The sequence below is a fragment of the Phocoena phocoena genome, chromosome X (genome assembly GCF_963924675.1).
Source record: "Phocoena phocoena chromosome X, mPhoPho1.1, whole genome shotgun sequence".
In the NCBI taxonomy this organism is placed as follows: Eukaryota; Metazoa; Chordata; class Mammalia; order Artiodactyla; family Phocoenidae; genus Phocoena; species Phocoena phocoena.
Window position 1 is genome coordinate 33,801,979 of NC_089240.1, and position 144,179 is coordinate 33,946,157.

Below are 144,179 nucleotides of genomic sequence, written 5' to 3' on the forward strand. Positions count from 1 at the left end.
CATGGGCTTGTATTATGGATATTTATTTACAGATATATGACCCTTACTGAACTGTAAACTCTGCAAAGGTGAGATCATCTTCCTTCTCTGAAATTCCAGTCTAGCCCAGTATCCGACGCAGAACAGATTTTGAAAATAACTGATTTCTAACTGTGGATGAATGAATGAGTGTGAAGCTTTGGATGGCCCCTTAGTGATCCGGAGAGGCTGCCAGGGGAGGAACATTTGGTACCCCACCTCCCTGCTTCTGCTGAGTATGGGTTTCTGCTGGAATTATTAGGCAACCCCTTATTTATTGAAGACCTACTATGTGCAAGGCACAGTGGGAGCTCCAGGACAGAGATCTTTTTACTCCATCTCCATCCCCACTCCAGCTTTTTGCCACACACACACACACACACACACACACACACACACAAGTACCTTCCAGGGCACATCTTTCTATTTGTTTTTGTAGAAAGGCTGGGACTTGGAGGAAAGTGATATCACTGGAAATACTCAGGGATGTCACGTCTACATCTGGGGTTTTGCACTGCCAATTCGCATTTCTGGAATGAGTTATTTCTATGTTCCTTCACAGCAGCCAGCACTGCAGTGTCTTGCATATATTATACACCCAACGAGTACTTGTCAATTGATTTTGTACAAGTATGTGACAGCATAAATATATTATGAAAAATGAGGAGTCTGTGCACCAAAAGAGTCAGGATTCCTTCTCCAAGAAAAATAAAACAAAACCCAAAACAAACAAAAAACCCCCACAGTGGTGGATTGGAGCTTGGCTTAAAGTTCAAAGGCTCCTGGACCTTGCCCTGCAGTATCTCTAACCAGGGGAATTTGATAAGGTAGTTGAAGGGTGATATTACCTTTGCTCTCTCACTGTAATCAAAAGGACTCTTAGCTTTCAGGTGGACCCCACTGGCTACCTTGGTGCGGCGTTTTCAAGAGCACAGAATCATCCTTTTCACTATCAAAAGAATATGCTGTTTAATTTGAGGATCCTGTTGAACAAGGCAGCTCTTAGAAACGGTCACAGTTTCGCGGTTCGAAATTATCGGTAAGTGATGGCCAGAGATTTGAGTCTGACTTAGGAACCGTGGTGATAAATGAAACTCTATTCTGCAGAGAAGTGCAGCCTCCTAAGGCCTCTTTCTGCAGGGTATAGTGCCAGGTTCTACCCTTGTTGGAGACAACTGTCTCTAATTCCAGCTGAGCTTTCATTTCTCGGTCCTCTGTAATCAGATTTCATGGGGCGCTGGGAGGTGACGGCGGGGTGGGGGGTGGGGGCGACTAACCGTGGCACGTATGACAGACTAAATGTTCTGGACATCTTCCATTTGTGTACATACTAAAGGAGTAACTGGCTGAGGAAATGAGAGGAACTAATCTCCACAGGGCCTTCAGCTTGTATTTGGGTTTGCCTGAAAACAATATATCATTCTGGGGCATGGTGATTGATGCGATCTTTAAAAAAACAGACCCCAAAAGAACGACTACATAAATATTTACAAAGTTACATCCTCCTCACAGCCAACTGGCCATGCCTGCGGTCGAAGGTGGTGTGGAGTGTGTCCCTGGGGAAGAGGACAAGGGTGATGGGTTAATCGGGGAAGCAAGGCCATCAAATCTGGATATTGTTGCCAGTGTCTTCCCAGTGCCTCTTGACAACCGAAACCAACCTCAAAATGACCTCAATGACTCTTAAAGTTAGAAGCTTCTAGTCTGAAGGTTTCTCCCACTGTTAGGAAGTGGCCCTGTGATTTGTGGCCCTGGGCCTCCCTTCTCTGGGCCGCCTGACAGCTCTGGACTCTCTGGACTCTACCATTAGCACCACTCAGAAGCCAGAACAACATTGTAAATGATATTGTAAAGTTGGGACCTCAGAGCCACAGAATAATGCCTTCTCCTATTTTACAGATAAGGTAAATGAGGCCCAGAGAGATTATGGGGTCTACTAGTTAGTGCCAGAGTTAGACTATATAAACCAAGCATCTGGAGGAAAGCTCAGGTTTAGAGTCTAAAGAACTGGGTTCAAGGCCTGGCACTACCACTCGCTGGCTATATAACCTTGAGCAAGTCACTAAACTTTTCTGTGATGTTGCTTCACTTATAAAATGGGAGAAAGAGTAATACCTGTTCTGCCTACATCACAGGGTGCTTCAATCATTTATTTAATAAACACTTATTGAGCACCTACTTTGTGCCACGCCCTAAGCAAGGTGTTGGAGATACGGTGGTAAATAAGGTAAATAAGTTATTTCATTCCAGACACATGAAATCACAGTCTAGCAATAACCAGTGAGGTAATGTGCGTGAAAACTGTCAAGTGACAGGCAAATGTTCATTATTTTATCATTCCATCCCGCTGAGTTACATCAGATAAAAGTGCGATGAAATTTCATTCCACGGTTTTTAACAAAGACTCATCACTGAGCTGGAAATCATCAAATGAATGAATAACCAAAGCTTGGAGCTTAAACTTACATTCTTCTTTGAAAATCACAGTGATGACTGATTTTTTTTTTAACCATTATTACAGGCTAAATTTTTGCAAGTAAAAACCTCTTCCAAATATTTAGGCATTTTGGGGCACTTACTAAGATTCTATTTTCCCTATCCAGTAGCTAGACTATGATCCTGAAAATCCCGGCTAGCCATCTCTCACAGTGAATGGGGACTGAGGCAAAAGCATGGCTAAATCAGCCCAAATCCATACCTGCTATTTGAAAATATGAAAGCCTCAAATTACCCATGTCATTAGAAACTACAGAGCATGAGTGTCTATTGAAAAATGGCATAACACTGAAGCGGTGTCCTCTTCAGGTGGCGTGAGTATTTTTCTTTCCTGCTCTTTTTGTTAGCCACCCTACCTGTCAGCTAGATGATTTCAGAATTGCTGATCTCCAATAAGACCTATAAGCTTTGACGACCCCTTAACAATAGAGAAAATCTCCCCATTATCTCTGCCTGTATGGTACTTTTACTTTGATTTTCAGCTTTCTGCAGAGATTTGGGTTCTTCTGCATCCCCCCACTCCCCCATTCTCTCCTCCCCACCCCTGTCTCTCTTGGGAAAGGCGGAGCGCGCTTGTTACATACCATGTGAGTGTAGCGCTAGAGAGTAGTAGGAAATACGTGGTTAGGGTTTGGCAGTGCCACAAAATAGGGACTGCACAGTTTTGAAGCGAGCAGCCATATCACATGGGCATGATAAAATGACTGCTCAAGTGAGGCTGAAGCCATCTACACGGGCTCCCGGATCAATCATTTTTAGTCAGTAATTTTTTCTTTTCTTTTTCTTTTTTTTTTTTTTTTACAAAATCAATAGGATCAGAGACCAAGACTGCCGAGAACACCCAATCCATGGGCTTTTCATCTCACAAACAAGGCTCTAGAGCCTGGTTGTGTTTGGATAATAGACAGTGTCCTATGATTTGTTCCTATTAAGGAAACCACTTATAGCTTTTAAAGAAACCACTAAAATAATATCTTTCTTTATCAGAGAAGACCAACTTGTAAGTGCAGTTCAATTTCATCTCACAAATAGAAATTTCTTCAGAGAATATTGAGCTAAGCCACCCAGTTCTGTGGAGGTTATGGATTGGAGCTGGAGGTGACTGGTTTTCAGGTATTTCATTCCAGGCCTCTCTAAGGGCTTACAGAACTCATTAAGTTCCCTTCATCCCACACACATGCCAATCTATACATACGTGGACATGCAGACGAAGCAATTACAGGCCATCCACGCTCTTGTGTAGAGGAGCGAAAACAGTCCTCTTTGATTATTCACATTTTCCATCATAATTAAAAATGAGTGCCTTTTAAAAAACATATTTCTTGGGGCTTCCCTGGCGGCACAGTGGTTAAGAATCCACCTGTCAATGCAGGGGACATGGGTTCAAACCCTGGTCTGGGAAGATCCCACATAACGTGGAGCAACTAAGCCCGTGCGCTACAACTATTGAGCCTGCGCTCTAGAGCCCGCGAGCCACAACTAGTGAAGCCCGCGTGGCACAATTACTGAAGCCTGCCCGCCTAGAGCCCATGCTCCGCAACAAGAGAAGCCACTGCAATGAGAAGCCTGCGCACTGCAACGAAGAGTAGCCCCCGTTCGCCGCGACTAGAGAAAAGCCTGTGCGCAGCAACGAAGACCCAATGCAGCCAAAAATAAATTAATTAAAACAAAACAAAACAACAACAAAACATATTTCTTCACTTCAGAAAATTATACAAGGCATGAGACCAGGAATGCAATGGGGTCATTATGTTTCCCTTGACCAACAGCAGAATTGGGGTTTTATTTCTAGTTTGTTATTTTTAGTAATTTAATAATTTAACTAAGATAAAAGAAGTAGAGGCGGCCACAGTTTTTCAACAGTTTCGCGTTTCCAGCCCTTTAATAGTAGGTCTGCACGAATCCTCATCCCACTCTTCAATTTTCAGATGAGGGCAAAGTTTTACAGTTTTAGAATACTGACTATCTAAGGTATCTTAGAAACCATCTAGTCACCCAGTTATCAATAGTAATTTATACCACATATGAGCATGTGGGAACAGCGACAAATGTTGCAGGTATATTTTTATTAATAAATTATTATTATTGTTAATAATAGAGAAATTTGGAAATGATTTGTGCTTTTATCTTCCAAATCAATAGGATCATATTCAAGTGTTTTGTGAAAAGAGGGTCACTCTCCCTGCCATGCGTTGCAATATACCTTTCTGAGACGGAAAGAAAGGGATGAAATTAAATTTAGGTCACTGAGAATTCAGATGGCTCCAGTATGGCCTGTGGGAAATCTTGTATTTATGAACTTCATGAATGTTGTGGAAGACAAAGACATGAAGGATCACTGATTTGTAGTTCATTTTCTTACTTTTTCAGATGAGGAATTAATGCCAAAAATGGAAAATGGTCTTCCCAAGGTCACAGTTGAACTAGGACTCGAATTTGAATATTTAAAACCACTGCTCTTTTCATTCCACTGCTTTGATGACTTCGATCCTTCCAAATTGATCAAATTGGCCAATCTCCCCTTGTTCAATATCCCCCCATCCTCTCCCCCACCTTGTTTAAAAGATATAGCCAAAATCTCAGTAAAGATGGAAAAAACACCAAGAAAATATGCCTTTTGTATCAGTCTGCAATGTTAAAGAAACACCAAAATCTCTGCCCTAAGGCCCACTGGCCCTCTCTTATGCCTCCAGAAGCTAAAGTCTTTATCGCAAACTCTCCACGGGGATCAAAATATCATTTAACGCTGAATTTTTTCCTACTCTGGCAAAGTCAGTTTCTGACTGACCACATTTTACTCGAATTAAGCACTTTCTCTTCCAACAAAATACAATTATACAAGGGAACACATCCAGGTTGCCCCCGCTACTCCAAACAATTTACTAGAGTTGGAAAATGCAGGCTGTAGCAATGAAAGGTTTCATTCTGCCAATAGAGAATACTCTTCCATTTTCTAGCTAGGAAGATATTTGGGTGAAGCTAACACAAGGGTCTACTATTACCTTGGCCTAACTTCTTAGCATTCAGTGGTTTGGGGTGAAGAAATCTCCGTAATTATTTTTTCAAGGGATAAAATTAATGGAACGAACGAGTCTTGCCTTTTTCAAAAGCTCTGCTATAACCGACTGCCATGACAGTTTTGACAGAAGACCTGTATGTGGTTCCCATTGTTTTCTCCAATATTGTATTCTCCCCGTTATGTGTTGGCTGAAGAATGATGATGTGGTTTAAGTCTGGTTTACCAAGGAGACACACTTGAGTACAAAGAGACCAAGCATGTTATGGGAACACTAAAATAGTGATTCTGGCCTTGGTCTGGCTCATGAACTAGAGTAGGCTGCTTCCAACTGAAGCACTGGGTCTCTGTGAGAACTTAATAGCCCTTTAGGCCAGCGGTTTTACCTAGCTAACTTGCGTGTGAGTTTATCACCAGAAAGCAAGAAATGCTTGATACGGACAGGAAAAAAGGGGTCTGTGGAGGAGGCATTTCAACATGGTACAATTGTGGAGGCTTTTTACTTTTCGCTAATTTTTAAGTAGCTTAGGAAAGAGATGTGGCAACTCCATTTTGGAGCAGAGGGGAGGAGACAGTAAACAGGATAGGAATTTAAACTGGAACCATTGTGTTTGCTTTCCTTCCAGTGATAAATTTTCCTGGTTAGCTCTTGATATCTATGAAAAACAACTCTTTTTCCCAAGACAACATTTCCTGCCCCACCTCCTGGACAGAACTGAGAAAGGTGGTGGCTGCTCTAATTATTTTTCAATGGTGTAAACAGTACAACCCCCTTCACCAGGTGAGATACAGTTTTTAAAAAATTTTCCGTTAATTACTCCAACTCTCACAGGCTAGTATGACAGATTTACAAGATCTACCTTTCCACTCTTTTTGTCCCCAAGAACCCAGGGGACTTACTCTGTCCAAAAGGGGTTCCCGGAAAGAGGTAGCCAAAATATTGGTATAGTTCATTATTAATGTACTTCGGATTTGGCCCTCATAGTGCTATGGGCAAAAACTTATCCCACCAGGTCCTCTCACCAGTTTTCCAGGTTTTTGCACTTGACACAGGCTGCTATGCATAGGATCCAAGGTTATAATGCTTTTGTTTCACATGCATATGTCCAACCATTGTTCCTAGTAATGCAAATACAATACTGGAGGGGTGGAGCCCTAGAGGATTTCAGCTTTAGCAACATACTAGACCACAGTCAAGTCTCCTCCATGACTCTTAGGTCTTGTGTTCAGCCTAGGCCACAGGCCATACTTGCTCTTGCCTCAACATTAATTCTGTTTGGGGGGGCTCTTGGTATCTTTTTTGTCTTCAGACTTTAGTCATGGCATTGAAAATCCATCATGGTGGATCTCTCTAAATTTATTCTCAGAAATCTGCTGAATTTCTTTTTAAAAAAAATTTATTTATTTATTTTATTTTTGGCTGCATTGGGTCTTCGTTGCTGGGCACAGGCTTTTCTCTAGTTGTGGTGAACGGGGGCTACTCTTCGTTGCGGTGCATGGGCTTCTCATTGTGGTGGCTTCTCTTGTTGTGGAGCATGGGCTTTAGGTGCGCGGGCTTCAGTAGTTGTGGCACGAGGGCTCAGTAGTTGTGGTGCGCGGGCTCAGTAGTTGTGGCGCACAGGCTCAGTAGTTGTGGCTCGCGGGCTCTAGAGCACAGGCTCAGTAGTTGTGGTGTACGGGCTTAGTTGCTCCGCGGCATGTGGGATCTTCCCGGACCAGGGCTCGAACCCGTGTCCCCTGCACTGGCAGGTGGATTTTTTAACCACTGTGCCACCAGGGAAGCCCTGCAGTACATTTCTTAAAGTTAAAAAAAAATCATTGTCATTATTACACATGCTTTTACTGAGACTCTTTGAGGGAATAAAATAAGCAGAGGACCTTTTTCCCCCTAAAAGTTAATAGAAAAGCCACAGGGTCCATTGTATCTGACCAGGGACAATAAAGAACAAATCTTCAAGAATAGATCTGAAGGGCAGTAGAGGGAAAAGAATGAAATTGTTTTCTATTATATGTACATAACAAATTCTGTTTGTACCACTGAATGATTTCAATGATAATAGCTAAAATTTATCAAATACTTATTATATGCCAGACACTGTCTGATTTCCATGTATTAAATCATTTCATCCTTACAACAACCCTATAAGATTATTATACTCATTTTCTAGGTGAGAAATTTAGGTGCAGAGAGAGCTTAGGTAACTTGCCTAACTAATACATAAGAAAGCCACTCATGTGGTTATTTCCAGCAGAGAAGAATTCAGCCTCTTTCCTCAAATTTTTCTTTTCTCTCAACATTCAGGATACTGGCTATCTAAAATGTAAACCACAGCCATATCAATTTTAAGGCATTAGCACTTTGCAGAGACACATGGGGCTACACATTTGCAATGTTGCTATGTGTTTGCTATGTTTTGTGTCAAGAATTAAACAACGAATTACCATAGGACATAGATTTTGTTTTCTTAAGTGTATAGTTCTCTTTTTCTTTTTTGTAGATGTGGACAACCACTACAAAATAAAGTACAGCTGAAGGGTCGTGACCTCCTCACTCTAAAGAACTTTACAGGAGAAGAAATTAAGTATATGCTATGGCTATCAGCAGATCTGAAATACAGGATAAAGCAGAAAGGAGAGGTATGCAGCATTTCCACATTACCTTCCACTGCTACCAATCAGCCTTTTTAATGACAGCCTTTCCAGAGAAAGAGGGAAAAGAAAATACATTAAAATTCCTAAACAGTAGCTAAGTAATGAAACTACACAGGCAAGGTAATTGATTATCACTGAGTGTACAGGCATATAAAAAGCATAAAAATCAGTTGTTCAATGACAATTCATTGCATTTCTTTCATGTGGAATGTTGGAAGTCATTATTAACTGAATCAGAACCTAAGGAATCATTTCTCTGGAAGGATTTTATTTTTATACCTTTTTTCTTTTCTCTGTGTGTTTTCTATCAAATGAAAAATAAGGATGATACATTTTTTCTAGCAACAAATTTCAATTGTGGATGAATATCAGATATATCATCATTAGGATAATTTCAAAAAATTCAGGATGACGTGACAGTGTTAAAAAATTTAGATTAGCAAAGAAACAATTAAATGGTAACCAAGTAGGAGAAGAGATGGGATATGGTGCCTTGCGGGAAGCATTATTCTGTATTTTAAGCAATTTATGTTTGAAACACGCTTAATTAATGCAGCAGCTTCATTTAGACTGCTTAATTGTGAAAGTGTTTTCGTATTCCAAGCTTGTTCAGAAGCATTTGAAAGAGCTGGTTTCAGGTTGAGAAACTTTTACACAACCTTGATTTTGTTACCTAGTTCACTAGCTCTCCAAGTTCCTAAGAACGAACTGAAAATAGGAGTGACTCCGACTGCTATGGGTTCCTGTAGAAGACCTTGAAATAAGGAGAAAATGTCCCCCAAGATCCCAGGCTTTTTGCTCTTCACACTTCGTGGTGAGGAAGGTTAGCTGGCAGGAATGTGTTTGTTCTGGAACTCATCCTACCGGGAAGTCCATCTACAGAAGAGGAAGGAGGCAGAGCTCCACCCCACACCCAAACTCTCCAGATTGTTTCCACATGACTTCTAGGAACAAAGTCTTTGCACTCTCACAAGGATGCGTGATGAAAGTGTAGCTGAAACTCTGGAGCTTCATCTTTACGAGTCTGAGTACCCCACGTTGTGACAGAGAAGCACATTCCTAGCTGAGAAAACACTTCTGAACCAAGCATCTTCAAGGGCATTGAACACTGGTAGAGGTTTTCACGGATTTAAGTAAGAAGATGGCTCCAGTATGAAATATTAATAAACTTTGGAACAAATGTTCAGGTTGAACCCAGAGCAACTAATACTACTTTCTCATTATGTGTCAGTGAGCTGTGGAAGTTCCTGTTCCCTTCCCCCATTTGTATACAACATGAAAAAAAAACACTTTAAATTCACTGTTTAAATAACAGCTGAACACTTGTTTGGGAACAGTGTTAATTATTCTACATTTTCTGATAATGTAAAGAATAAGTTTTGAAACATAATCCCTGCTATTGGATATAAAATGTATATTTCATTTTAATTGTATTCTTGTCCTTGACTTTCAGTATTTGCCTTTACTGCAAGGAAAGTCCTTAGGCATGATTTTTGAAAAAAGAAGTACTCGAACAAGATTGTCCACAGAAACAGGTGAGTCCATAGACAAACTTGGACTTGTGTTGAAGAGGGGGCCAGAGGGTGAGGACCTGGGAGGAGTAGCCCAGTGGGGGGATTTGTTTGTCTCTTTGGCAACAACAAAGGGCAAACACTGTCACTGAGAATGAGTAGTGCAAGCCTCTGAATGCTCTTCCCAATTCTCATAGAAGCTGCAAGCAGAAGGATGAGTCTCATCTGTAGGGATTCCGTGAGGACTTGGGTAGAAGTCCCAAATAATTCTTCATGTTCAGTACAGAATGTCAGTGGGCATAAATTCTCAGGCCTCCAACTCATGTCAGCAAGAAATGTGTATTTTTCTAACATGTAAAGAACTTTTCCTTGTTTGTATCAATTTTGCTGGATGATGGAAACAATCTCTGCAACGCTAGGCAATCCTCAGTTGTTTAAAAAGTGATTACTGTGTCAATTTAGGGTCTCTTCCCCTGTTGCCCACAGTCATGGTTAAGTCCTGGAGAGTATCTCAATGTCCAGGCATCTAAGAGCTATGGGGATCTGGTCACTGGTCATCAGGACATCATCATCACATGGCTATGCTGAAATCTGCTGAGACTTCTGAGCCTTGGACCAGACCTATTTGACCTTGAGTGGCTCCCATTTACTGTGGAGTTTGCTTTACTTTGATCACAGGATCTGAGCTATCTCTTGGTTTGGCTCTCTCAACCTCCTGGCAGCTCTGCACGCCACAGTGGGCACAGAGATACTGCAAGGCTCTCTCTACTCTATCGTTCCTTCCTCTTTCTGGGTGCTAGGCAGTTCTAGAACATTTGCTCCCTCCTAGAACGCTGTCTTAAGAGCAAGACACAGGTGATCTCAGCTCTGGGGTTCCCCAAACTCATCTGAAATTTCCATCATGCTCCCCATGCTTCAGTCCTTGGCTTGGGGGACCGACAGCAGGGCACAGTGGCAAAGGTCTATTTCTGTTGCTTCTTCGCTCTTGCAGCTTTTCTTCCCCTTCCAGTTCCCAGGTGATAAAGCAAGAGGAAAAACTGGCTCTGACTATCCATGTATTCTTTCAAGTCTGTTGTTTGTGCCTGAAATCCTAAGCTGTTGACACTCAAAATTTCTTTTTTCTCAAACTATGATCTCTGTAATGAGTTTCAAAAAGTCTGTTTTGAAACTCATAAGCCATACATCACCTCTTGTTTCTCTCTGCATTTCTGCTCCATCAGACCTCCCTTGAATCAATAATATGACTGCCCAAATGGGCAAATGGATAGGACTGAGGAAAAGGTACCACAAATAAAAACATGTTGGTTGATCCTTTGCATATCTTGTCCTACTTACAAGCATCAGAGCTCTCTAGGGTTCAGAAGCAAACAACTACTTCATGCAATTCTTGCCTTGTAATGATCAGCAATGAGGTGCCTCAAATACATAACAAAATGGAGTTTAGAGTGATGAAGTGACTTGCTAAGTTCATGCAATTAATACAAATTGGCACCAGGATTCAGATCTCATGTTTACTGTTCTTACTAATGCACTCCCCTTGCCCTTTGAGAGAAGGAAGGAGGAAGAAAGGCAACATATAAGGTGTCATCTAATCTTTAAAGTCCTAGGAAGGAAACTGCTGAGAACATTTTGCTCTTTAAAGCTGGAGTCTTTAAAAGGTCACAATGACATCTGACGTTTAGTAAAGGAAAAATGAATATTGCATAAGCCAGTCAGTAATTCTGAAATTCTGCTCCTTTTCAACATTGGTTATCATCTTTTAAAATCATTAGTACTTAAGAGAGGTGTTCTTTTTTGAAGTCATCAAAAGAATCGATTAATATGGGCTTCCCTGGTGGCGCAGTGGTTGAGGGTCCGCCTGCCGATGCAGGGGACGCGGGTTCGTGCCCCGGTCCGGGAAGGTCCCACATGTCGCGGAGCGGCTGGGCCAGTGAGCCATGGCCGCTGAGCCTGCGCATCCGGAGCCTGTGCTCCGCAACGGGAGAGGCCACGACAGTGAGAGGCCCACGTACCGCAAAAAAAAAAAAAAAAAAAAAAGAATCGATTAATATATAGAAATTTCTCAATTTTAAGTTTCTTTCAGATTATTTTTTCTTGGTTCTTAGTGTTGTCTACCACGTTTCTCTGTTCAAATGTTATTTTCGATTTAAATACCCCTGAATAAGTGATCAGTTTTACCATGCACATATCACGTGGTAGTTAAGCTACTAATAAAACCAAGAGTGAAGATTTAATAAGCTTTTGGGTACAGACCCTGTGCTAAGTGCTCTACATTAATTACATGGATTATCTCACTTAGTCCTCATGACAATTCCATGAGGGTGAGACCACTGAGGAAAACAGGCTGAAATAGGTTCAGCAAAAGGCCCACAGACATATAGCTAATAAATGGCAGACCCAGGATTAGAAGCTATTATTAAATGTATTTGTAAGTGTCTAATTTAATTCAGACATTTATTAGTCATGTTTTATTCCAATAAAGCTGTTTCTACAGGTGGCATTAAGCATTTTGTTAAATGATTGTTTTCTATAAACGCTCTGGGACTTCCCTGGCGGTTCAGTGGTTAAGACTCCACGCTTCCACTGCAGGGGGGACAGGTCTGATCCCTGGTCAGGGGACTAAGATGCTGCATGCCGTGTGGCAAGGCCAAAAAAAAAAATGCTCTGAAATCTGCACAAAATTACAAACTATAACAAATATATGAGAAAAGGAACATATGACCATAAAAAGTTATGGTTCACAGAATATTCATCACTATCCTCAATAAATACCCATGGGTCTCACTGCATATGGCATCCTGCCAAACTCAAAAGTAGGAGAATCAGTCAGAGTAAGCAGCTGATTTAAATGCGTACAGAAATGGTAAACCTCAACCCCCAACATGGCAGAGCATTTCTACTGTGTACATGTGCATCTTAATGGTTGTCGGTTAACACAATTTTTCATCAAAACCTGTTACCTTGGTATTTAGAATGAAAATAGGATGTAATTAAAACTGTCAATTGCTACCCCAGATTTGTGTCAGCCTCTGGGATGGGGTGATCCTCAGAGGACAGTCCTTGAGGCTTCCATCCCAGGCCTGAGTTGCAAAGATACAGCAGCATTTATACTTATCTCGGGGGACAAAATAAAATTCTCCACCCAGTAAAACAGATAACTAATAAGAATCTACTGTATAGCATGGGGAACTCTACTCAATACTCTGTAATGACCTATATGGGAATAGAATCTAAAAAAGAGTGAATATACGTATAACTGATTCACTTTAGTGTAGAGCAGAAACTAACACAACATTGTAACTACTCTCCAATAAAAATTAATTTAAAAAAATAATTTAAAAAAATTCTTCACCCAAATCAAGCCATATTAATTGCCCATGTAGTATTTTTATTAAAATGTAAGACAGCTAGAGAAAAGTGTGCAAATCATTAAGTGTCCAGTTCAATGAATTATTACAGTAAACACATCCTCGTAACTAATACCCAGATAGAGAAATAGGATGTGAATAGCACCCAGAAGCCCTCCCTTGTATCTTCTTCCAGTCGCTACTCCCCCCGCCCAACCCCTGCTCTGCCCCCAAAGGGTAACCATTATCCTGGCTTCTAACCTCACAGATTAGTTTTGCTGTTTTCGAACTTTATAGAAATGGAGTCATTCAGCATATGCTCTTTTGTGTCTGGCTTCTTTTGCCCAGCACTATGTTTGGGAGCTGTATCGATGTTGCTGTGTGTGTAGTTGTAGCTTATACATTCCTCACCCACTCTTTGTGTATGCCTGCCTGCCAAACTGTACAATTCTCCTGTGTGTCTACTGATGACTATACTCTTTTATTGCAAATTAATTGAGCAGATAGGTGGATACATTTATTAATCTTGGTAAGTGCGGCAGCTGATGGAAAAATGCACAGGGCATCCTACGAGACGGTTCTTTTCATTATTTAACACTGGTATTTGACTTTCAAGGTGAAATGGAAGCTAGTGCTTTCCAAGCCGTTTCAAATTCATCATCTTTACAGAGGTGGCAATATAAAAAACGTGATACCATGCTGCAGGAATGAAAGTGAAGCACAGAGAGGTTAATAGCTGCCTTAGTTCTACCAGCAAGAGCTCTCAGAGCCTTTACATTTCCAGAGCGTGAATTCTATTTATACCCCTTCCTCCAAAGCTTGCAGAGATCCGTGAGGAAAAGAAACAGTAAAATAAGATGTACTTTTATTTTCCCAGACAGAAATTAAGATATTAACAGGTGAAATCCTTTGTTCAAAAATATCTGATGTGTACGCATAAACAAGTGAAACAGATAAAAACAAACTCCTCTGGATGAAGAGCGAAGAGAGAGTAGAGACCCGTCCAGCTGTCCTCCTTTCTTCAGCAATGGCAGCTCCTGGTGGCTTCTCAGAACCTCTGACACCTTCCAGAACCACTTAATGCCATCCATGTCTGATGAACTGGTGAATGCTCGACCTGTACTTTTGGACTGGGGTCTGAGGCTTCTTTTCGATCGGTGACCAAAAATTGCGGAGGCAATTCCTTCTTAGAAGCAATGTCCTCCCATTTAATCTTCTTCAAGAACTGCTGAAGGCTTTGTCGACTGAAAAAAATTGCACAACCTAAAAGTTGAGAATTAATTATGTTTTATTCGGTGGACTTGCTGAGGACTTAAGCCTGGAAGGCAGCCTCTCAGGTAGCTCTGAGGGACTGTTCTGAAGAGGTGAGGGGGGAACCAGGATATACAGGAGTGTTTGCAACAAAATCCAGGTAGTCGGAACATCAAAAAATTACCGTTAATGAAAGAAAACCAGACATCTTTTTTATGTATGGGAAGAAGCAAGAATCTGGGCTCGTGGAAATCATTCCTTTGATATGCACCTTCATTATCTAGGGCCAGTATCCCATTCTTTCCCATCCTGAGTCCCCTCAGGGTACGCTGCTGGGGTGGCTGTAGTGACTGAGGGCTTGGCAGTGGGCAGCCCTTTTGTCTCCATTCGGAGTTCCCTCAGGACTCACCCTCGGGGCGGTGGTAGTGGCTGATAATAGCCCACAGAATCATTTGTGTGCCGACAGGGCAGGCAACATTCTTCATTCACAGCTTCCACTCCTATTTCTTAACACTTTCTGTAACCTCTCTTCCTACCCCTACCTCATAAGCCCAGGCTTGACGGGAATCTTCGTTATAGCACAAAGAGAAAAATGAAAAGGCAACAAACAAATCCTGGGTTGTCACAGCCAAATGACTTCTAGTCAAAGTAAGAGTATGACTTCAAGCAGACTTGCCAGGAGGCCTTAAACTTTCTCTGAAATCTTCCTCCACAGTCCCCAACCCTCAATGGCATTCATCCCTGTGCCAGGCACATCGTAGGTGCACCGTAAATGCTTTCTTGATGAATGTGCAGTATTCATTTTTGTTTAGGTGACTTTCCCTGTTTAGAAATAGATTAAGGGCTCAAGAGTGATTAGTGATTATAATCGTCACTAAATCGCATTAGCTCACTTCACACGTAATAGAAAATTCCATAAACAAAATTAGGAGATGTTTGCAAGTGAAAAGAATGGGTCCTCTCTCCAGAGTCAAAATCCTTCCTGCATTTGTTCAGTAAGTATTTGTTGAATACTTACTATGTACCAGTGTTTATTCTAGGTTCCTGAGATTGATATATCAGTGAAAAAAAGAGAGGTAAATCCCTGCCTTCATGAAGCTGACATTCTAGTTGGTACACAGACGAAAAACAATAGACATAATACATTTTAAGTGGATGATATATCACGTTGGAAGGTGATAAGCACTCTCGGCAAGGAGAAGACTGCCTGGAAGTGAGGGAGAAACATGTACTCCATTATTTGGACTTTGCCTTTTACTCTGAGTACAATAGGGAAATCTTTGGAGGGTTTTGAACAGAGGAGGAATGTGACCTAACTTGCATTTTAAATGGATCTCTCTGACTGCTCTGTTGAAAATAAACTTCGGGGCTGGGGGTGCAGATGAGATAGAAGCAGGGAAAGCTGTCAGTAGGTTGCTATAGTACATAGAGGCTGGGGCCAGGGTGGTGGCAGAGGAAGGGGTAGGAGGGCCAGATTCGGGATATGTTTCGAAGGGAGAGCCAACAAGATTCCTGATGTATCAGGTAAGAGAGAGGCATCAAGGACGACTTCAAGGTTTCTGTCTGAGCAACTGTGGGCAGGATGGAGCAGGATAGAGCAGGTCAGGCAGGATGGAGGGGAAAATCAAGAGATCAGTTTTGGAAGTATTGAGTTTGAGATGTCTTTTAGACACACAAGCAAAGATGTTGAAGAGGCAGCTGGGTATTAGTTTGGAGTAGGGGAGTGAAATTTGACCTAGAATACTTGGGAGTCATCAGCATACAGATGGTATTTAAGGCTATGGGACCAGATACAATTATAATGGAAATAAGTGTAGATGGAGAGAAGAGGACCAAGGACTAGCCCTGGGGAACATCGACATTAAGAGGTAAAGGAAAAGAGAAAGAACCAGCAATGGAGATTGAGAAGAAGCAACTACCAAGGTAGACGTAAAAGCAAGAGTGTGTGGTGTCCTGGATGGTGTGCGAAGAAAGTTTATCAAGGACAAGGCGGTGAACAACTTTGTTAATTGCTCCAAGGTCAAGAAAAATAAGAACTGAAATGGCCACTAGATGCAGCAATGTGAAAGTCATTGGTAACCTTGGTGAGGGGAGTTTTGGTGCCATGTTGGGGGGCCAAAGACTTATGGGAATAGATTTGAAGGAAATGAGATGAGGAACTGGAGAGAGAAAGCAAAAACAAGAGTTTGGCTGCAAAGAGAGCAAAGAATTAAAAGGATACCTGGCAAGGGAAATAAGGACAAGAGAAAGTTTGCATTTTTAAAATTAATGAGTGAAAAAATTAGAATAGCCTATTCACGATGCAGGTAATGTAAGAGAGAAAGGGAAGAGTTGGTAGAGCAACATTCTTGAGTAGGTGAGGGGGCATGGCTTCTAGTTCATACATGGGGTATGGAAAGTTCATCTATGCTGAACAGGAGGGGAAGCAGAACATATGGGTACAGATGCTGACAAGTATGGAAATGGGGTGATGGAATCTGGAAGTTCTCTGTTACCATTTTTTTCATTGAGGTGGGAAGTAAGGTTATCAACTGAGTGCTGGCTCTACTTTCAAAATATATCAAGAATCCAATCATTTTCTCATTGCTTCAGTGGTTACTATGCTGGTCCAAGCTATCGATTCTCAGCCAGATTTTTGCAAGTGTCCTGACTGGTCTCCCTGCTCCTGCCCTTGCCCCACTATGGATGTTCTATTAAAACATATGTCCAATCATGTCATCCTCTGCTCCAACCCTCTCATGGCTTCCCGTCTTACTCAGACAAAAGTCAAAGCTGTTGCTTCCTCCCCACCTTCCTTCTGCAGCCTCATCAACTATTACTCTCCTCCTCACACACTCTATACCTTCCACACTAACTTTGTTGTTGTGCCGTGAATCCACCAGTCATGAACCTTCCTCAGGCCCTCAAGACATGCTCTTCCCACTGTCTTGTATGTTTCAATGCGGCTTCCTTGACCACGTTAAAATTATAACTCCTATTCCTTACATTGCCTATCCTCCCTCCCTGCTCTATTTTTCATGTAGCACTTGTCAACATCTAACATACAAGATATTTAATTTACCCACTCAGTTTATTATCTATCTCTCCCCCATTAGAATGAAAGTTCCAGGTAGGCAGGGACTTGTACCTTGCTGTTTACAATGCTTTTCACAGTGCCTAGAACAGCACCAGGCACATACTTTTAGAATGAATGAATAAATTTTAGAACCATGCCATGAGGCTAGGACCTGTTGTGGTTACTCCACAGAGACAAGATGTGCCTCCCACCAAAATTTGGTTTGATTGTTGACAGTGAGGATAACATACTTGCACCAAGAGGGTATGAAAAGGTTTACTATTCACATAATGTGGCTTTCTGGGGAGAGTAGGGCTAGCTCTAAAATTGGTCCCAAAGTGGCGTTAGAGAGCAGGAAAATTATATGGCTTGTGCTTTTATTGTGGTTGTGGGGTGAGGCTGGGGTGAAGATGCCCATGCACAGGGCAGGGGGAGAAGGGAGGGCGATGGTGGGTAGCAATCAAACATCATAAATTGAGTCAGATTCTTTATTACAAGGCCCATAGCAAGTAGGACTGTTTGTGTGTTTCATGTTCTCTCATTCTACCTGGGATGTAGCACATCAGATCTGCAAGGGATCTTAGGGCTCTAGGCAAACTGCCTGATTTTCAGATGAAGACTGAATCCAGTTCCACTATGTTGTCCTGTCTCCTGTAGATCCCAATGTAAGTTGGCTTAGGGGCTGGCTCTCCTAGGAGAAAGCTCTAGGTTCTTAAAAACAATCTTGAACAAGTTTTTAGACTCTTTGACTCTCAAAACTCCTGTCTATAAAATTCTTACAATAATATCTAATATGCTCTTTGTCAGAGTGAAGGATTCAATGGAAGAAAGTTTCTGAAGTGCCATCACCTGGTAGCGCTCTGTGACTAGTCATTGCTAGAGTCAGAACATAGTGACCTGTAGCTAAAAAACCATTTGGTCGGGGCATTTATAAGAGAATACTTTTAAGTATGAAATAGGCAGAATATAATTATTTTTTAAATGTAGTAACAGAAATGAGAACAGTTGTTCTGTCGTGGATTTTTTGTTGTTGTTTTACTTAGGAAAGCTTTCAAATGAACAGAAAGTAGAAAGATTAGCATAATGAGCACCCCAATACCCCTTACATCAATCAACTGTTAATATGTTGCCTTCTTTGATTTACCTGTTCATTTTTCTTAGTGAAATTTTTTTTTTTTTTGGCCACGCAGCATGGCATGCGGGATCTTAGTTCCCCAACCAGGGATCGAACCCGTGCCCCCTGCAGTGGAAGCATGGAGTCTTAATCACTGGACTGCCAGAGAAGTCCCAGTTAGTGAAATACTTTAAAGTAAATTAAAGCTACAATGAAATTTTACCTCAAAATATATCAGTATGCATATTTCAAATAAATAAGAATATTTTCTGTATAGCTACAATATCATTATCATACCTAATAAAAATGATTTGTTAATATCACCTATCCACATTCAAATTGCATTAGGGTTTCAGTGGGCTGTTTCGTGAGACTTTGGGTCAAATTCCCCTTCATGAGTCTAAAACTCTTTGTCCCCCAACTCACCATGAGATTAATGATTTCCTCCTTTCTCATGGGAAACAAGTAGGATTAGAAAATTGTGACTGCTGCATATTTTCCAAAAGACAAAGTAGGTATATTACAATAAGGAGGAAAAAAGTAATGTTCGCAAAATTCCTCAGACAAGTCTCTATCTTGTAATTATACTTATTTGCCTTTACATTGTATATCTAAGAAAGCCTGCCTATTGAACCTGTCTCAAATGAGAAAGTAAAGTTCTGATTGGATGTCACCATTTCCCATAATTTTGCCTCAGGGTATGTGGTAAAAGGGCTCTCCTTGTTACCACAGAGTTTAGCTATGGCTTGGGGCAGGCCCCTCTCTGTGTCATCCTCCCCAGACCAATGGAATGTGTTATGAGGGTGGGGAAGGAGCCATCCTCATCTGCTCAGATGTCTGCAATAATCTCACATCCCATGGAGGGCTGAAAAGTGGTGAGGGCAATATGTGAGTGGTGCTTAGCCCTGTCTTGGTTGGAGGATAAATACAGCAGTTGAATGACCTTCTGATCTTGCTGACTTTTAGTGACCTGAAATTGCCATTTCAATACTCACTTTATTTTCAATTTTTAAAAAATTAAGGGCTTGGGCTTCCCTGGTGGTGCAGTGGTTAAGAATCTGCCTGCCAATGCAGGGGACACGGGTTCAAGTACTGGTCCAGGAAGATCCCACATGCCACGGAGCAGCTAAGCCCGTGTGCCACAACTACTGAGCCTGCGCTCTAGAGCCCACGAGTCACAACTACTGAGCCCACGTGCTATAAGTACTGAAGCCCATGCACCTAGAGCCTGTGCTCCACAACAAGAGAAGCCACTGCAATGAGAAGCCCCCGCTCACCACAACTAGAGAAAGCCCGCGTGCAGCAACGAAGACCCAATGCAGCCAAAAATAAATAAACAAAATAAATTTATTTTAAAAAATTAACCTATAATCTATATACTGGAAGATGCACAGATCTTAAGTGTACAGTTCAATAAGTGTTGAGGAATACATATACTCACGTATACGGGTTTGTAACGTACAAACTATCAAGGTATAAAGTATTCCTGTAACCCCAGAAAGTTCACCAATGCTCCTTCCCAGCCAATCAGCCTCTCCAGAAGCAACTAGTGTTTTAATTTCAGCCACTCTATGTTAGTTTTGCCCATTCTAGAACTTCATATAAATGGAATTATACATTATGTACTCTTTTGTGTCTAGCTTCTTTCATTCAGCATAATGTTTGTCAGATTCATCCATGCTGTATGTATAGTAGTACGTTCCTTTTTATTACTGAATAGTATTCCATTGTAATCCATGATATCCCATACTACAGTTTATTTTCCCATTTTCCTGGTGGACATCATTATATATTTTAAAGAATAAAAATGAGGTATAGTCTCCAAATGAGAACATGCCCCATATTGCCAAGATCTGAACAAGAGGGTGGAGAAATGGGCACACATCTGAAGGAGAGTTAAGCGCTGGTACAGAAAATTTCATCTACTTCTCTCCGTTCCTCATCATGCTTTCCCTGGGAATTCCCTATCAGAGAGGCTGGTGAGATTGAAAGATTTTGACTTTTCAATTGAGATGGTGCTGATTGCTCACAATTTTGTTGGCTACTTTCTTTTTTTCAAAATGTCTTTTTTCTCTCTCGTTTACTGTAGGCTTTGCACTTCTGGGAGGACACCCTTGTTTTCTTACCACACAAGATATTCATTTGGGTGTGAATGAAAGTCTCATGGACACAGCACGGTTTGTAAATCTTCTCTTTGAAGCTTATTTCAGAATTGATGGATAAATGTCAAAAAGAAAATATGCTTCTCTTTAAATAGTGGTTTTCCCTCTCGGCACCCTTTGGACTGTTCTCTGTTTTCCTTCTTTCCCTCTTTATCTGATGTTCTGAATGCCTCTCCCTCATCCTCTGGCCACTTTCCATGGGTTAAGATAATATTTTTTCTTAGCAATTTGAAGAGGTTTCTGATTATAAAATTTCAAACTGGGAAATACGGTCATCAAACATGACATTTTAAAAAATTAATTAATTAATCAATTAATTATTTATTTATGGCTGTGTTGGGTCTTCGTTGCTGCACGCAGGCTTCCTCTAGTCGCGGTGAGCGGGGGCTACTCTTTGTTACGGTGTGCGGGCTTCTAACTGCGGTGGCTTCTCTTGCTGCGGAGCACGGGCTCTAGGCGCGCGGGCTTCAGTAGTTGTGGCATGCGGGCTCAGTAGTTGTGGCTCGCGGCTCTAGAGCGCAGGCTCAGTAGTTGTGGCGCACGGGCTTAGTTGCTCCGGGCATGTGGGATCTTCCCGGACCAGGGCTCGAACCCGTGTCCCCTGTGTTGGCAGGCGGATTCTTAACCACTGCGCCACCAGGGAAGTCCAAGCATGACTCTTATGCTTTACAGTTGAAGAAATGGAGGTCCAGGGAAACTGACATGTTCAATGACCCATAACCTGCTAGCATCAGAGCAGGTAGTGATATTAATAGCTAACATTTATTGAACATTTATTCTGTGTCAGGCATTGTTCTAACTCATTTAATCCTTATAACAACCCAAACATATTGGCATAAAGAAGTGAAACAACTTAATTAGGGACATACTAGCTTCTATAACACAAAAATCTCAAAATGTCAATGGCTTAACATAGTGCAAATGTTCCTGATTGATAAGACGGAAGGACTGATTATTTGTGTGGCCATTCAGGAACTCTGGATGAGAATGGCTCTACCATCTTCAACATGTGGCCTCCAAGGTTATCCTGGGTGTCAGCATCCAGCCAGGAGCTAGGGGAAGATAGCATGGAGACAGGATGCTTGCTTTAAAGCCACATTAGCAGGAAAGTGGCACAATCACTTCCACTCACATTCTATTGGCAAGTACTATTAGCTCAGCCCTACCTAGATGAAAGTGGAGGTGGGAAAAGGCTCTTAACCACTTAACTATAGTTAGAGACCGAAACATAGGCCCCCTGACTCCCCATGCAGTGCCCTCACTATTGTATCATGTCTGATTGAGAAATACAGAGCAAATGTCTTTGTTTAAATATTTCGCCCTTGATATCTAAGACTAATGATTATTTTCTGAAAACGATGTGCCATAAAGCAACTCCTTGCACACACTGGCTGCTTTTTATGGCAGCTACCCTAGTATATACTAAAAATCCACCTCATTTGAATTGCTGAAGAGATTTGAAATAACTCATCTTTAAACCTCTTAGTTACGGTATTTCAGATGGGACAATGTTAGTATTAAGAAGTGTTGTGTTCATCTTCTGGATACAAGGGACAAAAAGAATAAATAAACATAAATGAGTTTTTCTTCCAAATATGCTGCCACTGACTGGAATTATATTTGCCTAATAACTGTTTCCACAAAAGTGAAATATACTTTATTCAAGAGCAAATATTACAAGCTGGTTAGGGGTTGAAGCCGAAGCCACAGTCAGGAAAGAAGTCTCAGTGGGGATCCTCTATATAGGACCAAGTGAATGATGGTGAATGAGTCATGTGTGAACTCGTGGTTGGAAGAAGGTGCAGCTGGAGGAACAGATGAACATCCAACAAAGAGCTAAGGAGTGCACATTGGCAGCAAGAAAGAGGTCAGGGCCCAGAAATCAGTGGAGTAGGCAGGACCCCAAAAGCAAGAGACGAATAGCCAAGCATGGGTTGAAAGCCGAGGATGAGTAAAAACATATTTTTTCCGTGCTTGCTCTCCTCACAATTCGCACTGCAAGTCCTTAGTTAGAGAAGCTCTACACAGATCCTACAAAAAATAATCTGCTCACAAGTCCCAATATGATTGGGACTTTTTTTTTTTTTTTTTTTTTTTTTGCAGTACGCGGGCCCCTCACTGTTGTGGCCTCTCCCATTGCGGAGCACAGGCTCCGGACGCGCAGGCTCAGCGGCCATGGCTCATGGGCCCAGCCACTCCGCGGCATGTGGGATCTTCCTGGACCGGGGCACGAACCCGTGTCCCCTGCATCGGCAGGCGGACTCTCAACCACTGCGCCACCAGGGAAGCCATGATTGGGACTTTTTAGTCCATACAATTAATTCCATTGCTACATGGATACACAAAATTGGATCCATAGAATTCCTTCTGGTCATTCCATCTTACCCAAAAGACTCGAAGGAAAATAATCATAGCTCCTTCTTAAAGGGTGTATACTATGGACCTCTTGTACTATTATCGCTAAATCTTTGTAAAAACCTTACAGGGACTTCCCTGGGGGTCCAGAGGTTAAGATTCTGCGCTTCCACTGTAGGGGGCACAGGCTCAACCCCTGGTAGGGGAACTAAGATCCCACAAGCCATGCAGCGCAGCCAAAAAAAAAAAAAGAAAGAAAACTTACAAAGTAAGTATTATTGGCCCAGTTATTTTATAGATGATGAAACCATGACTCAGAGAAGTAATGGAGCTTAGCAGCTAAGTCAGCATTTAAATCATGCTGTTTTTTTTAAGGCCATGCTGTTTTGGTTTACTCCTACCGTCTCTCTTATACAGTCAATGAGAGTGGCAGTGAAATGAGTTACGGAAAACATTGGCTTGTGCGCTGCAAGGTCCCCAAGACCACCCCCATGTTTGATGATTCACTAGGAGGGTTCACAGGACTCAGCGTATAGTCAGAAGCGTGGCTATGATTTATTACAATGAAAGTATACGAAGCACATCAACAAAGGGAAAAGGCACGTGAGGAGAAATCTGAAGGAAACCAGGTACAAGCTCCCAGGAGTCCTCTCCCAGCGGAGTCACTCAGGATGTGCTTAACTCCCTTAGTAAGGAGTTGTGACAACATGCGTAAAATGTTATCCATCAGGGATGCTCCTTAGAGACTCAGTACCCAGGGTTTTTATTGGGGAATGGTCACATAGCATGCTCTGTTTGACATGTACCCGAATTCCAGACTCACAGAAGGAAAGTAGGTGTTCATTTTAAACCATATTGTTTACAAAAAAACATTTTAGGCACAGGGAGTTACTCTTATCAGTCCTGGGAATGGTGGAAACCCTCCCCAAACTGAAGCTCCCAGACACCATCCAAGGGCCAATCTTACACTCAGGCCTTTCAAAGGACAGCGGACAGGACTGCTATGTTAACTCTTTTCTGTGTGGCTTGGAAATCAAAAGACTTGAGATCTAGTCCAAGCTTTGCCACTTACCTACTCTGTGACCTCCATGGGTGAAAATTTCTCTGGATCTTAGTTTCCTTTTCTATAAAATGAGGGCGTTCCGATGTCGAAGGCCCACTTTATACTCTCAAATGTAAGCAAACGTATTAAAGTCATAGTCCTTAAACAGAGGTGTGTCCCAGTGTAAACTATGTGTAGACAGATGCAGAGTAATTTGGATCTGGGTAGAGATAAGAGGTAGAGAGAGAATTCCAAGGGTTCTAAAGCTAGTTTGAGAATTATGTTGGAGAACCTGTTAAAATGCAAAATTCTACGCCCCACACTCAGGAATTCTAATTTTGTAGGTTAGGGTTCAGTTGGTGTCTGGGAATCTATATTTTAACAAGCTCCTCAAGTGATTCTGCTACAAGCGGGGCTGGACCACACTTTGAGAGACCCCGAATTGGGAGGTTGTGTAGTAATCCTGGCTGTTGTGCTGTCAATCTATGCTAGTGTGTTAGTAAAGAAGGGACAGCTAGTAAGATATGTATATGGTTTCATGCTAACTGAATATGAAGGGTACACTGATAGTGCAGGCCAACGGGTTTCAGATTTGTTATTCTTAAAATATATATGTATATATTAGCAGAAGCAGGAAAATGAAAGGAGTTTCTGCTTCGGGAAGAAGGTGAGATACTAGGTATCGGACATATTGCATTAAACGTCGAACCTCCACGTACAAATGTCCACGAGCCACTGGAGATAAAGAATTTGGGTAAAGTTGATAGCTGGAGAAATAGAAGTATAAACTCAGTGGTAGAAAATGAGCTGCAGAGTCTCACTGTGTGAGAATTCCAGAAGGCTGAACCTTGAGGACAGGTGCAGTTAGGGAGGGACAGGAGGAAATCGTTAGGGTCCAAAGTAAATAAGGTTAGTACAATATCAGAGGAGGCTGGAATGGTAGATAGGGATGGCAGAAAAGGGGTTAGAGTAGCTATTGTGGAAACGTGACTTTCTTTTGTGCATCCCATTCCTGCTTAATCTGCCAAAATCTCTGACAAACAAGATATGGCTGAGATTCAGAAATTCAGTCAATCTAAACTGAAGAAGACAAGAGAAATCCACTGCCTTGCACAGAAGTAATTGAACAGGAGAAGCAAGGAGGTGAATCTTAATGACATCTACTCTGCCGATATGTACGGTACAATCCATAGCAATTGCCCCCTTGCTTTTTGTAGACCTTAAACTCTGTAAGATGCAAAGAGATTGGATGATGTTTAAATGGTAGTGCTGGCCTTTTGGTTGTTTTGTTTTGTTTTGTTGCGGTACGCGGGCCTCTCCCCGCTGTGGCCTCTCCCGTTGCGGAGCACAGGCTCCAGACACGCAGGCTCAGCGGCCATGGCTCACGGGCCTAGCCACCCCGTGGCATGTGGGATCTTCCCGGACCGGGGCCCGAACCCATGTCCCCTGCATCGGCAGGTGGACTCTCAACCACTGCGCCACCAGGGAAGCCCAGTGCTGGCCCTTTTGAATCAAGAGAAAAGTGCACACTTGACACTGATTGATGGCGTTGCTTCTCTGTCTGCCTGTCTCACTGCTTTGGGGGCCTGGTGGAAAAAAAAAAGTGACTACTCAGGGCTTCCCTGGTGGTCCAGTGGTTAAGATGCCATGCTTCCAATGCAGGGGGCATGGGTTCGATCCGTGGTTGGAGAACTAAGATCTCACATGCTGCGTGGCATTGCCAAAACAAATAAATAAATAAATAAAATTTAAAAAGTCACTACCCATTGATGAAAAAAGAAAAAAAAAAAAAAAGAAAGAAAATTGGGCCATTCTGCTGAAACCTGTTAAATGCAGTTTCCAAAATGTCACTTATTTAGTCTGATGACTTAATTATTCATTTATTCAAAAATATTTACTGAATGCCTAGTTCTTCTTCCAGGATTTTAGCACTGAGAATAAAACGCTGATCAAATCAAACAAAACACTTTTTCAAGTGGAAATTACATTCTAGAGGGAGGAGATTTTGACTAAACAAAATATAAAGCATGAATACAATAGGAGGTTGAAATAAGTGCTATGATGAAGTCAAAGCAGGGTGATCTGTGGGTGGAGTTGGGGGCGCCTTTAGATTGGGTGGTCAGGGAAGGCCTCTCTGAGGAGGTGACAGTGAAGTGGAGAGCTCACTGAAAAGACAGAGCCAGGGATGCCAAGCTGTGGGAAAGGCACCTCAGACAAAAAGAGCTGCTGGTACAAAAGCTTAAGGTGGGCTTCCCCGGTAGTGCAGTGGTTAAGAATCCGCCTGCCAATGCAGGGGACACGGGTTCGAGCCCTGGTCCAGGAAGATGCCACATGCCGCAAAGCAACTAAGCCCGTGTGCCACAACTACTGAGCCTGCGCTCTAGAGCCCAGGAGCCACAACTACTGAGCCCATGTGCCACAACTACTGAAGCCCGTGTGCCTAGAGCCCGTGCTCCACAGCAAGAGAGCCACAGCAATGAAAAGCCCACACACCGCAACGAAGAGTAGCCCCCGCTCGCCGCAACTAGAGAAAGCCCGCACACATCAACGAAGACCCAACGCAGCCAAAGATAAAAAATAAATAAATTTGTTAAAAAAAAGAAAAAAAAGCTTAAGGCAAGAGCAAACTTGATGCACTCAGGAGCAGAAGGATAGCCGGCAATGTTTTTACATCTGCAAAGAAACATACTTTAAACTTGAAAGTTAAAAAAAAATGTACTCTTACAAGTTGGTCCTGTCTTGGCCACCAAAGGAAGGAAAAACCAGATCAAGGAGTAAAAGACCTAAATACACATTCAAAATAAAAGGTATTTCGCTTTTCTTACTTGATTACGATAATAAAACCTGTTCACTCTTCAAAATATATTAGGGGAATTCTCCTTAGCTAAGTCTCAGTTGAGTATCATGTAATCTGAGGGTACTGGTGGGGAGTAAAGGGGAGCATTGAGATGGAGCTGTCGACTGATATTGGGGAGGAGTTGGTATGTCAGGGCCCCCAAGACCACCCCCGGGTTCAATGATTCATTAGGAGGATTCACAGGACTCAGCATATGGTCATGGCTAAGATTCATTATAAAAAAAGGATACAAAGCAAAACCAGCAAAGAGAAAAGGCACGTGGGGCCAAGTCCAGGGGAGACCAGGCACAAGCTTGCAAGGGTCTTCTCCCTGTGGGATCACACAGGACATGCTTAATTCCTCCAGCAATCAGTTGTGGCAACATGGGTGAAATGTTGTCTTCCAGGAAGCCCATTAGAGACTCAGTGCAAAATATATATATATTTTTTTAGTGCATAAGATTTTTACTGGGAGCTGCTCACACAGGCACCCTCTGCCTAGCGTGAAGCCAAATTCTAGGCTCGCAGAAGGAAGGCAGGTGTTCAGCATAATCCGTAGTGTTTATAAAAACAGTTTAGGTAGTGAGCCATCCTTATTCTTTCTAGGAGCGGTGGAGACCCTCCCAAAGTCCAAATGCCAGCTAAGGGCCAACCTTGTAAGCAGGCCTTTTGAAGATAGCCATCTCAGGACTGCTATGTTAGCCCTTTTTTTGCACAACTGGGCTATCATCTCTCTTCTGGATTTTGCTAGATATAATGTAACTAGTAAGGGAGTGTATCCTACACTCATGGGAAGACAGCCCTAAGATTTGAATTGTTTCCTCAGTTCACTGTGGATCCCTGTAGGGCCAGGCTCCCATTGGAGGAAATGCACCATTGCTCACTTCCCTCTTTAGAAAAGTCTCTCTTGGTGACTCTTGTCCACCGCCTAACATATCAGAAGACACAAAAGACACATATATATTCAGTTAAATTTACTTCAGATTTGAGGGTGTTTTCAGATTTTGTCAATTCTCTGGTGCTCTACTGGGGTTAAGAGCTGGATATTCTATTTTTTTCCTCACTCTGGGCTTGTCTTTTTAGATGTGACACCAGAAGTGACAGTTTAGCATGACTCAGATCACTTATTCTTTGGAAGTTTAAAAACGGATGTATGCTAACACATATATACAGAATCTAAAAAAAAATGTGATGAAGAACCTAGGGGCAAGACGGGAATAAAGACGCAGACCTACTAGAGAATGGACTTGAGGATATGGGGAGGGGGAAGGGTAAGCTGGGACGAAGTGAGAGAGTGGCATGGACATCTATACACTACCAAATGTAAAATAGATAGCTAGTGGGAAGCAGCCGCATAGCACAGGAGATTAGCTCAGTGCTTTGTGACCACCTAGAGGGGTGGGAGGGAGGGTGGGAGGGAGATGCAAGAGGGAGGAGATATGGGGATATATGTATATATATATAGCTGATTCACTTTGTTATAAAGCAGAAACTAACACCACTGTAAAGCAATTATACTCCAATAAAGATGTAAAAAAAAAGTATTACCATTAAAAAAAAAAGGATGAAACTTAGCAACAGTAGTGGGACATTTTCACTCCAGTTTCAAGGCTTTCTGTTTCTTCCATAATGACAGCTGTTCATGCCTAATCCTCTGAGTCCACTATTGAAAGGTGCATAATACCTTCACAGTCATTTTCACTTTAATACAGTACTCAGTAAAACAGCTTCAGGAACCATGTGTATGAAAGGCACCATATAAAACCAAATAATGTAACATTGTTCTACTCTAATTAGGTCCCCTATAGATGTAACTCACTTATGGTACTGATCGCTGAAGTGTTTTCTGCCAGTGTAAAACCAGTAGAAAGGAAAATCAGCATAAACCACTGTTAGTTTCCTAGGGCTGCCATACATATTACCACAAACTTGGTAGCTTAAAAACAACACAGATCTATACTCTCAAAGTTCTGGAGGCTAGAAGCCCCAAATCCATGTGTCAGCAAGGCCATGCTCTCCCTGAAGGCTCTAGGAAAGAATCCTTCCTTGTTCCTTCCTAGCTTCTGGTGGCTCTCAGCAATCTTTGGCATTCCTTGGTCTCTAGCTACGTCACTCCAATCTCTGCTTCCACCTTTACCTTCTCTGTATATCTCTGTGTATCCTCTCCTCTTCTAAGAAGAACAACAGTCATTGGATTAGGGGCCCACCCTACTCCAGTATGACCTCATCTTAACTGATCACATCTTCAAAGACCCTACTTCCAAACAAGGCCTCATTCTGAGTTTCCTGGTAGATAAGAATTTGGGGGACACCATTCAACCCACTACACAAGCACATATCCACATGCCCCTGCAGCAACGTGGAAGGGCTTCAAATCATTGTCATTCTGATAGCTCAAATAATGGAAGTTATAAAGGGATTTTTGGATGAGACATATTTCTTTTTTTTTTTTTTTTTGCGGTACGCGGGCCTCTCACTGCCGTGGCCTCTCCCGCTGCGGAGCACAGGTTCCGGACGCGCAGGCCCAGGAGACATATTTCTTAAGAGTAGCAGTGGGAAAAAAAAAAAAGACTAGGAGTGAACTATTGTTATATTGAAAGGAATGTTTTGAAAAGCTGGAATACTGTTCTTAAGATATTTATACCAATGATATTAAGACCAAAAAAGGTAATCTTACTTAGGTTTCTTGGTAAAATGTTGTAAAATATTGGAACCTAATGGGAAATACGTACCTGATTAGGTACTAATAAATTTGTATCTAATAGGAAATATGATCTCTCCAAGAATCTTTACAGAGGCCACCAAGAAACTAGCAGCATGGCAGTTGTAGGTCCTTGGGTAAGTGGCAACAAAAGCTAGTTGTTCACAACATGAAATATGATATAGCCATAGTTCAGAGGCAGTTTGCCACAGCGTAGAGAGTAGGGGCTTTGAAGCAGGGTTGGGCTTCAGTTCAAGTCACAGCTCATACCACATTGGCCCTGTGGTTTGGACCAGTTGCTTCTGAAACTTAGGTTTCTCAGTTGTAAAATGGAGATACAAATACGTATCTCAATGAGTTTATATGAGGATAAATCAGATAGTGCTTTTAAAGGACAGGCCCACAGAAGAAATTCAAGACTGTTGGTTGAATCAAGGTATGGCCTAACTCAATCTCAGGACAAGCTCTGATTCAATTCTGGCCATCTTTGTGATCTCCTAGTCAGCTTATGCTGACCCAACACTGAGATTCCTATGGCACATTTTGAGGAGGTCATTCTGAATGCCATTATGCCCTACCCATTTATCTCTGAGGTCTTCAAAACTAGGAACTAACATATAAGTCAAAAGGCTTCTGCCTTCCTAAATAAATTGCATATGGCAATTTCATTCAACATCCCTGGGCTTCTTCCAACCTTAGCCCATTTGAGAGGAGCCCACCTAGGTGTGCTGAAGGTATTATCTTGTTTCCTCATCATTCTTATATTGATATAACTAAAATTATAACCTGTGTAGAGATATCAGAGCACTGGAATATTCTCCCTCCCACAGGGAGACTCAGTCAGCAAGTTTATTCCTTGGCCAATTTACATTGGGGATAAAGTCCATGTCTTCTCTAGGGCCTTGGCCTGCTTCCATAAAAAGTAAAAATAGGAAATGCCCATTTTTAAATGATTACAGAGTTCTCAATGGTGTCGTTGTACACAACCAGAAATTCCTCCCACTGTTTGCCAATTAGCTATTCAACTGGTTGGAGATGTCATTGATAACCAACTGGAATTTAGGGCACACACAAGTGATTCAAGGCAGGATGGGGACAAAAGGAAGAACGAATGGGAGGACCCTATGAGAATACAACTTCTGTTTGCTTTTGGCTTTTGCAACACATCTACCATATTCCAATATTTTAGGAACTACTCAACTCTTTCTAAGATTATCAGGATTGTTTTGTGATTGCCCATCTCATCAATATCCATGTTTGCTCTTAAGATCTGGCCCAGCACACTATTGGGGTTTTGGGTTTTGGGTTTTGTTTGTTTCTTTGTTTTTAGTATCTGTTTACCCAACCACAGACTCTGCACCAGACCTTCCTGGAGCCATGGGAGACTTTGTTTATGGTATTTATTGTTATGTTTTGCTTTGTTTTCTTTTGGCTTTCTGGGTGTTTTAGTTAATTCCTAAACAAGTTGTGATTTCATACCAAAGGGAAAAAATATTAAAGAATAATAGAAACTTGAGGTTTGAAAGATCTTTATGAGCTATTTAGATCAACCATCCTTTTCATGCCTCTTCCACACCATTCCTTCAAAATCATTCTTGAGCCTGCATGAAAATATCCAGTATCAGGGTGCTCTTTATATACAGAGCTATCTTGCTCCATTTTTTTAACATCTTTATTACAGTATAATTGCTTTACAATGGTATGTTAGTTTCTGCTGTATAACAAAGTGAAGGAGCTACACATAAACATATATCTCCATATCTTCTTCCTCTTGCATCTCCCTCCACCCTCCCTATCCCACCCTTCTAGGTGGACACAAAGCACCAAGCTGATCTCCCTGTGCTATGTGGCCGCTTCCCACTAGCTATCCATTTAACTTTTGGTAGTGTATATATGTCCATGCTGCTCTCTCACTTCGTTCCAGCTTCCCCTTCCCCTTCCCCATGTCCTCAAGTCCGTTCTCTAAAACGTCTGTGTTTTTATTCCTGTCCTGCCCCTAGGTTCTTCAGAACCATTTTTTTTTTTTTAAGATTCCATATATATGTGTTAGCATATGGTATTTGTTTTTCTCTTTCTGACTTACTTCACTCTGTATGACAGTCTCTAGGTCCATCCACCTCACTACAAATAACTCAATTTTGTTTCTTTTTATGCCTGAGTAATATTCCATTGTATGTTCATTGCAGTTCTTGTTCCATTTTTATACAGTCTGACTTTTCTGACCAGAGTTCACTGAAACTGACTGAAAGTTCTCTTTTATACTGAGTTAAAATTGATCTTGCTATGACTCTTCTCAATGTCCTGTTTTGTAGTATCTTCATAAACTCATGCATTTTAATATATTTGAAGGTTTCAATTAATTGCAGTTATTACTCTTATTGGTGCTCAAATTGTCCTATTTGGCCAATGTGATCTGTCTTCAAGTTGGCTACTGGGTCATTTTGACATAACTTTATTAGTCTTTAATAACTCCATTGCTTTTTGACATGGCAAGATGTTCCGGGCTCATCTTACACATTTCTTCATTAAGGCCAAGAATTAGCCATTACTCTAAGAAGCCCTATTTCATTTTCAATTGCTTTCCAAATCATGTTTGGGAGAAATTTCCTTTTTTGAATGATACGGTTTTTTTCTGGTTATTACATTCATCTTCCTTTTGGTAGAAAATACTAAAAGAGATTTAAAAAATAGCTAGAACCACCAATACTGCCATCATCCAGAAATAAGCAATGTTAACATTTTATCTCTTGAACGATCTTTCCATTTAAAGTCCTACGTCATGCTTCTCCTTTTTCTAAACAGTAGGAAAAGACATGATGGGGGAAAAATAGATGACATTTTAAACACTTAGGCGAAATCAAGTTGCATAAATATTTTAACTTGTTAACTATTTTTTTTTAAATCCTCATATTGATAATGAAACAGCCAGAGCAAATTGATATGTGTGAGAAACTTTAAATTTGGGTACTTTGGATTTTGCAGAAGCTGTTTTGCTACCATTGTTGACAGATGCCTAAGATTGTCTGCAAAGCTGCAGAAATCCACCGGAAGGCAAACAGAACTCTATATATTCAATGGAAATGAAAAGAGACCAAAATGAAAAGTCATTACAGAGCCAGAGAGTATTTTTAACTTGTCAACCTTTCATTTGTAACACATATAACACGGCTCTTACAATGTTTAAAGCGGGGGTGTCAAATTGCTGGAGAACTATAGAAAGCCCAGATTACTGTTAATGGGCCTGTAAATCCAGCCGGAGTTACCGGTCTGTCATTGTTTCTAGTGAAAAGTCATTGTTTTTTAAGATCTTTAGTAGACTGGAAGAAGAAAAATAAGAATGGTGATTTCTCTATGACCTATAAACATAAAGCAGAAAGCAACATTATTGACAAAATAATATTGTCTATTTAAAGGTCTTTAATATCTTTGTTTCCCCAAGTGATTCCAATGTGAAAACAGCTTAGGAGTTGTTCCTTCCCCCATATCGATTCATTTCACCTGCAGCTTCTGTGGCTGAATGACTGAAGTGACATTTTCTATCAAGCTTTGTCATACTCCCCTCTGCTCATAGATGCTTTAATGTCCAAGAGGCTTTTTGTGCTATAGAAATACTCCCTACTCGTTGTACTTTGTTTACAGTCCAATATCTTAATCTTATGAATTTAGTATTTCTATAAACATAAAAGAGCAAACATTCCTCAGTGGTTCTCAAAGTGTGGTCCCCAAATCAGCAGCATAAGCAGTACCCGACAGCTTGTTAGAAATGCAAATTCTTCTGGGCCCCAACCCAGACTTACTGAATCAGAAACACAACTGGCTGAATCAGAAACGCAACTGGCTGAATCAGAAACGCAACTGGCTGTGTTCTAATAAGCCCTCCTGGTGATTCTGATGTAAGTTTCAGAATGATTGCTTTAAACATTCACACACTACTTATACAACCACTAAATCACATACATATTAAATGAACAAAACAAGTCTCGTCAACCATTTAAACATTGATTGCAATTTAATCAAATGCTTTAAAACACTTAATCACAAGCCTAGCATTTCAGATTTTCTTGAATGCTCTAAATATTTTAAAAGGAAAATATATACCTAAAACACCACACTGATTAGAGAGCTGATTAATATTTTAACAATAAAACTGAGCACAATGCTATTAATATCATAGATTTAATTTTGTTTACATTCTTACCCCTACTTTTATTCTTATCCTTACATGGTCCTGGAATTTAAATGTGTGTGTGTAATTTTACCAGACTGGAAAGAAGAAAAATCATCTCAAGAGGCTAGGAATGTAGGTTTAGTGGATTGCTGACCACTTAATTTTGGTTGGGTTTGGGAACTGCTTGCTAAGTTCAAGATGAATTAAATTCAAGCTGCCATCCACTAGCTTGAATATATTTTTATAACCTAATTTTCACTTTTAATCATGGGATCTGATATTGGTTTCCTATTGCTGCTTTAACAAATTACCATAAATTTAGTGACTTAAAAACAACACAAATTTATTATCTTACACTTCTGCAAGTCAGAGGTCTAAAATGAGCCCATAGGGCTGTGCCCCTTCTGGAGGCTCCAGTATTAAAGACTCCTTGGCTTTTCCAGCCTCCAGAAGCTGCCTACATCCTTTGGCACATGGTTCCCTTCCTCCATTTTCAAAGCCAGCAACATAGCCAGCATCTTCTCTCACTTCTGACCTGCCTCGCTCGCTCCTTTGTGTTTTTTTTTGGCCGCACCGTACAGTTTGTGAGATCTTAGTTCCCTGACCAAGGATTGAACCTGTGCCACCTTCAGTGGAAGCACGGAGCCCTAACCACTAGACCACCAGGGAATCTCCCCTCCTGCGGCTCTCTTATAAGGATCCTCTCTCTTAGATTGGACCCAGCTCAGGATAATCTCCCCATCTCAAGATCCTTAATGTAATCACATCTGCAAAATTTCCTTTGCCACGTAAGGAAATACACAGGTTTTGGATATTAGGACATGAACATCCTTGGGGGAGGGGCATTATTCTGTCTACCATAGGATCCTTGTTTCTGTCTTTCATATGGATTTTGATTTATTAAAGAAATTAAAAGATGGGGTATCCTTCAATTTTTATTTGTTTTCAATCTCTGGCAGTACATGACCCATTGTAATTTTTTTTTTTTTTTTTTTGCGATATGCGGCCCTCTCACTGTTGTGGCCTCTCCCGTTGCGGAGCACAGGCTCACGGGCCCAGCAGCTCCGCGGCATGTGGGATCTTCCTGGACCGGGGCACGAACCCGTGTCCCCTGCATTGGCAAGCGAACTCTCAACCACTGCGCCACCAGGGAAGCCCCCATTGTAATATTTTTATGATATATTAACCTGGCCTGGTTTCCATATTTTGAAATATATGCCTTTCTGATTGGCATTGTTTTATAATTAGTTGGGTCACCAAGAGGTTTCACTACTAGAGCGACAGGAACGTGAGTTTGAAAATTTAGATTTCTTCTTCAGGACAGTTAACTTATTGTTTTAGAATAAATGGTCATATCATCTGATTGGAAATTGTGTGTGGCAACGGGTGCTAGTTAGCTGCAGGATTCCTCTTCTACTTCACTTTACATAAGACCACAAATGCTGGTGGGGCCTGTCCATTCATGTTATAGTTTCTACTATTTCTAGGACTATTTGGTATCTAAGTTGTGTTAATTATTTGTGGCTTACACACATTAAAAAGGGCACATTATCTATACTTTATGAACAGAAATACACTTAACAAAATCCCATGAAATATCTATCTGTATCTATACAGTTATATATAAGCACTTTCCTACTTAAGTAAATAAATTTAAATGTACATGGTAATATTCATATTTCTTTGATATTACAATTAAATTTTTGTACATTTTCTTTATATTAACTCTTTTCTTATGAGCATCATGGCCTTTTATAAGCACAACATGTTTTACTTAATGATTTTTACTATAAATGATCACAACCTGACAAATGGTTAAGCTAGTTCTTTTTCCTTTTAGCACTGCCTCTACTATTTTTAAAATCATTTTTGCTTCCTAGCAACAACAGGGTGTTACAGACCTATACTGATTTTATCCTGCCCAAGGACATGGAATTAATTCTCCTCTAATAGTTTCTGGTTACTTTTTTAGGTATAGAACAATATTAAGACCAAAATTTGGGCACTAGGGATGCTTACAAGTGTTGAGGGGAGAGAAGATTATAGTTACTGCTGCTGCCACAGGACTGCTCTTGGTAGTGACTGAGCTGAAAGGAAAATACAGTTGACCCTTGAACAACACAGGGGTTAATCCACATATAACTTACAGTCCACCCTCCGTAACTGCAGTTCCTCAGCATCCATGGATTCAACCCACCATGGACCATGTGGTACTGTAGTATTTACTATTGAAATATATCCACGTTCAGGTAGACCTGTGCAGTTCAAATCCACATTGTTCACGGGTCAACTGTGCTTCTTTTATAAGTGTATAATCTTGTTCTTTCCAGTACAACGTATCGTGTTGTTATCCCTCACTTTTCCTATAGTATGAGATTTCAGCAACTACTAAGACTTTCCTCCTCTACACTGATCTATTGTTCCACCCAGCAGCAGAGTATCCCACTCTCCTCCCACCTCCTCACTCTATTTTCTAGGATAATAGTTCTCAGCCTTGTCTTCAGATTGGGATAACCTGGGGAGCTTTAAAAATATTGATGTGATCACTAATTATTAGAGAAATGCAAATCAAAACTACAAAGAGATATCACCTCACACCAGTCAGAATGGCCCTCATCAAAAAATCCACAAACAATAAAGGCTGGAGAGGATGTGGAGAGAAGGGAACCCTCCTACACTGTTGGTGGGAATGTAAATTGGTACAGCCACTGTGGAGAACGGTATGGAGGTTCCTTAAAAACTGAAAAAGAGCTACCATATGATCCTGCAACCCCACTCCTGGGCATATATCCAGAGAAAAACATGGTCTGAAAGGATACACGCACCCCAATGTTCATTGTAGCACTGTTTGCAATAGCCAGGACATGTAAGCAACCTAAGTATATCCATCGATAGATGAATGGATAAAGAAGATGTGGTACATATATACAATGGAATATCACTGAGCCATTAAAAAGAATGAACTAATGCCATTTGCAGCAACATGGATGGACCTAGAGATGATCATACCGAGTGAAGTAAGTCAGACGGAGAAAGAGAAATATCGTATGCTATCACATACGCAGAATCTAAAAAAAATGTTACAAATGAACTTATTTACAAAACAGAAACAGACTCACAGACTTAGAGAACGAAGTTACGGTTACCAGCGGGGAAGGGTGGTGGGGAGGGATAGTTAGGGAGTCTGGGATTGACATGTACACACTGCTATATTTAAAGTGGATAACCAACAAGGACCTACTGGGTATAGCACAGGGAACTCTGCTCAATATTATGTTTTAACAACCTAAATGGGAAAAGAATTTGAAAAAGAATAGACACATGTATATGTAAAAAAAAAAGTATGTATACTTAACCTTTAAAATTATCATGATGATTAAATCTTTTAAAGTATGTAAAGCAATTATAAAAAAATATTGATGTGACTCCCCCACCATAGCTTCTAATTTAAACTTCCAAAGGGCAGAATATGGCAACAGGGTTTTTACAGCTTCATAGGTGATACTAATGTGCAGACAAGGTCAAGAACCTCTGTTCTAGGAGGTGTTGGGCAACCTCAGTAAAGCAGACCAGTCACTATTCCATGAGATTATACCATAGAGGTTCCAGGGTTACCAACTCCACATTATAAACAGGGCAAGTAAATGCATGCTTGCCTTTTGGCTGCTTTGTTCCAGAGCTCTTGGGATTGTTCAAGGGAGGGAATGATGACAACTGCCCTTTTTCAATATTCTTGAAAAACTCAAGTGTATCAGGCATTGACTTCTCCAGTTGCTCTCCTAGTGTCTCCCTCTTTCAGCCTCATCCTTTTTTATTCTTTCCTAACCTTGCTCTAATTACTTCAAGGCTTTCAAAAGCTTTGGTTTTCTCATCTATGAGGTTGATAACATTTATCTGTGACATACATAGCAAAACTTAACAACACATCATAAAGTTCATAAAAACCATAAGAGGTTGGCAGCCCATGGTCCTAGCTCCCTAAAATTATTTGAGAGGCTACAACTGAAGTCAGATCTGTTTTTCTGACTGGGAGATTCCAGAAAGTCAACTGGAATGGTTAATCCAGATTTTTAAAATTCTGTCTCTACACACTGTAGGAAGTGATGCATATTTAAAGAAATCCTTTGGGGTCAAACACCCCTCTACCTCTCTCTCTCTCATAGGATTTTAGGTATCATAAAATTAACCAATTCTTCTGAAATAGGAAATTGATTATAATTATAGATCTTATTGGGATATCTACTGTCATCTAAATAACTTTCTCAAGGTGGAGTTAAAAGCCTGCATTCTGTAGTATGAAACATCAGTATATCCGTACGGTGAAGGGAATCTGTATTGTGTATTTTGAAAAAAGGGGAGAAGATCTAAAATTCTTTTAACATAATAGCCTATGTCTAAGGACAGTGGTTCTCAAATTTTGGAAGGTTATCTGAGTTATTTGGGAAACTTGGTAAAAGTACAAAGACCCAGTCTACCCTATTTCAGGAGCTTGGACCTCTGTTGTTTATTAGTTAGTCACTTAGTTCTGATATACACCCAAGTTTGGGACCCATTGCCTTAGGACACCAGATAGGTCAGGCTAGCTGGTTACTGTAAAGATGCGGGCCTTAATGGAAGGGAGTAAATTATTCATTTTTCGGGATTTGAGATGCCTTTTTCTTTCGACTGAACTAGAAAGCACTCCTTGCCAATGAGACTGTGGACAAAGTCCTTTGTCTTTGTGGGCTGCCATCTCTTGATCTCTTGATTTTTGCGGGGGAGGGGAGGGGGGCTGGTTAGGTTTTGAAGAAAAGAATGGATGATACTTTCAAAAATATGGTGGCGTCAATTTTCACTTTATTAGGAGTCTCAAACTTTAATATGCAAATAAATCACCTGGAAACCTTGTCAAAATACAGATTCTGATTCAGTAAATCTGGGTGGGGCCTGTGATTCTGCAGTTCTAATAAGCTCCCAGGTGATGCTGATGCTGTTGATTTGAGGAGTGAGGTTCCTCTTTGGTTCTCAACCTTGGCTGCATGCTGGAATTTCCTGGAAAGTTTTTTAAAATGTTGATCTCTAGGTCGCACCCCTAGAGATTCTATCTTCCTGATGAAATTGATAGAGATTATGGCCTGGGCCTCCAGAGTTTTAAAAATTCTCCAGGTGACTTTCATATGCAGCAAAAATGGAAAACCCCGGTCTTAGTCAACCATCAAACGTCACCTGTTTTACAAGAGAAACTCTAAAGCGGCTCTTTTATTCACCTCTTTCAAACTACAATGTACAATGTGCTTAGACAGTTGAGAGCACTGGTTTCCAAATTTTGACCCCTCCACTGATGCCCTGCCATGGGAAGTTTTCATCAGAAGTTGTAAAATAAGAAAAATAAAGACAATATAGTGAATTTCAAAAAGCTAAATTAATTCAAGGATCATTTTTGAGATTAGGTCATTCACACCTTTTTTGTTGTTAAAATGTCCTCTCTTACTAAATGAAGACATTAACATATTATATGTGTTTATTTGCTTGTTTCTCATGCCCTTAATCTTCTAAACAAAAAGTTGGGAATCACATGTTGATCTCCATATGTTTTTAGAAATTTTGCTGATCCATGAAATCTGAAAATCTGGGAACTATGGGCATGAGAAATCTGTGAAAATTTGAAAAAAACCCTGAGTCTAGAAAATATTGTTACAGGAATATGGTTTTCAATCTTTGATTCTCTAATCCCTGGAAGCAAGGAATTTTTTTAGCGGTCATTGAATTTTATAAGCAGCAACAGTTTTCTACAGACTGAGTAAATAATATGTCTCAGACATATAAGAAGGACTAATTTTCCAAATATATGATGATTAAAATACAAATCTATGAAATCCTTACTAAATACTACCTCTAGTTTTTATACATTTTCTTTTGACATGGTAATATCATCTATTACTTTTGATCTACTATGAACAAGCCATCATACTGTACATCTTATATAGGTTATCTCATGAGTCCTCACAATAACGCAATGGGATAGATATTGTTATTATGGTTTTACAGATGAAGAAACTAAGTCGTAGAGAAATTAAATAACATGTCCAAGGTCACACAGCTAGTAAGTTACAGAACCAAAATTACAAAGGCTAACTGGATACCTTATAATAATGACTCTATTTAATATAACTACTATTATGGAAGGCTTTCCAATTTTTTTTTTTTTGCCATTGAAAAGAGTTCCTTAAAACTAAAATGGTTAGAAGCCTCTGCTGTGGGGTTTCCCTTTAAATAAGAAGAAACCAAGATTTTAAACAAAAGGCCATCCCTGTTATTTTTGTAAGGCTGAAGCTTTAGCTAAGGGACCACCACCACTCTGACATATAGAGAGAGCTTAAAATCTGGATCCCAGTTTCTCATTCCAGGTTTTTATCATCTGCAAATTTGAGGCAATGTGTTGTAATGGTAAGAACGTGGTCTTTTGAGTTAAACTGACTTTGGTTTGAATATGAGCTCCTCCAACTTACTTAGCTGTGTGATCTGGGGCAAGTTACTAAACTTCTTTGTGTCTCAGGTCCTTCAGCTATAAAATGAGAATAGTTATATCCATCTTTGCTGCCCATCAGATGTCCCGTGTCAGGCAGAATGGCCCAGCTCTGGGGCCCTCCTGTGCTCTGTCCCTGGTGGGAACAGCCTGGGGAGGGTGTGGCCTCAGTAGGAATGCTGCAGCAGACTCCAAAGGTGCAGCAGCTGGGGGCTGTCAGCTAATAGCACTCCTCCCAGAAGGTTCTCTCTTGCAAAACAACCTTTGTATGCACCTCTTTGGCTGCCACACTGCTACCTTCAATTTTACAGTGAAAGTGTATATTTGTGAGATGATGTCCCCCTCACAAAATGCCGCAATCCAGTTCATTAATTTTTCTCTGTATATCTTGTTTTTTGGTCTTGTCTCTTTTTTTTTTTTTTTTTTCTTTTTGCGGTACGCGGGCCTCTCACTGTTGTGGCCTCTCCCGTTGCGGAGCACAGGCTCCGGACGCGCAGGCTCAGCGGCCATGGCTCACGGGCCCAGCCGCTCCGCGGCATGTGGGATCCTCCCGGACCGGGGCACGAACCCGTGTCCCCTGCATCGACAGGCGGACTCTCAACCACTGTGCCACCAGGGAAGCCCCTGGTCTTGTCTCTTTTAACTTTACCAACTGCCATCTATCAATTATAATTCATTATCACAACTGCTAGGCTCACAATTGGTTTCTTATCTCCGTAAAAAATAGTAAAATCAGCGGTCATTGGCTAAGACATCAGTGGAACAACATCTGGCTTCTGGAATGATTACATGTTTATTATTAGCTTTTCAATCCGTCATGTTGATAGGTAGTTGTAACAGTAAAAATTCTAATGTATTAGCATTTCTTATTACTGTCTAAGACCCTACATTTAGAAGGAATTATTAAGCATAGTCAACTTAGATGATTTTTTTCTTCGTTTGTCACAGTGTGTTGTCTAGCATGACAGATGCAGTGTTGGCGCGAGTGTATAAACAATCAGATCTGGACATCCTGGCTAAAGAAGCATCCATCCCAATCATCAATGGGCTGTCAGATTTGTACCATCCTATCCAGATCCTGGCTGATTACCTCACTCTCCAGGTTGGCTTATTTCTTTGCCTCACACAAGAGCAGAATCAATAATTCCTAACCAGCTCTAAACAGAAGCATTTAAATTGTGGTATTGGTGTTTTGTTTTCAAATAATATCCTGGCAAAGAATTATGGCATATGTGTACAACTAGATATCCGAGGAAGACAGGGCATTGCTAAAAACAGATTATAGATACTTCTGTTCTCAAACCTTTGCTTTTTTGGTGCCATATTTAACACAGTGGATGAACAGGGAATGCTGGAGCACAGAAAATAGAAGAATCGTTATGTAATCCATATATATCAGGCTCTGTGACTTGGCAGTGAAGACTGGTGGAGTGTGCTTTGAACATTCAAAATGGTCAATTACTAAATGACTTTCTGAGAAGGAGGCCATTTTCTATCATTTTAATAAACTGCTTAAGACTGGAGTTAAGAGCATGCAGAATTTATACAATTGAGGCTCAAATTTAGCCATGTTCCTTCAAATTAAAAACTTGAATAACTTTGAAAGATTCATCCCATCGGGTTTGCCGCAGCCAATCTACAGAGTCTTGCCACTGGGAATCCTAACAACCATGGTTTCTGCATCTATGGACTATTCTGGGGAGACAGGGCAAACTGGATAGGTAGGTCTATCTTCCTCCTCACTTGAATAAGCTACACACATGTACATGTGAGGTTAAACTCAAAATGAAACTCTTTGGTGATGAAGGTAAGATTAGTGCAGAGAGGATGACACAACGATGTTAGATACCAAGTGGCTGTTTGTAGTTGTGGCTTTACGTATACGTCAGATAATTTAATGCTTCCCCTTGGGGCTTTATCGTTACCAGATTATACATTCATCAGGTATAGTGAAATGTTCTACTCATATTGTCCCCTGCAGGACCTGGTGCAATGCCTTCATAAAGGAAATTCTCAAAGTAGGAGCCGAATGAATACATAGCAGCTTATTAAGGGCGTGGAATCTAAATCAGATGAACCTGGATTTACATCCAAGCTTAGCCACCCAGTAGTTCTGTGAGCTTCAAATTAGTTAGCCTTTCTGTTTTTAAAATCTTATCTTTATAAATATATAAACGTATAAAATATACGAAACCTACAGACACTTCAAGGAAAGTAAAACAAATATCCATGTGCCCATTATACAGTTTTGCCAAATCTTACTTTAGAATTTTTTGTTGTTTTTCAATAAAATGTTACAGATAAGAGTTGAAGTCCATTTCCTCGAACCCCGCAAAGAAATTTTTATCCTGGTGTTCGTATTTATAATTTCCAAGCATGTTTTTATACTTTAACTGTACATGTCAATATCTATAAACAACCAAATGTATTAATGGTTTTTAAACTTTATATAAACGGGAACTTACTCAACTACCATGCTACACTGTTCTAGGTGCATTGTATTTCCCCTTTCTTATACCAACAAGTGTAAGATTCATAAGGGCAGTGATTTTTGTCTCCTTTGTTCATTGTTATATCTCCAGGGTCAAGGACAGTGTCTGGACATTGATGGTTCTCAATTTGTTGAATGAAAGAATAAATACAACAAAGATTCAGATTTGAAATATATGAAAATGAGCCTCCATATGAGTTCATATGATGTCTTGGCTTAAGATATTAGGACATATTGCTGTTTTTTTGTGATTGTACCTTCATGTTATTGAATTGCTCTGTATAATGCAAAAAAAAAATTTAGTAGCTTATTCTTTCCAAGAAACCATTTAAAATTGAGATATAGATTGTTTCCTTTATTGTAACCCTAATAACTGTTTCACATGAGTGGATTTCCTCCTAGATGTAATCTCCTCCATCCCTTGCCTTTCAGGAACACTACGGCTCTCTGAAAGGCCTTACCCTCAGCTGGATTGGGGATGGGAATAACATCCTGCACTCCATCATGATGAGTGCAGCGAAATTCGGGATGCACCTTCAGGTGGCTACTCCAAAGGTAGGGCAACTTTCTGCCTCGAAACTAACCCCCTTTGAAATCATTCCCAGATGCAATTACCTAGTGAAAGACAAACCTCTCCCATTCAAGGAGAGGACAGGTGAGGCCACAAAATTTAGGTTATGTTACTAGCCCTACTATTATAGCTACCCGGCCTCTTGAGTTTCCAATTTCCCATCTCTACAAAAAGAGATAGTCTTGCCTGATGCCTTTCACCCTGTAAGTCTGTGTTAAAAGCATGTCTGAATTATCCCTTTGAGTACCCTGAAACCAGCCATTATGATGACTGGCATTCTTGTGCATTGCTACCACAAAGGCTGAAGAAAGGAATGAAATCCAGACAGCGTAGAAATCCCAAAAGGCATGGGGAAGATGCTGTCATTTTTTGAGTACTACGATTTGGTTAAAAAAAAAAAAAAATCACTCTAATGTAAAGGACACAGCAATGGCATGTACACCAGCTTAGTGTTTCAAAACCCAAATCCAGGGGCCCTTCAGCCTTTTAAATCTGAGTCCTGGCTGTGAAGCTACCCCCACTTACTTCCTACCCTGCTATTAATCTCTCACAGGATGTATGGGAAGCGTGACTTCTTTTATAGGTCCAAAGTAACCCTTTATGATACACGAGAAACTGGTAGTAATTGTTGTCTGTGAGAAGTGAAACTGGGAGATTCAAGGATAGAGGTAGGAGGGAGACTTTATTTCCACAGTATATCCTTTTATGTGGTTTGAATTTCTTAACATGTAAATGTTCTACCTACATATTAAGTCCGTAAATAAATACACCAAAATAAAAAGGTGCAGATCCCCCTAGGAGAAGCCCTATGTTAAGATACTCCCAGCCTCGAGTTTGGGATTAACAGATGCAAACTATTATATACAGGATGGATAAACAACAAGGTCCTACTGTATAGCACAGGGAACTATATTCAATATCCTGTGATAAACTATAAGGGAAAAGAATATGAAAAAGAATGTATCAATATATATGTATAACTGAGTCACTTTGCTGTACAGCTGAAATTAACACAACATTGTAAGTCAACTATACTTCAATAAAACTTAAAAAAAAAGATACTCCCAGCCTCATACAAAATACGTAGGCCTTTTAGAGGATAAAAACTAATTCTACAAGAGACTCATACACAAATCAGTCCTGAAGGATCTCCACCGAACCTTTTACATACCCCCTCTCTACTGAATTATTTTCACCATTATGTTTCTCATTAGCTACAATTTCCTATCAGGAGTCTTTTGAAGGGAAAGCTCCCCTAAATAGAAGCCGTTTCAGAAACGAAGTAAAAGATAGAACTGATCTTCTCATTAAGGGATGATGATTCACAAAATTGTCCACCAGTGTTTCTGACCGAGCATGTGTTTGCCGTTATCTCAGTAGTCACTGCTGTGGTTCACCCTGATAAGCTAAGACATTCAGAGGTGAATATGTGAGGCCTAAAAATTCCTCCTTGCTTCTGCTTCCTGAGTTTAAGAGGGACCCAGGGCTTTCTGGGGACATGGGGCTATCAGTGCTAAAACTGGGAGGGTCCCAGGCAAGCTAGGGTTATTGGGTCACCCAAGTGCCATGTCAGGCACTGTCCCACAGAAGGGGGCTTCAGCCTGATCCAACAAGTGAGCTCTGGAGTGTAGGTTATACCCCAGAGTTGTCCCAACCCAAGGCAAGGAAGATGGGCTGTTATCCTTGGAACCCAGTCATTGGCCAAGGGCAGCGTGGGAGGTAGGGTGGTGAATCCCCTGGCACGTTTGGCAGGAAAAGCAGTCGGTGGCCAGAGGGCCATCTTCTGAAGAAGGGCTGTGACTGACTGTAAGGTGTTAAAAGCACACTGAAATAGGGAGAGGGGGCAAAAGATGGAAAACGGGGTCCTCTGAGGGCATCTGGGTAGAGCACTAGCATTGCTGCATCCTTCCAGAACCAAATAAAACAAATAAGAGAAAACAAAATGCTTTTCCCTAGTGTTCTTGCTGAACCAGTTTGAGTCAATGCACCTGCTGCCTTAGTTTCCCAGGACTGCCATAACAAATTCCTACTGGGTGGCTTAAAACAACAGAAATGTATTATCCCACAGCTCTGGAGACTAGAAGTCCAAAGTCAAGGTGCTGGCAAGGCCACACCCCCTCCAAAGCCTCTAGCGGGGGATCCGTCCTTGTCTCTTCCTACTGCTGGTCGCCCCAGGCATTCCTTGGCTTGTGGCGGCATCACTCCAATCTCTGCCTCCATCTTCTTCCCTTTATGTCTGTGTTTCTTGTCCAAATGTTCCTCTTCTTATGAGGATAGCAGTCATATTAAATTTAGGCCAACCCTAATCCAGTATGACCTCCTTTTAACTAATTACATCTGCAAAAACCCTACTTCTAAAAAAGGTCACATTCTGAGGTTCTGGTGGGGAAGGAATTTTTGGAGGACACTGTTCTACCTAATACACTTGCCATAGAAGAAATGTCAGGCACAGGCAGCAGCATATATTGGAAGCCACCCTATTATAGTAAACTTTGGGGATGCAGAGAGCTAACCCTTACAACAGGTAATCCTCTTTCACTCAGCATGAACTGGAATAAAGGGTCGGATCTGACGTGTGAATAAGGTAGTTCTTCTTCATTTTATGGGAAGAGTTAGCACGCTCTCACTACAAATCTAGCTTGAAGAAGGGCTTTATATTAATGCAAACTCTTACTGCATTTGGGTTTTACAGATAAAACATACGTTGACAATAGTTGTTCCCTGCTATAAGGTGTTTTTGGAAAGGTTTTATTCTGTTGGAGAAATACATGATTTAAACATTTGACTGCACGTCAAAGATGTTTTATTAACATCAAAGGAAAAAATCCCAATATTATAATTTCACTTTTGTTCTTATGCAGAAACTCATTTAAATGATAAAGAGTACTAAAAGCTGGTTCAATTCTGGTGGGAGTAACAGTTTTAAAAAGTCTTCTGGAAAGTCTGAAGTGTAGAAGTTGTTCCATCAATTTATAAGTAGACCTATTTCCTTTAAAGATAAAGCTAGGAGACTTAGTGTAAACTTAAGAAGCACTGAAAAGTTTCCAAGGCCATAGTTAATCTATTTCTCCATTCTTCAACCAATAACTTACATATTCAAGAAAACATAATTTTGTCCTTGATTGTAAAATTGTTCCATAAACTATTGATGGTAATGATTGTAACATCGTTCTAAGTGAATATTTAGACTGACCTGGGTCTGTTAATCACCTTCTTCGTCTGGTTTTAAGATTTATGTAAAAGCCAATGAGTGATTTAGTATTGAAAGCTGGGCTGTGAGTAAAGAATTCCTCTTTGTATTCTCAGTCATGGCCCAGCGCATGCAAGGTTGGGTGATTTTCTAATTTCCAAACCTCTCTGTTGGTTCTCTAAGTGCTTATTGATTCCTTCTCTAAGAATGATTATACTTAGGGAGTATAAAACCTGCTTTCCAAAGGGAAAGCTAAATTTTCAGGGCAGGAGGTACATGGGGTAATAGCCAGGCCTCTGCATTTATGTTTACCAGTATGAATGGTCACAACATTAGTTACTAAATTAGCAAGCCTTACTAAATTAATGACCTTCCCCAAATTTCAGTAAACAAAGCTCCAGAATTTATGGCTATTTGAGGATGATAAAGCTGCTAAAATGTCTGCAGGTATCATCGTCATCTGATAGTTTCTTTCCTCAAGAATTTTTTAATGAGACAAGGAACTATCATAGATAATTATGTGCAAATAAACACAATTTCAAATGAATAAATCTGAACACGCCTGTTGTGGGTCAAGTGTCCTGGGAAGCAGATTCCGAGAGTTTGGCATGCCGGATGTGCAGGATGTTTATGACACCGTGCCCTTGAGAAGGGAGGCGAAGGAAGCAGGAGTGGGCAGAGGGAGAAACCGAACTGCGATGCAGGCCCAAGAGCAAACTCAGCCGACCTTACGGAGAATTCTAGATCTGAGATGGCCATTTAGGGCTGTCCCAAGTTGGGAGGACGGAGTCAGGTTTTTATGTCCTCCTGTCAATCAGTCACTGGATGCAGGTGGCCTTGGAAGGGTGCGCGACCCTGGGTGAGCCGGCTTCTGTGCAGCTGAGGCAGTGCCCCGAAGAGGGCTGACAGCTGAAAGCCGTCGTCTGGCGCACACGCAGCGGCTGGGACAGTAAGTCTCTTATTCAGGAAGGGGGGTCTGGGTGACACATCACAGCACCCATCGCAACGTCCTACTGAGAATTTATAAAACCGAGTCAAAAATAAATTCTAAGAATTCAGAAAAACAAGAAGGATGGAGGATGATGAGAATAATTATGGTGTTTGGACTGACAAGCCTTCCACGTGGAGGGTCCAGAGGTGAGGCAGGCCTAGAGTTTTGATAAAGGAGGAGCTGACATGTTCCAATGAAGACGCCCGGAAGGGGACAAAGGGGGAGGTGTGCAAGGGTGAAAGGCTGTGATGGCAGAAAAGGGCAAGACGTGTACAAGGATGACAATGAGATTGGCTTTCCTGCAGCAAGATGTTCAGAAGCAGGAGATGTCGGCGGGGAGCCTTGATACTCTTAATCGGCTTCGACTTAAGAAACACGTAGCAAACATTGAAGGCTTCGGAGAAAACAATTCTTTCTGCTGCGTATAGAGCAGATTGGAAGGTGAGGATGGAGGCAGAGGGGTTACCTGTGGGGTCTGGAATAGCTTGGGGGACTTCAGCTGTTCCCACAGTGTCGCCCCCCACCTAGGGTTCAGACCAGACTGAGCAAGTGAGGTACCCAGGGTGCAAAATTTGTGTTTGCACGCCTGACAGTGAGCGCTTGCCTCACCCAAGTCCCGACCCTGCCCTCACCAAACCAACCCAAGCGAATATATTTCAACAAAAACTGTATACTTGCTGTGCAAAGGCCGTTTCAAAGCAAGCTCCCTGCACACAGAACCCTGGCCGGTGAGCGCACAAGAGTAAGATGTGTGCATGTGGGCTCTGAGTATTTAGCTCACGTGGTGAGGGAAGGTTTCTCTGAGGAGGAAACATTTGAGCTGCGACCCGAAAGCATGATCCACGTGGCGTGGGTGGGAAAAAGCATTTCAGACAAAAATAGCATTAAAAAAAAAAACAGCTTGTGGAGAGACTCTGCAACAAAAATGCATTAAGTTGTAGGATTATGTATATAATCCTCTTAAACTATTAGAGGACAAGAAGAGGTGCTACCGAGAGCTGGAAGGCACCACACCCCATTTGTCTTTATGACGAAAGAGGTCAAAGATAATAAAAGACAAATGGGGCAATTGATTACCTTTTAAAATTCCCCCAAAGCACCATTAAGGTTTGAAATTCTAGATGTCAACATCATATTCTACTGAACATGGTTGAGCTACAACTTAGAGCAAAAACAGGAAGGAGAGCAGGGATATTGTTGAAAGGAAAATAATGCATGTATAAGAAGGCATTTATAAGAAAACTGCCTAAATCACAGTTCATTCTTCCCCCTGCAGGGTTATGAGCCTGATCCCAGCATAACCAAGTTGGCAGAGCAGTATACCAAGGAGGTATGCTCCTTATATGTAAAGGTGTAACTGTCTTTCCCTGTCCCGTGAAGTTCTTTAACCGGCTTGCTCGTGTATGCCAGAATGGTACCAAGCTGTCACTGATGAACGATCCATTGGAAGCGGCTCGTGGAGGCAATGTATTAATTACAGACACTTGGATAAGTATGGGGCAAGAAGAGGAGAAGAAAAAGCGGCTCCAGGCTTTCCAGGGTTACCAGGTTACAATGAAGGTACAAACTGATGCCTCTCTTAAGGTTCATTAATTCCATTCATAAAGGCCAGAATCCTCTAATCACTCATTCACTTTGGGGAGAACAGACTGTCCCTTCATTCCCTATAAAGGACTCACTGACTGTAGCCCCCAGTGATTTCTCTCCTCCTGAAGATTAGCTCTGTCCTTTGGAAAGACACTTTTGTCTGGGATGAAGGAATTGAAACCCAGGCAGAAGAGAGAAGCAAGCTTTTCCCTCTCACAATGGTGGAGGCATCAGAATTCTTTGCCCTTTGTGTCTCTTTGCAGACCTTTTCTGTGTATTTACATAGTCCTACACACACACACACACACACACACACACACACACACACACACACACACACCCCTCCACCCCTAATGATTTATCATAAATGGTAGATTGGACATATTATTGTGACTTATTTTTTCCACCTAACATCTTAGATTTTCTTGTCCATTCATTCAGATATTTTTCATTCTTTTTAATGGCTGCATAGAATTCCAAAGTATGAGTGGAACATATTTTACCTAAAATGTTTCCTGTTGAAAAATTAGGCCATTTCCAATTATCCCAATTATAAACAATACTGCGATGAAGATCATTTTATATGTATTTCTTTGTGCAGGTATTACTAGAGAATCCTCCTTCTAGGGAGAAGAATTTCTGCGTGAAGTGGTATATACTTTTGAAAATATGAGAAATGCTGCTAAACTGCCCATCCAAAAAGGATTGACAATTTATAATCCCTCCACACTCTCCGTTCTTAGTTGCAATTTACATTTTTAACTTTTAAAAATCTGTATCTCATGCTTTTTAAAATTTGTATTTCTCTGATTACTGATGAAGTTAAACATCTTTTCATGTTTATTGGCCATTTCCATATCTTTTTCTATAAACTATAATATTCTTTCATATTATATCACATTATCCTTTGCCTATTTTCTATTGTTTCTTTAACAGAAACAAAAAAAATTTAGTACAAAGGCAGTAATTTTGAGGTAATAATTTATGAGGGAATGTAGTTTTGAATCTGTAAGCGAACGATGAAAATGGATGGGAAAATGTAATTTTCAGGAATTAACTGTTAGAGAAAATTAAAATTACTAGGACATTTGCATGAAGAATGAACCACCTAGCGTATAGTGCCCATAATCCTGTTTAATGCACTCCTATCTCAGAGCTCTTTTTCAAAATTGTTTTAACTAGTAATGAAGTATGCTTCAAGTGCTAAAGACCATAATTTTGAGATAACCTAAAAATATAACACTATCACGTAAACGCAACCTTTAAAATACATTGGGGTATAACTGGTGACTTTTGCTATCAGCCACATATTACCCTAGTAGAGTTCCTTACTGAAGTGTCCATTAACTCACTAGACAGAGTACCAGAAAACTGAGTTAGTGGTTTAATTTGGAGTGGTGATCTCCCAAATCAAAAAAAATGACTAGAAAGTTCCATAAGTTGAAAGGACCATATACATTTCCGATGGGTGCCTTGAGCTTAAACCCTCACTCTGCCCCTTTCTCTCTCCCTTTGCATTGATCTTTGACCCCGGGTCAGAGTCAGAGACTCTGACTGTGAAGAAGACAAATGTGACAGCCACATATAAGAGTCAAAACACAGTCTTAACCCCATCTCTTCTTTAGATGGCTAAAGTTGCTGCTTCAGACTGGACATTTTTACACTGCTTGCCCAGAAAGCCAGAAGAAGTGGACGATGAAGTGTTTTATTCTCCACGATCACTTGTATTCCCAGAGGCCGAAAACAGAAAGTGGACAATCATGGTAAGCAAGAAATGGTGACTGGAGGAGAGGGAATTCTCTGTGTGGCCTCCTACTTGGTCATTCATGCCTTTTGGTAAATAATAAGCAGCTGGGATTACCCACATACATTACTTGCTCAGATAGCATCTACTTTTTTTTCAGAAAGTTCATAATAGATTATTATTGCTTAAAGCATTTATAGTATATTTTCAATGGAGTAAAACTGACCCCCATCGAAATATATCTATTTTAGTCAAAATTCTTACCGTTCTTGATCAGTGTGAGCACCAGCCACCATTGCCCGCCAACCATGATAAGTTGTATAATTCTTATACAATAATTTTAATATCCCCTTGTTAACGTTTATAGAAGCCCCTAATTCAGTGCCTGGCACAAAGTGGGCATTCAAAGAAATCTTATTTCCTTTCTCCTCTCTTTCTTCCTTTCATTCCTTGCCTAGATAATTGTTTTGGTTCTCTATTGGCTTTAGCCCCACAGACACGTTTGTTTTTAGGTATAGAACATTTCCAAAATTGCAGCAAGACTAATCTTAAAAATTATTGGTCCCTTTAACAGAATGCCACTAGTTTCATCTTCATCACCACTATTCTAGGAAACATTAACCTCACACCTCTGCTTTATAGTATCCCAAACACCACTGTCTTTTCTGGAAAACGGAATACTCCAGTGCCATAATTTAGTACCACCATCTTTTAGCGATTTAACTGATCTCAATTACTATACCAGCCAGGGTCTTACTGGCAAACAATAGAGTCCCCTTCAGGTAGAGAGATAAAAAGGAATTTGCTAAAAGATATTAGGCACCTCCCAGAATCTCTGGGGAAAGACGGTGCAGCGAATCCTTCTTGTATACCACATATTCAGTAAGAAAGAACACAGGCAGGAAAATTGCCGAGCAACACTGTGGTTCTTTTGTAACCACAACACCACTGACACAGGCACCCATAGCCTGGTACCTAATGCCCTGGAAACTAAATGCCAGATAGTCCATTATAGTTTCCCCCACTTGCATATGAACTAGAAGATCCAATCTCCCAGAGGTGGCTTCCACTGCACGTTGTTCACTCATGGCTGCAAGATGCAGCTGAGTGGCATGCCTGCACCCCAGCTACAAGGGAGTCTGGGAAATGTAGTTTATAGCTTTCAGTATACGGAGTAGATAAAAACAAGCTGGAAAGGACTATCTGCTAATTATTTATGTAATCTATAAATGGATATAGATAGGGTTATTGTGAGCATTAAATAATGCATGTAAAACATTTAGTATGTTATCTAATGCACTGTAAATGTTATTATAATTATCATCACCATTATCATCTTCATTGTTGATCTAATGCAGTGACCAGCAGAGATTTGAGCTCTACTATAGCTGACTAGAAGCCAATCATGACTCCCTTTGCAATGAAAAGTTGTGTATCAGGCCTAAATTTGTCATATCTAACAAGAGGGATGATTTTTTTTTTTTTTTTTTTTTTTTTTTTTACTGTACCTTCCAGCTTGCTACCTCAGGACACTAACTTTGGCCAAAATGGCAATTGTCATGTCATTTAGACCAGTGCCTCTGAAGCTTTAATGTCTATTTGAATCATCTAGGGATCTTGTTAAAGTGCAGGTTTGGATTTGGTCTGAGATGGGGCCCAAGATTCAGCATTTCTAACAAGCAACCAGGTAATGCAGATGCTGCTGTCCTGTGGACCACAATTTGAGGAGCAAAGATCCAGATGACGAAAAAAGAAATGTGAGCTCTCCAACCCATATACCTCAGGAAGAAACACAGCAAAGAATTGGCCTCAGGCTCTATTCTTTATCAGAGGATGACTGAAGTTACAAAGATAAATTGTTTTCAACCCAAATCTGTTAAAATAGGTCCTTTGTTGGAATTCAGAGGGGGAAACTAAAAGTAAGCTTTCTAAAATATCATTTATGAAGAGTCTCTGCACATCTGAATTTTTAAAGAGCTTATTATGCACATCTTTCAATTGAATTTACTTTAAAAATTAAGTACTTAATGCATTCACATAATTGAAATGTTTGGAGTGTATATATTATACATACACACAGTGAAATGTTATGCCCACCCATTTTCCACCACCTAAGTCCTACCACCATCTCTCCATCTCCCATCTTCCTTTCCCTAATGGGAAAATATATTTTAAAGAAAACAAGAGGCATAGTCATATTAAAATGAAAGTAGAGAATCTAAAATAGAAAGAATACTCGACTGGGAGTGAGGAGACTTGAATTCTATAACTGTCTTTGATGTCACAACTGTCAGCTGTGTCATATTGCATAAGTGTTACCTCTCTGGGTCCCAGTTTCCTCACATATAAAATAAGCAGATCAAGCCATATAGATGGCAAGTGATTTTAATTCTTAGGTCCTCAATCTCATTAACAGGCTACTTAGAGTCCTATGTTCAGAAGGTTCTAAGCCTGCCTGTGGTCTTGGAAGGAAAGAGTGGCATAACTGACTAGTGAGACCTGACATGGATTCTGGAAGGGGGTTGGTGACACACATGCTGTCCTCTTTATGTCTCTGAGCCAGATGATTTGGCAGTCCCATTGAATTAAGTTCATTTCAGCAATCATATACTGAACATCTACTGTGTGCCAGGCCCTCTGGCAGGCACTGGAGATAAAAAAATGAACACTGTGCAGTCCCCACATAGCCTGTACAATTCCTAGAAGCATGGCATTTCCAAGAGGGATGAGACCTTAGAGATTGTCTAGTCTAAATTCCTATTTCATAGGCAAAGAAATTATTCTTAGACAGCTTATTTAGAATGGCATTTAGGCTCAGCATTGCTGTGATAGAGTCTTCTGGGATGTTCTAAAGGCACAATACTTGTTTTCCTCTAGAATTTCCCTATCCAATACAGAAGCCACGAGGCGCATGTGGGTATTTAATTTTTTTTTTTTTTTTTTTTTTTTGGCTGTGCCGTGCAGCATGTGTGATCTTGGTTCCCTGACCAGGGATCGAACCGGCGCCCCCTGCAGTGGAAGCGTGGAGTCTTAACCACTGCACCGCCAGGGTAGTTCCTAAATTTAGACTTAAGCTAATTAAAAGATAATAAAGTATAAGATTCAATTCCTCAGACATACTAACCACATTTTAAGTGCTCAGAAGCCACATATGGCTGGTGGCTACACTATTTGTATTGGACAGCACAGACATAGAACATTTCCATCATGGCAGAAAGTCCTATTGGATAGCACTACTCTCTAGAGAATGATTTCCACACACACAATTTCATTTACAATCAGGATAGAAGAAGGAAGGAAAGATACAATCTATCCTCAAGTTCTGAGGTGCCCATAATGACTAATGTAATAACTAAATAAGGTGAAGGGCTTGTTCTAAAAGCATATAACATTTTTAAAGCAAAAGTGTACTCTTTCAGCAGTCACAGTAGCTTTTTAAGGCCTTCATGCTGGGCGATTTCCAGCAGTGCTGTTCAGAACACTCCAGTAATCACATCATTCTCTCCATAGGGCACAGGCCTTTTGATCTCTTTGTTTAAAACACACACACACACACACACACACACACACACACACACACACACAGACATGCATGCTCTCCTTCCCACAAAGCTACCTTTTGTATTTTTCAATAATTACTAAGGCTGTAGGACTCATGAAGAGTCAGGTGGGTTTCTTCCTCTACCTACAAATTTTACTGTGGAGCTGAAGTAACCTAAAGGGATCCTGCAAAAAATCTGCCACTTCAAAGAACCGCTATTGTGATGACCCTTAGATACACAACACTATTGCAAACGTAGTTCATAGTATTTTATTGTCTCTTCTCTCCAAGTTAGAGGTGCCAGATAAAATACAGGATACCCAGCTAAATTGGAGTTTCAAATAAACAATAAATAATTGTTTAGTATAGACGTGTCCCATGCAATATTTGGAACATATTTATAGTTTAAGAAAAATTATTGTTTATCTGAAATGCCTATTTATTTATTTATGTATGTATATATGTATGTATGTGTCTAACTAAATCTGGCAACTCCATTCCTAACTGACTTTCTAAGATTTAATATTTGAAAATAAATTTGACATATGCAGTGACCATTAAAAACAAAACCAAACCTGAGATGTGATCCCAGGAACCCATAAGAAAGCTTAAAATGTCTTCCTGGAACATGTTCTTATCCCAGTGTTTGACCTTTCTATTTCCTCCTTGCCATTCAGATCTCAACTTAAATGTCATTCTTTAACAAGATCTTCCCTGGCCACCCTCTCTTAAATGGTTCCCCAGCATCCTTTATCCTGTTTTTTATTTTCTAATGACATTTATCACTCCTTGATATTTTCTTTTTTGTTTCTTGCCTGTCCCCTCCCTATAATGAAAACTCCTTCATAAGAGCATTGATCTTGTCTGTAATGTCCTTCATTATACCTAGAAGGGTACCTGACAAATACCCTAAATATGCGCTCAATACATTTTTGTAGCCTGAAGGCAATACAGAGTACTGGCTGGTTCTAGAACATAGGCTTTGGAAATCAGGTTAATATTCTGGCTCTCTGTGTGATCTTGGGAAAGTACCATAACTCCTCTAAGCCCAGTTTATTCATATGAAAATGGTGGTCAAGGTCCAGGACAGGCAAGTCCAGATCCACCCCTTACTACCGCCACTCAGGAAAATACCTATGCTTCAGTTTCCTCATCTGTATTTTACATCTCTTCCTACCTCACATAGTAGGAATGGATCATAAATAGTACGATGCACATAAAGCAGTCAGCACAGGGCCCAGCACGTGGTAACTCTTCAATAAATACTTTCAATGGGCACATCTGAAAGACAAGACCTGCTCTTGCTTGGTCAAAAAGCAAGAGCAAGTACCTGAAAGGCAGTAAAACTACCTCTTCAGAGTGGAGTCAGAGAAACCTGGGTCCAAACCCAATTCTGTACTCTGTGTTGTTTCCAGGATTGAGTTTCTCATCTATAAGCGATAATAACACAAGCTGCCTTAGAAGGTTGTTGCGTTACATGAGACAATGCACAAACAGTTCTCTCTGCCTCACTGCAGCACCTAGCACAGTGCCTGGCAAATACTTCTTGACCGACTAACACATGATAAGGCAATTCGTCTGGTACATAGTAAGCACTCGATCAACATTTGTCATCACTGTTTCTGATCTTATTACTATTGGCATTACTGTGGAAGTTGGGAAGAGTAAAGGTGAAAATTCCCATTTGTAGCTGCCAGCCTAATGGGAAGCTGTACTCTCGGTTATAAATACTCTTTCATGAGGGCCCAGATTCGGAAAGACATTATTCATTAACCTAAATGATTGACCTTAACTACTCTACATCTGATTTATTCTAACCTTCTCTAGGTTACAGGTAGCCAAACCACAGTGTAGACACAAGGATGGGAGGGATTCTATTTCTCTAAAACCAGCCAATACCTAGGTTTCACTATGACTAGAACATCCAATCATGGCTACCACCTTGGAATCTCACTTCAGCTCTCTCCCCCACTAGTCCTGGAATGAGGCCTAAATAAGCATGGTGTTTGTGTATGTATTTGGGTCACCCTGATCCCTCCTGACCTCCCTTTATCCAAATAAAAATAAATATTAGTTCAGAACCATCCCCTTATCGTTTCCTCGGGAAAACACATTTCAACCATAGGCCTTCAAGGCTGCAACCTGGATCCTCTTCCGTAGGTCCCTAAACAGACTCTTGCTAATGTTTACCCATTTCTTTCTTTCTCTTTCTCTGTGTGTCATCCCAGGCTGTCATGGTGTCCCTGCTGACAGATTACTCGCCTCAGCTCCAGAAGCCAAAGTTTTAATGCCGCGATGCTTCTCAAGAGAGAAACCATCTTCTTCAGTAACAGAATGAGTCAGTTTATGAGGGAAGGAGAAGAGAATCTAAGAAATAAACAAATCTTGATACAGGGTATAGGTGAATGATACATTGCTTTGCCATTGTGAAACCTTCCTGAAGCCCTTAATTTAAGTGCCGATGGACTGTAACACGTGGCTTAACTTCGTTTAAACTTTCTAATTCACAATTTCTGAGTTACATTTGGGTACCATATTCATAATCATATACATTTGCTTCAACTAAACAAAATACTGTGTTCATAACACATAATGCCTAAGCCATTAAATGTAATCTACACTTATTACCTTAATAAATTATCACCCACACTAATTTATAAGTAAACATTTCCCAGACAGTCAGCTGCTGGTAGATTTGTGGGCTGTGTTCATATCCCCTAGGACCAACAAAGGAGCCAGATGATCCATCTTGCTTATGTAATATGATTTTCAGGCAAATGAGGTAGACAGACATTCACTTACGGAGGCAAATGATGAAATTCTTAGAAAAACAGCTATAATTATGTCCAAACTCTGGAGTTTTTTCTAGTCATTTGTGGAAGGAGGGTCCTTCAAGAGCACACATCTCTTTTCTATAATAAATACTTAATGTTACAAGCCTACAGAAGCCTTTGGGAACAAGTGGTAAAACCATGAATACCTAGCTCGGAATATAACATCCATTAGTGACATTTTAGTAGGTTCAAATTCTCCAGCAGGCCCAATTTAATTTTTTCATGTTTGTGCTTGTCACGAATCTAATCACACCACACACTGGGTAGTTCCATAATTCTACTACTTGCTACATTTAGTCCATTTTTTTCCTCTAATTTTTCTTCAAGATAATAAATTTTTTCATTACTGGATTATTATGTAATTAAAGCTGGATGTCTCTTGTGGGTGAACACAATGTGTATTGTTGAATTATTATGATATAATTTGAAATCTTTAGTTCAAATGTTAAATAACTGAAACTTTAAAAAAGTAACATATTTTACAGAGGACAAGAAAAGTAATTACCTTTATATTCCATTTCTACTATTGGAAGAATGTTTCCAGGCTGGCTGACTGCTATTCTTCAGCAGATAGCTATGATTTAAATGAGGGAGTATGAGATGAATTACAAATCAGATGTGCAATGAAGATGCAATAAAACATATTTAGTAGGGAGATGGAGGAAGGCTCGTAATATTACAGGAAAAAATCAATTTTTCCAGTAAATGTCAAAGGTGACTTTCATGTTTATGGTAATTTATTGGGAGCACTTAAGAAAGAAAGTGTGGAGTTTCATGAACTATCTTCTTTCGGCAGAGGGTATAAGAACAATTTAACTAGGAGGTGCCATGAGTCTACACACAAAGGACATAATCCTGAGTATCACTCCACTTTCTAAATAGTCTCCTATGGTAACGAGCTCTCATCTCTTTACTGGCTATTCTCTGAACCAAATAGAAGGTATAATCTTCCCTCAATCGGAAAGAACTTGTATCATTTTCTTGCCAAAATGTAGTTACCTTACCTCAAAACGGCCCAAATCTTTCTTTTTTATGAACATACAAATTAACACTGTTCTCAACCTAAGCCTGTAGGAATTTATTTGCTTTCTTAACTTTTCATCTTAAGAAGACATTATTTATATTGTCAGGAATAAAGAAAACCGGGAAGGAAGAATTTAGTATTGATATTAATTTTTCCAAAGGTATGTTATCTCCTGTTTCTTTTTACCCCTTTCTCCCTCACTCCCTTTCCTGTGTAACTACTGTAATGACACAGATTAACAAAAACTCCAGCAATGACCCTTGGGCTGCTGGTGTAGTAGATCCTATCGACTTAATTAATATAACTAGTCAAAGAGTTCCTTTCTTCCAGGCTTTCTCCACTGTAACAATGGAAGTAAAAACACCATGTAATTACACTGCAATGATTTCTGTGTAGGGGAAGAATTATCAGTTGTTTTCTTTTTTCCCTGCAGTGATGTTTCTAGGAACTTTGGAAAAATAATTCAATGTCAGATATTCGAACAAATATTGTGCTAACAATTTGACTATTGTAACACCCCCAGGCAGAAAGATCCGCATAGATTAGCATGGCAATGCCACATTAGAGCTCCTACACAAATCAGCGACCCTAGAACTTCAGTTAAAATGGTGAGGGCCTCTTGGTCCAACGCCGAAGTTCCAAGGTAAATCTTCTCATATGATGAAAAGGAATGAAGAATACATACAGAGAGGGTGTCCAGAACACATTCTTTTTTGGGCATTTTCGTCTTGGACAGTCTCATCAATGGAGATGAGCCGCAGCATGTCTTCAGACATGGTGCTACTCACAATTTTGTAGGATTGATGACAAATATGAAAGGTCATTTCAAAGAATGGAAAACCATTCAAGTCACAATGATTGGACACCTACAACCAGGAACACTATATACTGACAGGCAAGATGTACTCTGTGCAAAGGTCTCAGGTAAAAGGTGTGAGTAAGGGTTAAAACCCGGTCTGCACTTCAGATACCCAGGCTTGTGCCTCCTTATAGGCCTTACAGCCAGAAGGAAGGAATGACATTTTTGTAAGTTGTCCAGCAAGAGGGGACACTTTTCAGTGTTTTATAAACCTGAATAGGTGCTTTGTTTTAAGTCACACAAAGGGCCAGTATCTGGTCGGGGTAGACCTACTTTCACTTATTTACATCAGGAATTTTTTTCAATATCAGCTTGTACTTGATTAAAAGGAGACACATAGGGACACTTCAGTGATACCTTTGCAGTTTTGCCTCAGTTTCTGCCACAGTTTCAACGATACATTGCTTTGCCATTGTGAAACCTTCCTGAAGCCCTTAATTTAAGTGCTCACGCACTATAATATTGGGAATGGAGGGCTTCCCTGGTGGCGCAGTGGTTGGGAGTCCGCCTGCCGATGCAGGGGACGCGGGTTCGTGCCCCGGTCCGGAAAGATCCCACATGCCGCGAAGCGGCTGGGCCCGTGGGCCATGGCCGCTGAGCCTGCGCGTCCGGAGCCTGTGCTCCGCAACGGGAGAGGCCACAGCAGTGAGAGGCCCGCGTACCGCAAAAAAAAAAAAAAAAAAAAAAAAAATATTGGGAATGGAAATGATAGTATCTGTGCATTTTTGTGTGGCAAACACATGACACAGGTCATTGAGGCAGGAATTTGCAATCAACTCTGCAGTTCTCTAATATTTTAAAGTCACTCATCCCTCATAATTATCCAGTAAATTTAATATCAATTATTGATAAAAGAATCGTGGTCACAACAAGTGGAAGTGCACTCCTTTATATGGACTAAATCTTTTCACAGTTTGAACAGTGCCTGACTTGTATCAATGACACTGGACTTAGTTTCTTATCCATGTTTTTGTGAAACTCATTCCCAGAGGCAATGCAGGTACAACAGCTGCCTTCTGCAGCAAAATCGTTAGGCAAGTGAATTTGTAAACTGGAATGAGGCTTAGAAATGATCCAGATCACCCCTTCATTTAAAAAAAGAAGGAAACAGGAAATAACAATAAAATGTTCCTAGGATAGAAAGATATTCTACAGGGAGGGATAATGCATGTGTTCAACACCCTCTGCAAACTATCTGGGATCCTACAAATGTAGCCACTTGATTTGACTTACTTCAATGGCTGAATGGGGAATAGGAAACTGGCTGGTCCAGGACTTGGATTCTATGAGGCCAACAGAGGAGAGGAGAGTTCACACCTACGCAGAGATCGATACAGATTTCAGGGATGTGAACAGTGATCCAAAAAGCATTCATGTAGTAGATGCTGTTGGTGTCTCAACCAGATGTCTATTAACCTGGGTTCGCCCACCCCCCAGCTGCTGTCAGGGTTGGATACTAATGGCTCACAGCTGCCCCTTTTGCTACCCTCAGCCATCAGGAACCACTTATCCCAGGAGGTTACACCCTCACCCTCATCCCACTGCTGGCAGTCCACAGTCAGTGAGTAACTGATAGAGAGGTGTACAAAAACTTGGCTCTCATCCTTCTAGGCAGGACCAACCCTGTGGTGAAATTCATGCTCCAGAGCTTCCCTGGGGATTAGGCTGAAGCCAGTATCTGTCTGGGACCACATCCTTGGTTAGCTTTCCCTGAGGCTTAACCTCCTTCCCTTGCTTCTCTTCTCCTGAGAGTGCTTCCTCAATAAATCATTTGCACAGGAATCCCCAACTCAGGCTCTGCTTCTAGGGAATCTGATCTAAGAAGATCCATGAATAAGATTTTTCAGAGGTCTGTACTGTACTGCTGATCCTTCAGGCATCAAGGGAGGAGTAGGAAGATAAGAGGCCATTAGACAAATGGTGAAGAGCTCGTGCTTAAGCAAGCAAACATTTTTCTGGTTACCAGGATCAGTCTTCCTTAAGAAGGAAGCAGAACATTATAAATAACAAATATTATTTTCCTGTCACATGTTGAAATTCATAATGAGGAATTTATTAGCTGCATGGAATAGGAGACCAATTTGCTCTCCCCGGAGAAGAGTACACCTGAGTTAACTGACAATATTGCAGGTTTATTTCTGTCACAGTTAAACACTAGAGGTCGGCAACTCTGACAGCCGGTCTGCCCTTTGCATTGCCTTCCTCACTTCCCCCAAAGCTTCCTATTCAGCAGGTCTGGATTGGGGCCTGAGAATCTGCATTTTTACCATGTTCCCACGTATGCCAATGCTGCCAGTCCAGGGACCACACTTTGAGAATCATCATTGGTATGAGGTAATTAATTCTAAAGAATCATTTGAGGTGTCTTTATCCCCACATCCATAAAGCACCACCATAAAGCATTTGACATAACCCAGATCCTCTGACTATTAATCTGTCTTTGGAGCCACTGAGGCCTGGGTTTTATCCCTCCTCTGCTATATAACAGCCATCTAATCCTACTTTCCTTATCTGTAAAATGAGAATAATAATGCCCATCTCATAGTGTTGCTGAAAGGATTAAATGAATTAACATATGTAAGAGTAATTGGCTTAAAGCAAGCGCTAAATAAATATTAGCCCCCTTTTATTTGATTGACTGTTTTTAATACTTTATATTTTTTCTTTGGCCCTTAATAACAAAATTATATCCCACCATCAGAAACACTGAGTAGAATAGCTTTTTGCCTAAAAAAAGGCAAAGAATGAGTTTGTCTTCTGAAGTTGGCAGAAGCCAACAGCTGATGCTTCGCTTGAGTCATCTCCTTCTAGAAGCTGCTTTGTGAATGCCTATGCTACCCAGGTGAGCGGCCTGGCTCTTTGCCAAACCGAATCATGGAAGCCAACAAGTGCAAAAATCTAATCAAAGTGACCACTCTTTTTTTTAAAATTTAATTTATTTTTTATATAGCAGGTTCTTTTTTTTTAAGTTTATTTCTTTTTGGCTGCATTGGGTCTTTGTTGCTGCACGCAGGCTTTCTCTAGCTGTGGTGAGCAGGGGCTACTCTTCGTTGTGGTGCGCGGGCTTCTCATTGCGGTGGCTTCTCTTGCTGCAGAGCACGGGCTCTAGGCATGCAGGCTTCAGTAGCTGTGGCACATGGGCTCAGTAGTTGTGGCTTGCGGGTTCCAGAACATGGGCTCAGTGTTGTGACACATGGGCTTAGTTACTCTGCGGCATGTGGGATCTTCCCGGACCTGGGCTCAAACCCATGTCCCCTGCATTGGCAGGCAGATTCTTAACCACTGTGCCACCAGGGAAGTCCCTGCAGGTTCTTATTAGTTATCTATTTTACACATATTACTGTATATATACATAAAGATGTATAGTTATCTATTTTACACATATTACTGTATATATGTATATATATACTGTATATATGTCAATCCCAATCTCCCAATTCGTCCCCCCTCCCCCTCCCCCTGTCCCCCTTTGGTGTCCAAACGTTTGTTCTCTCCATCTGTGTCTCTATTTCTGCCTTGCAAACCAGTTCATCTGTACCATTTTTCTAGATTCTACGTCTTGTTTATAGTTTCCTTTGCTGTGCAAAAGCTTTTAAGTTCCATTAGGTCCCATTGGTTTATTTCTGTTTTTATTTCCATTACTCCAGGAGGTGGGTCAAAAAAGATCTTGCTGTGATTTATGTCAAAGAGTGTTCTTTCTAGTTTTCCTCTAAGAGTTTTATAGTGTCTGGTCTTACATTTAGGTCTTTAATCCGTTTTGAGTTTATTTTTGTGTATGGTGTTAGGAAGTGTTCTAATTTCATTCTTTTACATGTAGCTGTCCAGTTTTCCCAGCACCACTTACTGAAGAGACTATCTTTTCTCCATTGTATATCCTTGCCTCCTTTGTCATAGATTAGTTGACCATAAGTGCGTGGGTTTATCTCTGAGCTTTCTATCCTGTCCCATTGATCTATATTTCTGTTTTTGTGCCAGTACCATATTGTCTTGATTAATGTAGCTTTGTAGTATAGTCTGAAGTCAGGGAGTCTGATTCCTCCAGCTCCATTTTTTTCCGTCCAGATTGCCCTGGCTATTTGGGGTCTTTTGTGTCTCCATATAAATTTTAAGATTTTTTGTTTTAGTTCTGTTAAAAAATGTCATTGGTTATTTGACAGGAATTGCATTGAATCTGTAGATTGCTCTGGGTAGTATAGTCACTTTCACAATATTGATTCTTCTAATCCACAAACATGGCGTATCTCTCCATCGGTTTGTGTCATATTTGATTTCTTTCATCAGTGTCTTATAGTTTTCTACGTACAGGTCTTTTAACCTCCTTAGGTAGGTTTATCCCTAGGTATTTTATTCTTTTTGTTGCAGTGGTGAATGGGATTGTTTCCTTAATTTCTCTTTCTGGTATTTCATTGTCAGTGTATAGGAATGCAAGAGATTTCTGTGCATTAATTTTGTATCCTGCAACTTTACCAGATTCATTGATTAGCTCTATTAGCTTTCTGGTGGCATCTTTAGGATTATCTATGTATGGTATCATGTCATCTGCAAACAGTGACAGTTTTACTTCTTTTCCAATTTGTATTCCTTTTATTTCTTTTTCTTCTCTGATTGCTGTGGCTAGGATTTCAAAACTATGTTGAATAATAGTGGTGAGAGTGGACATCCTTGTCTTATTCCTGATCTTAGAGGAAATGCTTTCAGTTTTTCACCACTGAAAATGTTTCCTGTGGGTTTGTCATATATGGCCTTTATTATGTTGAGGTAGGTTCCCTCTATGCCCACTTTCTGTAGAGTTTTTAATCATAAATGGGTGTTGAATTTTGTCAAAAGCTTTTTCTGCATCTATTGAGATGATCATATGGTTTTTATTCTTCAATTTGTTAATATGGTGAATCACATTGATTTATTTGCATATATTGAAGAATCCTTGCATCCCTAAAGTGACAACTCTTTTGCTTAGGAAAGCATGACGGGAATGTACATTTATGTGAAATAAATCTGAGGCACTTGGCAATTGTCAGACTTGGGGTCTAGATGATAAAAGGGGAAAGGGATTAGGAACAACTCATCAGGGTTTATTTATCTTTGGGGCTAGAACTGCTTAAAGGAAGAAGTTTTCAAATTGTTTTTAAGGCAACAGTTCTTAAATGTTTTGTTCTCAGGACCTCTTTATACTCTCATAAATTATAAAGATCTCAAAGATGTTTGTTTATATGGTATATATCTAGCAGTATATATCACATTAGAAATTAAAACTGAGAAATTTTCAAAATATTTATATATTATTTAAAGCTAACAATAGTAAACCTATAATATTTTATGAAAATAACTATATTTTCCAAAACAAAGTTAATGAATAGAGTAGATGACATTGATTTGTATTTTTGCATGCCTGTCTTAATAGAAGACAGCTGTATTCTCATATCTGTTTCTGCTTTCCATCCGTGGTACTATGTTGGTTTGAAGTATAGGAAGACTATTCAGCCTCACAGATATAAGTAGTTAAAAAGGGAAGTAGCCTTTTCAAATAATCATGAATATTCTTGGATGTTACACTGAAACTCTACAAGTGATAGCTCCTTAAAGATTAGTTGCAGTGTGGAATCCGAAACCACATCAAGAACTTTTCTACACTGTTACATAAAATTTCACTTTGAATAAATCTTTTGCCCATGTGTGATTCTACATTGGTCATTTGGAAAATATTAGTTCACTGAGTTATGCAGATCTTCCAAATGATGGCACATTACATTATGTAAAATTTAAAAATCGCATTTGTTAATACCACCACTGCTATGGTCTGAATGTCTGTGTGCCCCCAAAATGCATATGTTAAAATCCTAGCACCCAAAGATTATGGTATTAGGACATGGGATTTTTGGTAAGCACTTAAGTCATGAGGGTGCACTTAAGTCATGAGGGTAAGCACTTAAGTCATGAATGAGATTAGCATCTTATAAAAGGGACTGCCCAGAGTTCCCTAGCTCCTTGCACCTGGTAAGGACACAGCTAGAAGGCGCTATGAACCAGGAATAGGGTCCTCACCAGAACACAACTATACTGGCACCTTTATCTTGAACTTCCCAACCTCCAGGACTGTGGGAAGTAAATGTTTGCTGTTTATAAGTCATCCAGTCTATGGTATTTTGTTTACAGCAGCCCAAATGGGCTAAGACAACCACCTATCTCATTAGAAAAATCTTTAAGTATTGCCAAGAAGATAAAAATTTTACACAATTCTAATTTTCTCTTGAAAGCTCAAATTTTATCTTTGGCAACAAATTCTGTCAGTTACTTTGCTTGAAGTGAAAGGTTCACCTCATTCATTTTCAAAATGTCTGCCAAATACCCAAGTCCAAATGACCATAGTTTGTCAGTTTTTTTTAAAATTAAAACTTGTGTACCATGCAAGGGGCTTCCCTGGTGGTGCAGTGGTTAAGGATCCGCCTGCCAATGCAGGGGACACAGGTTCGAGCCCCGGTCCGGGAAGATTCCACATGCCGCGGAGCAACTAAGCCTGTGCGCCTAAGCCTGTGCGCCACAATTACTGAGCCTGTACTCTAGAGCCTGCAAACCACAACTACTGAGCCCACGTGCTGCAGCTACTGAAGCCCACGTGCCTAGAGCCCATGCTCCACAACAAGAGAAGCTACCACAATGAGAAGCCCATGTACCACAACGAAGAGTAGCCCCCACTCACCACAACTAGAGAAAGACCGCGCAGCAACAAAGACCCAACACAGCCAAAAATAAATAAAATAAATAAATGTAAACAAACAAAAAACTTGTGTACCATGCAAAAGGCAGCTAGTTCAACACACAACTCAAAGAATTGCATATGTTCTTATCTTCAACATATCTTATCATCATATTTTGTTATGCAACAGAAAGGCTTAATGCTTACTTCTCATGTCATCACACAGAATATTAAAGAGACATGTACTCAAGGGTTGAAATTTAATATTAATAATTTTTACTGCTTCATCAAGGACATTAGTAAGTGAATCTGGCATTTTTTAAAAAACTGCCTGGGCCTTCCCTGGTGGCACAGTGGTTGAGAGTCCGCCTGCCGATGCAGGGGACACGGGTTTGTGCCCCGGTCCGGGAAGATCCCACATGCCGCGGAGCGGCTGGGCCCGTGAGCCATGGCCGCTGAGCCTGCACATCCGGAGCCTGTGCTCCGCAACGGGAGAGGCCACAACAGTGAGAGGCCCGCGTACTGCAAAAAAGAAAACAAAAACAAACAAAAAACAACAATAAAAAATTTTAAACTGCCTGGATGTGATAGTGAAGAATAAAATGACTTTTGGTTCTACTGCCTTGATTTGTGCTATGGTGTCAGCAGTCTTACCCACCATTCCTTTTGTACCATTTACTGATGCTGCTGGTCCAAGTACCACCCATCGTGAAGCAAGGTCCTATACTTCCTTCAGGGATACAAGGGAGGCCAGGTGGGAAGAACTCTGGAACATCCATTTCTGATTTAACCAGAACAGCTGACTCTACTCTGATTTCATCTGTAATACTTAGTAGTATCCCCCAAAAAGATTCTCATGAAAAATAAAAAGTTTATGACTCACTTCTATAAAGCAAGTCTTGGGTGCACTATGAACAAAAGTCCATTTCATTCATCCTATGCATACTGAGCCATCTATTGTTTTGACCCCCAGTTTTGTGCCAGGCGCTGTGTTGTATGCTGGGGAATTGACAAGACATGATCCCTGCCCTCATAGTGTTTATAGTCTAGTAGGGGAGACGGACAACCACATGTAAATAGATATTGTGATAGGAGCTGGGAGGGAAACAAACAGGATGCTCTAATAGAGAATAAAGGGACAAAAGGAAGAGTATACATTTGGATCAGTAGTTCTCAAACTTCAGTGAGCATCAGAATCACCTGGAGAGCTAATAAAGAATACAGAGGCCCTGGCTTATGGAAATAGGGAGGGGCCGGGTATCTGTAGTTTTACCAAGTGATTTTCCAAAGTTGAAGTAGTGCTGCTATAAATACAGTGCCCAGAGAAAGCCTTTCAGAGAAGGTGACCTTAAAACTGAATCCTAAGTGATGAGAATAATTGGGGGGGGGGGCGCCCAGGCTTTTCACTGGATTTGGAGATTTGTCTGAGGTGATGGCAGTTCTTCTACAGGTATAGGTTGAGCCATAGGGCTGGTAGGTACATTTACGGTTTAAGTGAGTCCATTCCATTTATTATTATGAAATTATTTTATCCCTGAAGTGAATAACTACAAGTTCCTATAACAAACCTGTTTTATGAGCAGCAGTGATTACACTAGACATTTTGTGCTTACAAGTCTTATCATATAGAACATCTCTCTGAAGATCTCATCTCACTAACAAGGAACAGAGCACATATCTTAATGTTTAAAAACTTATGTTCTTACTGGCTACTTTTCCAGCAGTGCCTTTTCACATGGTCACTAGAATTTCAACGTCCTCTGAGTTCTCTTTGTTATCTTCCTGAGAGTTGCACAAATATGACATTTTGAATTAATTCTCAAAGTGCTCCTGCTAATAAGATTAGCTCCCCTCAAGACTTTTCATTAAATATAACTGTAAAAATTACATTTCTTTAACTAAGGTCAGTAAAAGAAATTAAGGTACTTAATTTCTGAGCCCCATATAATTAAGTGAAGAATGGAGAAGATTATTCCAGCTAGAGGGAGTAGCGTACAGGTTGGTCCTGAGGTGAAAAAGTGCTTGGCTTCTTCAAGGAACTGGAAGAATATTCATAGCTAGAGTTTAGTGAGCAAGGGAGAGAGGAGCACAAGACAAGTCTGGAAAGTTCAACCGGGGTTAGCTCATGTAGGCCTCTGAGGCCAAAGCAAGAATTTTGGTTTTTATTCTAAGCACGATGGGAAGCCACTGATAGGACATATCCATTAGGAGTGTTCTGTGAAGACAGCTATGAGTCGACTGTATTGTAAAATAGTGTCATTGTACATGAATATACTGTTAGCTGGTTTATTCATCAATCTCTTAGATATTTGGTTGGTGTGAGCTGGTCCTCAAAGTCTTAGCAACTGCTGACAAACTAGTAAAATGACATTTCCACAGCTTTAAAGCTGAGAACCAAATGGCTGACTGAATTGGAGCCATTTAAGAATCTACAAATCTTCAACTGGTTTATAAAAGGAGGACCCTGGAAGACAAATGTTGACAGAGCTAGCTCCAGAATCCTAAGCTCCATTTTACTGGCTCAAGTTTCAGTCCATCTTTTTATTTCTCTTTTGTTAACTCTTGCCCTCCTCTGCTTCTCTGTATTCACCTTCCTACTAGTCTTCCAATGTCTTACATTCCCTCAATGTCCCTGTCTTCTTCCTGGAGCAAGTGGAACTTGAGATCACATCTTAAGTGCACTATACCCTAAGGGATAAGATGTTAAAAAAAAAAAAAGAATACGGGTGATTCAAACGCTCCCTCTCCCCTTATTAGTTGGATGATCTTGGCTACATCCTATAACATACCTGAGCCTCAGATTCCTCAACAGTAAATGGAGGATAATAACAGTGCCTACTTATAGAAATAAATGTGCAAGTCCAGGGAAAATAGTGCATGGCCTACTACATAGAACATGCTCAGAAATGCTACTAACATATCTTTAAGTTCCTAATTAAATTTTCCATTTATATTGTCATCTCACATTTTGAGCTCTTTCAGTTCAAGGAGTATATAATTTATTTTCAAATCTACCATGCCACTTTTCATCCTGTTGTTACTCTACAGGTAATTTGCCGTCTCCTTAATACAACTGTGAAATGCCACAGGAGTTGAGAGATGGGAGAAAATACCTGATAAGGGTACCCCTCAGGTCAGTGGATGGATGTCTATCATTGAAGGCCTGGCAACATTTGACTAGGCAAAGAAAAAAGAGAAGGGCATTCAGGTTGGCAGGTCTGTGAGCAAATGCGTGAGATTGGAATTCTTATTTGATGGTCAGTAAGTAGTCTGTATTGTTTGAAATGGAGGATTTTGTGTGAAAGTATTTGGAAAAGTATGTTGGTGTATAACTGAGGAGCGCCTTCACCAAAAAGCTACTAAGTTTGGAATTTTCCCTGAAGGCTTTGGGGAGCCATTGAATAGTGTGGCAGGAGAGAGGGACATAATGAAAGCAGTGTTCCATCACGATTGATATGGTGATACTGTGTAGATTTATTTGGGAAACCAGTCTTGTGGCTATTCTGTTCCCTAAACAAGAGCAGCAGTTGTGGAAATGGAAGCCTTCATCCAAGAGAAAACTGACAGGACTTGGCAACTTGAATCTAAAAGCGAAAGAAAGAGAATAAGCTCTTTGAACTTGAAATTATAATGAAACATACAAAAGCAGGTCACTTCACCTCTTTGCCTTAATAGTTTTATCTTTAAAGCAGTGTTAATAAAATATAATCTCTTAGCTTCACAGGGGTGAGAAGAACCTAAGCAAGATACTTGGTGTGAAGCATAAATGATAATAGGTGCAAGGACCCCTAGCCATTTACCTAGCACAAGGAAAGCAATTAATAAACATTTGTTCATTTTTAATTATTGTGAATTAAAATAAATTAGAAATAGAGCCCCACAGACAAATCAAGGCAGTTTTATAGGGTAAGAATAGTTAAGGGAAAGGATTAAAGGAGATGATGAATCTATAATTTTTGTCTTCAAATCCTGATTTAATTAATAGATCAAACGGACATATTTCCTGTCCATGGATCTGAGAGTAGAATAAAGTAGGGAAACTACTTAGTTATAATTATTAATGGCTTTCTTGTCCTTCCTCTTTCATCATTAAAAGCTCAAAAACAGCAGAACCTTATCGATGTGAACAACGCTGTTTCTCTGACCTAACAAAGTCCAAGTTGTTTGATAATTATTAACCCTTTAAATACCACTGAGAAGTTATACACATTTAAGTAAGAATGGACAGTTATTCTCAGTAATAAAATGCATGATCCATTCCTTTCTCTGGAGCTAACCTCTTCACTGGTCCCTGAAGAGGCCATTTCCCTCTTTGTACCACTTCAATTTGGGCCATAGACTAGGCTTTCAGTTTCCCAGAATCATTTCCAGTGCCTTTTCTAAGGGCCCTTATAATTATAAAACTTCTTTTGTTATTTCTATAGGTGTGCTTCCAAAGAACCAAGAATGCTGTAATAAAGTCAGTAAAAAAAAATCGACATCACAACCTTGTGTATCCAGTGGGGTAAAACTGTCCTAAGCTCTTTAAGAAGTTCTGAGAGCACTGACATGCCTTTTCCCTGACTGATAATGGCTCAGTCAGTCTTACTTAAAAGTGGAAAATGCCCACCAGAATGACCAAAATTTAAAGGAATTACGATACCTACTGTCAGTGAGGCCAGGATAGGATAGGGAACAGCTAGAACTCTGACACCTTACTGATGGGAGCGAAAACTGGTAGTGCAACCACATTACAGAACTATTGGGCAATATCTAGCAAAGCTGAACACACATATTTCACTGACCCAGCAGTTTCACTCCTGGATATGCACTAATGAGAAATGAGTACTTATGTCCATTAAAAGACATCTTCAAGAATCCACAGCAGCTTTTTTCATAATAGTCCCAACCTGGCAACAACTCTAATATCCATCAACAGTAGAATGGGCCAGTAAATGATAAGATAACCATGCAATGGAATACTACACAACACTGAAAATAAATGAAGTACAGTCACCCAAAAAAACATGGATGAGTCTCAGACATAATGCAAAGTGGAAGAAACTGGACACAAAGGAGCTCATGAAGTTTAAGGACAGGCAAAATTAATCTATGGTTATAGAAGTCAGAATAGTGGTTACTTTTATGTGCGGGGGTGGGGTGCTGACTGGGAAGGAATACGAGGGAGCCTTCTGGGAGTCCTGGAAATGTTCTATATCTTGACCTGATTGGTGGTCACATGGGTGAAAATTTATTGAGCTGTTCTTTCAAAATTTGTGCACTTTGAACTATGTAAATTTCATCTCAATTAAAATTATAAATAAAGTATTTATATTTTTAAACATTAAAAAAGGTAGAGGATGGGCTTCCCTGGTGGCGCAGTGGTTGAGAGTCCGCCTGCTGATGCAGGGGACACGGGTTCGTGCCCTGGTCTGGGAAGATCCCACATGCCGCAGAGCGGCTGGGCCCGTGAGCCATGGCCGCTGAGCCTGTGCTCTGCAATGGGAAAGGCCACAACAGTGAGAGGCCTGTGTACCGCCAAAAAAAAAAAGGTAGGGGAATCCAACACACAGGGATCAAATGAGTTGTGCAAGATCATCCTTTGCCTTGTATTTGTAAATGTATTCCACTACCCTGCTTCAACTGCACTGCTTACCAAGGAGGAATAACATATTGAAAACATTTTATTTGATTAAAGAAATTGGGCATCTTCTTTATTAGAACAAAGTTCTGAGCCTTCTGAAATTGGTGGATTCACCAAACTTCTGCTCTGCTAAACTATGAGACAAGAGAGAGTTTCAAGATTGAAAAGCCTTTGTTGCTTCCCAATCCTACTGTTAAAACTCCCCCCAAAATGGGACTATTTTGGCTGGGATCCTTATTGTATACCCATCCAAGATATTCAGATTATCTACAATGTATACAGTACTGTACATGATATTAAGAGGATATAGGCCCCCCTTTTAATGAAGAGACTATACATCCTTAAGGAATTTATGTGTCTTTTGAAGATGTGTTGTTTGTCTTTCCGATAAAAACCCACAGCAGTCTATTCTTGTTAAATGACATCAGCAGTAAATTCTGAAAACAGGTGTTCTTAACCACCCATGCCATCCAACGAGTGGACGTGAGAGGGTCCACGAGGGTCCATGAACCCTATGAAATTACACACATTTTTACGTGGCACATTAGTATTCTTTTTTGTGAAGGGAAACAAACCTTCCTGGCAGCCATGAAAATAGACCTCTCCGATCCCCTACTGCAAGGACCGTAAGTGACTGATGGTCCCAGCTGCTGCACTCTGAACTGTATCATTGTGTAGATACCAAGGCCATGCTTCCCAGAGCCTGCTCCAAGCCAGTGATGCAGGACTTCTCTGATGGCACCTCTGGCTCAAGGACTCCCTGATGGTCTTGTAGACTCCTTCAGAACTGTGTTGCAGTCTAAGATGCTTCCACCCAACCTTCCTACTTTCTTCCTCCCTTCTCTCTCTCCTTCACCCAGAGTCAGACCTGCTTTGAAGTATCCAGCCTCCCCCAATTCCCTCCCCATTTTCTGTCTTAGGCACTGTCCCTAAGAAATCTCTTGCATGGCTAGTTCTGTTGTGGCACCTACTTCTTAGAGGACCTGGACTACATAAGTGGCACCAGGAGTGGTCTCAGAATATAGGCAGTAAGATGTGGAGTCGGAACTTGATCATTCACTTCCCTGCAGGTGAAGATGACACTATCCCGGTTGGTAGGTGAGACAAAGATAGTCCTTGGAACAAAGTAACAACTTACCTGCTAAAGATTTCATTGGTGGTGACCCCAGTGGAGGAGTCCAGGGGTCAGGGGCATGCTGGAATACCCCTCCAAAGTAAAAAACCAGACCTGAATCTCACATCCCCTAGCACAGAGAGGAAGCACAGCATCTTGTAGGCCTCTTTGGGTCCTAGAGGCAGCCCATTCTACTCCTGGAATATTACTCTGGCATGGAAGACTCCCAGCTTTAAGTAGGGGCCAGAGTAGGAAAGGGTTCTGCAGCAGGTCCAGGTTATGGTACAAGCAACATTGCCATGTGGGCCATACAATCCAGCTGACCTTCTGGATACAATCCAAGGTGTTACAAGAATCAGTGGTGGAAAATGATACAGTGTGGAGCTTATGGCAAGCTCCAGTGGGAGAAAAACAATGTAGGCCCTCGGAATCTGGAGCAAGGGCATGCCATCCACAGCAGAAAATAATATGCCCTTTAAGAGACAGGTCCTGGTTGCTTAGTGGGCCCTGGTAGAGACAAATGTTTGATCGTGAGCATCAACGTGCAGCTGGAGCTACACATTATGAGTTGGGTTCTTTCTGAACTGTCAAGTCATAAAGTAAGACAGGCTTAGCATCAGTCCATAACAACATGGAAATGTTACATCCAGGATGGGGCTCAAGCAAGACCAGAGGACACAAGTTAACTGCATGAGCAGGTAGCCCAGATCCCCATGTCACCCATAAGAGTTGTACCAGTGTCCCACCAAGGTTTGAACCTGTAGACACATGGGGGAGGGTTCTCATGCAAACAGCTGAAGGAGGAAAGTAACGCTCTTGCTCAGTGTGTGAGGGAAAGCTGAAAATGGATGGTGGTTACATTCCACCACATTCGAGAGTGGCCCTGAATGAAAATGGGAGGGATAATCTTCCCAATGGGCGGCGCTGAAGTGGTACATCTGGTCATCCACTTTGTGTGGAAGGAACAGTGGTCTGAGGTAAGAATATTTAGATTCGTGGGCAGTGGCCAATGGCCTGGAAGGGAAGACTAGAAGATCAGATACAAGGAGTTCTGGGGTAGAGGCATGTGGATGGAAATATGGGAGTGGGTATAAAATGTGAAGATCTTTGTAACACACATAAATGTCCACCAGAAATCATCCATCACAGAAGAGGCACCTAACAACGAAGTAGACAAAAATGACTCAGCCAGTTGACATCAGCTAGCCTTTGTCATCAGCCACCCCAGAATTGGCACAATGGGCATATTCACGTAGTGGCCATGGTTGCCAAGATGGCCACAATCACATGGACTCCCACTTACCAAAGCTGATCTAGTTTACTGATGCCTCCAAATGTCCAACATGTTGGCAGGAGAGACCAAAACTGAGCTCCCAGACCTGGCACTATCTCTTGGTCACTTGGTATCAAGTTAACAGCAATGAGTCCCTTCCATCTGAGAAGCATCAGTAGTTTGTCCTTGCAGGTATAGATACTTATTCTAGACTTGGGTTTACCCTTCCTGCCTGTAGAGCCTCAGCAAGTACCACAATCCAGGGGATTACGGAAGGCCTGATCTACAAGCATGGAATCCCATGCAAGATGGCATCTGATCAGGGGACCCATTTTACAGCAAAGGAGGTGAGGGAGTGGGCCCATGACCATGGGCTCCACTGGCTGTATCATGCACCACACCATCCAGAGGCATCCAGCCTCATAGAACACTGGAATGGCTTTTTTTTTTTTTTTTGCGGTATGCGGGCCTCTCACTGCTGCAGCCTCTCCCGTTGCGGAGCACAGGCTCCGGATGCGCAGGCCCAGCAGCCATGGCTCACGGGCCCAGCCGCTCTGCGGCACGTGGGATCCTCCCGGACCGGGGCACGAACCCGTGTCCTCTGCATCGGCAGGTGGACTCCCAACCACTGTGCCACCAGGGAAGCCCCTGGAATGGCTTTTGAAAGGAATAATTAAAGTGCCAGTTTGGGGGCAACACTCTGAAAGAAGGGGGTGCTCTTCAGAACACAGTGTATATATTAAATCAGAGACCTGTATCTGGTGCTGTGTATCCTAGTAGAAAGCATACATGGATCCAGAGACCAAGGGGTGGAACATGAGTGGCCCCACTCACCACTGGAAGACTCTGTGCTTCCAGTCCCATCAACTCCGGGCATGACAAGGATGGTGGTCATGGTCCTCAAAGAGGGCACACTCTTGCCAGAGGATGCAGGAAAGGGTCCCATTGAACTACAAGCTCTGGCTACCACCAGGACACTTTGGACTCCTTGAGCCCAGGGACCAGCAGGCAAGAAGATGGGTCAATTGGGACAAGAGTAATTGGCGCTGATCATCAGGAAGTAGCGTGGAGAATGTGTGTGCTATCCAGGTGATACACCTGGGCACCTCTTGGTACTCTTACCCAATTATGACTGTGCGTGGGCAAGTGTAGCCACCCCAGCCTCAGAAGGGTATGACTCCCAAGGGCTCAGACCTCTCAGGAATGAAGGTTTGGGTTATATAACACCATCAGGTCAAGCCAGCAAGACCTACAGAGGTGATATCTGAAGGTGAGAGAAATCTAGAATGAATAGGAGAGGAAAGAGAGGATGAGCACCAATTGTAGCTCCAAGAGCAACTGCAGCAACAGGGGTTGTAGTTCATCCCACTAACTCCTCTTTTGTGAGTTTTCCCCTCAGGAAGAGTGGCCCATGGGAACCACAGAGGATCTATTCCCTGAATTTGTGTCAAGTAGCTCTGTGCCGTGCAAGGAATAGACTGGTGGCCATGAAAATGTCCCTCTGAGACCTCTGACTTTTGGGAGTGTAATTGACCAGTAGCCCCAGTGGCTTCCAGCCAGTGAGCGAGTAATTCAGGGAAACTAAGGCAGGCGTGTTCCTAGGAGACGTGGGACTCTTCCGACGGGCGACTTTTTTTTCTTTTAATTTTATTTTGATTCTTTTCTCTTTTTTTAAAATTAATTAATTAATTAATTTTTGGCTGCGTTGGGTCTTCGCCGCTGCACGCGGGCTCTCTCCAGTTGCAGAGAGCGGGGCCCACTCTTCACTGTGGTGCGTGGGCCTCTCACTGTGGTGGCCTCTCTTGTTGCGGAGCATGGGCTCCAGGCGTGCGGGCTCAGCAGTTGTGGCTCGCGGGCTCCAGAGCGCAGGCTCAGTAGCTGCAGTGCACAGGCCCAGTTGCTCCATGGCATGTGGGATCCTCCCGGAGGGCTTGAACCCGTGTCTCCTGCATTGGCAGGCAGATTCTTAACCGTTGTGCCACCAGGGAAGCCCTGATGGGCGACTTTGGTTCGAGGACTCCCTGAGAGCCTGACTGAACTCTTAAAACAGCGCTGAAGTCTAAGATGCTTCCACCTAACCTTCCTTCTTTCCCTCTCTCCTCTACAGGGAGTCAGATCAGATATCCTTCTCAGTCTGAGGGCTCTCCTAGCCTCCCCAGTTCCACACTCCCCTCATTTTTCCTCACAAGCTTTCAATAAATCTCTTGCATGGCTAATCCCATCTTAGAGGACCTGGATCAACACAGCTTTCATCAGATACTCAAAAGGTCTGTGACCTAAAAAAGGTTATGACCCATTTGCGAGATGCTGAGTTTGCATTCCTGCCTTAGAAGAACAAGAACAGAATTTGGAAGAGTTCTTGACTCGGATCAATGGTCTCATTCTTGCCCTATCCTTGATCGAGGCAAATAAGATTCTGCTAATGCATCTGGGAAGACGTGTCAAGCCTGGGAATAAGTTTAGGCCCAACAATGATTTCTCTTCCCTCTGGCCAGGCAGGTCACCCTTCTAACAGAATCAGCCTTATTATGTAAACGACAGGGACTCAGTGGGAATGTCACAAAAGCAATTAGGCTGGAAAAACAGTTTGCTTTAAATTAACTTACTAAAATAATAAATTAAAGAGAATTAAAAATCCAAGTTGCAGTGCTATCATTCACTCCAAGAACTTGATGTTTACCACAAACACAAAGGCTTTCTCTATCAGGAAAAATGCAGTGATGAGGGAAGATGATTGCAAAGCATTTCTGGAGAAAATGAAATACATACATTTCAGGCTTTAGACAGTTAGGCTTTTTTATAAAATGTGAATTTCCCAGCCACCGTGGAGCTTTCTCCATGACATTAACCGTGTTCTGCTGGCAAGGAGCGGGACAGTATCTACCTAATAGATCTGTTACCCATGGGGGAGTGTTTCAGAGGCTGGTGACATCCTTCTCTCTTATTGGTGACAGGACTGATTCAGAGCACTCCTCCTTGACCCATTTATTCATGGGTATGTTATCAAGGATAATCTTTTTTTTTAAACATCTTTATTGGAGTATAATTGCTTTACAATGGTGTCTTAGTTTCTGCTTTATAACAAAGTGAATCGGCTCTACATATACATATGTTCCTATATCTCTTCCCTCTTGCGTCTCCCTCCCTCCCACCCTCCCTATCCCACCCCTCTAGGTGGTCACAAAGCACCGAGCTGATCTCCCTGTGCTATGTGGCTGCTTCCCACTAGCTATCTACCTTACGTTTGGTAGTGTATATATGTCCATGCCACTCTCTCACTTAAGCTTTCTATTTCACAGCTTAGAATAAACTGAAGCTAAATTCATACTCTGTCCTCTTCTGTCCCACTCTCGTCCTGGTAATATTTCCTGGGTCTTTGTTCCTCCAAACAGCAAAATAAAAACCTTATTTTCTAAAATTTCAATGTCTGAAATCCCACCAGATGTCAGCCTAACTTAAAGTAACTGAAGGTATGACTGTCCTATGCGTGGGGAGAGGAGAGGCTGGAGGTGGAGCCCAGGATATAGGTGGCAGTGAAGCCTTTTTAAAAGCACAGAAAGTCGGGCTTCCCTGGTGACGCAGTGGTTGAGAGTCCGCCTGCCGATGCAGGGGAGACAGGTTTGTGTCCCGGTCCGGGAAGATCCCACATGCCGCGGAGCGGCTGGGCCCCTGAGCCATGGCCGCTGAGCCTGCGCGTCCGGAGCCTGTGCTCCGCAACGGGACAGGCCACAACAGTAAGAGCCCCGCGTACCGCAAAAAAAAAAAAAAAAAAAAAAGCACAGGAAGTCCAAATTATCCTTCCTTGAGAGTGAGGTCTCTGGGGAGCACTCTGGTATTCACACAAGGTAGTGTAACCAAGCAGGACCCTACGGAGCCTTCCCAGGGCTCCATGTCCTCCAGCTGCCTTTTTTTTTTTTTTTTTTTCCCAGCTGCCTTTTGTCTGTAGAAAAGCTTTAGGCAAAGAATAAGTTTAATCACTAACACAACATTGTAAATCAACTATACGCCAATGAAAGTTAATTTAAAATTAAAAAAAATAAGTTTAATCAGAGAAGTGAGAAAATGCAGAAAGAAAGGAAGACAATAAAGCAAGACAAAAGAATAACAGTTTGGCCATTAAACAAAGTCAAGGACCTTTAGTTCCTCCCCAAGGGCTATAGATAATCTTCGGAGCCAAATCCTTTGAGCTGTTTTGCAGACACTGAAGCCCCCACCAGGTGGGAGAAGTTAACTGCCTGCTGCCCACAGGCACGCAGACCCCAGACCAGCTGGAACCAGAAGGTTGATGTTGACTCCTGATTACCTCACCCCCAACCAATCAGAAGAATGTCCACCAGCTGATCACATACCACACAACCCCCACCCCTCCCTCACCCTGTCTTTAAAAACCTTCCCCTGAAAGCCTTTCAGGGCGTTTGGGGAGTTGGGGTCTTTTAAACACTAGCTGCCCTGGACGCCTTGCTTGGTGCCCTGCAATAAACACTGCACTGTCCTTCGCCACAACCTGGTGTCAATAGACTGGCTGTACTGCACGCAGGCAAGTGGACCCAAGTTTGGTTCGGTAACAACAGTATTAAGATGAAGAAACTGCTGGAACATCAGTAGGGTGATCAGATATTCCCCTCATTCCTATATCCGTAGCTGATCCATTTGCCAAAATCATCTGGGCATTCTTTTAAGCACAAAAATTTACTGGACGTCCATGCCAACTCTGCCATTTAATGGATCAGGAGACCCAATTCACCAAGTGACCCTAGAGCAAGCATCTAATCTCTTGCACCTAAATTCATCCATTTGTAAAACTAAGATAATATTACTTATCTCTTCCTCATTCCATAAGTTCTGATAAAGGGGAAAGATGATCCAATTTTAATTGAATCAGGTTATAATGGTCAAGATAAAGTGTCAAATGTGTGATTCATGGCAATCTTTCAACATTAGTCATGTTAGTTTTGCGTTCACCAAAAGAAAATTTAGTAGCTCTGACAGACTCTGAAAGGTGCAGGTTCAAACATCCTTTGAGTACCTTGACCGGGAAAGGCACAAAATGTCACTACAGTAGTTAATATTACTAGTTCAAACACAACAATATTAATATTATAAAACCATTCCTCACATGGTGTTGTTTTTGAAAGAATGTATTTCATACAACTAAAGGTATGCTTAATTATTTTCTTATGTTTCAGCAACTCCATGAAGGGAAACACAGTGCTCAGCGATAAGCCTTAAAACGCCCTCTTTGAGTCCTCTCCCATACACTCCCATCACATGCCACGGGCGCTGCTTTATTCCTCTCCTTCCAGTCAACACGTGGACATCAGCAACCCGTGCTTACATGGATGTCTTGTCCACATCTAACAACTCCTGATCCCATGAAACCCTCGTCCACACATTCTGCTTCACCATTTTCTTCTGACTCTCTAGCACAGAAGCTCTCAAAGCAGCTTGTCATCAGAAGTCCCTCCTTGGAGGGCAGAAAAAGGAAAGAGAAAGAAAACAGTTCATTTTAAAGCGCATGGGGAGGGTAATGGCCAGAAACTCTCAAGTGTCAAGAATTTTTACTCCATCACACTATGATCCGACTCTCATCAACCATCTTATGTATTTACACATCTTAAAGTATTTCCGAAATGGTTTTCACTACTAGCTTATAAAGAGTAATGGTTCTGGTGGTGGCCCACACCCCCCAGCACCCGAATTACCCGAAGGCAGCCCAACCACACACCTGCCGGCCCTCCTGGACCCTCCAGCAACCCTTTCATTAATGGCAAAGAAACCCAGAGGAGCAGCAAGAGATAGCAAGACATTCTTCCTCCCCGCCACCAGCCATAACCCAGGTGTCTGCTAGAGAACACAGCTTTCTACTGGGCTGCTGGCTTTGGGGGGCAGGGGCTGTGTAGGAGTATTTTAGCCACTAAACTTCACTGGAGGGGTGGTGAGCAGGGGCCTTATCCGTCCTCAGCCCATACTCCCCCCCTTGTTCAGCTGAAGCGGCCTGACCCCTGGGAGTCCGGGCCCTCTGCCTCTCCTCCTTCCTCTTTAGAAACGACGGTTACAGTCTGTTTCTTGTGTGTGTGATGTGGAAGTCTAATTGAATCCCTCCTTCCTAATAAATGTTACCACTGTGAAAAACAAAAAAAACTGGAGAGATAAGTAAACTATTTGACATTGGAAAAAAACCTGACGTTTTCTTTTCTTTCAAGTGTCCATACGTACTTTATTCACACAAAGAAAGTGTTGTCATCTCTAGAGTCCGTGCGTCAGAGTGAGAGTCTGTGGCCAGGCCTCCCCTACTCCGGCCCCGAGACCACTGGACTGAGGATGCTCCCCCAGGGGACACTGGGCCTCGGCAGGGCTGCGCTTTTTTGTTTTTAATAATAAATAAAAACTCAACTCTAAAAAAAATATATATAAAAAGCCGAGGAGAAATTGGAGAGAGAAGCAAACTATTTAACATGCAAATAACAATAGCCTCTAGCACAACATTGTAAAGCAACTATACTCCAATAAAAATGAAAATATATATATATATAAAACAAAAAAATAAATTAACAAAAAAATAACAATAGCCTCTGTCTCTAGTTGATCAGCCCCAGCTATAGCAGTAAATGAGTTGGATGCTTTCTAAGTCTTCATTCACCAATTGTTCATAGTGATGTCTATGAGAGGACCTCTGTCCTCCAAATTTCACAGAGTACCTTTCAAAACAAAGGTAGAAAAATCTTGTATATATACTTATACACACACATATATGTACATATATGTGTGTGTATATATACATATATACACATACACACAGATTATTATCAGATAAAAAGGTTTTAATAATGGTTGCTATGCATTAAATAATTTCTTTGGATGTGGAGTATCTATATCTATATACCTCAAGCACAAGTGGCCATTTCAGATAGATAGGTCAAGTCTGGGAAAAGTATGTTCATGTGCTATGAACTAGTTTTTGTATTAGAGCACATATTGCATTTTACCTTGTATTATTGTTATTTGTTACCAGGTCTGTCTCCATTAGCTCATAAACCTCTTGAATACAATGGCAGTATCTTTTTTTTTTGTATTCTCTAAAGTAGTGCTACTCAAAATGTGGCTGGTCCCTGGTCTGTGAACTGTTTGTCGCCAGTCCGCAACAAGATAAGTACATAAAGTTGCTGAACTCGCTGGGATGAGTTGCATAAGGCGTGAGCTGTATACTTGTCCTGGGCAGGAATAAACCAAAACAAAAAACTGGTGCTTTCCAACAGATAGTTTGAGAAACATTTGCTCTAGATCAGGAGTTGGCAGACTATGGCCTGTGAGTCAAATCCTACATGCCATCCACCTGTTTCTGTGTATAAAGTTTTATTGGAACAAGCCAGATCCATTCATTTTCTTATTATCTATGCTGCTTTCAGCAGAGACCACGTGGTCTTCAAAGTGTAACAAACTTCCTATCTGACCCTTTAAAGGTTTGCTAATCCTTGCTCTAAAAGCTATGTTTTTTAAAAAACTTTGACTGTAATCAACAGTAAGAAATGCATTTCACTTTGCAAACATATATAGACATATATGTATCTATCTATCCGAGATGAAAGTTTTACAAACAATATTTACTCATATTACATGTGATGCATTCTGATATTTCTGTTCTATTCTGCTTTGTTCAATTTTATTAAAAAATAACATTGGATGCAACATAATAGATTAATAACATAACTTTTTATAAATTTTTACCCATAGTTTGAAAATTACTGCTTGAAATCCCCTAGTACAGTGAATGGCACATAGGAAATACTTATTGAATAGTTTATTGGTATTTACTAATATCAGAGTTATTTTCCTTCCATGTCATATAGGGTTTACTGATATTCAGTACCATCTCCACCTTTGAAGCCTGGATACTATACTTTCTAGATTCCTTCATCATCAAGGCTCCAGTTAGATTTTGCTATGAGAGAAACTAAAGACGGAATGAAGGAAGAGGCAGTAAGCATAGGATTTTGCCACACACCTCTGGTCATCCACCTAAGGATTATTTTCTCCAGGGCTACAGTTAGCTGAGGTAATTGGTGACAGCTTCACTGTGATTCCTGTACTTCAACAAAAGGAATTTAAGGGGAAAATTACTAGAAATGAAGGGTTATAGTCAGTGGTGTGCTGGTAAATGTTTAACAACTGGCTCTTTGATTCGTAGGATTTACCAATTTCCATGTGTAAATTTCAAGCTATTGATGTGGCATCGATGAATGTGGAGTTAGGAAGAGATGCACAGGGTCAGCTCTGCAAACTAGTGGGGGCTGGCTGCAACACACTATAGTATTATGAGTCCCGATTTTCACCTGTTGTCTAGGCATTCCATCTTTCTTTTTTATTATTATTTTTATTGAGGTATAGTTGATTTACAGTGTTAATTTCTGCTGTACAGCAGTGATTCAGATATATATATATATATATGTACATTCTCTTTCATATTCTTTTCCATTATGGTTTATCCCAGGAGATTGAATATAGTTTCCTGTGCTATACAGTAGGACCTTGTTGTTTATCTAGCCTATATACACTAGTTTGCATCTGCTAATCCCAAACTCCCAACCCATCCTTTCCCCACCCTCCACCCCCTTGGAAACAAGTCTGTTCTCTACAGGCATTCCATCTTCCACTTCCTCAAGTATTTTATTTAATACAGTTCTATTCTTGCTATTCATAGTAGTTACATTCTATAAAGTCAGTGCAAACACTGAATTACCAAATATTGAACCGGTGCTCTCAGCGAAAATACAGGATTAGGTTCCTGCAAGCTTTTAGTCATAGCATTTTCATAAATCTATCAATATACAACTTTGTTTTATCTGCGTTTCTGTTTCAAGATACCTGATTTCATATACACTGTTGGTTCATTAACATTAAACTGACGACCCAAAGCATTATAATTCATGCCTGAATGAAGCTTACCTAATACAGGTGTTTTCTCCATGTAGCACATCACAGCCTTCATGTGCTTAGGAATGCTGGGCAGCACTCCAGTGTTACATGTTTGGGGGCCATTTTAAACAGAAAAATCACCAACAAAAAGCACAGAAGTTGGGAAAATGTGGCACTAAATAGACCACAGAAAGGACACTTGTTTACAGTATGAGAGCTGAAGCAAGAAGGCAGAGCATCGCCACGTTCAACCTCAGGTGGGAACATACACATGCATGAGTAACTCAAGTCTTTTTTTACCACTCTGCACATGTATGTGTATGACAGCAAAAGCACCACGAGTATTGATTTTCGTGTTACAAGTAAATTTTAGTGAGTAGGCAAATTCACAAATATGGTATCTGTGAACCATGACATCAACTGTATATTATGGTCACCCTAGTTACGAAGTGACAAAAATCATTAGGTCTTTTCATGGATAGAAAGAGTAGGAGCTCTGGAAGAATTAGTGGGAGAGGAAGGAAGATTTGGAGTTTTGACAAGATTTTGTTGAAGCAAATTAATGTGTAAAATCAACTTCAAGAAACTGCAAGCGGCCAGAGAGACTGGATTTGTTGCAGATTTTTTCTTTCTCTAGAGTCGCTGGAGCCCAAACCAAATCTTGAATCTCACTATGGATGTTTTAGTCTGCCAGCTGGCAAATGGGATGAACAAATAGGGTCACCGCAGCCTCCATCCTGAGGACTCTGTTGGAACGTCAGCCTGCTTCTCATTGGTTTTCAACATCAGGGAGAAACTGAGAAATTCTGAATGCTGGGCGCATCCTTATGAAGTCTGGTCTTTTGTTCAGGTCTGTTAAAAGAATTAGACTGGTGCTGAAAGGATGTATTACTTGTGTGTCAGATATTCCCTATTTGTCTCCCCAGTTCTATCTCCACTCTTCTCTGTCCTGCTCTCTGCTCCAGGAGCTGACTTTTATAGACTCCATCAACAGACTTCTTTGTCCTGTGGCTCCTGGTTTTCCAATGATAGCCACCCATAGATCACAGAATGGGTAGAGAGTAAAGTTGAGGTATATATATCCCCGTGGTTGCTTCCCTGCTGAGTTGTCACAGGTTGGCAGTGGTTACGCTTCTCTAACAGAGGCCACAGACCCCATTGTGTGACCTTCTTTTAAAGCTACAGTTCTCTTTTAAGGTTATGGTAACTGCTCTTTCTCTTTACCCCTTCAGGCCTAGAGTTAATGCCCCCGGCTCATGTGAGTCCTAGGGTGCTTCATCATTCCATGTTGGTTTTCCTTAACCATGTCCACACTTTGGTAAATAGTCTTTTAATTAAACTGTCCTAAATTATCTTATTTGGCTTATATGACAACAAGGTCATACTGTTTCCTTTTGTGGCTTGACTGATGACATGGGTTTCAGGTGTCGTCAGAGTGACCCTTCCATTCTAAAGGTCCCCGTTGACATCCACCTAATGATTTTGACAACTAATGATGATTTCTACTAGAAATGCTGTGCATCAACTATGTAGTTACCTGAAAATATACTTTGTACAAGAAACAATAAATATTGGATTCTTTCTCTTTAGTCAATTTTTAGAATAATGAATTGATGTTCTAGTAACTTCCAAAGAAGCTCACTTTTTTTCAAATATTGTAAAATCATGGATATTTATATATTTGGTGTGCTGCATTTTTCTTTTTGATGCTCAAATTGTCCCATCTTTCACCAGCAGGAACCTTTCTGTCATGACCCCAACAGACTTTGATAGCTTCCTTGTTTTCTAGAATAACATGATGTCTCAGATTTCTTTTATATACTCCCTGCTCCAACTTGGAACTAAACATTACTCTAAGGACTTCTGATTCCTTTTTTAGCAAATACTATTTAGAAACCATAATTGGGATGTTACGGTCCTCACTCTTACTGGGCTTTCATCGATTCTATAGTTTTTCAGTGAACAGAATTAGGAAATATGTATATTTTTATTGATTTTTTAATAAAAAATATTTATTTATTTATTTAGGCTGCACCAGGTCTTAGTTGTGGCACACAGGACCTTCTTTGCCACGTGTGGGATCTTCATTGTGGCACGCAGGATCTTCTTTTTTTAATTTTTGGTTGCGACATGTGGGATCTTTTTTTTTTACCTGCGGCATGCAGGATCTTCGTTGCCACATGCGGGATCTTTAGTTGCGGAATGCAGGATCTTTTAGTTGTGGCATGCAAGCTCTTAGTTGCGGCATGCGGGATCTATTTCCCTGACCAGGGATTGAATCCAGGCCCTGTGCAGTGGGAGCGTGGGGTCTGAAACACTGGACCACCAGGGAAGTCCCAGAAATATGTATATTTTTAGAAAGTACAAAAGAAATCATGCGTTTATACTCAGATTCCCAAGGCAAATTTAAGTTTATAGAGCTCTTAGCTTACTTGACTTTATATTTGTATCCCTTTCCTCTTACAGTGAAAAAATTTATTCTTTATTGTATTAACATAATTAATAATTTGATTTATCCTACTTCGCATACCATAGTCTCAAAAATAACAATATTATTATTAAGAATAAGACTACGAAGTTAGTCATTGAGTTCCAATAGCTCTGTAATGAGGGTGCCTGTTTCCCCACAGCCTCACCAATGGAGTATGTTGTTAAACCTTGAAAATTTTTGCCCCTCTGATAGGTGAGAAGTAGTATCTCAGTGTAGTTTTAATTTTCATTTCTCTTATCATAACTAAGGTAGAGCATCTGTGCATATGCTTAAGAGCCATTTGCATGTCTATTTGTATAAACCTCTGTCTTTATGAGACAGGAGAGATTTAGATGTTCTTCAAATTATGTAACATTGAGTGTCTTAGGTTAGGTTGCCCAGAGGCAGATCTTGAGACAAGGATTCATGTGAAAGTGAATTATTAGGAGGTATTTCTAGGAAAAAGCAGTAGGCAGAAGAAGAAATGGGACAAGAAAGAAAGGAGGCCAAGCCAGGGTGCGACAGAAAGCAAAGTTCCAAGGAATATTGCTTTGATTCAATCTCAAAGGGGAGTTATGGAGACAGTGGAAAACACATCTAAGAACTGTCCCCATCAGGGGGCAAGGGAGCTGGCATATTAATTCTCTTCACTGTCAATCACTGGTTAAGGGCTGCTCTCAGGGGATATAGACTCCCAAGCACTTCCAGCCTTCCATGTCTCTAGGCAAATCAGGCTCCAACTGCCTGAGGGTAGTCAGCGGACTAAGAGATGTAGGTGCTGGCTGTTGGGAATGAAAACCCACATAGAGCCAAGACGCATGGAAATGGTAAAGGGAAGGGGGGTGTGGTTTTGGGAAGAACAATGGCAGCATCGACTTCAATGTGACTATCCATCCCATACTCATGGGGGTGGGTGGTAAGCGCTGTACAAATGGGACGTTTATCAGGCATGATTTCAAAAGCAACACTGGTGCCTATGATAAATGAGAGAGCATCACTGGCATTTTATTTACTTGATTTGACTTCATAAATATTTTCTAATCACACATGGTAAAAGAAAATTACGGTGTATTTTGTACACCCAGTTTTCCCTAGTCACACTGTGTTGAGTCACATGGCTCCTAGGAGACTGCCTTAGAACTTTCACAGGCGCCTAAGGTAATCCCTTTATGTGAAATCAACACCTAGACCTGTGCTGGAATTAAACCAGGATCCCCTTGACACTAGCATGAGGAATAAACAGAGGGTTGTTTTCCCAATTAATGAGAGCAAACAGCTCTATCCCAGGTGGCTTTCCTTAGAGGTTTTGCAACTGTAGGATAATCACATGCAGGCCAGAGGTGCAGTTCAACAATCCTGAATGAGAAACCAGGAAAGGAATAGAAAATGCCTTGCTTGAGACTATCAAATGTATTAACCCTGCGGCAAGCAGTTTACAGACAAAGCAAAAAGATTTTACCTCTTAGACCTTTCACTCTGGACTCCATGTCTTGAGTCACAGGAGGACCTAAAGAGATGTAAGATTTCAACATCTCACAGAACAGAGAGATGTTCGACATTTCATTTATTTTCTTAATGCTTAAAATTAGTGAGTGGAAGCACAGACTATAAAAGAAGAGCTAACATTAACAGACATCTAACCAGAGTATAATTTCCTCATACTCTTATTTTTTTTCTCTTCAATTCTAAAGTTGAAGTTTGGTCAATTTTAGAGTGACCAATGCATCTTGATTTGCCTGGGACTTTTTTGGCTTTAGCACTGAATGTCCTAAATCCAGAGTAATCTCTCGGTCCAGGGAAAATCTGGAGAGTTGGCCACCTTAGCAATATCTTGAATAATTCTAGCAACAGTGATGGGTTAGGATAGGGCTTCTCAAACTCAAGTGCAGCCAAATTCCCTGACATTTTGTTAACGTGTTAATTCTGATTCAAGAGGTCTGGGGTGGAACCTGCAAGTCTGCATCTCTAGTTCACAGGTGATACTGATGCAGCTGGTCTACCCATGTAACACACTTTGAGGGGCAAGGGTCAAGGGCAGGCATAATACTGATGTCATAGTTTTACTGCAGATCTCCAACACCTGAAACTTAACTGTAGCTCATCTCTTCGTTTAACTTAAGGAAGGAAAGGTATTTGTGTAATAATATTATTCCTTTACGAGTGTTCATAATGAAGAGAAAGAGATTAATTCCTAATAGTTCAATTGTGTTTATGAAAAACAGTTTAAAGGAAGGGTGCTCAACTTACAACAGAGCAAATTTTTTAAAAAAAATTTATTTATTTGGTTGCACCAGGTCTTAGTTGCGACTCACCAGCTCCTTAGTTGTGGCACGTGGGCTCCTTAGTTATGGCATGTGAACTCTTAGTTGCGGCATGCATGTGGGATCTAGTTCCCTGACCAGGGATTGAACTTGGGTCCCCTGCATTGGGAGCGTGGAGTCTTACCCACTGCACCACCAGGGAAGTCCCACAACGAAGCAAATTTTAATTGATACAAAAATTACAGATGATGGTTGTTGCTCTACTTTTTATACTGTACTATTCACTTTTTATTTAGTTTTGTTTTTTGCATTTTGAACAAATTTTAAACTTGATATTTTTAGATAATTTAAAAGTCACTGACATATCTGCATCGCCCATTCCTATCACAATCACATACAGGTACCATCTGTACCTACAAATGGAGTTATGTGTTTTTTAGCCTGATTTCCTTATTCCTACTTTATAGGAACATATTTCTTTATAAATGTTGTATATTCCATATATAAGACATGAAAGTGCTTAATAAGGCTTCTTTGTAGATTTATTTCATCAATTCCTTATCTAAAGCTTCATTTATTTACTTTTCTTTGGGCACATTTCCCAATGGTAAACCTCCTTTGAACAACACACTTCATCCATGCCATGAGATAGCTTTGATTTTAGGAAAGAAAAGCTGATTTTGAGCATTCCAAAATACCACAGCAAGGCTATTAATCTCCATTGCCACCATTAACATGATAAACAATATCTAAATCCACACCATACTTTTCCAATAGATTGTCTAGAATTATTTGTTGCCAACTTTCTCAACTACAGGGTGTCCACTATTAGTCATATTTGGTCAAGGTTCTATCTATTTTAGGAGAGGATTCATAGAAACAACAAACATTTCATTTATTAGTCCTAACACAGTTAAGGACTATCCTCTCAAATCCACCAACTTTATTGGATTTCTAAATCTATTAATGGTTACCAATTGTGTGCATGTGTGTTTGTGTATACTAGTAAGTGTATAAGTATAGTGAGGAGAAAGCATACATTATTTTTGTCTATAATTAAAGAAATCCAAATACGTTTATTTTATTTTTTAAAAAAATTATATTCTACCTTGTACTAGAAAGGATTTCACATAACTTGCATGGGTGCATCTCAACATAAAAAGAATAGCAAGCATTAAAAATGGGGTGAAGAAATAAATCAGAGGATAAAGTGGAACTAGGAGAAAAAAATAGAAGTAGATACAACAATAATATTTATATCTAGAGTTTAAGCTTCTAGTATTCGATATAATGTCCAAGAGATAAAAGCATGTCAACTGATCTATATCTTGAATGGGACTAGTTCAATGTAATATTTCATCTTGTTCCACCAGCATCAGTGCCAAGAACAAACTGCTTGTCCTAAGAAAATGAAACTTTTAAAATAAACTAAATTGACATGTTGTTTACCTACACTAAAATTAATCTATTTTAAGTGTATATTTTGATGAGTTTTGATGAATTTATAAGCCTGTGTAACCACCACCACCACAATCAAGATGCAAAACATTTCCAAAACCTCAAAATGTGCCCTTGAACATGGTTCTAGTCAATCCTCCCTACCTCCAGCCCCAGGCAACTGCTGATCTGCTTTCTGTTACTACAGATTAGATTTGTCTTTTCTGAAAGCCACAGAGTATATGATCTTTTGTGTTGGGCTCCTTTACTTGAATGTGATGTTGAGATTCAGCCATGTTTTTGTGTGTATCAAAAGTCCATCTCTTTTTATTACTGAATAATATTCCACTGTGTGGATATACCACAATTTGCCTCTCCATACACCAATTGATGGACAAATGGTTGTAAAAGAAGGAAATCTGAAACCAACAGAATTGTAGACCTGCCACTTTGACTTTATGAATAACAGAAGATATAAAGAGAGTGAGATTCTTGCAAAAATATCCTTTACCTCGACAACTAAATTTCTGCCTCCTTTTTTCTCTCTGGGCCTGTTGCTTTTAAAATAATTAGTAATAATTTTATTATACAAATCTAAAATACTTTAGATTTATGTAAATTGTCATTGGCAGAAATCAAAGCATGTCATATTTATCACCTTTGGCTCACATATCATTCCTGAGTGGCAGGCAGATGGCAGAATCAGTTATCCTCCCTCAAATATAAAGGAAACGTCTGGAAGTAAACTAATATCTTGAGCTGTAGCAGAAATCCGGGACTGAAATTGGGAACACAATATAGATTTCCCAAGCCCGAAGTTCCTCCTCTATTCTCTTGTTGCTCCCTTATTCTGAAAGGGTGGGGATAGGGGTGTGGACTGAACAGGCAAACACAGGGCCTGTGCCCTCACCCTCACCCCAATCACCTCTCCTCACCTCAACCAAAGCAGCTGGTCTTTTGCTTGTTTTATCTATTGAATTTCCACATAAGATTTCATTTGCTAAAATTGTTCTGAGCTTAAAAAAGAAAACTGAAAACCCATTGAATCAAATCATCCCAGGAAAATGAGGATTCCCTCAGTTTTATTTATTTATTATTATTATTTTTTGGCTGCATTGGGTCTTCATTGCTGCGCGTGGGCTTTTCTCTGGTTGCGGCGAGTGGCGGCTACTCTTCATTGCCGTGCGCGGGCTTCTCATTGCGATGGCTTCTCTTGTTGCGGAGCGCGGGCTCTAGGTGTGCAGGCTTCAGTAGCTGTGGCACGCGGGCTCAGTAGTTGTGGCTCACGGGCTCTAGAGCGCAGGCTCAGTAGTTGTAGCGCACCGGCTTAGTTGCTCCACGGCATGTGGTATCTTCCCAGGCCAGGGCTGGAACCCATGTCCCCTGCATTGGCAGGAGGATTCTTAACCACTGCACCACCAGGGAAGCCCCCCCTCCCCGTTTTAAAATACAAACTTTCCGTGATAAAATAATGTCTTCCTCTTATAAGACACTTCTTTTGTTGTTGTTGTTGTTTTTTGTGGTACGCGGGCCTCTCACTGTTGTGGCCTCTCCCGTTCCGGAGCACAGGCTCTGGACGCGCAGGCTCAGCGGCCATGGCTCACGGGCCCAGCCGCTCCATGGCATGTGGGATCCTCCCGGACCGGGGCACGAACCCATGTCCCCTGCATCGGCAGGCGGACTCTCAACCACTGTGCCACCAGGGAAGCCCGACACTTCTTTATAGAGCTTTCATAGACATTTCATTTGGCCAGAAGAACAAACTTAATCAATAAAGGCAATTAATTAAGACTATGCATTCACAAATGTGTTAAATTCAGTTAACATTTAATTATCCTTGTTAATGGGAAATGGACCCAGTATGTGTGTGCAAAATCCACACACAACTAAAAACTTAATTAGAACAAGTAGTTTCTAACTTCTTGCTCATTAAACTTTGGTGGAGGCCCTAAAAAGTATCCACAACGGGGGAAATAAATGCAATGTATGTGGGTTTCCTTTCCTGCCTCATCGTGCAAGAGAGTGGTGGTGAAGAAGTGATATAAGAATCTTGGGAAAGTAGACTTTTTTAACCCCCCCCCAAAAAAATGACCTTCCAAAAACCAGTTGCCAAAATTTCACATGATAAAAGCGCATTTTGAAAAAGTGACTTAAAAGTCTTCCAATGGGCAAATATTAACACATCAGCAACAGCATAGCTTAACTCTGGGCCATTACTGAGACCAAGAGGAGAGGCAGGCCACAGCTACAAGCAGAGTGGCTACTGGTCCCAGTTTGCCTGGACAGTTACAGTTAACAACGGTTGTCCTGGCATAATTGTGAATAGCTCCCTCTTTCACTTTCACAAGTGTCCTGATTTCGATGATAAACTATATGGTTATCCTAGCTATAAGGAAACAGCATTAAAGCACAAATGACCAAAATGGGAAAATTTCCTACCTTTTTTCCATTTTTCCTTCTCCCAAAGATGCTCAAACTGACATCTTGCAGAATCTAAACTGTACGTATAATGAGACTTCCATTCTCTTCTATTCATTTCGACCAGTGCTTTGCAACCCTGTGTGCTCATTAGAATCACTGAAAAGCCTAAAAATACTGATGCCTGAGAAACACTTTGGAACAATTAAATCAGTGTCTCGGGAAGTGGCGCCTAGTCATCGGTACTGTCTCAAAGCCTCTAGGGTAGTTCTAATGCGCAGTCAGGGTTGAGAATCACTGATTCTGACAGTAATCAAGTAATTATTTCTATTATAAGGCACCTGATATTCTGAGTGATTAAACGAAACTTAAAATCTCCTTGGGGAAGAATGATACCCCTGCCCCCCACCCTGAACCAAGGACCATGGCATTATCCCTTTTGCTCCATCCTCTGGGTGGTCAAAGGTCCTGCTCATTCTTGTTATCCTCTGTTCACACAAGGATAAATCATTCTACTCTTTCCTCTGAAAACTTCAATGCCTGCAGTGATAATATAACAAAGCTTGAACTATAATAGTCCAAATGAAGAGCGCCTTTGTCCTGGGATAAAGGCACTTGAAGTGATAAGTGATAAAGGCATTTGAAGGGAACTTCAAGTTGGCCGCTCATTATTTGATGGAAGCTCTGACATTCTGAAAGCTTAGCAACTGAAGCTAGGTGGCAGTCCTGCTTAGGCAATTAAAGAAGACACCAGAGAGACAATTCTAAAGAAGATCCACACAGAAGAAAACCAAAAAGACATTACCATTGATTTAACACCAGCATGGGATCAACAGGGCAAAACTAACTTGTTAATGTCATGCCTTTAAATACAGTCTTCCTTATCAAAGTTGGGGAATTTCTCTAAAATTATGGGCAACTTCTGAATTTTTGGATGCTTCTCAATATTTTCTATAGTTTCTTCACCTTCCCGGCTTCTGGAGATTGCCCCTATTACCACCCTTCAGGAGTGTCTATAAATGGACACCGGCTAGTCATTTATCTTACTTTGATAAAATGAAAGAATGTCAAGGGGTTATGGAGACTACTGAGAAGCATCTGAAATAGTAATGTGTGTTATAGTTACCCAAAACACTGACAATGTGATTCCTTCAAAAGGCAAGCATCTATATGTCTATAAGGTTGTTTACCAAAATATTAATAGCGTTTATCTCCAAGTCAGGGGATTTGTAGAGATTTTTATCTCTTGTTTTATTTAACTTGTTTTACAATAAGCATATGTCCTTTTATTTTAAAATTCCACTGTTTTTATGAGAGTCATAATGTCCTTCAATTCACTAATGTCCATTAGTGATTAGACAATTAGCAGATCATGCGTGTTTTCTGTCATGTTTATTCTCAGCCCAAGGCCTGCTTTACTTTAATTGATGGCTCCCCTAATTAGAGCTGTTAATGGATGATGCCAGTGTGTCTTCATCCCAGACAATCAATAGACTGTGCTTGTACATAGTCTAATTTGGAAAGCTAACCAGAAGTTGATGTTTTGGTTTGCTATTGTTAGGGGAAAACCCAAGATGAGGCTAGGGTGTACTGAATTGTGTAAACTTCATGCATTCTGAAGTATTTGACAAACTATTCCTTAGAGCAGATGCAATTTTAGAAATTACAAGTAAATTACTGTATCAAAACTAAGAGTGCAGAAAGATACTGTGATTCTTCTAAACACATATTCATTTAGTTATCTGAGTTAAATACAGTAAATTAAGAAGTACAGTTGGAAATACAACTGACAGTAACAGGTGAGTAGCCTAATGATTGATCAACCTTTCTCAACAACAATGCTTTGATGTATAACCAGATATTGAGTGGGTTTTTCTGTTATCCTGGAGTTACAGTAAGGCCCAAAGTTGATAACAAAAGACTAATTACTCTAAATCTAAGTTCATCAAGCATTTAGAGTTGGGGCTAGCCAACCCCCTGCAAGGAGTATGAAGTGGAGAGCAAAAAAACAGACACTACTACATCCACCCTACACCATCCTTCTCCTAGTTAATACAGAGGGAGAACTAAGGGAGAGCCCACTGCCCTTTAGTATCTGTGAAGTGAGCAGTTTTAACCCATCACCATTACCATACATCCTTTCTCTGATTGGGTTGAGGAAGGATGCTCCCCTTTTTCAAAGCCAAGATGGGGGTTTCAAGAGAATTACTCATAAAGTTATGGATGCCTACTAGAAAAGGTGACTGGAATTCCACTCTCTCACTGGCTGCCTCCTTAGCCAGAGACTTCCTGGACTGTCCCTGTACTACTGGAGGAGGAGAACAAAAATTGGGAACAGATGGCAAGGTGAGGGACTACCAACCAGAGACAGTTCCAGGAACAAACCCCAATTAATTTCGTTTCCTGAGAGGGACAGAAGATGAATCCCACGTGAACAGAGAGAAGATGCAACTGGGAGTTCCAGTCCTGCTGCACCACTGCAGCATGGGAGGAAACAGGCTTAGCCATCAGAAGAATATGTTGTAGCAGCAACAGGCGGGAGACCTAAAGGAAATCCCTAGAATGTAGCCCAGAAACAGGAGATAAAAACTATAAAAGAAAGATTAAATGACATGGAGGAAAGGAACTATTTAAAGAGATCACAGATGAGATTTTTCCAGAATAGGTGACAGACACTAAATCTCATTATGAAGTCTTAATGAATCCCAAACAGGATAACTAAAAAGAAATCCACACCTTCATATATCCTAGTGAAACTGTGGATTAACAAAGAGAAAACATCAAAATTAGCCATAGAGAAAAGACTAATAGTCACTTACAAGGAATGGCTATTAGATCAATAACCACAAGTGGAGGCAGAAAGCAGTGGAATAATATCTTTAATATTCTGAGATTCAATGACTGTCAGATTAGAATTCTGTACCCACAGAAACTACATTTCAAGCATGAAAATGAAATAAAAAACTTTTTCAGAAAAACAAAAATTAAAACAGCTGGATCAACAGATCCTCAGTAAAGTCAAGTCTAAAGGACTGTCATTCAAGTAGGAGAAAATAATCTCAGATGTAAGATCTGAAATGCAAGAAGGAAAGATAATGGATAAAATCCAAATTGGGTATATAAAACAGTAAAACAAGTGAATATATAGAGAGTAATGTCTAATATTTAAAATGAAAAATAAGATAGAACTAAAGTACTGGACAGGGACTTCCCTGGTGGCACAGTGGTTAAGAATCTGCCTGCCAGAAGACCTAAACAGACATTTCTCCAAAGAAGATATACAGATTGCCAACAAACACATGAAAGGATGCTCAACATCACTAATCATTAGACAAATGCAAATCAAAACTACAATGAGGTATCACCTCACACTGGTCAGAATGGCCATCATCAAAAAATCTACAAACAGTAAATGCTGGAGAGGGTGTGGAGAAAAGCGAACCCTCTCGCACTGCCGGTGGGAATGTAAATTGATACAGCCACTATGGAGGACAGTATAGAGGTTCCTTAAAAAACTAAAAATAGAACTACCATATGACCCAGCAATACCACTACTGGGCATATACCCTGAGAAAACCATAATTCAAAAAGAGTCATGTACCACAATGTTCATTGCAGCTCTATTTACAATAGCCAGGACATGGAAGCAACCTAAGTGTCCATCGACAGATGAATGGATAAAGAAGATGTGGTACATATATACAATGGAATATTACTCAGACATAAAAAGAAACGAAATTGAGTTATTTGTAGTGAGGTGGATGGACCCACAGTCTATCATACAGAGTGAAGTAAATCAGAAAGAGAAAAACAAATACTGTAGAAATTCTTTTTTCTAAAAAAGAAAAAATGGTTCTGATGAACCTAGGGGCAGGACAGGAATAAAGATGCAGATGTAGAGAATGGACTTGAGGACACGGGGAGGGGAGAGGGTAAGCTGTGATGAAGTGAGAGAGTAGCATTGACATATATACACTACCAAACGTAAAATAGATAGCTAGTGGGAAGCAGCCGCACGGCACAGGGAGGTCAGCTCGGTGCTTTATGTCCACCTAGAGGGGTGGGATAGGGAGGGTGGGAAGGAGACACAAGAGGGAGGAGATATGGAGACATATGTATACATATAGCTGATTCACTTTGTTATATAGTAGAAACTAACACAACATTGTAAAGCAATTATACTCCAGTAAAGATGTTTAAAAAAAAGAAAAAAGAATCCACCTGCCAATGCAGGGGATATGGGTTCGAGCCCTGGTCCAGGAAGATCCCACATGCCACGGAGCAACTAAGCCCATGTGCCACAACTACTGAGCCTGTGCTCTAGAGCCCGCAAGCCACAACTACTGAAGCCCACACACCTAGAGCCCGTGCTCCACAAGAAGAGAAGCCACCGCAGTGAGAAGCCTGCACACCGCAATGAAGAGTAGCCCTCCCTCGCCACAACTAGAGAAAGCCTGCGCACAGCAACGAAGACCCAACGCAGCCAAAAATAAATAAATAAATTTTAAAAATACTGGACAAACACGTAAGCATGAAGAGTGGCAATCAGAGATAATATTAAGGTCCTTGTGCTATTCAGGAGGAGGGTATCATCAAGACAGTATAAACCTTCTAAATTTATATGTACCTAATATACGTAAGAATATGAAACAAGGTGAAATAAAGAAATCCACTACATTGATGGGGAAATTTTAACACATCTTTCTCAGGAATTGACAAATTAAGCAGAAAAATCAGTACTGATATGGAAGATTTTAATGTGACAATGAGGAAGCTTGGTCCAGTGGACATTCATGGAACACTGCAGGCCCAAACTGGAGAAAGCACATTTTTTTCATGCACATAGAGAACACTTATAAAAACTTATTATATGGTAGACCATAAGATAAGCAGAGAAAGAGGGGATGCACCTCAACTCGTTTGATGAGGCTAGCACAACCTTGACTCCAAACACAAATCAAGGATAGTACAAGAAAGGAAAATTACAGGCTGTTCTCAATGAAGAATATAGACATAGGAACTCCAAACACTATATTAACAAACTGAATTTAGTAAGGTTTAAAAAGATGACCATGTTTAATTTACTCCATAAATGCAAGAGTAATTTAATATTAGAAAATTAATCAATGTAATTCACCACATTGACAATTTAAAGGTGAAAAACCACATGGATACAGAAAATCGGTCTGAAAATAAAGTTAATACGTACTCATGATCATAACAGTCAGCAAATCAGAAATAAAAGGGACCTTCTCTTACCTGATAAAAGACATCTATCAATATTGATAGCAATTATTGCACTTAATGGTGACAAAATGAAAGGGTTACCATTAAGATCCGAAAAAAAAAGACAAAGGGGCCTTCTATCACCACTTCTATTCAATTGTACTGGACATCCTAGCCGGTGCAACCAAACAAGAAAAAAATTTTAATGTATAAGTACTGAAAAAAGGAAAAGCTGTCATTATAGCAGATGATGTGATTATGTAGAAAATCTGACAGAATTTATAATTTACAAGAGTTAAAAGTTTGGCAGGTTCCCTGAATTTAAAAAAATGTATAAGTCTACTGCATTTCTACAAACAGTTGACAATTTGTTAGAAAATGTATCTCCTCTACTTCTTGAGTTTCGTTAGTAAATTTCTGGCTTATTGTCATATTTTACATTTGTAGTCTACATATATATATATTTTTTAACATGTTTATTGGAGTACAATTGCTTTACAATGGTGTGTTTCTGAGGGATATATTTAAGAGAAGTTAATGCCTGTTGCCAGTTCATTTGTCATAGACTCTCCATCTTTTGTTTGAGAAAATTCCTTATTTTAGTTTCATCAAGAATATTTTAAAGGAATATATTTCCTGAATTCTCGCATGTCTGAAAATATTTATCTGTTGGCTCTACACTTGAACAACATTTTTGATGGTTATAATCTTCTTAGGGCTCTTTTTTCCCTTAGAAGCTTATAGGCATTGCTGTATTTACTATCTTCTAGGGTTGAATATTACTGAGCAGAAGTCAAAAGTCAACCTTGTTTTTTTTTTTCCCTTGTAGGTGGTTTTATGTTTTACTGCCCACAGGACTTTGTTTTTGAAGTCTAGGAAATTTACTGGGATATGCTTTGTTCTTGCTCATTCTATCAGTCAGGGTACAGTCATTAAAACAGACATCATGCTAGGTATTTCAACAGAGGGTATTTAATATAGGGAACTTTGCATGGGTGTAAGAGGGATGAAAGAACAAAAGGAGAACACTGAGGGAACCCAGAGGTTATACCTGTGGAAAACAGCGATCACTTCTAAGACTTGGAAAATAAAGGGAGGAGGTGATCAGAACCCAGAAGCTTGGAGGAGGGGACTCCAGTCCCCAAGAATGGGGTGCTGCCTGGCTGGTTGGCTGGTGTTGTTACTTCAGGAGCTTGAAGAGACCCTGCAGAATTGAACCTCAGACCTCTGAAGAGTGTACACTTCTGGCTGCTGCTGCTATCTTAAAGGGGCAAGACCAGTCAGTAATGGAAATACCAAAAGAAGCTGGAGACAGGAACCAATAAAGTACCTTTGCTGGTTCTATGCTGATGGGGAGTATCGTACAAAGAGAAGGAAGGATGCTCCCTCCTCCTGCCTTCCAATATTGGTAGAGCCTAACAAGAAACCATCGGGCAAATGAAAAGTGTAATTTCCAGAGTCTCAGCCACAGCATCACCAAGTGGAATATAAAAGAAGGGTATATTTGGAGCTGAGAGATTAGTAACTAGCATGCTCATTCAGTATCAAATTTTCCTGGGATATATCATGCCATTCCCATCTGTATATTCAAAGGCTTTTTAATTTCAGCAATGTTTTCTCAATTTATGTGTGTGAATTTTTTTTACTGTTGCATTGTTTGGTCCTTAGGTTATTTTCCTTATAGGCTACAGATTGGTGAAAAGAAACTACCCCATGCACATATGATATGACTAAATTAATTCCAAGTTTTTAACCATGGCACATACAAATTTAGCAGCAGGAAAGTGACTACACAGTGCAGCATGGCTCTGCACAGCTTTCAGAGGTCACTATCACCACCACCACTACTAATCCCTTAACAGGGGAAGACAGCTGCCACTCTCACTGTATGCACGAGGCAGAGCCTTGCTTCATCTCAGAAGCTTAATTTCATGTTTGTAATTCAGGATGATACTCTGGGAAAACTGTAATAATGTCACAGAGGTAGCTTTACTTTCTTCATTCCCAGGCTCACTTTAGAACCCCAAATCCCTTCTCCTAGTATCTGAGAAAAGAGACACAAACAACAACAACAAAAATATATTGAAGATCATATAGTGACTGCTTTTAAGATTCTTCCAGTTTTGATTCTATTTAGAGCCTTTGACTAATAAACTTGTCCCCAGATCTTTACCTTTAGAGTTATCTCAAGTGACTGGGCATATGAAGTTCAACTGAAGGATATTTTATCTGTGTGCTGGTGTAACCTTTAGTTAACACAGAAACCAAAAATTAGATGTGGAAATTGCATTTTGTTCTAGGGTAATTGCTCTCCTCCATAATGATGAGTGTGGTGGGTGGATCTGTGAGCTTTCAGTGCTAGTCACGCATCCGCTATTCCTCACCCTGCTATAGTCATCTTTTGCAAATTACTCTCTCAAATGGCAAACTTCATCTGAAATTAGACACTTTACTAGAGACACTACTTGAGTAAAAATTTGAAAGATTTGAAGTTTAAAGGGAATGAGATGGGGGCAGGGGATGACAACTACGTCAACCACAGGAAGCTGTAATGGGTTATTTACCTGACCAGTGCTGGCAAGGACAGCAAGAACACATATATTCTCTTGACCTCAGTCTCTTCTGGTGACACTTTAGATCTGGCTCCATCAATCTATATTTTAATTACTCCTGTTTTATTGTCCCTTCCCCTTGCTTACATTTTTAGGTTTATCCTGTATGAAAAATATTTACACCCTACCTCTCACAAGCTGCCAAACTCACTGCCATCAGACTCCTTGAAAACATTCTCATAACCTACTCATTGCTTATCCCTTTGAAGTGTGGATTCCATTTTTGCTGCCCCACTGAAACCACTCACCAAATGTCATAGATGAACTGCTAATTGTCAATCCCACTGCTGTCTCCTTCTCCCTATTCCTCTCCATCTCTCCATTTTTTTTATGTTGTTCTCTTTGAGGCCATCTCTTCTCCTGACTTTTTTTTTTTTTTTTTTTTTTGTAGTACGTGGGCCTCTCACTGTTGTGGCCTCTCCCGTTGCGGAGCACAGGCTCCGGACGCGCAGGCTCAGCGGCCATGGCTCACGGGCCCAGCCGCTCCGCGGCATGTGGAATCTTCCCGGACTGGGGCATGAACCCGCGTCCCCTGCATCGGCAGGAGGACTCTCAACCACTGCGCCACCAGGGAAGCCCATCTTCTCCTGACTGTTACAACATTGAAGCCTCTTCACTCTACTTCTGCATATGCTCCTTCTCTGTGTTCTGAACTGATTTTCTTCCTCCTCTTGCTCCTACATGCTTTCCAAGACTGCCACTGGTCGTTATTTTTTTCTCACTTTTGAACCTTGAGCTCATCAATGTCCATGATTTCATCTGCCAAACCTCTATCTCTTAATTCAATTATTTCCTCAAGCTCTATCCCTGTGTTCACAGCTTCCTGATGGACATCGCTCCCTGCATAATCCAACAACATCTCAAACTCAACAGGCCCCAAGATAAATTCATTATGTTCTCCCACAAATTATCTCCTTTCCCAAAGGCTGGAAGCCTGTTCTTTGTTCCTCACTTTATCCAGTCAATTGCCAAATCTGTAAGCTCTCTGCCTTTGTAACATCTGCGTCTGCCTCCCGTTTCCATTCTCACTACCCTACCCCCAATCCTCACAATCACTCATACTGCTTTTGTAATACGCTTCTCATTTCTCTCTTCCTGTCTTTCCTGTCTTACTCTAAGCCATCATATTCAGCAAAGTCAAATTAATTTCCTAAAGTAGAGCAATGATAGCTTCCTTGTTCAAAAACCTTGAATGGCTTCTCAGTTAAGTGCAAATTTATCATCCCCACATTCAAGCTTCTTTGTGATCTATCCCCAACCCATCTATGCTTGGCTTTTCCCCCCTACTCCCCCTCTGTACCCTACAAGAAAACTGAATTACTTGTTCCCTAAATCTGTTCCCATATTCCCTATCTCCATGCCTTTGTTCATACCACTACCCTCATCTCTGCTTGTTAAAATTTTGATCAATATTCAATATCATTTTGGATGCCTTCTCTATCTTCTCTTGTAAAAATCTGGCTGAAGCTTCTGCCAAGACCCCATCTGAAACTTCAATTACAGCAATGATTACATTTTGCATCTAATTACAGTTTTCTGTGAACTTGTTTTATCCCCCTGCTCAGCCTGGAACCTCGTTTTTTAAATTGGGTAACATATTGGACAATATCAGCGCTCCACCCAGATCCCTTTTTGCCATTTTCCTATTCTGTGGCCTCCCTCCACCAATGTCAGCGTTCTTTGAATTGCCAGGCCAGCACCTGTGGCAGCTCTTCTTCAGAGAGCTGTCCTCAGGCTACTGGAGCTGCTTTGCCAGTAGAGGGTCAGAGGGCTAGTGCTGGGAGTTTTCATCCCCCCACTCTACCTTGGGGTGGGTGGTTGTGGACCAGTTGTTGATATCGAGCATGGGAGTATGAAAGCCCAACTGCCTGACCTCAAGATGATACAACTCGGAGGGCAAACTCACACTGAGAGTCCCTCTGCAGGGTCAGGCTGAAGTTAACCCTTGCAGGATTTTTGCTGAGATATCACCCTGGCTTGACTTCCTCTTCTGCCCTGCTCCCTAACCCATCTGCCTGTCTCTCAGGGTGCTGCTAGGAAACCCTGGCTAAGACAAGGAGCATTTCTGAGTACCTACCGCATGCCAGGCACCCTGCTAAACGTGTACATAAGTAATTTCTTTTAAATTGAACCCTCACAACCACTCTGAGAGCTAAGTACTGTTATTATTCTGAATTCACAGATGGGGAAACTGAAGCTTAGAGAGGTTAAGTAACTTTTTCAAGGCCATACAGCTAGGAGGTTGCAATGCCAGGGATCCAAACAAGGCTTCAGAGGCAGTTCAGTCAACCACTTTGCTATGCTGCTTCCAAAACTGCTGAAACAACTACATCTAAGATGCCCCTCACCCCATGATCACTGTTTCTTAGTATCCACACCCGAATGTAATCCTCTCTCCTTGAGTGTGAACTGGACCTACCGACTTGCCTCTAACAAACAGAATATGGTGATGAGATGGTATTTCCATGATAGTTCCAAGACCGTGAATCCCGTCTTGCTAGCAGACCCTCTTGCTGGCTTTGATGAAGCAAGCTGCCATGCTGGGGAGGCCGATGTGACAAGAAATTCCTGGTGGCCTCCAGTCAAGAGCCAGCAAACAATTGAGGCCCTCAGTCTAAACACTTGCAAGAAACTGAATCCTGCCAACAACCACCTGAGTGAGCTTGGAAGTGAATCCTTCCCCAGTGAGACTACAGCCACGGTCCACATCTTGACTGCAGCCTATGAGTTCCTGAGCCAGAGGGCTCAGTTAACCTGTGTCTGAATTCCTGACTCACAGAAACTGGGAGATAATAAATGTGTGGTATTTAAAAAAAAACCCTAAACCCAACCTAACCCAAACCAAAACAACAACAAAAAAACAACTGATACCTGGAAAGCAGAGGCAGGCTTGTTATTCTGTGCAACACTTAACTACTTCTGGCTCAGTGACTTACCAATAGAAATTCTAACCAATAATCTATCACCTCTGGTGCTTTTACAGTCCAATAAACTTAGCTAGGATGGTGGCAATAAACCGCTAGAAAAGCATTAACTTTCCAGTGTGATTGGTACTTGGTGCCCTTAGAACCAAGTAAACAACAAATAAATTAGGAGTGAGGACTGGGTAAGGAATTTTTTTAATGCATCCGAAATAAGCTTTTGGCTTTCTGCTTGTTTCAATCAATTAATCAATAAGGGACAATGCAAATTGGGTACCAGCTGGCTTACCGCGCAGTGATAAGTAAAGTTATGTTCGGTGACTCCCAGTCAACATCATGTTTTCCAGCGTGTGCCTCTCCCTGCCCCTGCATCCCCACCCACATATAGCACAGTTGTCATGTAAATGGTCACCAGCCAAGCATGCTTTCTCCAGCTCTCTGTGCCTCTTGTTGCCATGGGACGACAGATTAAAACTCAGAGAAGATAGAAGTAAAACTGAAAAACATGCAGCCCTTCAACTCCCACAGCAAGAAAAGGTAATAATGGAATGAATGACACTGAGCCACAGTCAGCCACTATAATGGTAGGAGTAGAAAAAGTCCAGAAGGTAAAAGCAATTGCATAATGAACCACGGAGAAAAGTGCACACCTTCTCTATCCTTTTCAAACAGCAGTTGGCAACAACTGTCCTGATTTGTCTGAGGTTCTTGTTTTAGCACTGAAAGTCCTGCATCCAGGGAAACAGCTCGGTCCCTGGCAAACCAGAACGGTTGGTCACCCCAGCAACAACCATTAATTCCTAAAGGCCTCTGCTCCCATTGATGTTTGCTTTTTAATTGGAGGGGTCAATAAAAAGCTACTTTCTTAAACTTCTGTTTTTGAAAGCTATAAACACCCTATTGGCAGAGTTTACTTTTCAAGGTAGTGCCATAAATTCTATTTCTTCCACTAAAAAGTGAGAATGACATTGGAAAGACTTTACTAATCTTACTCGGATGACATATTTAAGCTGAAAGGTAGGGGATGAAATAGGGGAGCAAGTTTGGAAGACACAAAGCTATCAAAAATACGGACTAAAAGTACATCTAAATTCATCAGTATATTATTGATTGGGGGAATCATTTGGCTGAATATAAAGGTACAAGTTAATTACGTTGGTAGTTACTTTTCACCCCTAGAGATCTGGGCCTTACAATTGGCAAATTTTATAGCTAGAAGATACCTTGGAGGTAATCTAATCCAAGCTCCTACTGTTTACATAGCATTCAAGGAAGCTTGAGCTTGTGTTTTACTGCCTGTTACCACTGGTTTGGGGAGATCTTAATAAGTGTTATACGATAAAAGGGTTCCTTGGTAACATAAATTTTGGAAATATCAAGGTAAGTAATATCATACAAGTTTCTTGACTGCAGGAATTTTCTAGGTATTTTATATGCTCATAGTGACTCCCACTCAAAAATGTACATTCGAGTCACCTGGGGAACTTTAAAAAACTACACATGACTGGGCCCCACCCAGATCTACGGAATAAGAGAAAAAAAATATCACTCTCTGGATAGTTCTGATAGTCACCTGATTAAGAATCACTGGCTAATGTGCACTGTGAATCTATAAGAGTAAGAAAATATCTGAGGGGCTTCCCTGGTGGCACAGTGGTTGAGAGTCCACCTGCCGATGCAGGGGACACAGGTTCGTGCCCCGGTCCGGGAAGATCCCACGTGCTGCGGAGCAGCTGGGCCCGTGAGCCATGGCTGCTGAGCCTGCACGTCCGGAGCCTGTGCTCCGCAACGGGAGAGGCCACAGCAGTGAGAGGCCCGCGTACCACAAAAGAAGAAAACATCTGAAATATATTCCAACCTTACTTGATCATATAAATGTTTTTCTTCCCTCTCTCCCTCCCTCCCCCTCTTCATCCCTTCCTTCCTTCTTTACTCCTCCTTCCTTCCTTTCCTTCCCTTTCTTTCCTTTTTGCTTCCTTTCCTTTCCTTTTGGTTTTGGGAAATACTGATTTATATGTTTCAGGTTTTGTTTGTCTGGTCAACCACTGTAAGAAGGGAAAATAGAAAATTATAATGATATCTGTAAATAGAATTTGATTTATTTAAAAACAGACTGCTTACACTTTTTTATCTAACTATTTGACGTGAAAATGGTCATCTTGTTTCATCTATACCTTCAGCCACTTCTCCCCTCTCCCCACCGCTGGAGTTTTTTGAAGAAAAACCCAGACAATCATATTATTTTATTCATAAATATTTCAAAATGTATCGCTAAAAGATAAGGATTCTTTTGCAATACCATTATCACATCCAAAAGTTAACAATAATTCTTCAACACTATTAAATATTCAGTTAGTATGTGAACTAAGAAATTAACCTAAGGTGAATTGACATCTTAGTGATATACATTTTCCTAACCAGAATATGGTATGTCTTTTTATTTGTTCCTGTGTATTTTTGTGTATTTCAGAAGTGTGTTCTAGTTTTTCTCATATAGGTTTTGGAGTTTTAAAAAATAAGTTTCCAACTAGACATTATATTTTATTTATTTTGGTTTATTATCTGCTGTTTTAAATGGGGTCTTCTCTTCCATTATATTTTCTAACTTGTTACTGCTTCTATATATAAAGTGTATTAATTTTAATCAACTTTATGAAGGTATAATTTACATGCAACAAGCACAGATTTTATGTGTACAGTTCAATGAATTTTAATAAAAGTATATACCCACTTAACCACATCCCCATTGCTGATTTTTATATTTATATATTGATTTTATAAATAAATAAATGGAATTTAGTAAATTCCATTTTTATTACATACTTTCACAGTTCTTACTAGCACTTCGTTAGTCATTTGAAAAGGCATCACATTCCAATTTCTCGTTTTGGTCTTAGTTCTCACTCTATCTGACCATGCCAAAAAGATTTTCCAGTCAATGCTGTTATAGAAATAGATTCAATGTCAAAGTCTGACTGCTCCTAGAGATTTAAATTGTTGTTACGGGCACAAAGAAACACGATCCTCTTTGCAACAGGTGTCATGCTAAATACAACTTTACTGATGCAAGCCGCTAATAATAATTGGAATGTGAGCTGACTCAAGAATAGACATCCGGCTCATTAATATTTGCTTCAGAGAAACAGGCTCAAATGTTCTTCTTGAGTCTCAGTGGGTCCATGACCTTGATGTTTAGATGAATAAATTTATTAGCTGATCCCAGTACTAAGGTTGTCATTACTCAGAGAATTCCGAACGACCACTGTCTGGAAAAATGTGTTTACCAAGCCCCAGCTGTTATACTTATGAATATTTAGGAAGCTACAGTGACTGGCAATGGTCTCAGTGCCCCCAAAATGTGACGATTTTATCTGAAAGTTGAAAGGCAGCCAAATCGCTCGCCTAGCCGATACCAGAATAAAAGCAGCTTTGCATGGGAGTGGGAGCTTTTCAGGCTGACTCTCCCCAGGACCATCAACACGGTGAAGATAGGCTGTTACCTACCTAGGGGCAAAGTCATGAGCAATGTATGGCACAAGGTTGTAGGGGCAGAAGGGTGAGGCACACTGTTTGGAGGATAAAGGGAGAACAGAATGGGTTCTTCCAGAATTTCCTAGAGTCAATAGAGACTGTAACACATAATTTATTACTTCATCTTTGTCTTAGGTTGGGGTTTTGAAAAAGTGGACCCTCAGCAAGGATTTGGGCACAAGTAGTTTATTGGGAGAGGAGGTATGAGCTCCAGAAACATGCTGAAGGAGGGAAGGAAGAAAAACTGATAAAATGTGTATAAATGAAAGTGTTAACAGCTGTGGGAAACCCAGGGCTCCATCTCACTGGGCACTTTCTGAAACACTGTGTAAAACATGTCTCAGAATTGCCCTACCGAGAGCTGAGGACACTGAGATATTTATACACTAATTCCCACCCCTTACCAGTTCAAGGTCACTATGAGGAAAGGACGAAAGTTAACATGGCACTTCTGAAATCTCCCACATGCAGACCAAGCAAGTTCCTCCGCCCAGAGAGTGCCCTCTGGCAAAGAGTTGTATGGGAACTATTTACAAGCAATTTCCAAGGTAGGGGAAGAGGATGCGGGCGTTATAATTCTATATTGATTGTGTTACTCTCTGGTTGTTTTATGTGTGAGTTTCATTTCACCAACAGGAATGTAAACTCCTTGAATGCATGGGCCACAGTTTATAGTATTTGTATTGCTTCCCCCCATAAATTCTGGAGATCTCCTTGCTACTGGGACATTAAATCCACTAAGCCCACCATGACCTGGGCCTTCCCCAGACTCCCTCTCCAGACTTCTCTTTGCAGTCCACTCTCTCAATCCAAGCGTTCCAGTCACTCGATTTACCTCACGTGCCTCCTCTCTGTCTAGAATACCTCTTCTTCCCCTGTGCAATTGGTCAACACTGATTGTCTTTCGAGATCAGCTAAACAACTTTTCTTTCATAGAAGTGCTTCATGTTCCACCCAAGTAGAGTAATCCTGCCCTTTTTGCATACCACTACCTGGCTCTTACTTCCACCATACAATTTACATACTGTGCTGAAGTTTATGTTTTTCTGTGTTAGTCTTGCCTACCAGAGTGTGAGCTCATTGAGAAAGTAAACTATGTCTTAAATATTTCTTTATCTGCAGCACTTAGCTCAGTGCCTGGTACAGAGTAAATGCTTAATAAAGATCTTTGAATGAACAAATGAACATGACCAATAAATACTTCCTGATTAGATGAAACAAGAGGCTGAACATACCTGCTTTGGGCACTTCTAATACAACTATCAAGTATTTGTAGATTGAATGGAGAATATTCCCCAGAACAGCATGTCCTCGCCCTTCAGTCAAAGACAACCAAGAACACACCCGTAGTTTAAAAAGTTGGAATTTTACTCACTGCAGACAAAGAACACACATCATGAGGGACTGTGGGGTGTCTCAGTAAGAGTATGGAGAAAGAAATTATTATAGGATTTGGGCTTCAGATAGATGATTTGGGGGAGGGACCAAGGAAGCAGAGATCTGCTCTAGATTAGATGCTGTCAGAAAGTGGGGGCAATCCTATGATTGGGTATTTTGTAAGAGGCACAGTGACTTTGATTTTGTCTGTACTTAGACAATATTATGAAGTAACCTTGTTTTGTTTCATTTTATTACGGTCTCAGAGTAACTTTATCTGAGTTTGGTATTCTGTGAGATTGTTTATGTCCAACAGAACAAAATGGCCTGGCTGTAAATGTCTGACCAGCTGGTAGTAATACCGAGGTCTAGTTGTGAACATCAGGTACGTTTTGAACATCAGGGAATGCATTTTTTGAGATGAGGAGCAAAGAGAAAGGCCCCAAAGAAAGGTTATAGTGTGTATATGTGCTGATAGCGTTCACGAGTGTGGAATGAGAGCTGAAAAGAAGGGGAATAAAAGTGAAAATCCTGCTCTACAACCTTTTCAGGTTGACAGGAGTTTTAAATTCTGAAGCGCTGCATAGTATTAACGGCATATAATGGCTGAAAGAATTTTTTTCACCAGAAAAGCAAGTAGCACAGATTCTTCTTTGAAGATATAAAACCATAAGGTCTGGAAAATTAGAATACTTAATCCAGCAGCAATATCACTTGCGTAGTGATAAAGTAATAGGATTTCCTTTTCCTTGCCTCCCTGTTTTGGCTACTCTCTTTTTGAAAAAAAAAATTGTTGACATCCTTTATGGGGGTGAGGGTTAGATAAGAAATCTGAAAGTATATAATTTATGTTCAGGGAGAAAAAAAGAATTTGGAATTTTCTGGTAGTTAAATTGGTTATGAAGTCCTGTGACTATAAAGCCAGGTCCACAGGGTCATTTGAAAGCCAATACGATATGCATTCAATAAATTATTTTTGAGCACTTAGTATAACTTAGGTACTATGCTAAATGTAGTAATTACAGGTCTAAATTATCTGGATTGACTTTTAGGGAAAACTTTTTATTTAGATATAAATTCAAACTTACAGGAAAGTTGCAGCAATAGTTTACCCTTCATACAGATTCACCAATTGTTTTTCCTAACCATTTTTGAATAAGTTAGAGAAATTGTGCTCAGCTATACCCCTAAATACTTTGGTGTATGTTTTCTGAAAGCAAGGACATTCTCCTACCGAACTATCATGAAATTATCCAAATCAGGAAATTTAACATTGATACAATACCATTATCTAATCCATGGTCCATATTAAAATTTTATACATTGTCTCAATGTCCTTTACAGATTTTTACCCCTACACAGGTCCCATCCAAGATCATGAATTTGGTTGTCATGCTTTTTAGTCTTCTTTAACCTGGGACAATTCCTTAGTCTTTCTCTGCTTTTCTTTCTTTTTTTATTAAAGCATAGTTGATTTATAATGTTGTGTTAGTTTCAGGAGTACATCAAAGTGGTTCAGTTTATATATATATATATATATATATATATATATATATTCTTTTTCCAAATCTTTTCCATTATAGATTATTACAAGGTTATTACAAGATATTGAACATAGTTCCCTGTACTATACAGTAGGTCCTTGCTGTTTCTTATTATCTGTTTTATACACAGTAGTGTGTATCAGTTAATCCCAAATTCCTAATCTCTTGACCTTCACACTTTTGAGAATTATAGGCTAGATATTTTGTAGCATGTCATTCAATTTGGCTCTGATGTTTTCTCATTATCAGATTCAGGGTGTCAATTTTTAGCAGGGATATGTACTTGATTTTAAATCCCAGAATAGCTGTCTCTACCCACGTCTCCCACACTTTGACCTGATACCTCGTGCAGGAGAGGGCCCTTTGAGGTCTCCTGATGAAATCCAGACTTTTCTCTGCTTCCTCTTATGATCCCTAATTTAGCCATCAGAACTGATAAAATCTTGGAGAGTATATATGCTTCTTGGGGACTTTATACTCAGCTGAAAACTCATATTAATTCAAAACTGTTTCCTAATGTGTGCCTCCTCCCACTCCCATGAATTAGTGCCTGCTTCATTATTATTATGAAGAATAAATTATTCATCAAGGTGGACAAATGGCTTATGGGGATAAATAACATGACATAAATGCTACATAAATGTAGCATTTTTAACCTAACCCTTTAAGACTGTATATCTCTTTGGAGAGAGTCAACCACATAGTACTCCAAAAGTAAGAGCTTCAAACAGGCCCGACGATAAGGAAGTTCAAGGCCTCAGTGACACCTGGAGTTTTGACTGTGCCTATTCAGTCCCTGCTCCCTCAAGCTAACATATCCAAGGCTACCACGAAGTGTACGGAGGAGGATGTGTGGGCAAAAAGAGTGGGCAGAGAAGACTCCCAAGAATTGGAAACTATGCAAAGAGTAGCAGCCGGCAGCAGCTAATTAGTTTCTGAAATGACCCCTTTGTGTGGCTTGTCCTTCCCGGGAGAGAGGTTAAGATGCTGTCATGCCTGCTTTTAGCAGGATGGTAATTAAAACATTTAATCCCAGGTCCTATATAAGGTGGCTCCACTTATTTGGCTAAAGAGAGAGTGGTCCTTCTTCATTTTTATTTTGCCCTCCTGCATACTGAATGTCACATCCAAGAAATGAGCAAATTCCTACATTTCACTTCTACACATAGGGCCAGTTTAGAGGGAGGAATGATCATTAAGGAGGATTATACAATCTAAAGGTATCTATTTTCCTGAAACTGAGAAGCAAGCTTATTTTGAGATGTTACTATCATAGCTCTTTACTAAGCTCTACTGGGATATAAAATCAGCTGATAAAAAAAGCTAACAGGGTTTCCCTGGTGGCGCAGTGTTTGAGAGTCCGCCTGCCGATGCAGGGGACACGGGTTCGTGCCCCGGTCCGGGAAGATCCCACATGCTGCGGAGCGGCTGGGCCCGTGAGCCATGGCCGCTGAGCCTGCGCGTCCGGAGCCTGTTGCTCCACAACGGGAGGGGCCACAGCAGTGAAAGGCCCGCGTACCGAAAAAAAATTAAAAAAAAATTAAAAAAAGGGGCTTTCCCAGTGGCGCAGTGGTTGAGAGTCCGCCTGCCGATGCAGGGGACACGGGTTCGTGCCCCGGTCTGGGAAGATCCCACATGCCGCGGAGCGGCTGGGCCGCGCAGGCATGAGCCTGCGTGTCCAGAGCCTCTGCTCCGCGACGGGTGAGGCCACAACAGTGAGTGGCCTGCGTACCTCAAAAAAAAAAAAAAAAAGCTAACAATTATTGTGCATTTAGCATGTGCTGGGCCATGACTTAGGTATCTTACATGGCTTATCCCACTTAATCCTCCCTAAAAGCTATGAGTTGGATAGTATCGCCTTTATTACGATCATGTCCACTTTTTCAGAGGAGGAAGCTGGGGACCAAGAAAGGTGAAGAGACTAGATCCAATGAGTTAGAGGCAGGATCTGAACACAAGCCCATTGCTCAACCACTATGCTTTCTGCCTTTCAGACTCCAACTAAGAGAAGGAGATGAATCCACGTCAGGTGACTGGTTTGGGCTGGTCAGGGAAGATTTCACAGAAGAAGGCTGATTGGAACTAGGCTGAAAAGTAGACTGAGTTTGATGTGGTGAAGAAGAGAATGAAGGGCTTTCCAGGCGAAGGGAACCCCGTGAAAATTGCTGGTACTGGGACAGCAAACTGAGCACTTTGGCTATGGCAGAGAGCTGCTGCAGTTGTCTGCAGGATTCCTAGGCCTCACACTTCTATAAAAGAGAGGAAACTTCCACTCTGGTCCCTAACGGGGTTACTGGAGTGAATGTGGAGAACTGTGAGAGCCTGATGGGTTTTTTTTTTTGGTGCACGCTAGCCACAGTACAGGGTCACTGTAATAACGAAGCAATGGGGCCTGCCATGCCCTCCCCACTTCCCTTGGGCCACCAGCATTGTTCTAGATTCCAGTCTCCGTGGGCTTAGCAGAAAAGGCTAGCCAGTCCAGCCTGGCTTCTGCTCTGTTTCAACTTCTGTTCCTGAATCTGGGTGGTTGAGTTTAATTCAGAATGTGGCAATAGGAAGCCCTAACACATTCCCCGATTTGGTTTTACCACCAATAAAGCTATCTTCATTTCCATCTGGCTTCCTGTGTCCGTTCTAATTGATTTGAACTTGGATGAAAGGAAAGCAATGGGTATTCCCCAAACTTCCAGCAATAGGGAAGTAGTGGAAAATTCGATTTAAAAAGTAGATTAGACATGGCAGACCAAGGAGACCCTTCAAGGCTGGTATAAGGAATTTAGTCATAGCCTAAAGGAATCAGTTATTATAATTCTGTGCGAGTGCACTAACACACATACACACACACACACACGCTCACATATACGTACAGTGGTTAGCAACAGAGAAAATCACTGTGGTATTTGTTTCCAAATTAATCTCTAGAAGTTTAATGTCATCAAATCCCCATTTTCCACAAATATATTTGCCAAGAAACTTAGTCATTTTTAAAAGCTAAACTAATATTTTATCCATATGCCTTTGAATCGTTTATTGTTGTCTGCCCAGCCAGTTGCTGTTTTTCAATAATTATTTGATTGCCAAAGAATATTTCAGCCTATTTGGGAGACTTTAATAAAGCTTTCTCCTACAGCCCCATTCTTGATATTAAAAGACACTCGTAAGTAAATATGAGTAACATTACTCATAAGTAAATATGGTCTGATAAATATGTCATTGTTTGGAAACAAATGTTTGTATCCTTCTTCCCAAATAATCTACCAAATATAGTCTTTCAATTAGTCTCATAGTTATTAGGTGGGTTTTTTTCTCATTCAGATTTATGTGTCTATATGAGTGCTAATTTGAAAATAATTTTGGTTTTAAGTTTTAATCCAAAGCTGAAAATTGTTTACTGCTTCCTTATATCTCTTACTGCCATCAGCAAATGGGCAAAACTCTTTTCCGTAGGAGTAATCTTTCCAGTATATTCTTTTTTATTATCAAAGGACTTTGCATGAAAACAGGAAGATAAGGTTTTCTCCTTAACTGAGCAAAACAGGTGTCGCAATCTCTGTAAAATACTCTTCTATGCCTCTGACCCTGGTAAGATAAAAGAAATGATAGTATGCCTTTGGTCTTCCTGCTCCAGGAAGGAAAGTTGCTGTGGGAAAAGAATTGATTTTTTTTCCACTTCTGTGGTTTGAGAACAAGTTATAACTCCAGCTTTTCCAAGTGCAAGGAAAATAATGCACAATTATTAGATTGCTATTTGTGAGACACAAATGCACGGATTTAGCAGGAAAACAACTCACCAGAAAAATGAAACACGTTTTTTTTAAAGAATGCTATATTTTACTGCTGCTTCTCCTTCTCTTGGCTTCTGGAATGTAACCTCCATCTGACCTACCTCCATTCTAATCATTTTGGCTCTCTTAGTACTTCCTTAAAGTTATCTTCTCTTTTCTCTAAAATGAATACAGAGGCATTTTAAAATCTGCATTTTAAAAGTTTATTTATCTGTTTATACACAACCTTGTTCCAGAAGGGGTTTAAGGTGGCTTGAAAGAATCCGTAAATTACAATAAGCACTTAGAAGAACCAGGAATGAAGCGTATGCAAAATGCTTACACAATCTTACTCGTTTACTCTGGGTGGACCACAAATTTGGCTCTAAGCTTTTTAGCAGGCAGTCAAATAAGGAAACTTAATTAGTTACATCATTTACAGTGCCCATAAAACAAAAACAAACCAACGACCTAAGCCCTAAGCGAAGCACCGTTATTCCTAATATTAAGACCAGAAAGAAATTGCTTTTGAGAGGCTTCATAAAGAGGTCAGTGTGTGATGTTAATAAAGTGTTCTCAGTAGCAACCTAACGGGAGACACAAAGATGAATTTCACTGGGCTCTCTCTTCAATACAGGCAGATGGCATCACGCCAATGTGAAAATCAGGAAAAGCAAGTTTATCACGAGTTTGGAGGGTTGAGGGGGGGACACAATGTGATACGGTCAAGATACTCAGCTCTCTGCTCTGCTCGGAGAAACCAAAGATACATTTTAGAACAACAGAGTTGAATCCAGTACCCAGAATGACTCCAGAGAAGTCATGAAACCCCTAAAATTCTATGCAACATTTTCTGAACAGGTGTGTTTCTTTTTCTTGACAGAGAAAACATAGTTTACCAGATACTCAATGTACCCAGGTGATACGCAAAAGTTAGGAACCATTTCTTTATAAACAATCTAGAGAAGTAAACAGACTACAAATCTGTCATGCTATTAAGATACTTTTATTTTTCTCACAACATAGCTTTTTTTTTCCCCCTCTGCAAAGAGAGTCTTTTTTATTTCTATCTGGTGCCTCGGCTCGGGTGAAGGTTACAGGGTGGTTAAAGCGTTGCCTCCTGGTGGAAGAGGAGGCTGGGGCGGAGAGCCTTTCGAAGAGATGCCCTGCTCAGCCAGGGGCCCGGCCTGGGGCCCGGCCAGCTTGCGCAGGTTGGTCAGGTGGTCGCCCATCTTCTTGAGGATCTTCATCTCCACCTCCAGGAAGTGGCTCTCCAGGAACTTGCAGAGCTGGGCGTCCGCGCTTGCAGAACCCAGGGCATGCAGATCCAAGAAGGCCTGGTGCAGGCTCTTCTCCAGGGCCATGGCAGCCTCCACGGCTTCCACTATGGTGCTCCACTCGTCCGGTGACAGCTTCTGCCCGTCCTGGACCGGGGCGCGGCTGCCCCACTGCTGCTGCATCTTCAAGAGGAGCTGGGAGCCCTCGTGCTTCTCCTCAGCCAGCTCCCGGAAGAAGCTGCCCACGCCCTCCAGAGCCACCTTGTCGCCTTCGAAGTAATAGCTCAGGGAGAGGTAGGCGGACGAGGCCTGCAAGTTTAGGTTGATCAGGCGGCTGACGGCAGCCTCTGCCTCGGCGGAGGAACTCTGCTTGCTCTGGGCGCTCATGGCTAGTCAGCAGTGAGGAGGACTTCTCCAGAAAGTGTACGTTAGGCTGGTCCCGGAAGTGGAGGATAAGCCTCGAGGATTCTGCCGGAAGTTGCGACTAAAGTGGCGGCGCTAGAGGGTGGGGAGGGGGAGGGGGAGGGGGAGGCAAGGCCGGAGGGGGAGGGGGAGGCAAGGCCGGGGTGGGAGCACCCCGTTTGTTCCATCCAAAGGCTGGTGAAGCAAGAGAGAGAGCTGGGGGGGCTGCTGGGCACACTGTCTCTCAGTCTAGCTTTTGGTAAGAGTTTAATTCTTTCTTTCCTAATTATTGGAAGGGAGTCTTTATCGTTTTGCCCTATTTCTTACCATAATTCCAAGATGAGATAAGAATGTCCAAGGTAAGAAAGCCAGAAGTATTGATAGTGAACGTCCTCCAATCTTCAATTGTGACTTAACACCCCGTTGTTTCTTATTTTAGAGCCTGTATGAATAGAGTTTTCCTCTGCCCCTGATCCTTTATGGAGAGGGTGAGTATTGGTTCCACTTTGCCCAGAGCAGCCTTGTCCTGGTGCAATTATTAATAGTGTCCCCTAAATTAATTAATTTAAAAAATAACACCCCCTTTCACACCCAAAAGGGTCCTTGTTTGGAATATACATTACATAGTCACCTTACTGATTGAGAAGGATAAAATCCACACTATGTAATGTGAAATGATAGAGTTTGCAAGACATTGAACTTGGGCTAATTCCTTTCTATTTTATTAATTAATCAGACCAGTAAGAGTCCCATCATAAATTTTCTACTATTCAGCCTTCATTTTTTCATTTGTTGATGCATCTATTCCTTCTACTAAAAGTTCTCCTAAATACTGTTTATGTGCCAGGTGTTTTCTTAGGTACTGGTGGCTTCCCGTGATTACCCAGATATTCCACCATTAACTGAAACACGTCATGTGAATGGGCACTAAAGATGACAATGTACATTTATAAATCCTACCAAAATAGAAAAAACCCATACAGGATGAGTTAGTCATTCTCAGTTAGAAGATGAGGGCAGAACTAGATGTTCTCATAGGGGTTTTTCCAGCTTCGTGATTCCATGCTTAGCATTTTATTTTCCTAAATACCACTTGCCTGGGGCTGTTTCACAATTAGAATGCTTTCATGTGTTTTCTATCAAACAGGAAGGCATATTCTATTCAGGGTAAACAATATTTGAACCCCAGAGAAGAGAATTTTGCTCTAAACTTTGGATCTAGTTCTAAAGAAAGATAAAGACCCACTGTTTTGCAACCACTTTCAAATTTTACTTTCTGTGTTGTTGAAAAATGACACCTTAAAATTTCAAGAAGAGCTGCAGTCTCCCTTCACTGCTTAAGCTAAAATATGAACACATATCCTGTATCTAAATACAGGATATATTGTTCGTTTTGTTTTTTTTTTTTTCATTAAAGGCTGTTGTCCCAAAGTGTTCTCATATTGCATTTGAGGTTTGCAAAAACTGTTAGTATTCAGGAATAGCACCTTTTTCAGTCCTGGAGGGAATTAACTGGGTAAAACAGGAGTAGTTCTGCAGCCTTTCTGGCCTTGGTGCTAGAGCCAAAAAGAGTCTGGGAGTGGAGAGGAGGGGGAAAAACAAAAGTTCAAATCCAAGGACAATCCTAGTATTCCCCCAAATAGGAGAGAAATTATACCAGATGCAATACCCTCCAAATAACTGCAAAGAAAATAATAATTTTCTACCTTGTGCATACACCATTAATCATCATATTGACCTTGTAACAAGAAAATGCAAAGCTTAGAGAAAACCTCACCATATAACATACTCTCTGTATTGCAGCATGTCAGGCTCATTTAATATATTTCAATTTCCTATGCGTTTACTTATTCTTGGAAAAGAAAACTGTCTATATAAACTTTCTCAGATGAGATAGTTTTCTGCCTTGTGCAAATGTTGATAAATCTTTCCATGATCACTTTAGAGAGAAGAGAGCCAGTGTGGGACCTGTACTCTGGTGGGTGGTTAAGCACATAGTTGTCAGAATCAGAATAACGTGGGCTCAAATCCCAGCTTTGCCACTTGTTACAAGTGTAACCCTTAGGCAAGGAGCATAACCTCTCTGAGCCTCAGCTTTCTTGCCTGTAAAATGGCAATGTTAGTATCTCACAAGCAGACCACAAGGATTCAATGATATATAATACATGAGAAAACACTGCCAAACAAGTAGAAAGCACTCAAAAAAATAGTGCTGGGGCTTCCCTGGTGGTGCAGTGGTTGAGAGTCCGCCTGCCAATGCAGGGGACACGGGTTTGTGCCCCGGTTCGGGAGGATCCCACATGCCGCGGAGGGGCTGGGCCCCTGAGCCATGGCTGCTGAGCCTGCGCGTCCGGAGCCTGTCCTCCGCCACGGGAGAGGCCACAGCAGTGAGAGGCCCGCGTACCGCAAAAAAAAAAAAAAAAAAAAAAAAAAAAAATAGTGCTGTATCATCAATCAGTTTTGCAATAAAATTGTAGAGACACTGTCAAACCCTAGTAAGTATCAGAAGCATACCCCAATATATTTTTGATCCACGTTTCCTCACTGCAGACCTGTTTTGCTGAACCACTATCTTCTGTGGCAATGTCCTTTCAAGTATGAAAGCACCCAGATACAGCTTTGGGTGTCCAAGATCTAATTCATTTAAAGCATGAGCAAAGCCAGCTTCTCTTACTTCCCTTGGCTAAGTGAGATTCATCAACACCTCCTAAGGTCCTCTGTGGCCCTGTCAGCTGTGGAGGGAGGGGAGCAGTGCGTAGGTGGCAGAGGTCTGTTTCTTTTCTCAGTTCTCCAGCTTGAGATCATCACTACAGCAAGAAACATCTAATGAACGCCTACCTTATAGGAGAGGATAAGATTACAGAATGTCTCATGTGAATGGTAGAATGCACCTCCTCTCCCACTCAAATGTAGACTTTGGAATGCTTCTGTCTTGGGTCAGATTCCCCAGAAGCAGACCTTGAGATGAGGATTCCTATGCAAGTGATTTTTTGGGAAAGTGCTCCCAGAGAGACCAAAAGAGAGTGGTGAAAGCAGGACAGAGAAAGAAAGGAAGTCAAGAAGCAAGGTTGCAATTTTAGGAAGTCTCAGCTTCATAATCATCCCAGGGTGTAGCTTTGGAGTGTAAATTACACCTAAAGTTTACTTCAACACGAGGCAAGGGAACTGGACTTCTATATTCCTGTCCATTAGCTATGGGCAGCTCTGGGTGGATATAGATTCCCAGGGTCTATGTACAGGTTAGGCAATTCGAGTAGCCCAAAGGAAAGCTGAAAAAGGTCACATATGCTGGTCATTAAGAGAAAAGCACGCTAAAGCTTGGTGCAGAGCACATCCGATAGGATTTGGGCAGGGCACATACAGTCTCCACCATCAGCTTGCTTCCCTACTTGACCTTGGAAGGTACTGGAGTACAGTGGAAATGAGAAACCCCAATTAGTACCTTTAACCAGGAATCCAGTGGATAAAATGAAGACTTTATCATAGTTTTTAACCTATATTTATACCTCTTTGCTACTTCTGTTTACAGGGAATACAGGGGTTTTGGAACCTATATCTGCAACCAGATCTGAAAATCTGTAACTCACTTCAGGGGTCTCATTTGCACATATACCAGGCCAAATCAGACCCAAAGCTCCAACTATGAAAGCATTTGCATCTTTTTCTTTTCTTTTTTGTTTTTTCTTTTATTTATTTTTGGCTGCATTGGGTCTTCATTGCTGTGTAAAGGCTTTCTCTCGTTGCAGGGAGTGGGGGCTACTCTTCATTGCAGTGCACGGGCTTCTCATTGCGGCGGCTTCCCTTGTTGTGGAGCACAGGCTCTAGGCACATGGGCTTCGGTAGTTGTGGCTCGTGGGCTCTAGAGCACAGGCTCAGTAGTTGTGGCGCACGAGCTTAGGTGCTCTGTGGCATGTGGGATCTTCCTGGACCAGGGCTTGAACCCGTGTCCCCTGCATTGGCAGGCGGATTCTTAACCACTGCGCCAGCAGGGAAGCCCCAGCATTTGCATCTTTATCGAACCCTCTACTCTCACTGACATCATTCTCCATGTTGGAACCGCACATTGCTTTTTTTAATAGCTGCATAAAAGTACTTAAAAGTCAAAACATTCCTAGCAACCCAGACACTGCCAGGCTGTGAAAAGGCTGCTTAAGGACCTGTCATCCAAACTGAACTCACCTGAAAACTGACGGTACACAAACAGCGAAATTGTCTCCGTGTGCTTGTCATTTTTCTAAAAGGAACTGTGAAGGGTTACAACTTAGTTCTGAGCTGTTCATCTACTTTGGACAAGGGACACCTAGCACCAGGCACAGTTATGAAACAGAAAGATTTAGTTCATCATTTTCCTCTTCCAAAACACACACACACACACAATGCACGCACGCACGCGCACACACACACACACATCCTCTTCATCCCACCTGTACTGTCCACTAAGCTCCAGGGCTCACCAAGAAGCCTGTCCAACAGCGCAGCCCAACAGCTCTGCCTTGCATAGCCTCCCCTCCTTGTGCTTCCTGTGGGCACCTCAGACAAGCAGCGGTTCCCAACTGGACCTGAGTTGGTCCCCCAGATGACATTTGGCAATGTCTGGTGACATTTTTGGTTGTCATAGCTGGGGGAGGACACTACCGGCATTTAGTGGGTGATGGCCAAGGATGCCGCTGAACATGCCACAGTGCTCAGGAAGTGCCGCTCTTCCCCGCAACAAAGAATTTTCTAGCCCAAAATGTCAACAGTGCTGAGGTTGAGAAACCCCGTGCTAATGGGTAAAATAACATTGGTATCTTCGTTTGGGTTCCCTCAAAAGCAGACCCTGAGATAAGGATTTGAGTACAACTAGTTCATTTGAGACGATTCCCGAAAGCACCAGTAAGCGAGAGGGTAAATGAGACAAGAAGGGGAAGCAAATCAATCAAGATGGCTGCTGAGCCTGCGCGTCCGGAGCCTGTTGCTCCGCAACGGGAGAGGCCACAGCAGTGAGAGGCCCGCGTACCGCAAAAAGAAAAAAAGAGTGTGTTAAAGAGCACGTCACTCCTATGGGCAACTAGGACTCAATCCTACTGGGGAACTCTGGGAGACTCTATGAGGCATACCTTGGAGTTAGCTCAGACAAGGACAAGGAAACCAGAATATTTCTCTGTTATTAGCTGAAGACTACTCCCAAAGATGTTAACTTTCTGGCACTTCTGGCCTACCCTTAAAGAACCAAAAGAAAGCCCCCTCAGGTAGAGAGTTTTGGGTGCTTGTTGCATGGGTATGCATGGAAATGGTGAGTGCTGAGCAGAAATGGGTAGGGTACCAATCATGTGTGCTGGAGTTGGTCCTCCAAGCAGACATTCGTGGGACTATATCTTCAGGTACTTTCTCTGAGGATGATACCTTAGCCACAAAAAGTAATTCTAATCATGACCATAGTAGATGTCCTAGAAGACAAGCAACAGTGACACGTTTTAGTTCGAGAGACCTTGTTGGAACACGCACCTGGAAAGATTCTTAGAAACCACGTGCTCCAGGTCTGTACCAATGCATGAATCGCTTCTTAAGAATGTCTCTGACAAATGATCATCTAGTTTTTGCTTAAATCCACCCAGGTTACCAGGAACACATTAGCTCATGAGGGATACCCATTCCACTTTCAGAGAGTGTGATGTGGGAAAATAGAGCCCACATCTTGGAGCCAAGCAGATATGAGTTTGAACCTGACTCACTGTGCAACTTTAGGCAAATATCTTAACCTTTCTGAGTCTTACTCTCTTTAGCTATAAAATACCAGTAGTAGTATTATCTACCTCTTAAGATTACTGTGAAGATTAAATAAGCTAATACAAGGAATTCACCACAACTTCTGACAGATAGTAGGTGCTAAATTAATATCAACTGCCTTCACTCCTTTTTCTTTTCCATCCTCTCAAATCTCGTGTGTCAGCTCCCTGCCTCACAATAAGTTTGGTCCTCCCATTCTGATTCCAACTTACAGAAGAATATAAAATAAGTGCAGCCCACCTTCCCATGGATCTAAGACTTCCCTTCTCCACCAAAACAGGCCTGGCTGGCTTCCTTCACCACTCCTCTCCCACAGGCCTGGCTCTGTGGGCCTCTATTCTCTAGTCACTCTCCAGAAGGGAGTCGAGTTCCCCCACGGAGACAGCTTCAACCACATCCTTACCTGGGACAAAATACAGTTGGAGATTACATCCTTTTAATTTTGATGCATGTAGATCAAAATGGGCTCTGTATGGAATACTGTTCTCTTTTAACATAAAGAAAAAAATCTGTGCAGTCAGGAAAGTAAGGCACAAAATGAATTTTTCTTTCCTTACCATGCTCCATTTTAACTCTTGCAAACTGGTTTCTTCCGACCTGCACTTGCCCCTTAGCCCTCCATGATGAAAAGTGCTTTCTGTTACTTTTTAAAGGGAAAAAATGTGATGCTTCTTAGAAAGAAACAAGATTCACGTTCTGAATAGAGGTGGCCTCACATTTCAGAAGGGCTGGCAAGTCAGCCCTCGGTGGTTGCCAAGAGGTGGGTTGGACAGACACAGCTTGAGCTGGAAGGAACATCCAGCCTTGAAATCTGAAGTGGCAACTTTTGCAATGCCACTCTCCCTTTCCCTGCTTGATGTCCCTGAATGTTCCTTCTGGTCATGCTGACATCTGGCTGGAGAAGAGAATCACCCAGCAAGAGACTGTGCTTTTCATTATCTATAACATGATCCCATTTGTGTGTGTGTGTGTGTGTGTGTGTGTGTGTGTGTGTGAAGACATAAAGGCATATCCCAAAATGTTAACAGTGGTTCTGTGTCTGTCTGTGACCAACTTGTTACTTTCCACTTTTCTATATTATCTGAATTATTTTGGCAATGGGCATGTATTTAAAATTGCTGCCGACATGAAAAGATGCTCAACATCACTAATTATTAGAGAAATGCAAATCAAAACTACAATGAGGTATCACCTCACACAAGTCAGAATGGCCATCATTTAAAAGTCTACAAATCACAAATGCTGGAGAGGGTGTGGAGAAAAGGGAACCTTCCTACACTGTTGGTGGGAATGTAAAATTGGTGCAGCGACTATGGAAAACAGTATGGAGGTTCCTCAAAAAACTAAAAATAGAGTTGCCATATGATCCTGCAATCCCACTCCTGGGCATATAACCAGACAAAACTATAATTCGAAAAGATACATGCACCCCTATGTTCATAGCAGCACTATTTACAATAGCCAAGACATGGAAAAGACCTAAAAGTCCATCAAGAGACGAATGGATAAAGAAGATGTGGTGTACACACACACACACACACACACACACACACACACACGCCACGCACACTGGAATATTACTCAGCCATAAAAAAGAATGAAATAATGCCATTTGCAGCAACATGGATGGACCTAGAGATTATCATACTAAGTGAAGTAAGTCAGAAAAAGAAAGACAAATACCATGTGATATCACTTATACATGGAATCTAAAATACAAATCAACATATCTATGAAACAAAAACAGACTCACAGATATAGAGAACAGACTTGTGGTTGCCAAGGGGGAGGGGGCGTAGGGAAGGGAAGGATTAGGAGTTTGGAATTAGCAGATGCAAACTATTATATACAGGATGGATAAACAACAAGGTCCTACTGTATAGTACAGGGAACTATATTCAATATCCTGTGATAAACCATAATGGAAAAGAATATGAAAAAGAATGTATATATACGCATAACTGAGTCACTTGGCTGTACAGAAAAAATTAATACAACATTGTAAATCAACCATACTTCAATAAAATTTTTAAAAATTAAAAAAATTAAAAAGTAAACAAAATTACTTGCGAAAACTCAGGAAAGAAAGGCCTGTTTCTATTTTCAGAGAAACAGGGAAAACTTGCTCCTCCTCTTTCAAGTGGGTCATGTGATCCTGGTCCACAAAGCAATGAACAGGGCTCAGTATTTGTCTCCTGAAGCCTGAGCTGGCTTCCTCCAGCCTTGTGGGTACTGAGGTACCTTGCATTTGAGAAACTAAGCTCAGGATAAAGAAGGAGGTCTCTCTCCATGCCCCCTCTCCTACTCCCTTGGGACTTCACTGGCAGTCCTTTTACCCCCACTAGCCACCAATAACCTGAGGCTCAGTCTGGGGACTGGGAAGAAAGGGGAATCCCTCCTGGGACTGAGGTGACTTGTAGGGCAGGGGTGCTGCCTTATACTTCTTCCTTATTCCCTGCTGGGCTTGGCACTGTGATTGACACAAAGAGTCACAGATTCTCAAGGGTGATGAAAACTCAAACGTCGGCTGATCCCAGTCCCTTATCCCTATTGTCAGTGCTTAGTAACTTCATGAACAGCTTAAATGTGGCTCCTGGTCACTTTAGCTGCTCAAGAGGTTTGAGCCACAGCGTCAGATGCCCCAGTTCACCCAGACACCATCCCCAGCCAGTCCCTTTTGCCAATGTCCGGGAGTTCAAAGACGTGACTCAGCAGTTATGCCTCTATGACTGGAGCCAGAAGAAGAGGCCACTGACCCACGATGGGACCGCAGCACCAACAACAGGTCCCATTTACAGCTTCAGGGGCTGGGGATGACTGCACGCCTGGCATCAGTACCCCTCCCCTCCCACGGTCCCCTTGCCCCCTCCTCGGGGTGCCTGGGTGTGGCTGCAGGCCAAGGCGCAGCACTGTTCCCCAGTTCAAGCTAAGGAAATATCTGGGCCTGATGCTCTATATAAGCACCAGATGGTAATGATTAAAATTAAATTAAATTAATGTTTGACAGTCCGTGAAGGGCATAAATTGCATGGTGTTTGCTTGTCCAATCTGTCATCTTGTTTCCCTTGGCTCAGGTCAACAAACAACAGCCGAAAGCTCCCTCTCTGGATCAAACAGTAGCTTATTTCTCTGCTATGGAAATGGCTGTTCGGTTTACTCAGCTGAAGGCTCCTATGCTACCCAAATCGTGATTAAGATGCCTTAAAAGGCAGAGAATTCTATCTTCTTGCCACAATCTCCAGCAGCCATCTCCCCAACACACTATAACAGCAATTACTGGTTAGAATTCAGAAACTGGGCAATCTGAACCTGGCCCAGGAGCAAACCATTGCTAAAATCACAAAGCAATTTCCAGCTCTAATGACAGCCTTCCTCATTCACATAGTTTCTAGAGCATGTGGGCAGTGCTGATGTGTTATCAAGTTGCAAAAGGATCCATGGTATCCCATTTTTAATTCACCCATCTGCCAAGTACTCCCTTCCAGAGAACTTTCAGATTTAGACTTTTGCTCTTTCCCCCTGAGTTAGTCAGAGATCAGTGTTCCAATATTTACATTGTCCTTCTAGCTACTTACATCCAAAGTAACATTTCAACCTTGGTACTTCTGCACAAGAACTTCGATGAAATTTTCACAATGTTTAGCGTATATTTTTGGTGACAAAGATTCATTTTTCCAGGAGTCAGCCAAACAGTAGGACAAGCAGCTGATGCACGAACAGGGTGATGGAAGCTGGGATGTGCCACCCAGATGGCCCTTAAGGAATGAGACACTTACTCCCCCTGCTGCTGGGCATGCTGCTGGAAGGCGGCCTTCAGCTGTCGGCCCACTTTGGGGGTCACCTCCGCTGAAGACAACGGCTTTGCCCCAGATCTCATCTCCTTCTGAGGGCAGCCCAGATCTCCCAATTCAGGACAGCTCCGAGGGGCCTGCTCTTCTATTTTTCTCTGCCTGGGCTTGTCTTCCAGATTACTGCCTGACTCCTTCCCTGACTCATTTGGGTCTCTGCTCAAATGTCACTTCGTCAGAAAGGCTTACCCTTTCCCCAGAGCCCCACCTCCATAGCTTCCCATGCCTCATCCTGCTTTCATTTTCTTCATAACTCTTACCACTACCTGACACTATTTAGGTATTTGTCTATCATTTAGTTTATTACCTGTCTCCCCACTAGAATATGAGCTATATGATAGCTGGGACTTTAGCTGTTTTGTTCATTGCTTTATCTCCACTACCTAGAAAAATGCCTAGCACATATATAGAGGTACTCAGTAAATATCTGTGAATAAGTGAATGAATGATTAATTGCCTAATATCTTAGCTACTTCCTAGTACTTAGGCTGCCTTGGTCTCTCTCTCCATATCCTGAGAATCTGAGTCCTGCCAGGGTAGCATAATAGTCAAGAACATGGGCTTGGGAGTTAGGCTGACTTATTCACTTAGTTCACACACAATTACATAGCCCTTGTTAACGCATTTAATGCTCATAACAGCTGTAAGAGATAATTATTCTTATTATTCCCATTTTAAAGATGAAGATACTGAGCAACAGAGAGGTTAAGTAATTTGCCCCAGGCCACATATCTAGTAGGAGCCAGAATTCGAACCCAGGCAATCTGTCTCCAGAATTTCTGCCACTTATCAGCCATGTAATTTTGAGTAAGTTCCTCTCTGAATTGGTTTCTTTGCCCATCAAAATGGAAATGGAGATAATAACGCTTACCGCACAGAGTTTTAAGCCGGAAGTGAGATGATGTGTGAAAGTGCTTAGCAGGATCCCTGAGCCACAGAAGCACTTAATAAAGTAGTCGTTACCATTTCTGTCCCAGTGCCTTGCAGGTTAACAGGCTACATGGCCTCCCAAGTATTACTCCCACCGGACTTTTGTTTCATTTTGGATGTCCTATATTGACGGCTTGACCCTGGCCGAAGGCCTTCGATTATATACCCACTCACCATTCTGATGCTCCATGGGCAGCCCCAGCATGTGTCACCTCCACCCTTGACTCCACTCTACCTTGCCTCACCCCTGTGACGGACCTAGGGCCAGGTCCAGAACCCTTCCCTTCTGCCCTTCCCTGTCAAATCTCAAAAGAAAAATCATTCTTGGAGGCAGAAGCAACAAAATTCAGGCAGCATGGCTTGTCTTTGACAACTGGCCTTGCAGTTCTTTGGGGTTGCCATTACCTGGTATAATCACTCAGATAAGCCACAGCCCAAATTTGACCAGGTGTGGTGGCCACTTTCATGCACTGTCCAGTTCCTCCTTCAAAGAAATCCTTGTTGTCCTAGCTGCTAGGGGTCCTGATGGTGACAACCCTCAGCTCTCAGCCTCTTCAGGGACTGCCTCAGCTGCAGAGAGCCAACTTGACCCAAAGGTGGTTTCCCTGGTACTTTCTGAGGTTGTCCATATCCAATGCTCAAGGCGGAAATATAAACTCTCAGCCATTTTGGCCCAACTGAGGACAACTCTGAAGGACCATTCTAACTCCCGAGCTCCTTGTGGGTCTGCCGAAGCTATTGTTGGGCCTGCCTCACAGCTCGGCTTCTCCTGCTCATTCCTTCTTCCTTCCCCTCCTTTCCCCAAAAAGGGGATCCCGAGGGTACACCCTAATAAGCATCCTACCCTCTATGCTCTATCTCAGAGTCAGCTTCCCAGAAAGCCCAGCCTACAATACAAGGTCTAGCCCAATTCACCCACGCTCACTGTCACGATCTCTGGATTCCTCCAGAAACTATTAAACCCAAGAGACAAAATGGCCTTCCAGAATTACAGCTCCCTGGACAATTTCCCAACTCATCCCCAATCAGTTTTTACTTTTTCTCAGAGGCACGACTAGTGTAGCTTACCTGCTTACGCAAGCACATAAATGAAGTCAGAAAAATGATCTTTCCTGATGCCTATTAATCAATTTCTTGCCTACTATACATCGCCTCAGCTCAGAGCTTCTCTTTCCTCAAGGAAGTCAGACAGATGATCACGGGTTGCCACACAACACTGGTTCTTTACTTTGACCTACTGAGTCCCAGGAGGATTTATCAGCAAACAAGAAGCTAGTCTGGATACATCAGAAGCAGACAAAGAGTCAGTCATTAAAGGAATATAAACAACTAGGTGCTTCATCCCTTTTCTAAAGCTGATGTATTTATAAACATGCCCTTGGGCAAGGGTCAGCCTCAAGGATACCTCCTTTGGGAATAACAGACCCCAAACTACTTATTTGTTATGACCATACATGACATTTTGATCTGAGTAATCATTAAAATATCTGTACTTTTAATGGTCCATAAAAATCTTAACATGCTTCCTTACATGTCAGATTTTCTAAACTACAACTGGATGAACCTTCCATTTGGTCTTCAAGAATGGAAAAAGTAACTCCCCTATTTAAGGGTGTAGTACTGTGTGTTTGATAAGCTAATAAAATCATAAAGGATGAAAGTGCAGTAGAGTATAACTGCTTATTTTTTAAGATTTTCTGTGGGAAGATACTTTATCTTATTAAGCAGATCTTCCTAAGTAAATCCTTTGCTCTCACTGTGTGCGGCCTAATTCTTACAAAGGAATTGAAGGACTACTAGATAGTCTATTGGTTTCTCATATTAGCTTTTATTTTATTATGTCCCTTCGGAAATACTGTTTCATTTTTGATCTGAGAGTCTGTCTAGCTATCCAAAATGGAGCTGATATTGTTAGGCAGGCTTAGGTACTGATCAATATTCTGTCCTTTGTGTGAAAAATGCTATGATTGATGCTGACCCGAATCTATAGGGACAATTACAACTGTAAAAACAGATGCTCCTCTCCCAGGCCCACCCCAGCCATATGTTTTTGATTCCTGGTGCTGGGCACTTGGCAGAGATGGGCATTTTGTGTCAGTCAGCCTCTGATACTCCTGCACTGTCTGAAGATTATTTTTTAAAAGTTATGGTTCACCACTGATGAGGCTACTTGCCTTTATTGCCTTCGAGGATTCTGTAACTCCTACGGCTCATGCTCTGACATTTTGTTTTTGTACCCCAGACACTTATAACCACTTTAGTTCAGGCTCCCATAAAGTGGTTACTTGGATCACTGGAACAGTGAGTGGAAAGGACTTTTAAAAAACATTCAGTATTAAAAAAAATATACGGTTGGTTGTGAACATCACTATAGGAAAAACGACTGAAGTTTAACATCTGCCCTTAGAAGCTTCAGAGTTACTGGGGGAGACAAAATTAAGACAGAGTGACGTTTGCCATCATTGAAATAGGTTGGGTTGTACGATCACTCACATGATCTCAAAGTGAGTCACGGAGTTCCTCGGTAAAATGTAGTTCACGCAGACCTACTGAACACAAATCTCAGCATTGGTGCTGGAATCTGCATCTTTAACGAGCTCCCCAAGTGATTCTGATGCACACTAAATGTTGACACCCACTGCCCTGGAGGCTGATTATTTCAGCCTGAGCACCGTTCCTCAACGCCACCACTAGTTAGGGGTCCTCGGTGTTCTGGAAGGAAATGGGGCATTTGGCGACTATCACCACTGAAACGTACGATTAATCACTGTAATGATGGTGCTGACGCCCCACCCAGAGCTCCTTTACCACTCTAGTGCACCCGCCCCCCAGCTCCTGACTCCACCTCACCCAGAACCAAGGTCGACTCTGTTTATTTTATATTTAGCAGCTGTGACTGTTGGCTGCTAACAGCTCACAGCTGTACTCTTCTCTGGAGAAGCGTTCTCTGCTGACAGAACCCACCTCACTCAGAGACGCGTAAGAGGTCGTATACCCCTCAACATAGCCAATGACTGACTGGTATTAAGGAGCAGAAGACCAGCCCCTTTGCCTCAAGGGAGACAACTGTGTGGTGCCATCTTTGCCCTAGAGTTCTCTGTGGAATCAAGGCTGATGGCTAGACCTCTGCTGAAACCACTTCTTTGCTTAGCTGCTTCTCCTGCTTCTTTCCTTTCCTTCCTTAGAGTTTTCTCCCAAGAACACTCCCTCAGTAAGAAGCCCTGTCTCCTTCTCTGCTTCTACATTACCTACGGCAAAATTGTTATTCAGCAGTTGAGGAGGATTTTCCAAAGAGAAAAAGTTGTAAAAATTACGAGAGATTCTGTGAATAAATAGAGACATATTTGTAGCAAGATATTAAAGAAATAGGAGGTCCGATTTCAAGTAAAATGGGGTAACTATACCCTGTTTATCTCACTCAATGCAGCTATAAAACCTGGATAGAGGGCTTCCCTGGTGGCCCAGTGGTTGAGAGTCTGCCTGCCGATGCGGGGGACACGGGTTCGTGCCCCGGTCGGGGAAGATCCCACATGCCACGGAGCGGCTGGGCCCGTGAGCCATGGCCGCTGAGCCTGGGCGCCCGGAGCCTGTGCTCCGCAACGGGAGAGGCCACAACAGTGAGAGGCCCGCGTACCGCAAAAAAAAAAAAAAAAAAAAAAAAAAAAACCTGGACAGAATGCATAGGGCAGCTATTTGAGGATTCTGAAAAGTAAACAACGTGCAGATTGGGAAAGAAGACATACCTGAATCCAAAGTACGACCAAACTGGTGGTGAGTTTATCATTTACTTTTCCTCTGCTATCCCTGGCCTAGAATCAAGGCAGCCCCAAACCTAGAAGTAGATACTGGGCAGGGACAGAGAGAGAGCTCCAAGGGAAGCCCTCTAGTTCTGTCTGGAAGGGCAGGAAAGAGATCTCCTGATGCTCAAAGAGAATAGGGGAAATCTCCAGGGTTTTCCCCCCTTTTCTGTTTTCTTGCACTCCAGGAAATCCTGCAGTAGCAGCAGAGACAGCAAGCAGCAACGGGGACCTGTGGGTGCCTAGAACTGAAGAAGGGGAACGTTACATTTTGATCAGAAGAGCTGTGTCCCAAGAGGATGTGGTGAACCCCCATAGCTATTTTTCTCTCTCTTCCCTCCTGCTGCTTGGTCCCAGACATGGGTACAGCTGTGGGAAGTACACAGCACAGCACAATAGCTAAAGCCCCATCTTTCTGAGGTCAGAGACTAAAAGGTGAGCCCCAGGGAAGAACTGGTAATGGGGAAATTTGGGGAGAGAGTATAGCTTGGGAAAACCACCCTATAAGATTGTCTCTGAACTCCTCGGCTCACTCCCTAGCTGTACATATGTGGATCTGACCCTAAATAATATACCAAAGATTCCGAGAACCGAATTATGGGATAGAACGCTGTCCAGGTCCCAGACTGGCCACTGAGCGGCACACACATGAGACAGATCTGAATAGCACTGCAGGGGCTTTAAAACTGAACTGAGCCCGGAGCCAAAACCCACAGAAGGCTGGCTGCAATGTGCAGCCTGAACCCAAACAAGTTGATGGCCCGTTAAAAATAGCTACGTTCCCCACAGACTTTAAACAAGACCCAGAATCTCATAACTCGGAGTCTCCCAAAACATCCAAGATAGAATCTAAAATTAATCAGCATACAGAGAACCAGGAAAAACCTTCAACTCACATCGGAAAAGACAACCAACAGACACCAATGCCATGATGACAGGTGCTGGGATTATCGAAGACTTTAAAGTAACTATTATTAAAATGTTCCAAGAAGTAAAGAACACTTTGGAAATGAAGGGAAAGATAGAAAGTCTCTGCAGAGAAACAGAATATATAAAGAAGAATCAAGTTGGAAATTTTGAACGGAAAAATGCAATAACCAAAGTAAAAAACACACAAGATGGGCTCAAAAGGAAAATGAAAAATAGTGAATTTATTGGTAGATCAATAGAAATTATTCAATCCAAACAAAAGGGTGAAAAAATATTGAAAAATTAATGAACACGGTCCTGGAAGCTGTAGGAAAATACTAAAGGTTTAACATTTGTGTCATTGGAGGCCCAGAAGGAGATGAGAAAGGGTATGCTGTTGAGAAGATATTTGAGGACATAATGGCAAAAAACATCACAAATTTGGCGCAAGACATAAACTTACAGGTTTAAGAAGCTCAATGGATCTCAAATAGTACAGTATAAACCCAAAGAAATCCATGCCTAGACACATCACAATCAAACTGCTAAAAACTAAATACAAAGAAAAAATCTTGTGAGTAGCCAGAGAAAATATCACATTACTTATAGGAGAATTACAATTTGAATGTCAGCAAATTCTCTTCAGAAACTGTGGAAGCTCCTATGTTATCTTCTAGGCCATTTACAGTTTTGTGTTTTACATGTAGGTCTGTGATCGACTGATTTCTGTGACGAGTGTAATATCTGTGTCTAGATTATTATTATCATTATTTTTGCAGGTGGATGTCCAGTTTTCCAGTACCATTTGTTAAACAGACTATCTTTGCTCCATTGTACTGCTTCTGTTCCTTTGTCAAAGATCAGTCGACTATATTTATGGGGTTCTATTTCTGAACTCCCTATTCTCTTCCATCGATCTATTTGCCTATTCTTTCACCAATACCACACTGTCTTGATTACTGTAGCTCTACAGCAAGTCTTGAAGTCAGATACCATGAGTCCTCCAACTTTGCTCTCCTTTAATATTATGTTGGCTATTCTGGGTCTTTTGCCTCTTCATATAAACTTTAGATTCATATTGTCAATATCCATGGAATATACTTGCTGAGATTTTGATTGGCATTGCATTGAATCTAGAGATCAAATTGGGAAGAACTGATATAGTGACAATTTTGAGTTTTCCTATCCATGAAGATGGACTAGCTGTCCATTTATTTAGTTTTCTTTGATTTTTGTTCATCAGAGTTTTGTAGTTTTCCTCATATAGATCTTATACATATTTTGTTAGATTTATACATACTTCATTTTGGGGATACCAATGTAAATGGTATTGTGTTTTTAATTTCAAATTCTACTTGTTCATTGCTGGTATATAGGAAAGTGACTGACTTTTTAAAATTAACCTTGTATCCTGCAACCTTGCTATGATTGCTTATTAGTTACAGGAGTTCTTTGGTTGATTCTTTTGGATTTTCTACATAGACAATCATGTCTTCTGTGAACAAAGACAGTTTTTTCTTTCTCAATCTGTATACCTTTTATTTCACTTTTTATTGCATTAGCTCAAACTTCCAGTATGATGTTGAAAACAAATGGTACAGTAGGGAGACATCCTTGCCTGGTACCTGATCTTAGTTGGAAAGCTTCGAGTTTCTCACCATTAAGTTTGATGTTAGCTGTAGAATTTTTTGTATATGGTCAATTACAATGCAGGTTTCTCTACCCTAGCAATGGTTTCCTGCAGTGGTTTCTGCTACTGAGTCTCTGCTCTGGTAAGCTACAAATCCCTTTATTTGCCTTTCTGTCTCTCCAATATTGGGGGCAGTGGTTTGCCCTATGTTTTCTCTGTTATGGATCCAAGAAAAGTTGTTGATTTTTCAGTCTGCTCAGATTTTTACTTGTTAGGATGGAGTGGCAGCTTCCAGGCTCCTTATATGCAGAACTTGAAACTGAAAGTCCCTCACCAGCAAACCTTTTCTGAAAGAATCATTAAAAGAAGTGCTTCAAATAAAAGGGAAATGTTACCAGAAAGAAACCTGGAACATTAGGAATGTATGAAGAGCAAAAAAATGGTAAACATCTGGGTAAATAGAACAACCTCTCTTGTTGAGTTCTTTAAAATATGTTTGATGATTAAAAGTAAAATTTATCACATTTTCTGATGAAGCTTTTGATGCATGTAGATAGACTATATAAAAAGCAACTACAATATAAAGGAGGGAGGGTAAAGGGAACTATATGGTGGTAATATTTTTCCACTTAAAGTAGTAAAATATTGATTCTGAGTGGACTGTGAAAAATTGAATATGTATATTATAATCCCTAGAACCAACACTAAAAATACTATATAAAGAGACAGTAAAAAGCACAAGAGAAAAATTTAAATGTAATATTAAAACATGTCTAAATAATCCAAAAAGAGGCAGAAAAAGGGAAACAGAGAAATGAAAAATAGAAGGAACAACTAATAAAACAAATAATGAAATAGCAGGCTTAAATAAAAATATCAATAATTAAATGTAAAAGTCAGAGACTGTCAGAATAAATTAAAAAGAAATAAGACCCAACTATATGTTCTTCACAAGAGACTCACTTCAAATATAATGATATAGGTATATTAAAAGTTAAAAGATATATCTTTAGGCAACTACTATCAATAATAAAAGGAGGACTTTCCTGGTGGCGTAGTGGTTAAGAATCTGCCTGCCCATGCAGGGGACACGGGTTCGAGCCCTGGTCCGGGAAGATCCCACATGCCACGGAGCAACTAAGCCCGTGTGCCACAACTACTGAGCCTGCGTTCTAGAGCCTGCGAACCACAACTACTGAGCCCGCGTGCCACAACTACTGAACCCCATTGCCTGAGCCCGTGCTCCGCAACAAGAGAAGCCACCATGGTGAGAGGCCTGCACACCGCAACAAAGAGTAGCCCCCGCTCGCCACAACTCGAGAAAGCCTGTGTGCAGCCAATGAAGACCCAACGCAGCCAAAAATTTAAAAATAAATAAAAATTTATAAAAAAATTAAAGAATAAAAGGAAAGCTGGAGTGACTATAGTTTAAAAAAAGAGAAGAAGACACTATGGCAAAGTGGCACAATGCTGAATCTAAGCTACTTGTCACCATTAATTCCTTAATAAACTATTTACATTCTTAGGAAAGTTTTACTGTCTTACCTTTCACGCATCCAGATACTAAAAAGCTGCTAGCACTAGCTGGACAGCTTTTGTGAATGTTCACGGGATTGGAATTAGAACCTTACAGACTGCTGCACTCTAATGATTTACCGTAAGAACACAGGACATAACACCTTTATCCCTAACTTTCCCAGTTATTTTCATTTTACCCCCTCCGTAGTACAAAGCCTTATGCTTCAAAACTACAAGAAAACAAGGTGGCCATATAACTAACATCACTTGCCTTGAGTCTCATTTGTCTGTTAAGAAAGTTATGTGTAGCCACCACAAGTAAGGGGATACTACTCTGAACCCCTTCTTTATAAGAATAGTTCTTTAAGTACAGAGGTCCCTTAAAAAACTAAAAATAGAACTACCACATGAACCAGCGATCCTACTCCTGGGCATATATCCAGAGAAAACTACAATTTGAAAAGATACATGCACCCCAATGTTCATTGCAGCACTATTTACAATAGCCGGGACATGGAAGCAACCTAAATGTCCACTGAAATGGGAGTGGATAAAGAAGATGTGGTATATATATACAATGGAATACTACTCAGCCACTAAAAAGAATGAACTAATGCCATCTGCAGCAACATGGATGGACCTAGAGATTATCATACTGAGTGAAGTAAGTCAGGCAAAGAGAAATATTGTATGATATCCCTTATATGCAAATCTAAAAAGAAACGATACAAGTGAACTTATTTATAAAACAGAAGTAGACCCACAGACTTAGAGAACGAACTTATGGTTACCAGGGGAAAGGATGGGGGGAAGGGGTAGTCAGGGAGTTTGGGATCGACATGTACATACTGCTATATTTAAAATGGATAACCAACAAGGATCTACTGTATAACAAAGGGAACTCTGCTCAATGTTGTGTGGTAGCCTGGATGGGAGGGGAGTTTGGGGGAGAATGGATACATGTATATGTATGGCTGAGTTCCTTTGCTGTAACCTGAAACTATTACAACATTGTTAATCGGCTATACTCCAATACACAAAAAAAAGTTTAAAGTAAAAGCGAACATTATATACAGGGGTTTCCTCACACATAAAAAATTTCAGTACAAAGCTATGTATTCTAACTTCCCATGGGAATGATAGGCAGAGAAATGATAGGGATTTGGGACCTGGTTTCCTAAATTTTGGAAAGTTACAGATCCTTTATGACTTCAGTTTTCCATTATATAATGGAGATAATAACACCTATGTGATATGGTTGTTGTGAATATTAAGATACCTTATGAAGATGCAAACTAGTATATATAGGATGGATAAAAAACAAGGTCCTACTGTATAGCACAGGGAACTATATTCAATATCCTGTGGTAAACCATAATGGAAAAGAATATGAAGAAGAATATATACGTATAACGGAGTCACTTTGCTGTACAGCAGAAATTAACACAACATTGTAAATCAACTACACTTCAATTAAATTTTTAAAAAAGATACCTTATGAGATGTCTTAGCATAATGCCTGGCACACAGTGGGTACTCAATGAACATAGTTTGCTTCTTCTTCGTTTTCATTCCCTAGCGTTATTTTTACTAAAGAAATTGAAAGTAAGGAGATATCATGTCAGCTTTGAAGTTCCAGAGTAGGCTTTATGGAGGGTATGTAATGATCTCTTGGCTTTGAGGGAAAGCTGAGATTTGATGGACAGTGAAAAAGAAGAAAGGCCTCCCAGGGCCTGGTAATAAGATGGGAAGAAGATAATCTTTGAAATCTCAGGCAGCCAAAGGTAGGATTAATGAATAAAGAACACTGGATAAGTAGGAGAGATATTGACTTGGAACCTAGCCTTAAGTAAACACAATGAGAAAGTCTTGTGTGGGTGTGAGAGTTGACTTAAGGTTAGCCCATGACTACATGGTGAAGTAGGCAGAATTTTCCTTTGGTGCTTTTCCAACATGACTTTTCTGCCTTTCCTTCCCTTTCAGCATCATTTCTTCCAAAGACTTCATTATACTACTTATGCTCAACTATCACCTATTTGGGAAGAAAGTGGGCTAAAAAAATATCCAATTCATACTAAAGGGGTTTTGACCTAATGCGTTAATCCTCCTAGGTCATCGGTATTTTAAAAGAGAATCTTGGATTGTCTTATGATTAATCAAGAGAAAAGCTCTCCAGTGACTGAATTTCCACCACTTCTCCTGAGTAGGGAAGACAGTTTTGATTATAGGGGCTACCCACTCAAATCATACCACAAAGATAACGTCCCACTCCATCTATGGGTGATAAGGACCCTAATTAATAGACCTGGGCATGCACAGTCTAGACATAATCATGCTTTAATGTCAACATTCTAAACGAGGCTCTAGAAGAATTTGTCTGAATTACCCCTATGTGAATGTCAGGGTTGAATAATATATTATTATATATAGCCCTGGGGACAAAGAAATAGCTCTGGGGACAAAGAAATGGAGGAGAAAGCAAGGGGAAAAAGGCCAAGCCTCAAAGCAACAGTATTAAATCCAAAGGGCCAGATGTATGATTGCCAATTATCCTCCAAGCTTTGGGAGTTAGGGAGGTGGGGTGCAAAACGGGAACTGGTCAGGAACAAACGTTAACTCCAAGGGGATTGTGGTGATCAGTCCATCCATAACATCCATGGCTCATGTTTCTTATTCAGTGGCTGCCAGCTGTGACTGCCCACTGGATTAGCTTAAAAGCTTAAAGGCAGGGTGAGTATAGAAGATGCGGCAACGGACTTGTGCAGAAATTTTAAATAAATATTAGAGAAGAATTGGTAGTTATTAAAATACAGAAGCTAAGAAGCTATTAGAATACAGAAGTTATGGCACATGCGTCCAGAGGAGGTAGTAAAATCACTATTTAAAGACTCATTAGACACCCATTTATTTTTAAGACAGGATTTAAGAAAAATAATGAGATCTAGCTTCTGGTAGTGCTGAGATACGAGCTAAATGACCCACAAGAGGTCTCTTCAAACCCAAGAGATTCTGTTTAAACGTTAGAATCCATCTGCCAGAATGGAAATTAAATCTGATAAGCATCCTTCTCGGAAAAACGTTGCTTTAGATGAGCAATGCTCTATTTGCTCTTCTCTTTCTTTCTTTTCATCCCTTCCAAATTAAAAACTGGCTCAAACCTATCTCAAAAGTAATTTTCTTGACATTAACCCCTAAGAACAGGATTCATAACTTAATATACCAAGAATGGCAAACAGACTTCACCTTGATAGAAGTTTCCTGAACTTTGTGTTGAGAAATATTCTGATGCTGCATTCAGAGGGCTATGTCTGATTAGCAATGCCTGCCCTGTGCAGGAAGCAGGGATTAGAGCATGCTCACCGGGTGTTTGCTACTCCTGCTATATAACAACCCAAGGAATATTTATAATTAAAAGCAAGAAAAAGGTAATCTAATATTTTAATATTCTGAGGCATATATGATCTCACAGGTATCAATGAGATTTGGTGCATGATATAATGGACTCCTTCCAAGTATATGGAAATAAGGGGCTAGTTACTGTTCAAAAGAAAAAGATCCGGCAGAAGAGGAAAAGACATAATACTGGTGCACTAAGAATAGGTAGGCTTTTTTTTCCAAATCCACTGGCCTAAAGTTAGAACCCTAAGGAAAATATTTAGGTGTTATTTAAAGGAGAGAGGAAACAGAACTGATACTGTTAGGACCATATACCACGTGGATTGGCCTAATGAAGGCACAGATAACATTCTTCTAATATTGATTACAAAACCGATTTTACAAGCAGAGAGCTGGACTGCAACTGTCATCCACTTCCAGAGCCCTCCTGTTAACCACAAAGCTATACTGCCTAAATCTTAGCGGGAACTCTGACCCCTCGCTGTGCTTCGTAACTTTTATTTCCTTTGATAGCCAAACTACTCAGCTGCCTAACAGCCTTTAGGGTCCAGCTCTTTCAAGGGATTCAACCCAGAATTTCATGGGCCTTGGAGTCAATCCCCCCTCTACCATCTAAAGTCGTGGCGATCTGTCACATGGTCTGGTTGCTAGGGTGATGTCGAACACCCTAGCACAGTGCATACATTCCTCCAGCCCCTATCAGCTTTCCCTGAGATGAGCCAAAGGGGTACATGGGTGGTAGTTGGGGGTGATGTGGCAGGGGGATTTGAGGGGATATTGCCTGATATACTGTTGGAACTCAAAGATTTAACAAATGAATAAATAGTTCAACGAATGTGTGGAATTCTGGGGACTACCTTAAACAGTGGGAGGAAAAGTGCCTTCTGGCCTTGGGAAAACAAATATAGCAAGCCATAAATATAGAAGCAGGCCACTGTATGTAAGGCCGTTGCTTTCCTATCCTGCTATCACCAAACATCCTCCTCCTAAGACAGGAAAACTAGGATAGCTTTGCACAGAAGGCTTGTCTGTCAGTGGGAGAATCCCAAGACAGGAGGTTAAACTTCCAGTTAGCAGGGGGAAGTTTAGGTAGGCATGTTGACATCTGGCGGCACTTCATCTGGGAGTTCTCTAGCATGTACAGTATGAAGTAAAAGGGTCATGCACAGAATCATTAAAGTGTACGGTTTGTTCTAATTTCAAATCTGGGCATGAACAAATAGACTTTTTCCTCTTTAACAATATACTGGTATGTTGGGAGATAAACAACATCTACAACTCTGCAGCCTTTAAAAACTTTAATGGAGGAAACAGCTATGCTTAGTTTTAGTAACCAGAGATGAACTTGAAATAGTTTCTGAGTAAAAAACTGATTTTTGTTTTCAATTTAATCTTTTCTGAATTGTTCATTTTGGATGTCAAGCTGTGCTGCTACTGTCACTTTTAAAGAGGGAGAGTTTCGTGATGTTTGATCATCAAAGAAAATTAGTGCATAAGGCTGTACGAAATTGGCTATGTTTGGACTTCATTTTAAAAGCACCTTTGCAGAGGATATACAGTCTTGGGAAACAGTGGTACCTAGAATCTAGTAGCAGAACAAGTTTTGCCTTGGCAAGAGCAAATTTTGCTTTACAGTAAATTACTTGGACAATGCTTCTGCCTTTTATGTTTCATCAATTTCAGTTATTTTATAAGCAAAATATTATTAATTATGGAATGAAATATGTAACTTAATTTCCATTTAGGTTTGGATATCATTCTAACTAAAATAAGTATCTACTTGGTGAAGGTGTACAGAAGAAAAACACATTCTCAGCTCCAACTTACCCATTATCATGGATTGCTGTCGATGGAGAAAACTACTTCATACCACCAGCTCTGCTCCACAGAGGCAACATATTTTGAACCTAATGCTCGTCTATATAATTTCAACTATATAGATTGCTTAATTCAATCCATTACTGGAACATAGGTAGAAACATTTAATTTATCCTGTGCTCTTGGGCTCAAAATAGAACTGAGTTTTCTCAGGAATATAGAAAACTAGGAATTTATAAAATTAGGGAAGTATGAAATTATGGCTTTGGAGTTGAGAATGAACTTTCACAGAATTCAGAATACCTAGATATTCTGCAGGGCAGGCTATAAGCACTGGGAGATGAAAGCCCTCCAGGACCAGCCCTTGCACACTGATAGCTGGGACTTGGTGGATAAGGATGCCAGGTCTCAAGCCTCTTGGATGGGATACCTCTGAGGTGTCCGTCTACATCATGGATAGCAAACCATTTCTGTAAAGGGCCAGAGAGTAAAGTTTTAGACTTTGACACCACATGGTTTCTACCCCAACTATTCAACTCTGCTGTTGTAGAGTGAAAGCAGCCATAAACAATTCGTAAATGAATAAGCATGGCTATATTCCACTAAAACTTTATTTATGGACACAGAAATTTGAATTTCACATCATTTTTATGTATCACGAAATATTCGTCTTCTTTTGATGTTTGTAACCGTTTAAAAAACCCTGTAAAAACCATTCGTAGCTCATGGGCTATATAAAACCAGGCTGGATTTGGCCCACATAGGCTGTATGTGCTAATCCGTGTTCTAACATTATCTCTTGAAGTTTCCCTTGGGGATTCCACAGTGGTATCTTACTGGAAAATTCACCCTTTATTGCTTTCCTTATCTTCCCTGTCTCATTTCCCCATTCACTTAACAGTGTTCCCAGGAATCACCTCCAAATAAGCTACTTGCACTTGGATACTGGTCTTGAGGTCTGCTTCTGGGGGGGAAGCAAAACTAAGACAACCAGCTTGGCTGATTAATCACTGAATTGAACATTCGTTGCTTTGACATCATGAAGATCCTGTTGAAAGACTCCTGGGATCCTAAGAGTAGATTCAATAAAAGGCTCTTTTCATTATATTCTCAGACTGACAGTGCAGTAGGTTAAATGTGTAAACTTTACCATTCCAGTCTTTTGATTTGCACCCAAGGTAAAACTGAGAGTGTTAACACCGGCAATGAGCCCAAGGCAGCCACTCTGTCTCAGATCCATCGCTCTCAAACCCTCATGCTGGTTGTATCCGCAGTGAGGACGTCAAGATGCTTTGCAGCAGTATGTGTGTGAGTCAGAGTCAACCGAGCCATGTAACAGCCCACAGGAACCCAGAGGCACTGGGTGTGATGATAACCACTGCAGCAATCTCTGTAGCCATGTGGATTTATGAAATGGGTTTCCTTCCCAAAGCTGCCTGACAATAACCAAAGGACTGAACGATTTCTAGATCAAGGATAGTAGGTGGGTAGATGGGGCGTTCATTTTTTTGGTCCCATCTTGTTCATTTTATGTAGTAATTTCTTTCTTTGCACATTGAAAAAGCTTTCCTCACCCTGTTCTATGCTGTTCCAGATGGCTGTACCCTCTCAACCTGGCAGGCGCCTGCCTATTGGCAGTAAGGCTGTGAACTTATTAAGTACAGCGATTTCTGATCTTAAGACACAAATGAAGCACAGTAGATTCTTTTATTAATGACAGGCTTTTCTAAAAAAGGATAGGCCATGGCATGTGGACTACAAGGAAATTATGTAGCCGTATCTGGTTCTGAAGTGCTAGGGACTTGTGCATTGTCTAAAAGTTGATTAATAGACACTGGTTTCCCCTAGTCCTACTTGGTATGCAACATACAACAAAAATATAATTATAAACTTAAAAGGAAAAAAAGCTGACATTCCAGAACTAGCTCTGGAGTGTTTACAAGTTCTAACAAAATCCTTCAAAAAATGTGTTTTAATTCGGTTTCTATTAGCAAGTCTAATCCATTGGGACTCCCTAATTACTAAGGTAAGTCTTAACTCACTTTCATCATTATTTTCTCTCTTTCAGTCCAAAATAGAAAGGAAGAAGTTCTCTTTATTAACATGTGAATTTTAAACTGAACTTGAGTCCAGCAATGTTAGCTATCACTGGTTCTTTCTGAGCCTAACCCTCTGGAGGGCTTCATTTTAAAATTCAAATACAGGGAGATTATTTATCACTGTGGTTTTGGCAGTGACATAATTGCCCCTTGAAGAAAACAAATTGGCAGCCTTGCAAAAGAGGAAGTGATTTTTATTTATTTATTTATTCTGTATGGGAATGAAGTTCTGCAAACAAATACCTCTGGCTACTGGGGCTTTAAAACATGCTGTATGGTGTTCAAATGAAAAAGCAACATGAAGCCAGTAAATGCCGATAGTCATAGGGTGTGGGAAGTGTAGCCATACTAATAATAACCAAAGTGCCGGGGAGTAGTAAACCAATGCCTTGGACCTATAAGCTGGCTGAAATTTCTACCCTAGGCTCCACATTCCTGCTTGAAAAACACCTTCTTCTTCTTTTTTAAAAATCTTATCTCAAGTTTTAGGATTACATTAAAAGGACTCAAGTAATTATTCAGATATTTGAATATATCCAGACTTAGAAATATCCACGAAGAATTAGCAGCATTTTTTCTGATATTCCTTACCGTGTAAACATGTCCCGAGAGGCTACCTTTACAGTAAATTAATGCAACAAATTAAAGGAGGGCAGATATTCAAGGCATTACAATTTTAAATGGTGGTAGTAGCTAGATTTTAATGATTACTTTAAAGGTTCCCCATCAGAAATCTATCCTAAAAGATTTCAATTAAAATAAATTAATGTATCTAAAACACTGAGCATCACACCTTCTTGATGGGACACATGAAGGCCTGTGTTTCTGTGGTGTAGCAGGATGCAGCCAGGGTAGAGTAGAGAGAGAACTGGCTTCTTCCTGCCCATAGCAGCCTCTGGGTACATATGCTGCAGGCTGAGGCGGAGGACAGAAAGGAGCTATTTCTTACCATCAACCAGCTTCCCAGCTCTGGCATTTTTTTCATCAATTTGCATAACCAGGAACAGCAGGTGTATTTCAGACACATATGGACCACTGTCCCACTTCCCCATCACACACATACCTTCTCCTAGGTCTCCCTCCAGGCCCACTCTATCATATACATTGCCATCTGCTTTTTAATGCTGAAAAGTTCACATCTAGGGATCTATTTCTTGGATGTAAGGCCTGGTTTCTTAGTAATATGCACATAATCCTGGGATGTATAACACGTTTACCCCTTAGCTTTTGAATTTAAACAAACCCACAATGTTCAGTGAAATTAATTACTTTAAAATAATCACAAAATTAAAATGAATAAGGTCTATTACTCACTTACACGTTACTGAATACAGGTAGGGGGAGGATTAGGCAAAGAAGGATACAAAAAGGGGAGATTGTGTGATCTCCATAATGATCAGGTCAATGGAAATGAAAACTGCCATTATTCTATTCAACACAACCTCTCATTGCCATAAGGAAAGAAGATTCTACACAGGTGTTCATTTTTTATACTTTCTAAGGCATACCCTTTTCTATGAATGAAATATCAATATATAATAAAATACATTTAAAAAAAAAAGATTCAGCTTAAATACCCTGTTTGGGACCTAGAAATGAAATTCATCAGAAAACTCTTCATGATTTTATCCCATTTGGCCAGTAGAGATATCATTATATGGCATTTCTCCAAGTCCCCAAGCTTATTTATATCAGTTTGCTATCTTCATAACATCTGTGCTCTTAGGAGAGTAGGAATATACTTCATTGAATACTTTTCTGTGTAGCCAGGAGAAGAAGCAATAAAAACGCGGAAACCTAAGAACTGTCATATCAATCAACTATGTTTCAATTTAAAAAATTAAATTAAAAAAAGAACTGTCGGGACTTCCCTGGTGGCGCAGTGGTTAAGAATCCACCTGCCAATGCAGGGGACAGGGGTTCGAGCCCTGGCCCGGGAAGATCCCACATGCCACGGAGCAACTAAGCCTGTGCGCCACAACTACTGAGCATGCGCTCTAGAGCCCACGCACTGCTACTGAGTCCACACGCTGCAACTACTGAAGCCCACAGGCCTAGAGCCCGTGCTCTGCAACAAGAGAAGCCACTGCAATGAGAGGCCCGTGCACCACAACAAAGAGTAGCCCCCGCTCGCTGCAACTAGAGAAAGCCCGCGCACAGCAAAGAAGACCCAACGCAACCAAAAAAAAAAAGAACTGTCACATTGTGATCATGTAGGGAATGTGGAACGCTCATAAACAGTTGGTTAGAGCATAACCTGAAGGACAAATTTGACCATTCTGTCAAACTATCATGTGATATAAAGTAGTGGTATTTTTTCCAGAAAGTTATTGTATAGAAGCACCCTAACAAACAAGTGAACCAAGGTATAAAATATATGTGAGAAAAAAAAATATTCATTGTAACATTGTAAATGGGGCAAATGCTGGAAACATCCTAAATTTTGTTAGTAGGTTAAATAAACTATGGCTTATTCACACAATGGAATATTATGCAGCCACTAAAAAATTAAGTTATGTACTGATCGAGAAAGGTACCCAAGATATTTTATTAAGTAAACTGTATGTATACTATCACTTTATATATATATATATATACACACATACACACACACACACATATATATGTATATATATGTGTGTTGTGTGTGTGTATATATATATATATATATATATATATATATATATATATATATATATTACAAGGAGAAATGGACAGGCTTCCCTCTGAGGAGAAGGATGTTGGCAGGAGAAATTTTTACTTTACATTTCATAGTCTTCCGAACTGTTTGAATTTCCTTTTTGGAAGTGCCCATTCACTACTTCTCTAAAATAATAACAATAAAATAATGAAAAATAAAAAAGGGAAAAGTGAATTATCCTTCTGGAAGCATACCTAGGTGTCATTTGGGCCTACAGTCTCTCTTTGACAGTGGCTGTAGTACTGGGTTAGAAGAGGTCAGAAATGCCTTCCTGGATGTGGCCTGAGTATTAGTGTTCCTGCATAGGTTATAGATTTGTCACCATGAAATAATATCTATCATATATGAATCAGTATAAATTGCTCATAGCACTGCTTGGGGGTAACAAGTTTCATAAACTCATCACTTCCACTTCATATTCCTATCAGGGATGCAGAGGGGAGAGGCCTCTAAATTTAGTTCTTTCAATCTTCAAGAGCTGCTTATAAGGTTTGATGAATAATTTGGTGTTCATTGCTCCATGTCTTTCAGAAGTGTATAGTTTTTGACTCTATCTCCCACTCAAACTTGCCTTTCCAGGCAGAAGAATAAGAAATCTTTTCATCTGCCTTCAAATAGAAAGACCTCCTGTTTTTCCAGTCATTTTAGCTGCCCTTTTCTGGGTCCTTTCCAGCTCCAATATGAATTTTTGAGAGGTTTCAGAATCAGAATTGCAAATGGTTTCCTCAGCATGGCTGTGCAGGGATTCTATCCAGTGTTCCCTTTATTGTTCCCACTGCTTGGCCAGCCTTTTGGAACAAGCTATCCAACTCCCTTTAGCCATTCTTCTCCCTCTGCAAGACACCAGACCTCTAAGATGAAAATGGAAAACATTCAGATGTTTCTAAATCATGGAATCCCAGAATAGAACTGAAACGGTCATTAGCTATAGTCCTGTCCAAACCTCCCATTCCATAAATGGGGGAAACTGAGGCCCAGAGAGGTTAAGCAAGGACTCCAACTTAAATCTCCCAACTTCCATGCCAGCCCCCTCTCCATTCCATCTGTGTGCAGGAGAAATATTAAACAGATTTAATAGCTGTAAATACCTCAGGCACCAGACTGAAAACCCACCCAAGTGTTGGGGTACAGTCCTGAAGGCACCCTTCTGTGGTGGATGATAACTCTTTATTTGCTGGGTCAAGGAGTGGTGTGTGGGGTTCCAGGGGGTGGACAGAGGTGACAGGGGTGGCAGGTAGGGGGAGCTTGTGGAGCTCAGAGCGGCATCTCTTCACCAACCAATATGGCAGTTTTTTAACATGTTAACAACTGGGACAGTCATCCAAGTGTGTTCCACTTGTGTAGCACTTGCGTTTATATAGTTCTTTGGTCTAATTTAGATAAAACGTACGTATAGTTTCTTTCTTTATTGGAATGCTTTGGTGTGTGAAGACTCAGAGTCGCTGGCAAAGTGATATGCTTTAAATCTTTTAAAATTTAGACATCATGAAATGACTTCCAGGTATTCTGAACATTACACGTAATTAACCAAATTCTAGAGGTCTCACACCTCCAGTGGCATTACAGTACTACAGCCTTTTCGTATCAGTCATAAAAATGAAATGTTTAAATTGCACGATAGATATATCGACACAGAAATGTGAGCTCTCTAAAAATGCATGAGCTGATGCTTATCTGTCTTCAAGCAAAATGAGTCACAGTAATGTTTCCCTCTGTGCAACAGATTTTAAATTGTGATTTATGCAGCTTAAAAGCAGCTAAGTATACATTGTCAGTAACACTCTCACGAGATTGTTTGATGGAGACCACTTTGTACAAATTACCTAATCAACTCAATTCCCCTTCC

At 41.0% G+C, this 144,179-nt stretch overlaps 1 protein-coding gene and 2 pseudogenes across 1 annotated transcript; 2 read left to right on the forward strand and 1 right to left on the reverse strand.

The window, feature by feature from the left end:
• The first annotated feature begins 817 nt into the window (after positions 1-817).
• Positions 818-57,640, forward strand: OTC (ornithine transcarbamylase). The gene is made up of 10 exons (XM_065900417.1): positions 818-1,057; positions 8,029-8,167; positions 9,636-9,717; positions 20,550-20,637; positions 41,178-41,331; positions 43,153-43,275; positions 48,749-48,802; positions 48,883-49,032; positions 50,685-50,822; positions 56,573-57,640. The coding sequence occupies exons 1-10, from the start codon at positions 981-983 to the stop codon at positions 56,630-56,632; spliced, it is 1,065 nt and encodes a 354-aa protein (XP_065756489.1). The 5' UTR covers positions 818-980; the 3' UTR covers positions 56,633-57,640.
• LOC136142700 (thymosin beta-4-like) lies at positions 24,123-25,173 on the forward strand (annotated as a pseudogene).
• Positions 57,641-113,333: 55,693 nt separating the features above from the next.
• Positions 113,334-113,903, reverse strand: LOC136142076 (ferritin light chain pseudogene; annotated as a pseudogene).
• Positions 113,904-144,179: the final 30,276 nt, after the last annotated feature.

Excerpts from the sequence above, each read along its gene's own strand:
- OTC (XM_065900417.1), top strand. The coding sequence starts at position 981 with ATGCTGTTTAATTTGAGGATCCTGTTGAACAAGGCAGCTCTTAGAAAC. Across the intron at positions 1,058-8,028 it reads TTCGCGGTTCGAAATTATCG|ATGTGGACAACCACTACAAA; the intron begins GTAAGTGATGGC and ends TCTTTTTTGTAG. Across the intron at positions 48,803-48,882 it reads CAGAGCAGTATACCAAGGAG|AATGGTACCAAGCTGTCACT; the intron begins GTATGCTCCTTA and ends CGTGTATGCCAG.